We start from the raw sequence: 125,235 nt of genomic DNA on the forward strand, positions 1-125,235 counted from the left end.
TTAATATCCTCAACACTTTGAGCACTACTCTGAAATTCACTATGGAATGGGATAACAATATGCTACCCTTCCTTGACGTTATGGTACTTAAAAAAGAAGACCGGATAATAACGGATGTTTTCTACAAAAAAAACGGATACTAAGCAATATCTTTTATTTGACTCGTCCCACCCTAGACACACTAGGAATAATATTCCTTACAATTTAGCAAGGCGTTTATGCACAATAATCTCCGATACAGATATCTTAGACTTTCGTCTCACAGAATTACAAGATTTACTACTTCAAAGAAATTATCCCACACAACTGATTCAAAACGGAATTAACAAAGCCAAATCCCATGAACGAAAGGATCTTCTTTTAGTTAAAATTAAACCCGTCAAAAATGTTATACCATACGTTTCTACGCACAACACTAGAAATCCAGAAGTGTTCAACATCATTAGAAATAACCTACCTATCCTAGAGGAGGATCAAGACATGATGAAAATATTAGATACTTCACATATCATCAAAAGTAAACGACAAAGCCCTTCTCTTAAATGTATTCTTACCAGAGCATCGTTTACCAGTAAAATCCAGGAACCACCCATCATCAAAAAATGCGAAAAACCCAGATGTAGTACATGCCCATATCTGACAGAAGTCCACATTTCATTTTAAAACCGGAAGCGATTTTTCCATCAAAACCTCCATGTCATGCACCAGTTCAAACCTTATCTATGTCATACGTTGCGCTGGTTGCGGTGAAAATTATATCGGTCAGACAGGAGACACCTTGAGACACAGGATGACCGTGCACCGACAACAAATCAGAGAACCTGAATACCAATGTACGTCCGTCAGTGAACATATAAGGAACTGTGCAAGGTATAAAAGTCCTAATTTTACCGTTTTTCCTTTTTACAAGTTTCTGAGGGATACCACAGAAAAGAACGTGAGGCAAAAGAAAAACTGTTAACAACAAATATAAACCTGTTTTAAATGCCTAATAATTATATAATGTATCAGATAAAAACTTTTTCCCGTAATTATTTTATATATTTCTATTATTTGTATGGAGAATTTTATTTTCCCGTACTTAATGTATATCTTTATATTATGACGTCATAATCAATTCGGCTACATAACGTAACATAATACTAGCGTTTTACATGTATGACGTCACAATAAGAAATATATGTATTCGTATGTATGTGTATTTGTGTAACTTAGCAACATGTTGTCAAACTCCTAATGATTTAAAATGAAACTAGTTGAGTTTATTTCGCTGTTGTGATTTTTTTTCATTTTTAAATTATAAGGAATGAATTCAATATTTATTTGTCGACGAAAAATTAAATACTTATATGCCTTTTGGTATCAACAAAAGGGAACATTACAAATTTCATAACGCGCGTTAGCGCGTTATGAAAATTTGTTTGCACACACCGTTGCAGTTATGAGACTATATCTTTCAAAAAATAAGGATTTAATGCTTATATTTACATTTTTTTTTACCTTCTTGCTTCTTGCGTTGTACGCAAATGCCAATTATACCTCAAATTACTGTATTATCCTATGGGTATGTTCAAATTAATGGAAGAGCCACAGTAACAGCCACAAGCGTGATCTTTGATTTTCGCTTGTGACGTTGTATTTATCAGCGTTCAACGTTTGTGACGTCACAAATAAAACTCGTGATTTAACCTTTTAGTATCCTGTCTGTGTTATGGTGCTATATCTGCAGCAGCTTTACATGCAAAATATACGTGGAATGTAAATATATATATATATATATATATATATATATATATATATATATATATATATATATATATATATATATATATATATGTGTATATATATATGAAAAAAATCACAACACCGAAATAAACTCAACTAGTTTCATTTTAAATCATCAGGAGTTTCACTACGTGTGTGGATTTATACTATATATATATATATATATATATATATATATATATTTATATATATATATATATTTATATATATATATATATATATATATATATATATATATATATATATATATATATATATATATATATATATATATATATAAATCACAAAAGTATTTTCTCAGTGTCCGGTAAAAATATAATAAAAGAAAAAAAGCAACACTAACTGCAAAACATAAGCGCTTTCATTGTTAAAAATCTTCAGACGTTTTACAGTCGTTAAAACTATGACGTAATTACGTTACCTAGTGATAACGTCAACAATAAAACTATGACGTCATAATGCTTATTGAAGAAAACAATCATAGAATAAAGTTATATAGCGTAATCTACAGTAAAACAAAATCAAAGACGATGAAACAGTCTATATCAAACTATTTAACGAACGTTTTAGTGACTTTATAAAATGTTTTTCTTTTTCCCTTCGTTCAATTGCATTGTCAATATAAAGTTTATAAAACGGAAAAACTGAAAAAAAAGTTGGTCGCTATGGATGTAACAAATTTGTATACAAACATAACCACAGATCTCGGTATCAATGCCCTCAAATACTGGATCAATAAATATCCACAAAATATCAACAGCTGTTTCAGCAGAGAGTTTATCCTAGAAGCAAGCAGTTTAGTCCTTAAAAATAACACATTCTCTTTCAACGGCAAACATTATTTGCAGCTTAAAGGGACGGCTATGGGGACTGAAATGGCCCCTACTTATGTCACCCTCACATTAGGATACTTAGAAGAGAAAATGTATGAAAAAGCTAGACGGCAATTTAACCATCAAACCGCACAAAATATAAAAAATGGATGGAAAAGATATCTTGATGACTGTTTTATCATCTGGAACGAGAGCGACGCCAATTTAACAGTCTTTTTAGACATTGTAAATAATCTGGATCCAAACATCAACTTTACGCTAGATGAAAGTGCGATCTGTATTCCATTTTTGGATGTGCTCATTTCTAAATGCGGGGAAAATATAACCACCGACATGTATTTCAAACCAACAGGTACCCATCAGTACCTTCATTTCAGTTCTTGCCACCCGGGTCATACTAAACGCGCAATTCCATACAACTTAGCAAGGCGTGTATGTACCATAGTTAGCGACAACGATAAAAGAAATGAACGTGTACAGGAATTGAAAGCAAGCCTGATAAAACAATGTTATCCAGTAGGAATCATAGACGATGGTATCAAAAAGGCATTAGCACTGAACAGGGAACATCTTATTAATCCTCCTGAAAATAACACCTCTGATTTAAAGATATTACCACTCGTAACTACGCATAATCCGAATGATATTAATATTATTCCAGTTGTACGTCAACTTAACAACATTCTACAAACTGATGAAAAAATATCCGAAGTGCTGAAAAAATACAACTTCATCAACAGTAAAAGACAACCCAGGAATCTCCGAAGGATACTTTGCAAGTCTTTTTAACGTCAATCGTATTCTGTCAGCAAGTGTAACGATCCCCGCTGTGGAACTTGCCAACATATTAAAGTCGGGAAATCGTTCAAGTTCGGGGACAAGGACTTTATTGTTAATGCGAACATATCTTGTGCCTCTAAAAATGTTATATTTACATTCTACTGTGTTTTCCCATTAAATTCTGTGATCTTCAAATGCCTCTAAATGCAACAAGTAGTCAAAGGTCAAATTGACGAGTTTTATTATGACGTCACAAACGTTGAACGCTGTAAACTGCAACGTCACAAGCGAAAATCAAAGTTCACGCTTGTGGCTGTTACTGTGGCTCTTCCGTTAATATTAACTTACCCTTAGGATAAGATCGGAATTTTAAGGTATAATTCACATTTGCAGACAAGGCAAGAAGTTAAAAAATGTAAATATAAGCATTAAATCATGATTTTTTGGAGTATACACTCTCATAACTGCCGCGGTGTGTGCATACAAATTTTCATAACGCGCTAACGCGCGTTATTCAATTTGTATGCACACACCGCGGCAGTTATGAGAGTGTATACTTCAAAAAATCATGATTCAATGCTATAATATACAACATTACGTGTAGTGGATGCAACGAATTTTATATAGAAGAAACTGGAACAACCCTACGCACCCGTATTCGTATACACAAACAACACGTCAATCAACCCGAGTACAGAAAAATTAAACTTAGTGAACATCTTGATATTTGTGGCCACGGACAATTTACAGTTTTTCCGTTTTATAAACTTTATACTGACAATGCAATTGAACGAAGGGAAAAAGAAAAACATTTTATAAAGTCACTAAAACCTTCGTTAAATAGTTTGATATATACTGTTTCATCGTCTTTGATTTTGTTTTACTGTAGATTACGCTATATAACTTTATTCTATGATTGTTTCCTTCAATAAGCATTATGACGTCATAGTATTATTGTTGACGTTATCACTAGGTAACGTAATTACGTCATAGTTTTAACGACTGTAAAACGTCTGAAGATTTTTAACAATGAAAGCGCTTATGTTTTGCAGTTAGTGTTGCTTTTTTTCTTTTATTATATTTTTACCGGACACTGAGAAAATACTTTTGTGATTTTTATATATATATATATATATATATATATATATATATATATATATATATATATATATATATATATATATATATATATTAATTACTTTAGCCACTATCTTAGCCTTAAATCTAAAACTCTCTCTCTATCTCTCTCACATATAATTTCCACCGTTTAAGTCATGCAAAAAAAATTGTGATAGATTTGGAGAATTGAGCTTCCATTGCTGCCAGATATTGTATAAATATAGTACATGTAATACATTTATGTGTATACATGTCTAGCAATTTATCATTTGAAAAAAAATGAAATTTCAGTAAAGGGGTGACACGGTTACAGAGCCCCCAACCCGCACCCTCTTTATCTAATAATTGCCAGATCAGATAGTCTAAAAGAATAACTACTTCGCCGAACAAATAGCTTATTTGGCCGGACATATCCTAATTTCTAAGAAAAATCATAATTCGTCCGAGCAAATAACTTATCCCCCCTAACAGATATCAAATTCGTCAAAACAAGTAATAATTCGTCCGAACAAATCCTAATTCGTCCGAACAAATCCTAATTCGTCTGAACAAATCCTAATTCATCCGAACAAATAGCTAAATCGTCCAAACAAACAATTTATCCGTCGGAACAAATTGCTAATTGGTCCGAACAAATCCTTATTTGTCCGAACAAATCCTAATACGTCCAAACAAATATCTAATAAATCAAAACAACACGATATATTTTTTTTTATCACATGTTTATCCCAATATACGGTGGATATCACTCATGGGATAAATTTTTGATATTCCACTGTGTGTTCTTACGCCACGTGACGTCATAGTTAATCATTACGTAGGTTTAGACGATTGATTGACGTAGAATGTAAAAGTAAATAATTAATTCAGTTGAGGGGTGTTGAGATATAAATTTTAAACATTTAATGTTGTTTCAGTTATTTGTCATGAATTCATAAAAAAATGTTCGAAAATGAATGTATGTTTGTTATACTTCAAGGAACTTTTTTTCCATGCGTAAAGTTGTTGACGTGTTGTAAATAATGTGTTGTGCGGCTCACAATCACAATTTTTACAGAAAAAGTTGGGATTAACAAAATACTTCGTAAAACATGTGATAAAAAGAATCTCTCATGATTTGCGATGGTATATGATTTTTATCCAACTCGTTGTGTGTTTTCTATCCCCTCGCCAAGGCTCGGGGATAGAAAACACACAACTCGTTGGATAAAAATCATATACAATCGCAAATCATGAGAGATCCTATATATTTATCTAGCCCTTCCACGCCGCCATAGTATCCTTTATAAATAACACAAACATTTGTAATATCTTTAAAAGTATCTTTTCATCAATGCAAATTGTAAGAACGACTATTTCAGGTTACTCTCCACTGAAAGGAGATAAAGCCTACCCCGGTTATATTGAAATTCAGGGGACCATGCAAATTATTTCAATATATCCGTATTTCAATGTAAGCGAAATTGACTGACGTGAAGCCGCCATTTTTGAAAGTTCAATCCCGACGTAAGCATAGAAAACCAAACCCGAAAAAATTATTAGATCATAATTTATCTATTACAATAAACGGATTACATGGAACATTAGTCTTTGAAAGTTTGATTAAAATTATATCCGAAAGTTTTGTAAGTTTCGTTTTGTTACTATCTTAAACCTCATCATAATCTCGGATCGCACTTTTACCACACTCAAACGCTTCAAATATTGTGCAGACAATATATCCTGTATAAAAAATAACAATGCGTAAACTTATTATTTGTATATTTATGTTTATAAAGTGACATATAGGTCCGATGGGCCGGGTGTTTATTCATTAAGGTATTATATCATATACATGTATCTTTATTTGTTTATAAAACACATGTCACTATAATAAATCATTTACTTACTTAATATAAGCGATATTTCAAAATAACCGATTTCATTATATCCGTAAAATCAATGCAAATAATATGAGAGGTAAAAACTGGGGATTTAATTCTATTTCAAAATAAGCGGAATTTCAAAATAAGCGAGGTCAAAATAAGTGGAGTAAGCTGTAGGTAAGAAGTGATATTGGCTGCAGGGGAGGTCAAATTTCTTTCATACATGAATTATTTATATGCTTCATTTCAAAAAACAATTTTATGTATAGTTTCAGAAAAAATATATTTTATGAAAAGTTTTGCTTCTTGTGAGCTTCCGTAATAAAATAAGATATGCAACGTAAAAGCTACGAGTGTTCAAAGATAACACGACTTCGCTGTAGTAATGAACTATCATTTCCAAGTATTTAAATCGAAAGTTAGAAACTATTGATGTCACATGCAATTTTAGGTGTACTTGTAATCAGTCGATGAGTCTAGCATACTAAACATGGGCGACAAGTTGGATTTGGCGTTTGCTATGGACTGTACTAGTAGTATGTGTAGTTATATCGCTTCTGCGAAGCAAAACATAGAGAATATCATTCAACGGATTTCTTCGTCGGGAATAAGTAGCATTCGATTTGGACTCGTTGAATACCGTGATCACCCACCACAAGACCACAGTTTCGTCACACAAAAACACGATTTTACTCCAAATATAACTACAATGAAATCATGGCTTACTGCTTGTTCAGCTAATGGGGGAGGTGACACACCAGAAGCCGTTGCCGATGCTATGTACGACGTTCTCCACTTGTCGTGGCATTCAGATGCTACAAAAATATGTGTTCTGATTTCAGATGCCCCGCCACATGGTCTTGAACGTTCTGATAATTTCCCTCAATGTCCGGCGGGACACGATCCAGTTTGTATCGCCTCTGAAATGGCTAAAAAGGGAATTGTTTTATACTCAATAGGATGTGGCTTGTCCGGTTATGTAATGGACTTTTTCATGGCCATTGCTTTTCTGACTGGGGGTCAGTATGTGCCGCTAAGTACCGCTAGTAATTTGACTGAAGTTATCATCGGGGGAGCCCAGGAAGAGGTTTCGTTGGAAAAATGGATGGCAGAAGTTGATGAAGAAGTGCAAAGAGATTTAGCGAAAAATATAGAGATTGACGAAGAAGAATTGTCAAGAAGAATTCATAAAAAAATGGAAGTTAAGGGAGCGCGTGCAAAACAGTTAACGAGAAACAACAAGCAGGTTGGCGAAATAAACAGACGGGCCAAGATGATGTCCAAACTTAAGACACTTCCACAAATGAGGGATTTTCCAGCAGAGGGCGCTTACGTACCCGATCCTAACATAGATTCTTACAAGGGTGGATCTGCAGGTTTTGATATCGACGAAGGAGAAATCACTCGCGAACAAGCTGAGAGAATGGTCATTAAAGCCAAAGCTCGAATTACATAATTGATTTCGTGTCGGATTATCTTGTTCTGTAAACATTACTATGATTTGATGTTAGGCCAATAAATATATCTTTTGTTTTTTTAATATATTGTCATTTTAAATACTCCAAAATAATAAATTGTGAAGACACAAACTTAGCTTTATTGTTTTTCTCTGATTGTTTTAGATCCAATAAAACCATTTTTGGGAGTTGATTTTAATCAACTCTCCTATGCACTTACTCGGGCAAACCGAAAGTGAAACAGTGTTTGGACCTAAGCACAAATCAATACCGCTGACGACACTTAGTTCCTGAAAATAATCGATAAATTGGATGCAATGTATTCTGAAGCATTGTTTTTCAAGAAAACCTATTTATCAATACCATGAAAATAGTAAGATTTTAAATGGTACAAACAGTTTAGATATTTTTTGAAGTCGTATCATGTATTCATAGGCTCGACTTCAATGTACCAGTCACGTTCAACCAGACGGTCGGCTGTCTCTGTTAATATCCGACAAAACAGAGAGTCTCTCTTGCTTGTCGGAGATAAACGGAGACAGTCGAGCGTTTGGTTGAACAAAACTAGAGTTCAATCTTGCCTGGATCCATACAATTTCTCAGAAATATTTCTATTACTGATACTACTTAAATTGTCATGCAAAATCACATATCGCTGATTTTTAAATAAATGATAATTAATCGATAAAATCAACTCCCGTCAGTACTTCAGTACTTTGATTAAAAGTAGTTAGAATTTTATTGTGGGACATTTGGTACCAACAGAACTGATGTGAGTAAATTCGTGCACCGTTTTAGTTAATATTTTACGGTGGAATCATCATTGTTTGTGGAGGACTAATACTACTAGCTTTCGTGGGTAACACTTACCCTCGAATTTGCATCCCCATGACTGTTAATACCAGTTTAATTTATATTTATTAAGACTATCCCGAACTTGCTACCGACAAAATTACATCCCACGAACCTGTAAAATGTTGTCTTTACAAGACCATTGTCCCCAAAGACAAAATGAGCCTACACTGTTTCATTAAGTCACCAACGAGACTAAAAGGCAAACCTTTTATACGAGAAAAATGAAGCAATGTCTCTGCTATCCCCTCTGTTAAAATATCTTTGAACAGCGATATCTACATTCAAACATACAAGGGTTGTAAAAAAAGTTCGAAAGCAAAGTGATTTACGACAAAATTACTGTACACTTTGTAGGATGACGTATGTTTTATCTAATGAATACCAATGGAAAATAAGTATGCAAAAATCATCTAATTTTGAAGTTGTTATAAAAAATACAACGATATTTATTTTGCATGAATTGGATTTACGGAGCCCCATTTCATATTTCCACGACGTCAGGTGACGTCAACCTACTAAAATAATTAGGTACTATTTAAAAAAAAACTACTACCTAAACTATAATACCATTAAGGTGGATCTCTACACCAAATAAGTGTAGGAGATTTTTGTTGCATGCATTTTTTACCAATACTAGGCACAGTATTCAACAATAATAGACCTCAAAATACAATACACTATTTTCTAGAGAATTTTTAAAATATCAGTCTGGTTCCAGATAACCCCATATTTATCAAATTTTTAAACATTTCTGTTTTAAAATTCTTATGAAAGTGAAATGTTATTAAGTTAAGAAAATCATGAATGAAGTTTGTATGATTTTTATTGGAATCCACATAAATATGAAACTAAAATATAAAAAAATTCTTTTAAGGCAAACTGCTGGACAAAATCCCACAAAAACCTGAAAATATAAACAATATTCGTTGGTTAATGGGATGAAGAAAAGAAATTAAATGAAATTGAAAAATTAAAGGAAATACTTAATTATTGCAAAAATCTTGGTATAAAAGATCCTGTTTAAGAGTTGTCTTTCTTTATTTTACATGGTCTATCAGTATATCTTGGGATCAATTTTTTAATTAATAAAAATCACGAAGAAAAATTAAAAAAGGAACAAATCTATGCTAAATATGTAGATATAAGATTACTAGTGCTTATGATAATGTTTGAAGCTGAAAAATTATATTTTTGATGAATGCATTATATATATTTAACTCTTTAAAACAAAATATTAGTAGTTAAATTGCCTTTTAATTTTTTATATACAATAGCAATTATAAAAAACAACCATACGCATATTAATACATACATTAGATGTCCATAGTGATACACATGCACGTGTGGAAATGAAAAACATGCTCCTTTTAAGAATTCTGTCTTTCCCTCATTTGGGCTTGCAAATCCGGGCCTCCTGTGCTATTGCTAACTAGCTGTATTTATTTTAACCAAAATACATTAGTTTAATGTCAAAGTTTCAATGAAAGTCTTTTACTGCAAATGTTTTTTTTAATTTGGGAAGTTAGGATCAATTCAAGAGATCGTACTACGGTACTTTCGTTTTATATTCATCATACTTATATAGTTTAAATGAAAATTTGACATCTGCTTACCTATATCGATAATCCGCCACATATGTATAATCGTTTGTTGCAGATGACATGACAAAAATGTATTGCCAATAGCAGCAGAGCAGGGAAACTGTATATTATTTAGATTCCACGTTTTCAGTACAAAACAGCTGATAATCAATGTTAGTTTAAAGCTTTAAACAGGAAGAAAATTGACATATTTTCTAAGCGTTTTGGTGATTTCATTCCTATATCATCTCCTTAGTTAGAAGAGTTCAATTAAACGGTGTATAGCTATTTTGTACCACGACATAATGTTATCAATCTGGAACACAATGGCGTTTCGAACGGAAGTCAGACATGTTGTGACGATGTAGCCTTCCACCTTGAAAGTTCATAAAATGCAATCACAATACAAAAACAATAAAGGCGATGCACGCATATCAAACGCCTTGTAGTTTTGATTGGAAGAAGGATTATAAAATACAGATGAAATGCATGTGTAACGTAGAATAATGACCCCCGTAGAATAATGACTGGGGTCATTTTTCGACGTAGAATAATGACCCCCCGATCATTATTCTACGCAGAAAAAATGACTCATTATTCTACGTGACCCTTTTGCCTGAAGAATAAGTGTCATTTTCATAAAAATGAGCACACTCTACAAGAAGAAAAGTTACCCCTGAAGAATAATAACCTCCTTAGAGATCACAGTTTTTCAGTATATTTTTTTAATTTGTGAAATAGTCTTAACAATATTGTATTTTTTACTCCAGTTTACAGAAAGTAACAGAGAATATAACTCATATTCAAATAAAAGTGAAGAAGGGGTACATCTTAGAAAATAAAATTCCTTCCGATATAACAAGATACTGACGTATTGCACCGGGGTATGATTGTCATCTTAAAGCTGACATGAATTTATAAATACGCTTTACATGTATTTCCCTTTTATCTCCGACTACCACCACAATAGCTGTCGATTTCTATTGTTCTGCTCAACGCTACACACCCCCTATATAAGCCGAGAGCACTATTCACGCTTTACCGCATTCAGGTACTTCATACACCCGAACACGTTACCTTCACTATGGGCAGCGGAAAGGGCAAAAATACAATTTTACAAAATCAACGATAAACTAAATTCAGCTATCTAAAATAATACTATCAATGACCATAAGTGCAAAACCAACAGTCTTCTTTGCAAAATAAATGTACATAAAATCAACCAAAGATATCTAAATACAAATCAAATACAAAAAGTAAAACCAACAGACATAAATGTAAAACTAACATACATCAACATAAAACAAGCGGACGCACAAATAAACGCCAGGTGGCGTTTTTGGGAAGCAATTCGCGTCATCGATTATTGGAATCAGGGATGGTTCGCACCTATTCTGTTTCGCCATGAGATGTTTCGCATCTCGATGTTTCGCACCTGCCTCGGAGCGAAACATCTTACTGTATTAAGATACTTTTCTCGTATTATTATTCCTCTGAAATTAATTATTACCTATACAAGAATTGAAATATGTTTTTAAAAAACCCATTGAAACGGTGTTTGCTTTTATGCATGCACGGCCAAACAAGACAGCGTGCTTGCTTGATTAGGATTTTTATTTATTAATTTTATGAAGCCATGTCGTTTTATATAGTTCAGAACAAGAGGTGTGAATTGTGTTGTGTTAACAATTATAGTCTGTCATTCACTTGAGAATTACCTGTGTTTTATTATGAAAAATTCGGGAAAGTTAATGTAATTACAAATGTATAATATTATATAGTTAGCATAGCTCTATTTTGGGGATCATTATTTAATTACATAAACTTTCTGCTTGAACTTTACATTACTCCCCCCTCCCCTCCCCTGCACCCACTATTTAACTACGATTTTTACCAGTCTTATAAAATTAATATAAATTTAATCAAAAAATTAAAATTCTTATAGCAAAAGTCAAACTAAATCAAACCTTATCGTTAACAATTTTATTTCTATTCCAGTCTTCTTTTTTTTCTTTGTAAATTTTTAATTTACCAGATGACAGTAAATACAAAATTGACAAAGATCTCAAGTTGTATGGTTTGCATTACTTCCACCCAGCAAAATTAAAGTGATACGAAATGCAACGAATGACTGACATTACGTGAATAGAGGCGTGAAAATTTGATTTGCTATAATTATCTATACAGATGTGTCTTAGCCTGACGGAAACGGAAAGTCTTAAAGTAAACATTTTGTATAAATTGTTATCATCAAAATATGCCTTATTCAAAGCATACAATGTTTCCTATAACGAAGTTTGATTTATTTCTCTACATTCTTATGCATTGCCTGTACAAGTAGTTTGAAGAAAATATAAGACATGGCAGTATTCATGTCGATAAGCTTGAAGTATTCTGATACATGCACTTTATAAAATTTTAATTTACAATGTACATATGTCTTGTAGCATTTTGAAAATGTTTCCTTCAGATTTTTGTATATCATCATGTTTATGGACAGGCACGTAGCATCGGGGGCTGGGGTCTGCCCCCACCCCCCCTTATTTTGCTTGTCAAGATTTTTTGGATGAGCCTGCCCCCCCCCCCCCCCCCCCCACTTTCAAAAACGATGCTACGTGCCTGATAGATAACAATGAAATGACTTTTTTTTTTTTATAGAAGACTGTACGATAGTTGATTATGCATATGTTTTTATCTGAATATGAATATTTCGAACAAATGTACAAGTATAAACAGGTCATTAAAATATTATTTTTAATTTTTAATAAATCATAATAAATATATCAACATCTCAGGGCGAAACAGAATAGGCGCGAATCATCCCGGATTCCAATAACCGATGACGCATATTGCTTCCCAAAAAACGCCACCTGGCGTTTATTTGTACGTCCGCTTGTTTCATGTTGATGTATGTTCGTTTTACATTTATGTCTGTTGGTTTTACTTTTTGTGTTTGATTTGTATTTGGAGATCTTTGATTGATTTTATGTACATTTATTTTGCAAAGAAGACTGTTGGTTTTGCACTTATGGTCATTGATAATATTATTTTAGATTGCTGAATTTAGTTTATCGTTGATTTTGTAAAAATGTATTTTTGCCCTTTCCGCTGCCCATACTTCACCCCTTGTGAATGTTATTGTCATTTAAATTTTAGACCACGTGGTTTTATTTGACCCTTTCAGTTTTACAGTAAAAATCATGCCTTGTGTTTATAGTCAATTTAATAGAATTAAAGTATTTGTAATCAAACATAAAATTTATATAGAGGTTTATTGATTTTAAACTTTATTTCATTTTATTGCGGATCCTAAGGGCGATAACTTTTTAAGTTCTTGGGGTCATTAGGCACAGGGTCATTTTGTATCATCACTTTTAATGTTTAATCACATAAAGAAAAATTTGTTTCAATATCTCTTGAAATAAAAAAGTTTTCCAGTGGAAAATAGAGAAGAAAAATAATAATAAAAAACTAAAGAAATACAAAAGGTCTTTCACCTGAAAGGTGGAAAGACCTAATAACCGCTTGATGGTGAAATAAGACAAACAACTTAAAAGATTTTCATGTTTTAACATAAATCAAAGTAGAATATGATATGAAAAACGATCATTACTTACATATTTTGAGAATATTATCCGAACACTTATACGTCCGCTCAAAATTTCACAGGAACTGAACAAATCTCTGTGAAATCTCGTGAACTTTCATTCGAGCACCTCTGGATTTCTTACATACTTAGTAACGATAAAAAACACATTTCGAACACATTCGCAGGGGTGACCTTGGGCGAAAAGACTTGTAGAAACGCGTTTTGAACAAAAATAATATGATAACTACTGCACTGTCAAGGATTATATATCCAGGCACACATACTTAAAAAATCCTCAATAACTGTAGACCGTTTTTTGTTTATGTTATAACATTGCACATGCGTAACCACACACTGTGGCATATCGAGCAATGTCAATGTTTGCATGGATTTTAGAAACGGGGCATTTTTGTAGAAACCGATGGAAACGAGTCAATTTTACGTTGTTACTTTCTTGAATTTACTATCATTTAGCTACTGGGTTGGACGTAGTGCCGCCGGTGTTTTTTTTAAAAAGATGCAGACATTGAACAACGCACGTGTTCGATGTGCATGTGAAGTAAGGTAGCACTATCTGTGCAAAATGATACGGATACTTGTACCTTGGAAATTATTTCAAAGAATAGATATATTTTGTATTTTATTGATCATTGTTTCCTTTATTACGGGCCACCGGAAGGCGGTCTGTTATTTGATATACATTTAAATATTGTTACTGCGTTTTTGCGGGATAGTTCTTTTTTAAGTAGAATTAATATTATGCTTATTTTTATGAATTAAAATAAATTTGCATGTAGAAATATGTTTTATGCCTTTTAAAAATATCACATATTTTTTGTTTTACTCGTAAATGAAAAAATATGTCATACTAAGTAGATTGTCGTGTTTAGCGCGTTTTTATCGAGACTTAAATCTATCCGGAAAATTTCGGAGTTCTTCATTCTTTTCAAAACAATGCATCGGCATCGGTAAGCGGGACATACTAAAGACCTGAAAACCAAAGACCTGAATGTAATTAAATTTTATATAAATGATATATTTGAATTTCTATGTGCCGTGTCAAATAAAATGACTTTGTGTGTGTATTTATTGTATTTTCATCTAAAATGTGGTAGAAAATATCATGAAATGACATCCATATCAATTATTTACGCAAAAATATGACAGAAATGAAAATTTTAATTGACTGGACATTTTGAACTAATCCATTTCTATTTTATCATGTGGTCCCTTGAAATAATATAAACTAATGCATTAAATTTTCATTCAATACAATGCAACAAAAAAAAAATGGTTTGAAATACATTATCTCCAAGAGAAAAGTTATGAGTTGAAATTTGCATTAGAGTAATGTACAAATCAATGTGTTCTCAATTACCGTTAGAAATGTTTACAGTAACGAACTCGATTCTTCATGATAATAGTAAAATATTAAACTTCAAAACAAGTTGCTGAAAGTATATTCAAATTTACCATAAAAATTAGTACTGTTACAACCAACTCTTATATTCTTCTTTTTGGTGTGTTTTTATGTAAACAACCAATGATTCATACAACAATTATGTTTTTGCAGCCCATTTGACGCTTGCGTCAATTTGATTTCTTGTTCTTTATTACAAACATTTAGAAGTCCGTGCAACCTGAATGCCTCGATCGGAAAGCAACCGACCGTAACTTTCTCGACAGGTATATACACCCAAGTGGCAGTAGAGGAGCGATCGAAACTAATATGGCGACAAATGCTTTAATTAATTCATGTCAGCTTTAACGATTACATTTACATGTATATATGGTGTTCCGATAGGGCCACTAAAACCTTCGCACTTTCGCCTTTAGGGCGAAGATGCGAGAGAGCGAAGTTGCGAAGACGAACGTGCGAAGGTGCGACGGCGAGGGAGCGAAAGTGCGAAGATGCGACGGCAAAGCGCGAGGATGCGATGGCGAAAGTGCGAAGGTGCGAAGGCGAAGGCGCGATACTACTATCGCTCCTTCGTCTTCGCAACTTAGCAATCTCGCCTTCGCATCTTCGCACTTTCGTCTTCACATTTTTTGATTGCATTCAGCAAGTCTCGGTCAATTACATAGAATTTAATACAGGCACCGTTCTTGCCAAGTTTTTCGATTAATCCATGCTATTATTGGTACGCATGCGCTAGGCCAGCGTGCTTACTATCAATGTTTATAATTTTTTTAATGTGTACATGTGACATATATGTTTACCAGTGCTTGCTATGCATAATCAATATAAACTCCACATAAAATGTAATGTCCGCCATAATGTGTACATATGCACTTCCAGACTTCTGTCACTTACCAGCCGTCTGTTTACCGTGGATCAAACACAGTAACATTCTAATTTCATTATGCGACACTCCTTGCTCATGCATAGATCTGGAGGAGGAGAGGGGGTCCGCCCCCGGAAAAATCAATATCAATAATTTCACGAAGTAAAAGGGGAGAGGTTATCCGAACCCCATCCCCTTGGATAATTCAATTTTAACAATTTTATAAAATTAAATTTCCAGCATATGCATCGGAACCTTTTAAAAGATAGAGAGCTCCGCATTTATAAAAAAAAGGCGAAGGCGAAAGCGCGAAGATGCGAGAGCGAGAGTGCGAAGTTGCGAAGGTAAAGGAGCGATAGTAGTATCGCTTCTTCGCTTTTGCAACTCCACACCTTCGCCTTTGCATCATCGCGCTTCGCCGTCGCATCTTCGCACTTTCGCTCCTTCGCCGTCACACCTTTGCACTTTCGCCATAGCAACTTCGCACTCTCGCATCTTCGCCCAATAGGCGAAAGTGAGAAGGTCGAAGTGGCCCAATCGGAACACCCACCATATGTATCTCAATATTACGAGTGACAACACATTAGAATTATTTCGAGATACAAGACACTATAAAACAAAACTCTGTTGATTGGCGATGAAAGAGTAGACTCGATAATGTACATGAATTATACTTGCATTGACGGTTTTCCCCAACTACAAACTGCTGGGTAAGCAAGTGCATCACCCAGAATTAATGATGAAACCAAAATTATGATAAGTTCACTCCATTGTTAGCCATTATAACCAAGCTGGTTAGCAGGCTCTAACAGCAGCCATTACGCCAGTAGAAGTTAACGGCCAACAAGGAAAATCGTCAAAGTACTGAGAGTACTCGAACAGAAAATATATATTTTACTTTATCATCGGCATATTTTAATTAATATCAAAATGAATAATGCATCAATAGTTTGTATGAGCATTGACAACTTTGGATGCAGTAAAGATCGTGTGATCAAAATCAAGGGGGATATAAACCCCTAGTTCGAGTCCGAACCCCTTACATGTATCAACGCTTTTAGAAACAATCTCTTCTTATTATAATCATACAGTGTTTATTATCTATTTAAGATTTACTAAAGTCAGGTATTTTTCACACATTTGCTCTAAAAGAATAAAGTATATTCATGATCACAAATACAACATTACAACAAATGTTAAGAATATCGATGTTCATGTACGATAAAAAAGAACTTTCCCCCAGAAATGTAAGTAAGAAGTATTCATATTCGTACACTACCTGCCTCCTTAGCATTTTCCATAATAATTTATAAATGTATCATTCTTCGATTGACCATTTATTCACCAATGAATATTGCTTATATTACTACAACATTTATTCCTCATGATTGTTGTTCGTAATTTATCACACAGTATCCTCAATATGTATGAATTCGTTTTTCTTTATCTACGTAATTACCCGCCATATGTCGACGAGAGAAGTGATATAATTGTTAACAATCAATTTGTGGCAATGTAAGTGTTTTGTGTATGCCTGCTACGTATATGAAAAACTATATATAGCGATTTATTTACAAGTTCGGTGTTTATAGCTTCAAAATCAGGGTAAAAATTCAAGTAATTTCAAAGTCGTATCTTGGATACAGGGTAACCAATTTCTATTCTTGTTTAGAGCGGTTGTCATTTTTCTTTATGTTTAACATAAAGGAAAATAACCACTGGGTCTTTTTGTTTCTTCAGAAAAAAATCCAATTATTCTTCAGCAAGGGGAGGGGGGTCATTATTTTACGTCGAAAAATAAACTAGAAGTATAGGCACCATATAGGGGGAGGGAGGTTCAGGGGGCGAAGCCCCCGACGAAAAACAGATTTCTTGTTTTTAGAGATAGCCAAGGAGCATATTTTAAGCACTTTTCGTACTTTCGTATTTTTTTCTTTCTGGTAAACAACATTGAAAAGAAACTTGTAATGTTTAAATTTGATAATCGTAAAGATCATCTAATATAGGCCTATTTTAAGGCGTCCACAAGCAGGCTTTTGTGTTCAAGTGCCAATTCTAGCAATATATCCTTTTCTGCATTTAAAACAAAAACTATCATATAGTTTTTATACACATTGTACATACATTTGAACTTTGCATGCAGGTTCAGTTTTGAGAATAAACGTTCAATGTGGTTAACTTGAAGTATGTGTAATTTCTAATTTCTTGGAATGTATACGGAAAACCAAGTGACGTTAATAAAGGTTTTCTGATACCATAAGTCAGCTGATTGACCTTAAACATATGACACAGACTTCAGATCGTGAGAACCAGGACCAAGTTTATCTATTGACTGATATAATACTCAAGGGGGCAATGTCTATCAAGAGTCCAACACTTTATGTTTAATCATAAACTGTTGATTGTCAAAAGCAACAACGTAATGTTTAAGTTGTATCAATAAATCAACTGATAATTGGTGGGATACATGTATAGCTTTTGTTGCTACAATTAATGACGTTATGTATAGCAATATCCATTAACAAATTTATTGAATAAAACAGTTGACAACATTATCTATTTATATGCTAATATCAAAGTACTCTACGTATAACTGATAGAAATAGTCAATTTTTAATAAAAAGGAGTTTGCAAAAACAATATCTCGATGATAAAAATATTTTGTTCGACTTTCGAATTTATTCATTAACATTTGAAGGGATTAAATCAAATGAAAACAATAGATCACACGGCAATTATAACGTCGTAGTATTTGGTAAATGGATTATTAATAGATATATTTTACACTGATAGATGTTTCATGAAAATACTTGAAACTAATAATTGATGTTTCATAAATTTAGTATAAATTCATACAGAGTGATCTAGCGCATTCTGCTATTTTGATTTCATTGCTTCGTCATAGCAAGACAACAATAAAAAAAGAAACTGTTACTCGTCATAATTCTTTCAAAATGTACGTTTAAAAATTACGTTTTGCTTACAAATAACATTAATTTTGATATATCATATAGTTTGTGTACAAATTGTACATACATACTTATTTTTCAATGCTATTTCAGCTTTGAAAGTGTTCTTATCACTCCTCTTAATGATTTTATGTCTTACAATATGCACAAATATTGGACAATGGACATTTGTGTTTAATTAGCAATCTGATTTTGAATCTGTTTAAGTATTTGGTATTTCGTTATGTTTTCTTGGTCTGTCTATGGAAAACCCAGTGAGGTCAATAAAGGGTTTCTGATATCATAAGTCAGCTGATTGACCTTTAACGTATACCCCAACACTTCAGATCGTGAGAACAATGACCCAATTTATCTATCGACTGATATGATACTCACGGGGCAATGTCTATTAAGTGTCAAACTCTTCATATTTAACCATTAACTGTTATCAAAAGCATAGTCGTATATCAATAAATCTACTGATAATTGGTGGGTTACATGTATAGCTCTTGTTGCTGCAATTTATGACATCATGTATTGCATTATCCATTAATTAAGTTATTGAATAAAAGAGTTTACAACATTATCGATTTATTTTGCTAATTTTGTATCAGTTAATAATTTGATGGTAATGTTTTGTTTTTCTTGTTATTTCAAGAAAAACCCCACAATGTCGATAAAGATTTTGTGAAAATAGAGGTCAGGATTTACCCCAGACTACAAGATATCTATTTATTTATATGATAATATCAAAGTACTCTACGTATAACTGATTGAAGTAGTCAATTTTCAATAAAAGGAGTTTGCAAAAACAATATCTCGGTGATAAAAAGATTTGGTTCCATTTTTGAATTTATTCATAAACATTTGAAGGGATTAAATCAAATGAAACCAATAGACCACACAGCAATTATAGCTTCAGTGTATTTGGTAAATGGATTATTAATAGATATATTTTACACTGATAGATGTTTCATGTAAATACTTGAAACTAATAATTGATGTTTCATAAATTGAGTATATATTCATACAAAGTGGTTTAGCGCATTCTGCTATTTAGTTTGTGTACAAATGGTACATAAATACTTATTTTTCAATGCTATTTCAGCTTTGAAAGTGTTCTTATCACTCCTCTTAATGGTTTTATGTCTTACAATATCCGTAAATGTTGGACAGTGGACATTTGTGTTTAATTAGCAATCTGAATTTGAATCTGTTTAAGTATTTGGTATTTCGTTATGTTTTCTTGGTCAGTCTATGGAAAACCCAGTGAGGTCAATAAAGGGTTTCTGATATCATAAGTCAGCTGATTGACCTTTTATGTATACCCCAAAACTTCAGATCGTGAGAACAATGACCCAATTTATCTATCGACTGATATGATACTCACGGGGCAATGTCTATTAAGTGTCCAACACTTTATATTTAACCATTAACTGTTATCAAAAGCAACAACGTAGTTTTTATTTGTTTCAATAAATCTACTGATAATTGGTGGGATACATGTATGGCTTTTGTTGCTACAATTAATGACGTTATGTATTACATTACCCATTAATGAAGTTATTGAATAGAATAGTGAACAATCTAATCTTTTTATTTCGCTAATTTGTATCTGTTACCTATTTGATAATATCGTTTTGTTTTCGTGTTATTTTAAGAAAACCCCGAATGCCAATAAAGATTTTGTGAAAATAAAAGTCAGATACTATTTGTGTTGACTGTCTATAGATATTTACCCAAGACTTTCAGATCATGAGAACCAGGGCCCTATTTAATTGTAGAATATCGTGATAGTATTCTACGTATTTCAAACAGTTGTTTATAGTTTTTAGTTTTCAAGAAAAAGAGTTTGCAATAAAAAGATCTCTGTGATAAAAATATTTTTATAACCAATTTTTGAATTTTTTTTTAAACATTTGAGGGATTAAATCAAATGAAACCAATATATCACATAGCAATGGTAGCTTCATTACATATGGTAAATGGGTTATTAATAAGGAACGTTTATACCAATGTTTTATAGTGCTAATGTCAACAAATGTTTGCATAAGTTAAAAATGTATGCCTGTTAAGGTGGATCCCTAATTAGACGCGTCATCAATTTAGCAGCTATAATAAGCTTTAAAATCGAAAACGATATTTGTTCGGATTTACCGTTTTTTGCCCTAATTTTTAATGTTTAATTGATAATTCTGAACTTGATAGTCAAGTGTAAAAAATGTCTACAAGTATATAAATTTTTTGATCTTATTGAGTCCAATAGTTGGAACTCGTGAATTTCTGTACTGAGATTTTAGTACGTTTGTGTATATATATGCAGAGGAAAGGTACTGTTTATCCAAAAAATTAATTTGTACTCAATACATGTAGTTTTGAAAGAAGAATTTTAGGGTTTATCAAAGCAAAGAAAGAAAATGCTGTTTTCTGATGTATTTTTAAATTGTGTTCGTGAAACTTTTTAGCTGCATTTGATAAGGGGGTATATGTGTTCTAAAGGTCGTAGAAAAAAAAGAAGCATTTGAAGTCCAATATTTTGTTTTGCTTTTTAGTTGCAGTAGACATAAATATAATATTTTAAAGTTTAAAAAATGGTGTTTAACCATAAAATTTTTAAGAAAAGTTAAAAAATGTGAAATTATGAAAAAAAAAATTTAAATAGCATTTTTGTAACATTTCAATCACACTTGTTATTACTTTCTTACATTATTAATGATTAAATGAAACATTTGAATCTTTGTTTTGCTTCGATATTTTTTTTAATATGAGCCAAATAATGATTTTGTTTGAAATCATGTGATCGAAGAAGGGGTATGCATCTTCTGGAGACTCTAGTGATTTAAAAAAATAGTTAAGGCATGTATTTTTGGAGCTTTTTTATAACGTAAGGTATTACTTTACTTGATTAATGAAAAAAACCCTTACTTTAACCACAAAAATCTTGAGTAGGGACCTACCTTAAAGGTGATATGCAACCGCCTTTTACATTTGAGACTAAAAATGTAAACATTAGAGCTAGCCTGATTCGGCCCATTATTGGCCAAGACTGTTGTCAAAACAATAAACAGTTAAACCTTTTTCAAAATTATGTAATATTAATTTCTTTATGCTTTGGTAAATTCCCTAGTATATGGAAAATTTTCCATATAATACCGGTATGAGAAAAATAAGGGTTGTGCGGAAGAAGTTAATAATTACAAGCCAATTTCCTCAATATTTTGTAAGATCCTTGACAAAAAGTATTTTCAAACATACTCACAACTATTTCTTTGAAAATAATATTATTTACAAATACCATTTTGGGTTTCAACCTGGAGCTTCTTCCACTAACAAAGTAGTCGAAATTTATAACACTATCATATCCAGTCTTGATAAAGGTAAAGATGTGAGGTTTGTTTTTTGTGACATCAGTTAAGCCTTTGTCATGGTATGGCACAAATGTGTATTATATGAATTAAAACTAAGTGGAATTTGGAATTAAATTACTAACTGGGTTGAGAACTAGTTAGTAGAAAGAAAGCAAAAATGTCATGTCTTTTGATATATCAAAAAATCATCGTCTCTTTGCTGACGAAACTTCTTTATGTGTTATTGTTGACAATGGCACACATGCTTTAATAAATTCACTAGTTTCTGATCTTGACAAAATATGTAAATGGTCTGACACATGGGTAGTTGATTTAACCCCAGTTAAACATGGTCCATTTATTAAAATGTTGATAGTCACATCCATCTTCGTGTAAATCTCCAATATGATGGAGGTTGGAAACAACACATGAAAATGATTGTAAAATGTTAAAAGGTTGTTAAATATAAGTGAATAAGATGTACTCTGAAAAATATATTTCTCATTTATAAGACCATGTTTAGAAAATAATGACATAGTTTGGGACAACTATTCAGATAGTGAAGTTAAAGTTTTAGAAGATATTCAAGTAACTGCAGCAGGTCTAAAAAGGAACTCATCTAGGTCTGCTCTATATGATACATTTGGTATTGATCTACTATCAGATAAAAGGAAGGTTCACTTACTCACACTATTTTATAAAATCGTTCATGGCGTTGCCCCCAAATACCTACAGAATTTACTTATACCATCTGCATTACCGCAAAACACCAAGATGATATGAAATTTGTTTTACCGCCGATAAAACAACTGCTTTATGAATAGCTTTTTTTTTTTACCTTCAACTATAAAATTTTGGAAAGAATTATCTCTTCAAATTAGAATTTTACCAACTGTGTCTTCATTTAAAAAAGCCATAACAAATATTTCTTAGAAAGCAAAACAAACTTTATGACTTGGGAAACAGAAAAGAAAATGTTATACTTTGTCAGTTAAAAAAAATACAAGGCATTTTAAATGCTGACCTATTTAACCATTTTTCGCGTAAAAATTCCATTTCTGATATGTGTGGTTATGTATCTGAGAATGTTTATCATTATTTCTTTGTCCATATTTTGATTTGCAGAGGGAAGTTTTATTCAGTCAAATTGTTAGTAGCTACTGACATAAACTTTTATAATAACTGAAATAATCGCATTAGGAAATGTCAATGACACTTTATTTCTGAGCACATTTAAGCCCCTATATCGCTTCATATTTCTCTATAATTAATTAGATGTATCATTATCATTGTTGTGCGTTTTTAGAATATAAAGGTGTTATAAAATATATAGATTAAACAAGAAGTTTTGGTGTTTTTACCGTCGCAATGTTAGATTAATGTAACTGCAGTAATGTACAGTCAACGTATACATTCTACTTTATGTGAACTGAATAATAAGCCGTTGTGTGCTTTCATTGAGGATTGTTCACAACCATCCTTTTACAAACTTTGTAATAAGCTGGAGAAAAAAAACCTAGATTAATTTAAAACTGTTAGTTATCCTTAACCACCACATGTTTAAACCCATGATTATCCAACTTTGTGTAAAAAGCTGACTCTGGACCTTCCACTTTGGAAAGTCAGAGAGCTTGATGTGCCAATATTTTAACAACAACACTTTTCATCTGACATTCTGATTATGATTTCCGAGGGAATTGAGACCCAGCCTCATTGTTTATTGGACTTTTCTACACTCTAAGACCCCCACCATCTCTGCAGTTATCATTACTTTCTGTATTCAAAAAAGTTTCTTGTATTTGTTTCATCAATAAATTACATATCTAAACAGTTTTTTTCTGACTTGGCTAATTTTTATATCTCACAATTCAATAGGTAATGAACCGCAAAACTGCACAGTGGATAATTATTTACAATTAAATGTAATTGAAACAATGTGGTTAATTATTGATGCGTTTTAACAAAACAAATTTTGCAGTTAAAATCATTTGTGAACTTTGTTTTGGTGTTGAAACTAACGATGGCACTCAAAAGATGTGTTCTTTGTCTCTCCTATGAAATCAAAAATTTTTTGTTACTTTAATAGTATATCTATTAAATCAGCAGGTATGTGTGGTATTTCCCGTACCCTGACTCCGACTCTGTCAGCTTAGTTCTTTACTGTCTAAGTCGTTTTTAGTTCATTCCCTTTAGAGTGGAGAGTTCACATTCAGCTTTTTACATCAAGCCAATTATCTCTGTCAAGGCAGACTATACACTGTTCCATCCTTAAAGATTTTACCAATGATTTATCTTTATTTTCTCATTTCTAACAATTTTTATGCACATAAATAACTGAACGAGTGGGACTTATCAAACTTTATGAGATCAAAAAGCAAAACACATGTATCTCTCCTGCATACATGTTATACATTCGTTTCGCTCTCTCGGGAGAGCCCCAATTTACAAATAAGATTTTCAAAAATTGTAAATTGTCAGCAATTCGTTATATTGGCTTCAAGAATACATCTGACCCAGACTTGAAATTTGATATTTGAACCATTTTAATATTAGCACATTGAGTACGAGACATGCATTAATGTGGCTGCAAAATTCAAGAAATTTTAATCTGTTCTTGTGACAAACTCTAAAGTATTCTTGATGATGAATAATTAGTAATCTAATGTTTGAGTTGGTCGAATATTTACGTGCACACAATTGCTACAATCATTCAAGAAATTAAAGGACTTGTCTCGTAGCTTTTAACTTAATGCGTCGTTCAAAATCAATAATCAACTATGTGTATGAGTATATTACACATATTATACATTTGAATGACTATTACTGTATTTTCCGAAATATTGACAAAACTAGCTATTTATACAATTGATATCCAGAACACATTGAACCAAGACTTGAGATCTACTATAAAAACTAAGACACACATTAGAGTATTATTTTAAAATAGTAACATGCACTCCAACTTGCTACTAATATTAAGGAAATTAAAGAATTTGTTTGCTACCTAAACTAATGTGTTCTTTATAATGTACTACAAAAACGACAAAAAAAAAGACCATTTTTTGTTTATTAATTTTTATGCGCAAATAGTATCGCACATTTTTAACTCCCAAAGATGACTGTACAGTGTACTTTCGTTTTGTTTTCTCGATGCTTAGGAAAAAAACTTACATGACATTATTTTCAGAAACTTAACGTTTGCTGCTTATGCAGTTAATAAGCGATTTTTCAGACGATGCGAACCAAGACACATTTACGAATCCAAAATTTGAATTAGTAACATGCATTTGAAATAGTTTCTAACATTCAACAGTTTGTCTCATAGCCAAACTAATGTGCCCTTCATAATGTAAAGGAAAAATAAACCCAATAAGAAATAACACTTTTTATTTATTAATTTACTTTAACTCACTAAAGTCAAGATAGCACACATAATTCTCATATGAAATCTTACATGTATATATCATTAATGTCCAAGTTTTGTGTCCTTTTTTTATCAGAAATAATTTGCAGATTAAAAGCCTTCTTGGATAAGCTTTTGGACTGTTTGCTTAATTGGATCATATTTTTTGGCATTTCCATTTGATGTTTGTCCATTTTCGTATACAACCCACCCATTTCTTGAACGTGAAAGAGAACACATGACCACAGCAGAATGGTCAGAGGCATGTGTGAACGTTGTACTGCACAAGTTGGCCTCTGGCTTTGACTTCTCATAGAAACTTAAACTTGGGTTTGGATACCTGGAAATGGTTGGAGCATTCCATGCACTAAGAACAAAGAATAAGTTGGTGACTTCTTTAGGAATGTCTTCAATCGACACATCAATTAGGTGATGCCCAATTCTTTTCCTGTCATCCATGCGATCACCCGAATGCTTCACTCCCCATTCTTTTTGCTTTATGCCTTTATGTTTATTTAACATGGCCAACATCAAAGGGTTCTTTTGAACAAAGTCAATCGTTCTTACACATGTTTCTCCTTCAAATATTAAGCATGAGGCATCAAGATAATCTCTTTTTTCAGCTCCCTCCAAAAGAGCTGTATCATTTGGATATTGCCAATTCAAATCAAAAACTACTTTATCAATGTCCTGTGGAATTGCATAAAGCAGTTTAACAAGCTGTACTTTTGAATTTGGTTTTACAGAGTAGTCTTTTAAAGTAGCTGGCTTTGAATCAGGAAGTTTTGTCTAAAATATTCGAAATAAAATATTTAATGTTTCGATAATTCAACAAATATTTCTATTACAATGATGCATAGATTCCTGATAAATACATAAATGTCTTAATATGCAACCTACTGTAAGTTCCTTTCCTGAATATAGAAGCCTTTGCTCATTGATGTCAAACTTCATGGTTTTCTTGATCTCTGTCATCAATCTCATGATCGTCCACGAGTCATTGAATTCAATTTCTGCTGTATCTCCATTCAAAACTGTTATATGCAAAACGTTTTGCTCACCAGGTTTAGTTTCAAAAACAGAAACATCTGTTGACTTGTATTCTGCAAACTGTTTGTCCCAGATAGCTTGAAACCATTCTTTTCTGCCTATTTGAATTAACTGTTCACAACTCAATGATGGGCAATGACCATCTGATGAAGACAGAATGCACTGAAATGTATAACAGAAAATGCAGTATTTAAGTAACATGCATAGGGAGCAAATATATAATGGTTTTATATATTGCTGTGTTATTCTGTTAAATCTAGATCTCCCATGCATTGCTGTATCGATAAAGTGGGGAAATTTCAGCATGTATGTGTGTTGGTTGCAATATAAAATTTAACGAAAGTCTAAAGTAACTTTAACAGTGCTTAACCTATAACTTACCTGTAAACAAACAAGAGGTGGATGTTGGCATTTTTCGCTCACTGTAACTGGTGGAAACTCTTTAGAGAGTTTATCACTGTTACACATTCGGCATCTCATGACTGCTTAATCTTTATTAGTCTGCCCTCTGTGATTTAAATGAAACTTCTTAAACTACGAAGAAACGAAAGAGAAACAAACTTATATGTCACGTGATACAGTCAGGACTAATCAGTTAGCAATATGACGAGGTCGATGGAACATGGGTACTGGCGAAGCTTTCTTTACCAGGTAAGGAACCTCCCGTCACCTAGAATATGTTTACATATCAGATTTCCTACTTCGTCTACCTTTTTTGCGTAGTTATAAATAAATCAAACTTATTGGCAATTCTTAAATGTTTTAATGTATTCATGTATGTCAGCAATGCACATAGTCATTTATAGAACGGCCTGTATTGTAGAAAAAATGATTTTATTACCATGTATTGGTATCATTTTATTGTCTTCGATACAGTAAAACAGTGGGTCGTTTAAACGTGTGTACGTCCAGCTCTACAACCGATCTATAACGAGATAATTAACTCGTAATTACGAGATCTTTTTCGTAATTACGAGATAAATAGCTCATAATAATTAGATCTTTACTCGTAATTACGAGATAATAAGCTCGTAATAACGAGATCTTTTCTCGTGATAACGAGATAATTATCTCGTAATTACGAGATCTTTTCTCGTAATTACGAGATCTTTTCTCGTAATCACGATATCTTTTCTCGTAATAACGATTCAACTAACTCGTAATAACAAGATTTTTTCTCTTTATTACGAGATCTTTCCTCGTAATAACGAGATAATTAACTCGCTTTTACGAGATCTTTTCTTGTTATAACAAGATAATAAGCTTGTATAACGAGATTTTTTTTTCGTAATTACGAGATAGAAATATTTTTTATGTGACCCTATTCATCTTTCGTGGTTTTAAAACAAACAACTAAAATAAAGCCAAAGAGATTCAATTTCATGAAATAAATACAATTAAAATATTTGGGAATTTTATGTTGAATCATTTATGTTGTATGCATCAGTTATTAAATAACAAGATCACCTTTCATAAATCCTTGCAAGTGCACAACCCCACGGAAAATGGGTCGATCCAGCTAAAGTTGTTTCTGCAAAAACTGAATATATATTATAAGTATTTAGAGTTAATTTTTTAACAACTTTGCTTCAATAATGCATTAAACATTTTTCTTCTTTACAAATATTGACAAAAATCTTTTGAAGCCTCTAACTCCCTAATAGTAGGGATCAGCCCCTTTTTCTTTAGAACGAATGAAAGGTCTCGGTAAGGACCACAGCTTTTGAAATATATCTTATAACAAATTATTATCAGGAACAGAACTAAGAATGAAAACACGGAAATTTTTTGCAATTCGAACTAATTTTCTAACTTTTGTTTCAACACCTTTACCACTCCTTTTATTTGCATTTCAATAACAAATGAAATGTGTCTTGCGTCTTATTCAATGTATCTGCTTCAAACTAGCCAATTTTTGACTCTGGGAGATGAAAAGGCATATCAGTTCCAAAATGTTAAAAATTTTATATTATTTTATTTCGTAATTTTCAAATTATTTCATTTATAAGGGTGATACTTCGAAGTTTTGTTGAGTGAATATTTACCGTTTTAAATTATATTCACATGTATAACTGCCGTTCATGTACATGAACTATTGTTTTTTACAATTGAATACTATAGTAAACACGCGCTTTTAACATTGCTGATGAAAATAAGCCAAGAGATTTTAGTACAGGTTCACGTAAGAATCAGGCAAACAGTGATAAGTCATATATTTCATATTGAAATGATAATTTAATTTGAGAACAATATAAACAAGTGTTCTCAAAAAATGATAAATTTTTTAGTGAATCATGCATAATTGCGAAGCTGTGCTACTAAAAATAGATCCACTTTGTCACACTCTTTAAACACAATGAAAACACTATGGTATAAAATTTTGACAGGATTTTCAGAAATTCAGTGTCAAATCATTTATTAAAAATGTTGGTATGAAGTAAAGACAATGCCATCTTCTTTTTTCATGCGAAGGGCTTGTGTACTATATAACTTCAATTTCAATCCTAATTTCCTTATTTTCATATCAATTTTTTACATGCCCCTAAAAAGTGGGGGGGGGGGGGGGGCAACTCATTCATAATTCAACTTTTTATATGTAAATTTTAAAAAATTAGTTGCGAGAAAAAGTGTACATATGCACTTCCAGACTCCTGTCACTTACCAGCCGTCTGTTTACCGTGGATCAAACACAGTGACATTCTTATTTCATTATGCGACACTTCTTGCTCATGCATTGATCTGGAGGGGGAGAGGGGGTCCGCCCCCCGGTAAAATCAATATCAATAATTTCACGAAGTAAAAGGGGAGAGGTTATCTGGATCCCATCCCCATTGGATAATTAAATTTAATTAATTTTATAAAGATATGCATCGGAACCCTTTAAAAGATAGAGAGCTCTGCAGTTATCAAAAAAAGGCGAAGGCGAAAGCGCGAAGATGCGAAGGCGAGAGTGCGAAGTTGAAGGAGCGATAGTAGTATCGCTTCTTCGCTTTCGCAACTCCGCACTTTCGACTTTGCATCATCTCGCTTCGCCGTCGCATATTCGCTCCTTCGCCGTCACACCTTTGCACTTTCGCCATCGCAACTTCGCACTTTCGCATCTTTGCCTAGCTGCAATAATGTAGCCCTCTCCGATTTTTTTTTATATCTGATGGTTACTGGAGAGGGCTACAATTCTATAGGATCTCCGAAATGGTGCAAAATTATTTTTTTAATGCGGCTGACTTCGGTCAGTAAAGATCGATTTTATATTTTACTATTTTTAAATAAAATGATTTTTTAAATTCAGGTTGAACAAACTAACCGTATATAAATCAAAACCAGATAAACCACAACTGCATATGTACCAGTCGTCTTTTTCAGCAGCCATGACAGTTCTCGTGTGATTTTAAGGGATTTACGCTTAGAGTTTTGATGGGCTTGATAACGCGAATATCAGTGTAAATAATCGATCTTACCTCGTTCTATCACTAAAACATCATTTCAGGAAATGGTAAATAATAGAAAATTCATATTTACCGCGTTAATTATGATAACAATAGGGGAATTCATATATTTAGTTCAAGATCCGCTCCTAAATTCTCATTGGCTGTCCAAAAATAAAACCGGTCAAGGTCAGTAAACATGGCGGACAAATTCAACTTGCGTTGTTGACATACACGAAAAATAACTGATATATGGACTATATCTGATATTTTTGGATTTAGTTATGCCATAGGCATCTACACTGTTTGTGTTCAGGTAAGAAATGCAGATGTTATTGTCATTTATATACGATTTGAGACGAAATTGTTGCGGGAGTAAATCACTCCCGCACTTGCACCATTACGGAGATCCTATGGAGTTGTAGCCCTCTCCCAAAAATAAATCGGGAGAGGGCTACATTATTGCAGCTAATCTTCGCCCTATAGGTCGAAATGGTCCCATCGGAACACCATATGTATCTCAATATTACGAGTGACAACACATTAGAATTATTTCGAGATACAAGACACTGTAAAACAAAATTATGTTTATTGGCGATGAAAGAGTAGACTCGATAATGTACATGCAAGTACATCACCCAGAATTAATGATGAAACCAAAATTATGAAAAGTTCACTCCATTGTTAGGCATTATAACCAAGCTGAAGTTAGCAGGCACTAACAGCAGCCATTACGCCAGTGCAAGTTAACGGCCAGCAAGGAAAATCGTCAAAGTACTGAGAGTACTCGAACAGAAAATATATTTTACTTTATCATCAGCATATTTTAATTAAGATGATGATTAGAGGATTAATGCATCAATAGTTTGTATGAGCATTGACAACTTTGGATGCAGTAAAGATCGTGGGATCAAAAGCAAGGAGCATATAAACCCCTAACATTAGTCCGAACCCCTTACATGTATCAACGCTTTAAGAAACAATCTCTTCTTATTATAATCGAACAGTGTTTATTTTCTATTTAGATTTACTAAAGACATTTGCTCTAAAAGAATAAAATCTGTTCATGATCACAAATACAACATTACAACAAATGTTAAGAATATCGATGTTCATGTATTTCGTAGAAGAACATTTCCAGAAATGTAAATGAGTAAAGTATTCATATTCCTACGCTACCTGCCTCCTTAATCTTTTTTTTAATGATAATATAAACATGTATCATTCTTCGATTGACAATTTATTCACCAATGAATATTGCTTATATTATTACAAAACTTATTCCTCATGATTGTTGTTCGTTATTTTTCACACAGTATCCTCACTGTGAATGAATTCGTTTTTCTTTATCTGCGTCATTACCCGCCATATGTTGACGAGAGAAATGATATAATTGTTAACAATCAATTTGTGGCTATGTAAGTGTTTTGTGTATGCTTGTTTCGGATATGAAAAACTATATACTGCGAATCATTTACATGTTCGGTGTTTATAGCTTCAAAATCAGTTGAACAGAATGAAAATTCAAGTAATTTCAAAGTCGTATCTTGGATACAAGGTAACCAATTTCTATTCATATTTACAGCGGGGGTCATTTTTTACGGGGGTCAATTTCCTTCAAGTTTAACATGAAGAAAATTAACCTCTGGGTCTTTTTTCTTCCGAAAAATCCAATTATTCTTCAGCAAGGGGTGTCATAATTCTACTTCGAAAATTGACCTCCGGTCATTATTCAACGGAGGGTCATTATCTTTAGCAGATTCTACTGGTTTCGTAATGACAAATAATTTAGGTTAACAGTGGCGTAGCTAGAACTAAAAAGAAGTATATGCACCATATAGGGGGAGGAGGGTTCAGGGGGCGAAGCCCCCCGACGGAAAACGGATTTCGTGTTTTATTGATCACCAAGGAGCATATTTTAAGCACTTTTCGTGCTTTCGTATTTTTTTCTTTCTGGTAAACAACATTGAAAAGAAATTGGTAATTTTTAAATTTGATAATCGTAAAGATCATTTGATAAAGGTCAATTTTAAGGCGTCCAAAATCAGGCTTCTGTGTTCAAGTGCCAATGCTAGCAATATATCCTTTTCTGCATTTAACGAGGCCGGGTCTAATTTGTTCTGCCCTAGATTTTTGAATGAAATTTTTACATGAATTTCTACTGATATATTTATTATTTTAAGATGGAAAAATAAGACATTTACCACACCGTTTGTTTAAGGGGTCATCTCAAAGTTTGATAATTTTTAACATAGGACCCGATGGGATTTTGCTTGAAATGTATCAATTTTGCACATTTTTTAAAATCTTTTGCCCTAGGGATTTCTTTTTCTGTTCTACATATTAAAGTTATTGCTAAAAGCCATCAAATGGTCAAATAAAAAACACTTTTACCTCCTGGTTTGTTCCAGGGGTCTTATCAAAGTTGTTTTTTGTATGCCCAATTTCCCAGATTTGTCAGATTATGGCTATTTTATGTTTGACAAAGGCGGAAATGGTGATCTTTATTGTATTATTAAAACATTCAGACATATCTAAGTAATAAATAAATATATAACATTAAATATTTAGGGTCATTTATATAAAATACATGGTTACTGTCTTGAGATATATGAATTAAGCTATATCTAGGCAGATTAAGAAAAACGTGACAGAGGACTAGGCTTGCTGAACCCTCTTTACGATTTCGACCCGAGCCCAAATATAGCTTATACTTCGAGACATTTATGTTCATTCCACAATATAATATCAATTTTACGCATCAAACGAGCTATTTTCAACAAATTTCGCTGAATATCTGCAGTTGAAACTATATCGCCATGGCGTCAACAAAGCAAAAGATGACGTCACAATACAAATGAAACGCTGCGCGAAAGCGTGCGTACTCGTTCTGTACTCGGCCTCGTTAAAACAAAAACTATCATAAAGTTTGTTTACACATTGTACATATATTTTAACTTTGCATGTAAGTTCAGTTTTGAGAATAAACGTTCAATGTGGTTAATTTGAACTATGTGTAATTTCCAATTTCTTGGAATGTATACGGAAAACCCAGTGACGTCAATAAAGGTTTTCTGATACCATAAGTCAGCTGATTGACCTTAAACATATGCCCCAGACTTCAGATCGTGTGAACCAGGACCAAATTGACTGATATGATACTCACAGGGCAATGTCTATCAAGAGTCCAACACTTGATGTTTAATCATAAACTGTTATCAAAAGCAACAACGTAATTTTTTAGTTGTATCAATAAATCTACTGATAATTGGTGGGATACAAGTAGTGCTTCAGTTGCTGCAATAAATGACGTTATGTATTGCAATATCCATTTACAAATTTATTGAATAAAGCAGTTGACAACCTCATCTATTTATGTGATAATATCAAAGTACTCAACATAGTCAATTTTTAATTAAAAAGGAGTTTGCAAAAACAATATCTCGATGTTAAAAATATTTTGTTCGACTTTCAAATTTATTCATAAACATTTGAAGTGATTAAATCAAATGAAACCAATAGATCACACGGCAATTATTGCTTCATGGTATTTGGTAAATGGATGATTAATAAATAGATGTTTTATGTAAATACTTGAAACTAATAATTGATATTTCATTAATTGAGTATATATTCATACAGAGTGGTTCAGCGCATTCTACTATTTTGATTCCATTGCTTCGTCATAGTAAGACAACATTAAAAAACTGTGACTCGTCAAATTCTTTTAAAATGTGCGTTTAAAATTTAAGTTTTGCGTACAAATAACATTAATTTTGATATATTATATAGTTTGTGTACAACTTGTTCATAAATACTTATTTTTCAATGCTATTTCAGCTTTGAAAGTGTTCTTATCACTCCTCTTAATGGTTTTATGTCTTTCAATATCCATAAATGTTGGACAGTGGACATTTGTGTTTAATTAGTAATCTGATTTTGTATCTGTTTTAGTATTTGATACTTTCGTTATGTTTTCTTGGTCTGTCTACGGAAAACCCAGTGAGGTCAATATAGGTTTTCTGATATCATAAGTCAGCTGATTGACCTTTAACATATACCCCAAAACTTCACATCCTGAGGACAAGGACCCAAATTATCTATCGACTGATATGATACACACAGGGCAATGTCTATTAAGTTTCCAACACTTTATATTTAACCATTAACTGTTATCAAAAGCAACAACGTAATTTTTAGTATTATCATTAACTCTACTGATAATTGGTGGGATACATGTATAGCTCTTGTTGCTGCATTTATTGACGTTATGTATTGCATTATCCATTAATGAAGTTATTTAATAAAATAGTGGACAATCTTATCTTTTTTTCGCTAATTTGTATTTGTTAACTATTTGATAATTTCGTTTCGTTTTCTTGTTCTTTCAAGAAAAACCCTGCAATGCCGATAAAGATTTTGTGAAAATGAAAGTCAGATACTCTTTGTGTTGACTGTCTTTAGATATTTACCCAAGACTTTCAGCTCATGAGAACTAGGGCCCTATCTAAGTGTAGAATAATATGATAGCATTCTATGTATATCAAACAGTTGGTCACAGTTTTTAGTTTTCATGAAAAAGAGTTTGCAATAAGATCTCTTCGATAAAAATATTTTTAAAACCAATTTTCGAATTTATTTATAAACATTTGAAGGGATTTAATCAAATGAAACCAATAGATCACATAGCATTTGTAGCTTCATTGTATTTGGTAAATGGGTTCTTTATTGGGAACGTTTAAACCAATGGTTCATAGTGCTAATGTCCACAAAATTTGCAGAATTTCTGTTGAAAAAGTATACCTTTTAAAGGGGATATGCAACCACCATATGATGGAGGTTGGAAACAAATAGATTAAAAGGTTGAAATGTGTTAAATATAAGTGAATAAGATGTACTCTGAAAAATATACTTCTCATTTATAAGACCAGGTTTAGAATATAATGACATAGTTTGGGACAACTATTCAGATAGTGAAGTTAAAGTGTTAGAAGATATTCAATTGCAAGTAACTGCAGCAGGTCTTAAAATGAACTCAACCAGATCTGCTCAATATGATGAATTTGGTATTGATCTACTATCAGACAGAAGAAAGGTTCACTTACTCACACTATTTTATAAAATCGTTCAGGTACTTGCTCCAAATACCTACAGAATACCTACAGAATTTACTTATACCATCTGCATTACCGCAAAACAAATTTGTTTTACCTCAGATAAAAACAACTGCTTTATGAATAGTTTTTTTCCTTCAACCATAAAATTTTGGATTGAATTATCTCTTCCAATTAGAATTTTACCAACTGTGTTTTCATATAAAAAAAAGCCATAAAAAATATTTCTTAGAAAGCAAAACGAACTGTATGACTTGGGATACAGAAAGGAAAATGTTATACTTTGTCAGTTAATAAATAATGCAAGGAATTTAAATGCTGACCTATTTAACCATTTTTTGCGTTAAAATTTTATTTGTGATATGTGTGATTATGTATCTGAGAATGTTTATCATTATTTCTTTGTCCATATTTTGATTTGCAGAGGGAAGTTTTATTCAGTCAAATTGTTAGTAGCTACTGACATAAACTTTTATAATAACTGAAATAATCGCATTAGGAAATGTCAATGACACTTTATTTCTGAGCACATTTAAGCCCCTATATCGCTTCATATTTCTCTATAATTAATTAGATGTATCATTATCATTGTTGTGCGTTTTTAGAATATAAAGGTGTTATAAAATATATAGATTAAACAAGAAGTTTTGGTGTTTTTACCGTCGCAATGTTAGATTAATGTAACTGCAGTAATGTACAGTCAACGTATACATTCTACTTTATGTGAACTGAATAATAAGCCGTTGTGTGCTTTCATTGAGGATTGTTCACAACCATCCTTTTACAAACTTTGTAATAAGCTGGAGAAAAAAAACCTAGATTAATTTAAAACTGTTCGTTATCCTTAACCACCACATGTTTAAACCCATGATTATCCAACTTTGTGTAAAAAGCTGACTCTGGACCTTCCACTTTGGAAAGTCAGAGAGCTTGATGTGCCAATATTTTAACAACAACACTTTTCATCTGACATTCTGATTATGATTTCCGAGGGAATTGAGACACAGCCTCATTGTTTATTGGACTTTTCTACACTCTAAGACCCCCACCATCTCTGCAGATGAATGACTGTACTCGTACATGTTTATTTTTATTTGGTGGTAAAATTATAGTGTTATCATTACTTTCTGTATTCAAAAAAGTTTCTTGTATTTGTTTCATCAATAAATTACTTATCTAAACATTTTTTTTCTGACTTGGCTAATTTTTATATCTCACAATTCCAAAGGTAATGAGCCGCAAAATTGCACAGTGGATAATTATTTACAATAAAATGTAATTGAAACAATGTGGTTAATTATTGATGCTTTTTAACAAAACAAATTTTGCAGTTAAAAACATTTGTGAACTTTGTTTTGGTGTTGAAACTAACGATGGCACTCAAAAGATGTGTTCTTTGTCTCTCCTATGAAATCAAAAATTTTTGTTACTTTAATAGTATATCTATTAAATCAGCAGGTATGTGTGTTATTTCCCATACCCTGACTCCGACTCTGTCAGCTTATTTCTTTACTGTCTAAGTCGTTTTTAGTTCATTCCCTTTAGAGTGGAGAGTTCACATTCAGCTTTTTACACCAAGCCAATTATCTCTGTCAAGACAGACTATACACTGTTCCATCCTGAAAGATTTTACCAATGATTTATCTTTATTTTCTCATTTCTAACAATTTTTATGCACACAAATAACTGAAGGAGTGGGACTAATCAAACATTATGAGATCAAAGTGCAAGACACATGTATCGCGTATATATCTCTCTTGCATACATGTTATACATTCGTTTCGCTTTCTCGGGAGAGCCCCAATTTACAAATAAGATTTTCGAAAATCATAAATTGTCAGCAATTCGTTATATTGGCTTCAAGAATACATCTGACCCAGACTTAAAATTTGATATTGAACCATTTTAATATTAGCACATTGAATACGAGACATGCATTAAAGTGGCTGCAACATTCAAGAAATTATAATCTGTTCTTGTGACAAACTCTAAAGTATTCTTGATGAAGAATAATTAGTTATCTAATGTTTGAGTTGGTCGAATATTAACGCGCATACATAATTGCTACAATCATTCAAGAAATTAAAGGACTTGTCTCGTAGCTTTAACGTAATGCGTCGTTCAAAATCAGTAATCAACTATATGCATGAGTATATAATACATATTATACATTTGAATGAATATTACTGTATTTTCCGATATAATGACAAAACTAGCTATTTATTCAATTGATATCCAGAACGCATTGAACCAAGACTTGAGATCTGCTATAAAAACTAAGACACACATTAGAGTATTATTTTAAAATAGTAACATGCACTCCAACTTGCTACTAATATTAAGGAAATTAAAGAATTTGTTTGCTACCTAAACTGATGTGTTCTTTATAATGTATTACAAAAACGACACAAAAAAGACCATTTTTTGTTTATTAATTTTTATGCGCAAATAGTATCGCACATTTTTTAACTCCCAAAGATGACTGTACAGTGTACTTTCGTTTTGTTTTCTCGATGCTTAGGAAAAAAACTTACATGACATTATTTTTAGAAACTTAACAACGTTTGCTGCTTATGCAGTTAATAAGCAATTTTTCAAACGATGCGAAACAAGACACATTTACGAATCCAAAATTTGAATTAGTAACATGCATTTGAAATAGTTTCTAACATTCAAGATTTTGTCTCATAGCCAAACTAATGTGCCCTTCATAATGTAAAGGAAAAATAAACCCAATAAGAAATAACACTTTTTATTTATTAATTTACTTTAACTCACTAAAGTCAAGATAGCACACATAATTCTCATATGAAATCTTACATGTATATATCATTAATGTCCAAGTTTTGTGTCCTTTTTTTATCAGAAATAATTTGCAGATTAAAAACCCTTTTGGGTAAGCTTTTGGGCTGTTTGCTTAATTGGATCATATTTTTGGCATTTTCATTTGATGTTTGTCCATTTTCGTATACAACCCACCCATTTCTTGAACGTGAAAGAGAACACATGACCACAGCAGAATGGTCAGAGGCATGTGTGAACGTTGTACTGCACAAGTTGGCCTCTGGCTTTAACTTCTCATAGAAACTTAAACTTGGGTTTGGATGCCTGGAAATGGTTGGAGCATTCCATGCACTAAGAACAAAGAATGGTGACTTCTTTAGGAATGTCTTCATTCGACACATCAATTAGGTGATGCCCAATTCTTTTCCTGTCATCCATGCGATCACCCGAATGCTTCACTCCCCATTCTTTTTGCTTTATGCCTTTATGTTTATTTAACATGGCCAACATCAAAGGGTTCTTTTGAACAAAGTCTATCGTTCTTACACATGTTTCTCCTTCAAATATTAAGCATGAGGCATCAAGATAATCTCTTTTTTCAGCTCCCTCCAAAAGATCTGTATCATTCGGATATTGCCAATTCAAATCAAAAACTACTTTATCAATGTCCTGTGGAATTGCATAAAGTTTAACAAACTGTACTTTTGAATTTGGTTTACAGAGTAAGAGTAGTCTTTTAAAGTAGCTGGCTTTGAATCAGGAAGTTTTGTCCAAAATATTCGAAATAAAATATTTAATGTTTCGATAATTCAACAAATATTTCTATTACAATGATGCATAGATTCCTGATAAATACATAAATGTCTTAATATGCAACCTACTGTAAGTTCCTTTCCTGAATATAGAAGCCTTTGCTCATTGATGTCGAACTTCATGGTTTTCTTGATCTCTGTCATCAATCTCATGATCGTCCACGAGTCATTGAATTCAATTTCTGCTGTATCTCCATTCAAAACTGTTATATGCAAAACGTTTTGCTCACCAGGTTTAGTTTCAAAAACAGAAACATCTGTTGACTTGTATTCTGCAAACTGTTTGTCCCAGATAGCTTGAAACCATTCTTTTCTGCCTATTTGAATTAACTGTCCACAACTCAATGATGGGCAATGACCATCTGATGAAGACAGAATGCACTGAAATGTATAACAGAAAATGCAGTATTTAAGTAACATGCATAGGGAGCAAATATATAATGGTTTTATATATTGCTGTTTTATTCTGTTAAATCTAGATCTCCCATGCATTGCTGTATCGATAAAGTGGGGAAATTTCAGCATGTATGTGTGTTGGTTGCAATATAAATTTTAACGAAAGTCTAAAGTAACTTTAACAGTGCTTAATCTATAACTTACCTGTAAACAAACAAGAGGTGGGTCACAGGATGAATGACCATCTTTAAGTCCTCCTTAAAGATAGCTTAAAGGTGTTTAAAGGTAGCTTAAAGACGATCTTTAAGCCACCTTTAAGCTACCTTTAAGCTATATGTATTGCTTAAAGGTGGCTTAAAGAAAGCGTAAAGATGGCTTAAAGGCAGCTTAAAAACTATCTTTAAGCCACCTTTAAGCCACCTTTAAGGACAACTTATAGGTCCTTAATGTCCAAACTTCTTTAAGCCACCTTTAAGCCACCTTTAAGCTACCTTTAAGCCACCTTTAAGCCATTAAAATTTTTTTTATTCAATATTGTGCTTAATTTCCAACAAAATGTATTAGCTTTATGAAAGAAAAGGTATTAAAACGGTTTTTGTTCTAGAAAGAAAAATGAAAAAAAAACACCAAAAAAAAAACGGCCGCGGTGAGAATTGAACCCGGGACCCTTAGTTTACTAGCATCACCACACATCCTCTGCGCCACGGCAACTTTTATATTTATAAGCGTTTTTATATCCTATATATCAGTGGATATTGAATCACTGTATTGAATGTGTTTACTTGAAAAGATTTTGACAAACCATTCAGTTTGTAACAATCAATTATATCTAATTTATAAATTACATGCATGCATGTATTTAGAATGAAATACGGAACTTGGTCTTCAGTGAACAAAAATATATTATACCTAAATGGAAACCGTTAGGTTCACTATAGTAGGCTTTCTTAGTTAATAAATTTAAACAGAGTAGATATACGTAATTCATCTTATTTATAGCTATAAAAATGTAAGAAAGAAAATGAAATCATTTCTTTTATTAAATGCATTGATACTATTAAGGTATTTGTTCAATTTCCCGCAATTTCCCGGTTTTCATGATCGCGGCGCCGTTCCAATATGTTTAAATATTTACATGTAATTGTATGTACATGATTTTTAAACTATCAATTCTATAACAAACAAAATTACCAATTACCGGTGACGTATTTACTGCATGTGGCAATTGCAAATGACTTGTACATACAATTGTGTGATGTGCCAGGCCGGGTATATTTGACATATTTACCCTTATACATATATTTAAATAATCAACCCCTATTTATGATCACCGGTACATTAATTAATTAGCCTCAAGATTTTACTCTTACATACATGTATCGTTAATTTGTAGACGTAACATATTTGAAACCCAGAGCTAGGAAATAATACTTTGAAAATGAATTACAAATGTAAATTAACTTTTATTCACTAGACTTATCGTATACTCGTACATACTAAGATTCAACGCCTTTAGAAACCCTGACGTGCACCTGGGCACACGACACACCTGTTGTGTATATCTTGTATATTCTGTGTAAGTTCCAGGGGTTTTCTTAAGTTGGACAAACAATAGACTTTAATTAGATATACACAAACATGCACCTGGGCACACGACACAACTGTTGTGTATATCTTGTATATTCTGTGTTAGTTCCAGGGGTTTTCTTAAGTTGGACAAACAATAGACTCTAATTAGATATACACAAACGAACAAAACTATGTCTAGACAAACAAAGCAGTAATATCCTGCCCGATATAACAAAGGCAGTTGAGAGTCTTTTCATCTTTAACATGTATCTAGCAGATATAGAGTTAGAAATAATGAAAATTGAAAAAAAAAATACAAACCTTAAACCGATTAACAAATTAAATCATGCATTTTTGGTTCATTATCTTTATTTTGTTTAATAACCAGATGAACTGAGAGAGAGAGAGAGAGAGAGAGAGAGAGAGATTTTCACCGATTAATTTGTAATAGGAAACAAACATACTTTAATTAGTTTTATGCACATATTAAGATACAAAGACTGCGCTCATCCCTACAATAATTTTGAAACCTCAAAAAATTATAAAGAATTTTATAACGGCAATCTGTGTCCATCGGAGCGGTGCTGATGATAGTGATCTGTGTTTAATGGAGCGACGATTAAAACCGCCTGGAACCCCCCCCCCCTTCCTTGGAAATTATATTATCACTCGGATGACCCCCTCCCATCTCTATAAAAGAGTTTTTGCATTTAATATATGTTTTTATTGTTCAGCTTGATCAATATTGACTTAAAGGCCACTTAAAGACAGTGTAAAGGCAGTGTAAAGAGAGCGTAAATGCCACTTAAAGATGCTTAAAGGTGGCTTAAAGGTGGCTTAAAGGTAGCTTAAAGAAGTTTGGACATTAAGGACCTATAAGCACTTGCTTAAAGGTGACTTAAAGGCGGCTTAAAGGTTGTATAGCCTTTAAGCTCCTTTAAGTCACCTTTAAGCCACCTTTAAGGACTTGCTTAAAGATGGTTTTTCGCCCTGTGGGTGTTGGCATTTTCGCTCACTGTAACTGGTGGAAACTCTTTAGAGAGTTTATCACTATTACACATTCGGCATCTCATGACTGCTTAATCTTTATTAGTCTGCCCTCTGTGATTTAAATGAAACTTCTTAAAATACGAAGAAACGAAAGAGAAACAAACTTATATGTCATGTGATACAGTCAGGACTAATCAGTTAGCAATATGACGAGGTCGAGGGAACATGGGTCCTGGCGAAGCTTTCTTTACCAGGTAAGGAACCTCCCGTCAACTAGAATATGTTTACATATCAGATTTCCTACTTCGTCTACCTTTTTTTGCGTAGTTATAAATAAATCAAACTTATTGGCAATTCTTAAATGTTTTAATGTATTCATGTATGTCAGCAATGCACATAGTCATATGATTTATAGAACGGCCTGTATTGTAGAAAAATGATTTTAATTATATTGATACCATTTTATTGTCTTCGATACAGTAAAACAGTGGGTCGTTTAAACGTGTGTACGTCCAGCTCTACAACCGATCTATAACGAGATAATAAACTCGTAATGACGAGATCTTTTTCGTAATTACGAGATAATTTAACTCGTAATAACGAGATCTTTTCTTGTAATAACGAGATAATTAGCTCGTAATAACGAGATCTTTTCTCGTAATTACGAGATAATAAGCTCGTAATAACGAGATTTTTTCTCGTAATAACGAGATAATTATCTCGTAATTACGAGATCTTTTCTTGTAATAACGATTTAACTAACTCGTAATAACAAGATGTTTTCTCTTTATTACGAGATCTTTCCTCGTAATAACGAGATAATTAACTCGCTTAAAATTACGAGATCTTTTCTCGTTATAACGACATAATAAGCTTGTATAACGAGATTTTTTTTTTGTAATTACGAGATAAAAATATTTTTTATAGGGCCCTATTCATCTTTCGTGGTTTTAAAACAAACAACTAAAATAAAGCCAAAGAGATTCAATTTCATGAAATAAATACAATTAAAATATTTGGGAATTTTATGTTGAATCATTTATGTTGTATGCATCAGTTATTAAATAACAAGATCACCTTTCATAAATCCTTGCAAGTGCACAACCCCACGGAAAATAGGTCGATCCAGCTAAAGTTGTTTCTGCAAAAACTGAATATATATTATAAGTATTTAGAGTTAATTTTTTAACAACTTTGCTTCAATAATGCATTAAACATTTTTCTTCTTTACAAATGTTGACAAAAATCTTTTGAAGCCTCTAACTCCCTAATAGTAGGGGACAACCCCTTTTTCTTTAGAACGAATGAAAGGTCTCGGTAAGGACCACAGCTTTTGAAATATATCTTATAACAAATTATTATCAGGTACAGAACTAAGAATGAAAACACCGAATTTTTTTGCAATTCGAACTAATTTTCTAACTTTTGTTTCAACACCTTTACCACTCCTTTTATTTGCATTTCAATAACAAATGAAATGTGTCTTGCATCTTTTTCAATGTATCTGCTTCAAACTAGCCAATTTTTGACTCTGGGAGATGAAAAGGCATATCAGTTACAAAATGTTAAAATTTATAAGGGTGATACTTCGAAGTTTTGTTGAGTGAATATTTACCGTTTTAAATTAAATTCACATGCATTAACTGCCGTCCGTTCATGTACATGAACTATTGTTTTTAAAAATTGAATGCTATAGTGAACACGCGCTTTTAACATGGTTGATGAAAATAAGCCAAGAGATTTTAGTACAGGTTCACGTAAGAATCAGGCAAACAGTGATAAGTCATATATTTCATATTGAAATGATAATTTAATTTGAGAACAATATAAACAAGTGTTCTCAAAAAATGTTAATTTTTTTAGTGAATCATGCATAATTGCGAAGCTGTTTTACTAAATATAGATCCACTCTGCCACACTCTTTAAACACAATGAAAACACTATGGTATAAAATTTTGACAGGATATTCAGAAATTCAGTGTCAAATCATTTATTAAAAAATGTTGGTATGAAGTAAAGACAATGCCATCTTCTTTTTTCTCATGTTACATAGGTAGTATCTCATTTGTTTCTATGGCAACCATGACCATAATTAACCATTCAGTCTTTAAAACGATCATTAAAAAAAAACAGCAAACATATCTGACGGTGTGTTATAAGTAGATGAATAAAGGAGATTTTGAAATAATTTTTTACATTATAAAAAGTCTTGAAAAAATAACAGACAGTTTACATAATCAAAGCAACCATGTGGGATTCCTACACTAATAATAAAAAAAACTTTATCATTTTTTCATGTATTTAAGAATAATGATATAATTATATTGCATATTCTTAGTTTCATTTAAAAACAAGGATTAGATTTTGATTTCATTTATGTGAAAATGTTATTGTTTTAACCCATTACCTGTGTGATAATGTGATTTTACATCGTTATTGATCGGGATCGGAATACCAAATATTGTGTATCAAATTTATTCCGAAGTTTCTCGGAGTTCTAAAAGATATGTTCATAAAGTTATTAAAAGTTTAGTTTTAAACAATATTTAATGATGTAATACAAATCTTAAAACAACATATAAATATGTCTATCAAAAAGTAATAGAAGTAGCCTATGTAAGCAAGACTTACATTAACAAACAGGGAAAAGGAACAACTGTCCGACCTGCTGTTTATCATGTTTATAATGAGTAATGTGTATCACTATTAAAACTTATATACAAAAATGTTTTTGTCTCGGTGGTCAATAACAAATGAACCTATATGTACTTTTGAAGTTTACGTAATTTGAAATAAGGTCAACTTGTAGAGGGTTGTTGACTTAAAAAAAATAACACAATTCATTTTTTAACAATGATGTCTGCAGATTTGTTAACCATGCACACCATATTAAACAATTAAATTGAATTGAATTTATCATATTAGGAGCATAATTATGTTAAAGTACATTTATGTGGACCCTTAGCCCAGCCTTTTAAAAAACATAATTGGGTCAATATGGTTCTCTTTATTACAAGAAGATAGCTACCAGTTCTTTTTGCCGTGTTTTCTACATTATTTGGAGTTGCACGTGGGCTCGTTAACGAATGTCTAAATATATGTGGTGTAATATCTAATACATCAAATGTTTGTCCAATTTCATCTGTATTAATCCTGAAGCTTATATCTTTATCGCGCTTTTTCATTCATTTTACTCCAACTTCGTTTTTCAGACTTTTTAAGTCACCTGATTCACTTATGTGAGCAATTGGTCTTCGTCCGTCGTCGTGCGTCCTTTAACAAGTCTACATTTTTAAATTGTTCTTAAAATCTTGAAGACCAATTAATACCAATTTTGAGAGCAGATTTTTATCAACTCTCCTATGCAGTTACTCTGACAAACTGGAACTGAAACAGTGTTTATACCTATTAGTAAGCACAATTACTTACCACTGACAAGACTTAGTACAATTGTAGGATCAATATAGATATTTTTTGGTAGCCGTATGTATTCTTATGCCTGAGTTTAATATAGTCTCATTCATCTAGACGCTCGGCTGTCTCCGTAAATGTCCGACAAGCAGAGAGTCTGCTTGTCTGAGATTTACGGAAAAAGCCGAGCGTCTGTTTGAACAAGACTAAATTTCAATACCGGTATTGCTTAGAGCCATACAATTTTCCAGTAATATTAGGATTACTGATACATAGTTTGATGTAATAAATTCTATCTTTATATATTACACAACATAATTCATATGGGTTTTCTCGGAATTCTTGTCGGAAAAGCGCGAAAATGCATATTAGAAAAAAATGTGCGTAATTGAAATACAGTTAAAAAAAAACTACTTGCCATGCGAAATTACGTATCGTTAATTATAATAACAAACGCATGTAGTAATCGATAAAATCAACTCCTAGCAGTACTTTAATTTATTACTTTGATTGGTTTGTAGTATTTCTAGGATATAATTAATCTAAATTATGAAGTTTATGACCTTACTACTCCTGGATTCTTATGGGCGTGTTTTTGCAAAAACAGCCAAATTGTCTTTTCTCTACTCCCACTAAAACTAAATGCATGGTGTTGATATCCATGAAGCCCTCTACCAGAATTGTGAAATTCATGACCCCAGGATTAGGGGTTCAGACCCCAGGGCGGGGCTAAATATAATATAGAGAAAATGTATAAAATTGTAGGAAATCTTTAACTCTTATTTCACAGTAGTGAAATATAAACTTATTGCTTTATTGTGATATTCATTAATTTAAGCTTCACCTTCATATCCCGCATGAATCGCCGAAGAAAGCATTTCATTGTTAAAATGTAACAGTATAAATCTTTAAATCCTTATATAATCAAAATAATAGTTACAAAACTATAAATTGAATATTTACAATAAGCTGTCATTGCACAGCTAACAAAGTAGTAAATTTCACTAACAACAAAAAGAGGAGACGGCTTAGTATAGTTCCCTTTCCCCATTGCCAACCCCCCCCCCCCCCCGTTAAAAAGGCTATATAGCAGACCCCCCCCCCCAGAAAAATGGCTCTATAGTAGAGTTTTCCCGACCGAAACCTGGCTATGTAGTGGTAGTTCCCCCTTTTTATAGCCAAGTCACCCTCGCGGAAAGCTTATAATATACGTACATGTAGTAAATTTTCCCCCTTTCTTTTATTCCGGTTTTGTTGTTGGCTGTCCATTCGTGGCAATATTTTACAATATCTGAACTGATATTGTTACTCATAATTAAGGTTTAAAAATGCTTAGCTCTTCTAAAGACTACTTCGCAAATCTTGACTAAATTTGGTTTGTATATTCTGAAAAATAACAACTCGATGAGAAACTGCAGAAATTTTGGCTTTGAAAGATGGGATTTCAAGAGAAACAAATACTATGATTATTAAGTAAATGGAATGGATTTTTACAACCAGAATTAAGATTGTTTCTTTGCTGGAAATACGAATGGTTAATCAAAGTTATGAGTAGAAAGATTTTAATAACATCCCTTACTTTACTTTATTCTGTGATTATTCACATTCAATTGCGCTAACTTACTATTTTTGAATGACATAAACTTGTTACTGTATGTCTTTTTCAAGTTAGAAAGAGGGGGAACCTTATTATTTGATTAGATAAGAATATCATCTTTAATTTGTTATAAAGTTGGGCATCTTGTGATTTTTTTTTGGGGGGGGGGGTGGAAACTTGTTCGCGAGTAATGCATACATGCAATTTTCTCTTCTTCCTCTTCTATAGACTTAATTTATCCTATTTTTTTCTGATGAAAAAGAATCCTTTAAAGATGTCTTAAACCAGTAAAAATATACAAAAATCTGTACAACACTTATATTTAATATTAAAGGAAATAATACGTATCATACGTCTATATGTACACTATACTGTACGTGTACTGTGTAAATGGAATGCCAGTTGTACGAACTTAGGAAACATACATGTAATTTGATCGAAAAAGAGAAAGTACTAGGCCTACTTGGTTATCGTAAACACAGAGAAAACATCTATGTACACAATCAAGTCATAAGCGAAACCGGTATTTTTGTGATACTTTCATTTAAATTCCAGAGCAGAAAAACGCCATGAATGAAACAAAAAAAAACGGACTGAAACACGGACGACAGATTAGTAAATTTATACAAAACAGAAACCCATTCTTCTTTTTTTTTAAAAGAACGGTATTGCACACCAAAAGCATCAGACATGACTGATTTTATTACTACTCAAATGTTTACAATTTCAACCACGTGTAGAGTGGTTGAACATGAACGATAACTCTATTCTAAATATCATCGTTTAATTTAAATAATCGCTAGTTGATGAAATAAGACATATATCTTAATAGTTTTTCATGCTTTATCATAAATTAAAGTAGGATATGATATGAAAAACGACCAGTACTTATGTATTTTGAGAATATAATCCGAACACTCATACTTCCGCTCGAAATTTCACAGGAACTGAAAAAATCTACCTATTTTGAGATATTTAGAAAGTCTCGTAAACTTTCATTCGAGCACCTCTGGATTTAATTGCATACATAGCCACGATGAAGAAAACATTCCGAACACATTCGCAGGGGGTATATTTATTGATTTTTAAGTTATCATTTTTTAACATATCTCGTATTAAGATGGATTGCTACATCGTTACAACATGTCTTACATCCGTTTGAAACGCAATTTTGTTCCGAATCTATAACATTCTGGCGTGCTACAAAATACCTATACACAGTGTAATTGAACTCAAATAACAAGGAATTTTGAGATAAGAATGAAATCAGCAAAACGCTTCGAAAATATATGAATTTTGTTCAAGCATCAAGCTTTCAACTAACTTTTATTATCAGCTGTTCTGTACGGAGAACGTGAAATTAGATGATATAATGTTTGAGCGTTTTCCCGCTATCGGCAATACATTTTTGTCATGTCATCTGCAGCACACGATCATACATATGTGGCGGATGATAAAGGTAAGCAGATATAATACTTCGCTACTACTACTCAAACTAGTTGACGAATATAAAACTATAGTTCGATCTCTTGAATTGATTCTAACTGTCCAACATGTAAAACATTTGCAGTATTAGACTTGCATTGGAGATTAATCGAAAATTAAGGGATATGATTGTATGGCATTTAGGTGGTATGAGACACCTTCATGTTATGAGGTATTATTTGTCGAAATAAACAATAGAATCAAGTATAATGTCATAAATATAGTCTTTCTTGTCATCTCACAGCGTGGCGCAGTGAGTTAGAGTGTTCACCAGGAATGTGTAAGTTATGAGTTCGAATCTCACAGGGGATTTTAAAATTCTTACTTTTCCCAAAAAATTTAAAACGTATTTTTGCTTAAATTATGTAAAATTTAAAAATTCTTAACTGGTTTTAAATCAATATGATTTTATCAATTTAATCCTCACATAACGATCATCATTTTGTAATTATGCAACGTTCATGATTAAAATCCATTTGATATAAATAAACAAACAAGTTTTTTGGGGAACTATTTTCTCGTGCGAAAGGTTTTTTATACGAAAATGACAGAAACAAGCAATTTTATGAAATTTCAATACACTTTTCTTTTTATTATATTTTATTCATTATACAATTTTTTTTTTACATTTAATAGGTTTTTAACATTTTCTATAGGTCCTGTATGACTTTTACAAAACTAAATATTGAGATAATGATAGACGTTTAGCATAAATTCATGCAAATATGAAGAGAATGTCTTAATTTTTTTAAGCCAAATTTTAGCGAAAATTTTACCTTTGAAACCACATCTCTAAAATTTGACATCACTGACCCCAATGTTTTATTATGTCAAAATGATATTGAATACATACATGATTCTAGGCAAACTGGATAAATCTTATAAAATTCTTGATATTTAAAATGTTCTTTTTTTTCAGATCAAATTGTAACTATTACAAAAATTGTCGATTTTAAGTGCAAAAAGGTCACACAAAAATTTATGCATCTTCGTACACAATTTTTTAATCCCTCTATTCAGTGTGAACATTGTGCATAATTAAAAAAAGACATTTCAAGGGAAATGTTCGCTTGGTCAAAAATACTGACAACAAATCCTAATTAGGCCGAAATCGCATTTTAGGTGCAAAAAGGTCAAATGAAATTGGCCATAACTCAGAAGGATGAACACGGACCTCCAATTATCTTTGTATTTTTCAAGTATGTTTTTTCTACAGATTTCAATGATATACTTCCCAAGAAATTCTTGATACAAGAACATTTACGAGTGGGATACCTTGATATGTTGATATGCGTAGTGTTGTTGTTTATATTTGTTTTTATAATAAAAAGTAAAAGGCAATTTGACTACTAAAATTTTGTTTTAAAGTGTTGAATATATATGATGCATTCATCAAAAATATAAATTGTCTGCATGGTTCAAACATTAATATAAGCACTACTTACCTCATACCTACATATTTAACATAGACGTACATGTAACTACGTGTATTCTTATTTAATCTTTCTTTGTGATTTTTATTAATAAAAAAATTGTTACCAAGATATTTGAGACCATGGAATATAAAGAAAGACACAGGATCTTTCATACCAAGCTTTTTTGCAATAATTCAGTATAGCTTTTGATTTTTCAACTTCATTTAATTTCTGTTTCTTCATCTCATTAACCCACGAATATTTTTTATATTTTCAGATTTTTGTGGAATTCTGACAAGCAGTTTGCCTTAAAACATTTTTTTGGTTTCATATTTATGTTGATTCCAGTAAAATCATACAAACTTCATTTATGTTTACTTTGTTTTTCTTTTCAAAACTTTTTAACAGTTAACTTTAATAAAAATTTTAAAGCAGAAATGTTTGAAAATTAAAAAAATAAGGGGTTATCTGGAACAAGACTGACATTTTTAAAATTGTTAAATACTGGGCCTACTATTAGAAACAAATGCATGCAACAAAAGTCTCCTACACTTATTTTGTGTAGAGATCCATCTTTTTAATTTAAGTAGTGCTACGCTGGTGTATCTATTTAACCAAATGGACCCAAAATGAACCAAAATCGGACATGTTTTAAAAGACTCAGTTTTCATTAAGAATCTGGTTTTGCCTATTCAAAAATACTTATTTTCTTTAGACATATTTAGCATATAAAACAACAATTGCTTCAAAATTAGGTAAAGATGGGAAGGCATGTAATGCTAACACATGTACTGCTTAACAATACTCTCTGAATGCTTAAGCTTGGAAAAAGAAATGCAGGATTTACAATGGATGTTTTTTTTAATAGGTGTTGTTGATGATTTGAGGTGATGATGACAGAATATACCACTTTTGGTAGGTAAAACATTTATAATTATTGAACAGTTGTGATTTGTTTAAATAAAATTTTGTTGTTCCAAATTTAGTTATTAATTTATCAGTCCTTTGCAAAAGTCTAGAATCACCTTGTCTGTTTTATTATACATGTATTGTTCATATACAAACCCTGAATTTTTGACTTCTTAAATCTTCTCACTGGAACAATTGCAACCACATACGCACTCATCATTCTTTAATAAAAAAAACTATTTTGTTTACATTAATGGCTACACCAAAAAATTTAGTATAATACAATTTACATTTGTCTTTATTTTTATACATGTATATGTTTTTATTTAATGTTGAGTCTGAATTTTTTAAACGGGGACCAAACAACCAGTAGAGGGTTTTCAAAATTTATACTATATATGAATATAATGTATAACGAACACAATATTTAAACTATTGTTCCAGCAAACTACAATACTTTAATTTATGAAATAATAAGCGCTACTATGTACAAAGTTCAACATAATTTATAACTAAAAAAGGATATGTTTTTTAGCTACTAATATGCAAATTAATCATCTGTTATTCGGTCACCTTTTTAATAATATGATTTGCGGCTAATAATCATAAAGTTGTAGAACAAATCGAAGTTTACCTAAAAGACTAAGTTATTGAATGTAATAAAAAGAATTTCTTATGCGAGACCAATGCTCATGGATAGAAACAAAGAACTCGTCGGATACGATCAATCATATACCATCGCAAACCATGAGATATCGTATTACATTTGTATATAAATCTTCGTAAGATAACTTTTTCGTTTCCTGCAATTTTCTCCAGGTAAAAATAGATGATATTATAACTCATTTTAATAATTCAATATAACGCGTCATCTGACTGAAAGTCACGTGACAGGGCGAAGAAGCGTTAAGTCTTCCGGAGAATAAATATCAGATCCCACCCCTGCGGAAATCTCGTGAAAATTTATGCCCAGAGTATATAAAAACGAAGCTAAACATACGATGCAATCAAAGCCATTATTTGAATCCCAGATTTAATCAAATTCTCAATTCACTTTCTATAGGCCTACTCTGTCCCTAGTTTTTGCTTCCACCACTTTTTGCTTGATATTTCAATAATAGTAAATACATATGTACCTTTGTGCTCAAACTACATTCATCCACTTAAATATGAAAAATGTCAAGATTATCTGTTTTGAAACGCCCCCTCTACCGCTTCAGGTTTCTATACACATCCAAAAATTGAAAGTCTACGGAGATTTTGCCTTGCATCCGCCATTAATAAGCCCGGATGATAATGTTAAAAAATTGCGCGATGTATTCCGAGTGTATTCCGAATGGAGAAAAAATGTAAACATTTCCCTTTACAAATCTCCGTAAGAAAATTGTTTTCGTTTCTGTGAAATTTTATGAATGAAAAGGGATAATTGTTCAATTAAGATATCTTGGATATATTCCCTTTCATCGATTTCAATTGTATTTCTTTTACAGGTATGTGTATTTTTATTAAAAATTATCAAAAATTTATAGAAGCAATAACTTGGGACAGACTATATATATAATTCGAATGATTTTGAAATGAGAATTTACAAAAGAAAACCTAATATTAGTATTAAACGTTTGTAATATGTATTCATATGTTGTTTGGTAAAACGAACAATTTATCGCATGGATGTTTGTGAGATATGATCATAACATTCCAGCAGAAAAATCACATATCCACTGAGCGTAAACGCTCCAGTTTAATTTTTATCCTCACATGATGTTGCCTTTTCAGTCATAGACGCGAAAGAGTGGTTGTCATGATGGTACACGTAGATGTAGTGGGCGAGCGCTTTCACAGAAAGAGAAAGAAAATGAAAGCGACAATATAATTTTTATAAGTTGCTCCGATAGAGATAGTGTTGGCGTTGTACTATATACTTCATTTCAATATTAATTTCATTATCTTCACATCAATTTTTTACATGCTCCCAAAAAAGTGGGGGGGGGGGGGAACTCCATGATAATTCAATTTTTTATATGTAAATTTTAAAAAATTAGTTGCTGCGAGAAAAAGTTTTTTTTTGGGGGGGGGGGGGCAGGCCCCCCTGCCCCCCTCTAATGCTACGTGCCTGCGTTTGTCACAAGGTTTTCTTGCACGTAGTTCACAATTAAGTCATTCAGTAATCAAAACGTTACCTGTGTCACTACATAATTGCAGAAGTAAAACTTTACTAACATATGAAATAAGATATATTCAATATACTATGAAAATCTTTGAGCTATACATGATTTGGTGACGTTACCAACCAACCTCCATATTACATTGAATTTTTTATGCCTGGTATTTATTTCTTGAAAGTTTGTCAAACAATAAATTTCTTTGAATGATTCTTATTATGATTCATTCTTATGACCGAGATAGATACACACAACCATGGAATTTAAAATTATTTATTTTTAATTATTATTGAACATAAATATGAAAAGACTATTTTTTTCACCTTGGCAGATTATGTCTGGACAGTTGTATTGAAAGTTGACAGTAAAGACCAAAGAACACAAACCTGTCTTCAGTATACACTGACAGAAAACGACAAAAAACGTTTCCTTGGCGCATTGGTGGACGAGGGTAATCCACGATGCCTCAAGCAATTTCTTTTGAAATCAAAAAACCCAGCAGCGGCCAACCTCAAATTACACAATGCAGAATTTATGCCAGATGGTCGTTTAAAGCTCACCGTAGAGACAAAGACAAGAAATATTACATTGTTACAGCAATATGATGTTGAGACGTGTGTTTACAAATGTCTTAAGGAGAACAATTGTTGGGATCTATTGTTGTGCAAAGAGACAGAGTATGAACAACTATGATATCTATTTAAATATGATATAAGATAAAACATGTAAATGTCTTCGTGTCATTTAGATATCAAAGTTTGATGGTTTAATGGTTAAACAAACCATAGATCATCTGATTTTTTCGAAAATATGATTGGATAGAATTGGGGATAAAATTTAGTACATATGTTTCAATTATTTGATCTCAAAGACGAGGAGTAATACAGTAAATCTTAAAAAAAAAAACCACCTGCACAAGTTATGAATGATTTTACTCCTTGAAAAACTGAATATTATATGTTATCTGCTTGCACCTATCGATTAATATTAAGTATTTATTTCTGGACAAACATCAAACTTGGTAAATAGGTACATGTAGATAGTCTATATTGATTTTAAATTTATGAGGTCAAATAGCAAGAGTCAAACTATTCTTGAAATTGGTTAAGACTAGAATAAACATGATGTCAGCAAATTTTACATAAAATAGTATATTTTAGAAAATGTAAATTTAAATTAGGGACGCAATGTGGAGGAAGAGTAGTTTTAATCTAAACTTTTGATACAGTTACAGTTAAATTTACTAAATGCTTTACTCCATTGAAGAGATTCTTACTTAGTTTTTTAAAGTTCAAAATAGCTATAACAACATTCTATTGTGTACATAAATGCATTGCATTTTTTAAACTAGGAAGAATGATCGTGTTGTTTTAAATTGTATTAAATTATTACATTGTTTTGATAAAATGACCGAAATCATTATTTATAAACTGCTATTGCTTTTATTAAAAAATCTTTGGTTTATTTGCAGTGGAATATTATATCCAGAGGAATTGCTGAAAGAGTACAAAGAGTTAAAGGTATGGTCTACCAGTATTTGATTTTTTGCATTTACGTCAACTAAATCTTAATCTATAAATCTGACTGCACGACCCAATGAGTATTATTGTCAGGATATTAAAATGTCACCCCTAAAAAATGTAAAGAATGTTAGTATTAGAGGTTTCTTCTACTTTCTTATCAATTTACACCCATGGGTTATTAATCATTGAATTAACGTTAATTGGTAAAATGTGTGTTATTGATTAAAAAAAATAATTAAATGATGCAACCCTTTGTTTTCAACAAGCATCAACAGTTCTTTATTTGAATTATTTCCAGGATGACACCAAACAATATTGTAATCCTGACAAGATGAAGGTTAGGGGTAAGTATAATAACTTTGAAATTTGTAATTGTAACGTCAGTAGAATTTGCCTTATCATACTTCGTACTGTGTTGGCCGTTTGATAATTCGAGTGTAATTAGTCGAGTCTAGGTATTTACCTTGAACTCTTCAATATCCCGGTAAACTTTTAACATTGCTCTCTATTAATTCTTATTATCGAAAACATGACCTCTTGAAGCCGTTAAAAACTTTTTTTCTCTTCTGTAGGTTTGTATTAAAAAATATTTTGGCAAATGTAAAGATGTGTTATCTTTATTTATTTTCAAATACGTGAATCAAGTATAACATGTTACTTTTGAAAGGCTGTATTTGCACCATAGATGTAACCTGAGAATAGGTTTGCTAAAATAAGTAAGCCATATATTCCTATCTCATCAAAATTTGAAAAGAAAATTCAAGTTTTAATTTTTTTTCTCACAAAGTTACAGAAATCTTATGGTAACGCATTATTTACCTTTTATTTCCGAGTACCACCATATCAGTGTTCGATTTCTATTGCTTATCGCTACACACCCCTATATCAGGCCGAGAGCTTAAACTTTACAAAATTTGACGTAAAGCTAAGTATTAATTCCTCGTGGCTTAATCATAATATAAATATATATATATATATATATGTATATATATATATATATATATATATATATATATATATATATATATATATATATATATATATATATATATATATAATCATGTGAGTGCATTCATGTTATTCATATACTTTTTTGTTTATCATCCAATCTATCATAGTTAAATTCTATATACTAGTACCCTACATGTTAAATGACCGCAGTACATATTTATACATGTAATTGAATTATGATATGAATTTTAGATTTTGTCTGGGATGTTAATTTAAAAAAGAAAAGTGGAGCTTCGATGATTTTTCCCAAAACTGAGATTCCAATATTCAGAGACATTTTAAAGGAAGGATTAAAACATCATGCGAATCAATGCCAAAATAAAACATTTGAACTGTATGAAATTAGTTTTGAGGAGACAAAAGACGGTGCCAAGTTGATTGTAACTCTTAACTTTCTGATTGATGACGAAAATATTTTGCAAACAACAATAGACACATTTGAAAAGTGGATCAGCTCTTCCTTTAAGCAGAAAGGCCATGAAAATGTTACTATTTTCTATGATGAAGATAGGTAAGACTTAATTTTTTAAACTCTTTTTTAATTATTATGAAAGCATTGAATGATAATTATGCTGTGGAGAAAATAACTACTGAATAATATAGGTTAGCTTGTTATGACAATTTGTATGCCATAAAACAGTTGCAATTGCGACGAAACAATATTTTTAGAAAATTGATGTTTATAGCTAGTTTTATTTTAGTCCAATTTTTGTTTATCGTCAGGCCAACGATATACAAAAATAAAAAAATCAAGATTATTAAACTGATATTGAATTAATTTTCTAGAACCGACTAACGCACAATCATTCATACCCGAAGTGGTGAGCACCTGTGCACTCATCTGATAAATGATTCGATAACATGAAACAGTTGTTTAAAAAATAAGAAGAACAGCAAAATTATACTGTTATTAATATACTAAATACAGAAATTTATCTACAATGAATGTAAATGAAATATTTACAGCCTTTATAATTCAAAACATTATTGATAAGCACCAGAGGAATAAAAAAGAACACACCAGGGGTTATGAAACGGTTCATCATTTAGAATCGTTTGCATGCAGGCTTAGCTAACCAATGTTCACTCTGGGAGGAAGGGAGCTTATCTGAACACAAACTTTCTGTGTGGGTGACAACATTTCATTCCGGTAGATTATGAATTTATTTAATGATTAAATCTTCGCCAAGTACTTAAATATTCAAAATTATCTTAACTATTTGCATGATATTTATTTTATTTGCTTAAAGATTACGTTTACTCAGGGTCACGTATATTCCACTCATAGGAACAAAATAAAACTACCAAGTGTACAGTGTAGTCATACCAAGTAACTAGTTTAATTACCCACTTTTCAACGTATTATCATTAATTTTGTTGTACTATCAAATCTAAGATTGGGTAAAGTTTAGAAAATTGATAGAGGATTTCAGATTGGAATAATTTTAAACAATATTGCTTAAACTTAGGTCATTGACTTAGTACCAGTATTTGAAATTAAAAAATGACTGTCAAAGTTCTATAACATGAGAAAGATTGATTTTTATTATCAACTGTTGATTTATTTAACTCTGAGTAAAAACATCCTTTATTACAATAAACGGATGAGGAAAAGAATTTAAAAAAGAATAAAATTAAGAAAATTACATGATGGAAAATGTTCAAATGGCATAAAATGATTTAAAAAGTTAGAACCATTTTTTTCTTGACATTTAAAAAGTATTTGCTACATACATGTATGCCGAACTATGTCGACAGAAATCATAAGAGTATGTTAAATTATGACCTTCGGCATAAAAATATCTGCCTAACAGCGTAGGAACCAACCGCTTTTAAGAGAAAAGGCTAAACAAGTCAGTGAAATCTTTTGAAACTTTCCTAGAGATTTCCTCCACTGATAAAATGTAACAACTGATACTGACATTTATCACACAATATATTTGCAATTCCATTGTTCTTTCCCACTGTAAGCCCATACGGAGGAGCTGCAATTATTTCTCTATAATTTAATTCTGGTTGTAACACGCTTTCTGATTGGCTGAAAAATTATTTTATATCGTATAAAGAATGTTGCCTACGTCATAGTAAGACTAACGTCAAAAACGTATCAATACGCCTGACGTTACGTTTGAATTTTGTACAACTTTACGTCATTTTAAAGGTCAAATGACCTTTTTTATCTACAATGAAGAGTGAAAAATATTAAATTATAAGCAATGAATTCAATATTTATTAGTTTTATACGATATAAAATGGTTTGAAATAGTTTACGCTTTTTTATAAACCGCTTCCGCTCCAACTACAAATAAGAAATATAAGAAATATTTGCACGAAGTAATCATGATGATGCCAAACCTAAATTTCCATATAAGACGCTTTGGCTACAGCTTTTATCTAACGTACTGGTGTACATTAACAATACTTTAGCGACTTTTACTTACTTATTACGATCAATTCAATTTATCAATTTATTAAAAGAAAGATGTAAATATAAACAATAAAAAGCTTTCATCGGTGATACATGCGAGCTATAGAGATAGCCACATAACAGAACGCGGGTTACGTTAATTTCTTCGGTATTGATCGCTACCTATTGTTAATGTTTATTGTTTAATCATACTCGTGCACACCTGATTAAGTGTATCAAATACGACAGACCAACAAAATACAACTACAACACCCCCCTCCCCCCCCCCCCCCAACGTACTGAATGTACAATTCTGTTCAATCCCTTTGTAAGTTCATGTGTACCGCTGTATTTTTGTGATGCGATTTTTATAAACCATAATCGTTGAAATGATTAATTATATATAAGCATTATTTACAATTTTTTTTCAAAATGCGAGATTGATTGTAACTTTCAAAAAGACCTCTGCATTTATAATGTCCATTTTGTACACTTATTGGTAGAACAGTGCCGATAGACGTAGCTTATATTCAGTGAGTAGTAACATTTTAACATGTTGACTTAGTTTAATTTTCTTATTATCGATGTTACACGATGAATGAATAAATGTATCTCTGCATTAATTTATCTCTCTCTCTCTCTCTCTCTCTCTCTCTCTCTCTCTCTCTCTCTCTCTCTCTCTCTCTCTCTCTCTCTCTCTCTCTCTCTCTCTCGTTGTATACAAATATCGGCCGAGTGACTATCAATCTTTAAAAAAAAGGAAAAATTGAATAAAAGTCGTTTATAGAGTGCATACAGTTGCATACGGTACATGTATTCCGAAGTTTTAAGAAATATCGCGATTCTCGGATTTTTTTTTTACTTCTGTACACTGTACATTGTAACATACACACATAAACCATTGAAATTTCTTTCTTGTATGAATAAAAAGATGAGACACCATCATCTATGAAGATGAATTGTACGTCCATATGTTATTAATTGTAAGTGTCGCACATTTAGTATTTTAATTATATTTATCACTCAAATAATACACAGGTTTTTCATTCGTACAGACGGATATAATTTTATTGCGTGGACCCTGAGGTCCACGCAGAAAATATATAAGCGAGGTTATATTCCGGATGCTATGGGGAAAATTCAGCCTGCGCATGAGCTAGCCTGGTTCCTGTGCGTAATGGGTAGCTCAGGGAACCAGGCTAGCACACGTTTATCTGAATCGGGATCGGGATTCCATGCCATATGTGCATAAGTTCAAAGGCGCTGTAATTGCAGGTTGCACTACAGTATTAAATTCTACTATATATTTTTACCAAAATTGCACAACTTTACATACAGATTAAAAATTCAAAACGAACTTCTGGAAAAAATCCTCTTGACATCTTTTTAAACAACGCTTCATTTACAAGTTTCTAGCAAAATACACACGTGCATCCAGCAAGGCGTGCGACTTTGTTTACATCGAAGTTACACATGTGCTTGAAAATCAAGCCCGGGACTTTTCACCCCCCTCCAGAAACAACGCGCATCAAAAATTCAAATGACCTCGCATTATTACAAAACTGGGATAGTTAGACCTCTTACACATTGTTTTTCATCTCATACAAAAAATCAGCTCCTGTCTCGAGCGGAACCGCCCCGAATTCAAAGGAAAATTTGGGAATTATTTTGGCTCAGCCATGTTTTGACGTGAACCTTCAGTGAAATACTGTTATGACACCTGCAATAGAACTCATTTTTTTGTTATCGCAAAATCAACATTAATAAATTGATTAATACTCATTGTGTTGTGTGACTAGAAAAAAATTATGAAGATATCTACTCATTTCAGAAAGTTATGAGCGATTTTTAAACACCACGGTGTACACGGTGGCCACTGATTTATGAAAATATGATCAAAGTTATACTGTATGCATTTACACGGTGTTTTGATATTCAGTGATTTTTTGGTTTTAAATTGACAAGTGATGTATGAAAATGTATAAAATGACGCAAATTAATTAATATCATGTGGACCGCAGAAATTATGTCGGCCAAAAATTCAATGACCCTGCCTCTGGGGGGTGGGGTAGAGAAAACGTCATTATTTCATACAATTTATGAAAATGGTGAGAACCTTTGTCCAAAATAGCAAGGTATTGTTCTAATCTAACTAACATGAGTGATACATCTCAGCTGTTTTCCGCTTTCGTATCAATATTTCTCAATTTTGGACATAAATTGAGCATTTCTTACTGTAACACAAGGGCCTAAACAACCGATTTTATTTGATATTCACACCCCGTAGAATAGTTTGTTGTTTACGACGATGAATACTACATCGTATTTGATCTGCTAAAAATTTTCCGGACAGTTTAGACGGTCCGATCTACTATAAATGGCTCATTGTTTTGAGGCAGTAGAACATTTCAGAGGAAATCTGGGCTAATTTTGTATGCATCATTAAAAGCAAAATAAGCGTGCTGCTGGCTACAAAACCCCATTGTTTGTCATTTTTCGTCTAAACACACTGATTTAACACCTAAAACACAGGTAAAACAACTTTTAACATAGCAAACCCGTTTCCCTGCAAAGTTGACGGTAAACAGTACAGAAAACAAAGTATTCCTTTTAAAGAAATAATCGGCATGTGATATGAACTGTTAGTATTATTAAATAAGTTAATGGTATGCCGAAACTACAACATCCATCAAATAGCATAATTTGCAATGTTTTGTTGTTTTCCGAATACACATGTAACTTTACTTTTATAGTAGGCGAGGCTAGAGTACTTCCCGATTAAAATTTTTATAAGGATTTAAGAATGATTGAATAATTATGTCACTGTATAAAAGTTTAAATCTCAATAAAAATGAATCGAAATATGAAATTAATTTACACAAAACTGTCATTGCATACTTAACAAAGTAGTGCGAATCATAATGTGTGCGCAAATAGTAGAATTCGCCGAATACCTGATACTATACATGCAATCCTCATTAATAGATAGATCATAATTATTTTAGAAGTATGAACCTTTTAAATTCTGAGATAAAAAGTCGGGCTATACATATACGTAATCCAACGTACAAATTTAGTGGTTAAAAGCAGGGGGCTAGGGTCGGTGGAATCTCTGATAATCTTAAAGCTTTCACGTTTTCGTTGGAAACACATGCAAATGGTCCACGTATTGTAGTCCTTTTTTAAAGGACAGCAACTTGTTTTGTTTTCATTAAAGGCAATTTACATGAAAATGTCACTAAGAATCAGATTTATCCATTAAATCAAATGCGATATACATGTATCAGAGTTGATTTTTACGATGTGAAAAAAATTCTCAAACTTTTTGAATCCGTAAGTTACTAGTGCGTGCGTTTAAATTCGTTAAATGATTTCAAAATTTGATCGCAAATTCTTTAGTAATAGAATTATTCGAGAATTTATTTTGTATGTTGGTCGTAGCACTATGATTGAGACATAGCCGCTTCTCTCGTGTTTCTTCTGACTGATTTAAGAAGTGGTGTAGAATCGTCTATAGCTACCGTGAGGTGAACTATTTAAAAAAAAAATCTTTTGAAATATTTGACTAATATTGTTTCACAATAATTACTTAATAATTCTTCGCGACTCCAACACAAGGTGACGTCATAATAAACAGTCAGTCAAGGCAAGAAAACAACGGACGCGCAATGCGATGGTGTGCTATCAAAACGGATATTAGGATTTGCGAATTATTGTGAAGTAAAATCAGGTAGAACATCTGTATGTTAATTCTTACGATCGGCAGAATATCACAAGTGACCATTTGATGCTGGGGATATTTTGTAAATGAACTTTACACAAATTGAATTCGTAAATTCTTTGTTGAGCTGAGAATATTACGGCGATCTGTTTTCAATTAATTTCTTCAATTCGGGTTTGTTTCTTCATATAACAAAACAAATGTTGACTGTGTTTTCGGGCAACATTGATTATATTAACCCCCTTGGGACGAAAATATTATATATATATATATATATATATATATATATATATATATATATATATATATATATATATATATATATATATATAACACATTTAAGCTTCTGTATATTTCCTCATTACTGCGTGGCAGCCCCTGCAATGATGTATGTAAGCCAATTACATTAAATTCACAATATCCCGTACATTAGATTCACAATAGCCCGTGCAGTTATGTGCATAAACCCCTGAAACTGGTTCCCTAACCAGTTTTAAATGTACACTTCTGCTCATAGGGGCGGTTTTTCGATGCTCCGGAAGTAGAAGTCTAATGAAAATAAAGCGCAGAGCTATGCTTAGCGCTTTAAAAATGGTACTTGAGCAAGCGTGCGCTCGATGTTTCCCAGTCGAAAAACCATCGGAAAAACCCATATTATGCTACAAAAAATCAATTCATCCAAATAAGCCATTCTTCATGACGTCATTCTACATTATGACGTCACTGTGGTGATAACCCTTTACACACTTATTATTTATATGATTTTAACTATCTTTCACCTTATTTTTTAAGGTCGTTATAAAACTTCAATTTTTGGGGCAAAAAATGCATAATACCGCACATAGTCCTTTAATTTGCCTTGTTGACAAACACGAAAATGAAAACTGATATATGGACTATACGTTGATATTTTGGGATTAATTTATGCCATACACAATTACAATGTTGTGTAGTTCAGGTAAGAAATGCAAATGTTATTGTCATTTATAAACTATTTGAACCGAAATGAATCACTCCCGCAATTGCACCATTATGGAGATCTTATGGAGTTGTAGCCCCCCCCCCCTCCCCCCAAAAATCTACATTATTGCAGCTAATTATCCACATACTTAGCATAACCATCGTTTAAAAGCGTAAACAAAGTTTGATATAAAATCGGACTAAGCCTTGTCACTCATTAGTCTTAGCTAGATACATCATCTCTGATTAAAATACTTTGTTTGTTCAAGCATGTGCTCAATGTTTAACCAAATAACGAAAGGTACGGGTGAGCTATTCTGATCACCTGTTGTCCGTCCGTCCGTCTTTCACATTCTAACCATATAGCAATGAATATGAACAGAAAACGGGAATTCAGAAAATCATCTAAACCACCTATATGATAAAACAGCACAAGGGCGCAAATTCGTTCGAGAGCAAATTGAGTTAGTGATGGTGGAAGAAATACTTAATATTTTTTTAGTTTAGAAAAGAAGCACCAAACACAAAATGTTATCCACGAAGTTTTAAGCGAAAAGAATCTTCTCACCGAAGATTACGATATTCTTGGTGGAATGTGTGACAACTATGAAAACCTATATAGTTCAAAATTAGTATCAAATGAAGACATCGACTTATATTTAAAAAATTATAAAGTAAATAAACTATCTGAAACTGATAGAAATAAGTGTGATGCATTTCCGTCAATGAATGATTGTAAAGAGACCGTTACTGGGGCATCGATGGTATACCCGATTATTTTATCAATATTTTTGGCATCAATTATCTTCCATATTTTATAACATGATAAAGGGAATTTTTCTCCGAAACTTGCAGTTATTGCCCTTAAACATAAAAAGGAAGAGAAAATGATTTGAAATGTTACCGACCAATTAGTCTTACCAATACAGACTACAAAAATGATAACATTAATTTTTGCTCGTAGATTACAAACCGTTATTTCAAAACAAATTTGTAATGAGCAAACAGCTTATGTAAAGGGCCGATATATGTATGAATGCCCGTTTCATTTGGAATATATTTTGAATATTGTGAAAACTTTAACCAAGATGGGATCCTGATATTTTTAAACTTTGAAAGTAGAATGGAATATTCACATTTTTTATTTCTTCTCTAGAACCAATAGGCCAATACCCCACGCAACAAGTTGTGAGGTGTAAATTTTTTACCTGTCCAGCATCGATCATTCAGTCAGTGAATGTGTCAGTCAGTCGTGGTGTTTTTGTAAGCGCAACTACTTTTCAACCGCTGCAGAGATTTTTCAGTAAACTTTGTAGTTATTTCCGACATACTGTGTAGATGTGCATATTACCAGGAAATTTTGATTACTTTATTTCATTTTTTTTTCAGGGGGGGGGGGGGGGGGGCAATTTCAGACCTTTAGAACTTTCAGAAATGTTTGCTGTATATTGAATATAGATATGAACAGTTTGGAAGCACGACCTTTATTAAACCTCTTTACGGGATTTCAAAAAAAAAATTGTATTTGTGACACATTGTGTAGATGTGCATATTACTAGGAAATTGCGATTCCTGTATTTTTCTGGTAATTGGGGCCCTTTTGAGCATCTCTTGAATATAGTAATAAACATTTTGTAAACACAATCCTCTTACACCGATTGATGAAATTTCAAGAAACCTTGAAGGTATTTAAGACACAATATGTAGACGTGCATATTTAACCAGGAAATTCTGATTCTAATATTTCTTTTTTGAAAATTTTGGCACTTTTGACTTTAAAATTTTGTTTTTGTTAAAGACACAAATATAGAGACACAAGTATAGAAGTGCATATTTGCAGATTTTGATGTGATTTTTTGGGAGTTATGCTCGTTTTCAAATGAAATCATTATGTAATGCCCCCCTTCGAAGAAGGGAGGGCATATTGCTTTGCTGCTGTCGGTCGGTCGGTCGGTCGGTCAGTCGGTCGGTCTGTCGGTCTGTCGGTCGATCCACCAAGAGTTTCCGTTCATTTTCTTCGCAGAGGATGAACATATTAAAATGAAATTTGGTATACAGGTTTATTATGATAATATCTAGGTCAAGTTCGATATTAGGTACGATCGAGCAATTTTCGACAGAGTTATGGCCCTTGGACGTAGAAAAATTCAAGTTTTTTGCAGTTTCCGCTCATTTTCTTTGCAGAGGATGAAAACATTGAAATGAAATTTGGTATACAGGTTTATCATGATAATATCTAGGTCAAGTTTGATTTTTGGTATGATAGAGCAATTTTCGACAGAGTTATGGCCCTTGGAGTTAGACAAATTCCAGTTATTTGAAGTTTACGTTCATTTTCTTTGTGGATGTTTCCAAGGGAGGGGGGGCATAAGTGTTTCACAAACATTTCTTGTTTATTAATGCATACTCTGCCATTTTCTATGTGTAACATTGTCAAGTTATAGGGGAGCGTGCTCACTTTTTCTTTCATTTTTCAAACAATTGTTATCCATTTTCAGGCATTTTCAGGTAATTTTTCAAATGGAGGGGGGTATATGAAGAAAATAACCTGTTGGTATTACATTAACGCATGTGGGGATGTTTTTTTGAGAGGCAGAGGGATTGGGGCCGCCTAGAGACCCCAAGTATGTTCAGGGTGAAGCCCTAATTGGGGTCCAGGAGAGACTCTCGAAAGCTCCGACATTTTTAAGATTTAAAAGTGTGATACGAATTAAAAAAAATATCTGTGATAGCTAGCTAGATAAGAATCACAATGAAATGAACCAAATCCACATTACTGATATCAATTAAGAAACCTGCCATTTTGCATCTTAAACATTTTTGGAAGAGTTATATTCTGTATAAATCATGTAAAAAATGATTCGTTTTCTTTCAAATTTTAATTAAAAGAGAATTTATGCATATTTTCCCAAACAGATCTGTACGAGTACATGCAAAATTCAGCGTGCAATTAATGGGACAATATTTTAGATTTTTAAAATTTCTTTTCTAGAGTATTTTCAATTTGATTTAACATGAAATGATAATAAGTGCAGAATGCTACCATGGTTAAAAATATTCAGTCATTTATTCATTAGGTACAAAATATGGTTATTATACATTGACTATCTCTATTAAGAATTTTTAATTCAAACGTCGTGTTTCCTGACAAAATTGCAATTGTGTTACATAGTCAACTTCATCTATTAGGTCTAAGGCAAATGGTGTTTTATCAATTTTTATCTTAAGAATATTCAAATATTGCACAACAAAACGGTAATGATATAATGCTCATTAACATTGAATTCTCAAAGTGCCATATGCCACCTACAAACTAATGATAATTCTTTGATGTTATATTGCTATTATTTCAGGCTTTTATTAGAATAGGAGTCGAGAATAATCTGGTTACTAGAATGCTTTATCGAAGAACAGAGCTTTTGTTATTGTAAAAACAAAAAGATGAATTACTTGTCAAAATATTGTGATACTGACATTTTCAACCTTAAAATAAAATTCTTGCATAAAATATCTAAGAAGAAACTCAGCTTCTTAAATGCTGCTATTGAAGACCGATGATGAAAAGAAGTATTCACAGGAAACCCCTATTGCTGCGAAAAGTACCGTGCTTTCAATCTTCGTACATTTAGTGAAAATCATAGTTCATATGATACAATCCTCCTATCAAATCAATTTGTTATTAGATATTGCACTTCAACAAACTTTTTTTTTAAATGTGGACATAGATTTTTATTAAATTTTTTGTGTCTGATTGACCAAGCTGCTTGTTATATCAATTGTTTCCAAAAAATTAACTAAATAAACTATCCTTCCTGTTCCCACTTTTTCTCTCTTTCTCTCTCCCCATTAATTTGATGTCTTTTCTTTTTCTTTATTCAAAAGGGGGGATCAATTCCTGTAACTCCTCTCTAATTCCACCGCTGTTGTTATAGTCATCATTCGGTAATTTTTTTTCTCATTTGAAACCAGTTTTATGTCAGAAACGTTTGTTAATATTATATGCACATCGCTTTACTTAAATGTACAGTTTATGTTTTCTCAATTTTCTCACATTTCTCACATTCCGTGTGTTTCTTTATATTACTACTGTCTGTAATTACGTTTTTCCGGATAAAAATCTTTTCTTCCATGTCTTGTTTCTGTCCATTATTTCATTATGTAACCGTTAGGATTACTATTGTTTTGTATGTTTGGTATGAATGGATTCTGAACAATTTCGAATCATTTTAAACTAGCTAAATATGTATTGTTAGATAACAATGAAAGTGAAATGTCACATCACTTAAAACATTTCAGAAGTCCACAATTTTTTCACTTTAGACTTATCTGCCCTTGCTGAAATTAGAAAAAACTTAATTTTGTCAAAATATACGCTATAAATGATAAATTTTATTTCATATTTTAAAAAGAAGATAGTTTAGGCATGTACTTGTAGCGAGGCACGCATTTTTGTTGATAGAGTTACCTCCCTTAGTTGTATTGATTTACATAATTAAATGCTTGTTAATTATCTCCAATCATTAGTATATTATTTGATCTTCTTTACCATAAAAATCATTGTATATAAAAAGTTAGATTATACGGGCAGTATTATTTATTTAAAATATGGCATGGATGAAACTAAACACCCATTTTTTGTTTAGAGCGGTTTATTTATATAAGGCTCTTCCAAGTGTGTTAGAGAGAGATTGACTACGTGGTTATATCCTGTGTATGTCTCTTTGAAACCTTTGTCTGTGAGTGCTCTCTGCAAGTCAAGTGTTGGACACTTTGGAAGCAGTTACGTTCTCGACGGAAAAAGAGGTGTAGACAGCCTCTATATTATGCCAAGGAGTGTGGGTGTGTATATGTATATATATATATATATATATATATATATATATATATATATATATATATATATATATATATATTTTTTTTTTGCAGTGCTGGGGAAAGAGAAGTTGCAACAAATAACGTATGTAATAATTCTCACTAACTCATTTTTTCTTTAAACAAATGCTGTCTATGTCGTTAATGTTTAACAATTTTGAATCTTAAGAACCACTGGACTATATTCAACCAAACTTGGCTGAAAGCATTATTAACTAAAAGGAATGTAAGTTGGCCATGCTTTTAAGGAGTTCGAATATTGCCGGTTTGGGTGGAATAACATACCTGGAACAAGTCACTCAAATTGACAGTAAATTATTTGAATATAAAAGATATAATGATAAATAAACTGTACATATGTCAAAGAAGCGAAAAATTTGCAGTTTGGGTATAAAAGATGAATATCTAAAAAATTCAATTAAGTAACAACAAAAGCCCCTGCAGGATTTGAACTCGCAATGTACGGATTACAGCCCGACACTTTATCCATTCGGTTATGGTAGAATTGACATGTTGCTGTCGATAAAATCGTTTTAATAAAACAAAATGTCGTTTCGATCAGCCATTTTGTGATGATAGGTTATTCAACATTAAATTGCATGCGCGTCCTGATACAAGCAAGATTTACTTTTTGTTCAAATACTTATCATCACTAGCGCTCAGTATAAGGCCATAAATTTAAATGATTAAAAACCATTATGAAATAACTATAGACAACATTTATTTTATTGTTCTTTGGAACACTAAGACTGCAGTTTATATTTTTATCGAATTAATCTAAAGGGCTGTTATTACGTTTTCAAAAATTGTTTCTTTGATTTTTATATCGATTTTAAGATATAGATGATAATTATATGTGCAAATGTTTAATTTCATCAAACCTTAAAATTGGCTCGTTTTCAGCTTTGATTTCTTTTTCATTTTAGTGTGATGTATCACATATGGTTTATGATTCTTGCATTTGTAGCCATGCTCAGAAGTGGGTGTAAATCTGGACAACTCTCAAACCTCATATCCATTCTTTTCTTCACATGGAGAAGGACTGGCTTCCACTGATTCATCAAAAAGCGAAGCAAACTTTTGTGCTACAGCTGGAGTATCAACAATCACAGATCAGAAAAATCCCACAAATGCTTCATCACACTTTACTTCACATGTAGATAGAGATAGAATGAGTGACGGTCAACCACCGCATGGTACCAAAAAATCAGACGTAACGGGCGGCGTGTCTTCTATTACACCACAGGACGGATTTGGAACACAACCTTCTAAAGGCACAGATGTGGACAATCCTGGAGTGCTTAAATTGCAAGATTTGAAAAATCAATATTTCACTATAGGTAGATATCAATTATCAATGTCTTAACCACTTATGTATATATATATATATATATATATATATATATATATATATATATATATATATATATATATATATATATATATATATATATATATGAGTCTTCTCTGATCTCTTGTTGTCCGTCTTCCGGCCGTCCGGTCTGGCTGTAAACATTTTACATTTTTGACTTCTTCTCTAGAACCATTGGGCTAAATCTAACAAACTTGGTGCAAAGCATCCTTATGTGAACAGGATTCTAAGTTCTTAAATAAAGGGCGAAACCCTTTTAAATAGGAAGATAATTGCGAGATAGTGACAAGAGGGTTGCGCCAGGCAAATACTAGACACAAGGAGGGTTTCAACGTTTAACATAGAAATACATAGTGAAAATATTTAATAATCTTCTCAAGAACTATGCTACTATTTGTTATATAACTAGACAAGTATTATAAGACAGTGTAGATTCTAAATTGTTAAAACTGTGACACCTGGGCTAATACTGGGTCCCCAATACTGGGGCATAGAAGAGGTTGCAAGAGAGGCTAAATATCATTAGTTGATACTAAATCAATAATGGATACTATAAAGTGTTATTACATTTATCTACCCTTTATACAAGATTTATCTTTACGCTCTCAGAAAAAAAAATATATAAAGAACTAGAGCAAAGCAACGAGTAGGTCTTCCGTTAATGTTGGAAGTAAAGCTAGAGGTTCCTCTAAGAAGCAGAATACGAATAAACAAAAGTAATGAAAACAAAAAGAAAAAATCGAATTTATTCTTGGCACGAATTAACAAATCCGAATGATTCTAGGTACGAATTGACAAAAATTGTATCGATTTATAAGACGACTTAGCAAATACAAATCCTAACGTGTTTAAGTAAGATTTAACAATTATCGAATTATTTTAGGTACGAGTTAATTTCACTTTGAACATAACACTATTTTCTGTACCAGGAATGTGGAATCAAAATTTCCGGAAAAATCAATTTTAAATCCCGATATCTCTGTAATGCATCGTCCGATTTTAAATTAAGTTTCAGAAGCTTTTTTTGTTCTATGAATAATAACAAATTATCGCTAAAAAAATTATTATACAAAGAGTTTGTAGCCATCCCGGACCCTAATTTGAGAGGCCAGCCCCTTTTTCTTGATATCAAATGAAAGGTCTTGCAAATATAAACATATTTTGTTTTAACAAGTGTTAACGAATTCTTAACCTTCTCGAGAAATCTGAACATCTGTAATTTACGGGCCGACCTTCAAACTCCTTACCGGGGCCACCAAGAAGAAATGTTTAGGTATCATATTGTTAAAAACATTATTTTGCGCAACTTTTATTCTTCTATGCCTTTCAAAATATTTTTCCTTTTCTAGATATTATTGATCAGAGTTTTGGTCTTCTGGCCACTTAATACCCCTAATTACGTAACATATGACTTAGGTAAAGTACTGTATACATAAACAACTGTACAATGAACATTTTTGCTCATATAATTATTAACAAATTATTTTTGATAAATAGTTATTATAAAAAGACTTTAGAGCCCTCTTGGTCCCTCATTTGAGGTGCCAGTCCTTTTTTATTGATGTCAAATAATAGGTCTCGTAAATATAAACAACAAGTGTTCAGGAATTGTTGACCGTTCTAAAGATATCTGAACAGATGTGTTTTAAGGGCTGACTCTTAAACTCCTTACTGGGGCCACCAACAAAATTTTAGGTAACATATTGTTGAGAACATTATTTGTTCTACAAATCTTTCTCCTTTTCTAGATATAAATGATGAAAATTTTGGACTGCTGGCTCCTTGAAACCCCTAATTACGTAACATATGACTTACGCATGGTACTGTATAGATAAATAGCTGTACAATGAACACTTTCGCTTCTATAATTGATAACAAATTATTGTTCAGTAAAGAGTTATTGCAAAAAGACTTTAAAGCCCTTTTGGCCCGTAATTTGAGGGGCCAGCCCTTATTTTTTAATATCAAATGAAAGCTCTTTAGTGCAAATTTTCGACCTCAGGCGATCTTCGGCGCCTTGCGCATTTTCCACAATGTCAAATATAGAGGATCGTCTACTGGCATCCATCTACATAATCTTGAAAGTTTCACGTTTTCATAACCATTACTTTCGGAAGAGTTACATGGACAAAATGGTCCTTAAAATTCACAAAATCTTAAAAATCTCAAACCGGAAGTGTTGTCATCGGCTCAAAATTTTATAATAGCAAGCACGTTTAATGCTCCATCGGTCCTGTTGGAAATATAAGACCCTAAAAACGTTAACGGTAAGCGTTTGTTGAATGAACTGTAATTGAATTATTTTAAATGCTAATGTGAACAGTAAGGGCGAGCGTTATGTTAAGGGAAAGTGTTTAAACTTCAGTAAAAGTGAGCGAACGTTGAACACACGAAGTACACGCATAACTGAATGGACAGCGAGTGTTAAATTCTATAAAATATAACGGTTCAGGAACGTCTGGATATCTATATTATTAACAACTCACAGATGCAGTTTTTATTTTCTTTAATGGTTCTGTTTTTATTGACAGAATGGGAATTGTTATACAAAGAAAAACATAAGCTGACAGCTGAAGAAGAAACCAGATGTAAAGCTGCACTTCATAATGATTTAAATAACTTGTTAAAAATAGAGAAAATGCAAGATGTACGTTATGATTGTATCACTGTGACAGAGACGTCTTTGGAGATCAGATTTGCTCAGAATGATTTATCCCGTAGTCCAAATATGGATGTTTTAAGTACCATTGTCAAAAGATGCTTCGATAAGCATAGACTTAGCAATTTAACTGTTAAAAAGGGAAAATATGTTTCAAGGTAAGATGAACAATATTCATCACATAAAACATATCTTTAAATTCATTATGACTCATAAATATGGATGCATAGTCTTAATGGCAATAAGAAATTTTGTGCTACATGCAAGATACACGATCCAATAAACACTGACCACAATAGATATCACACAAATGCATCGTAAATTGTAATCTTAAAACTGTCAAAAATTCGGTTGACTTTTTTCAGAATTCCAATGCAAGCTGCTAGAGAGGTTTGTAAGATTTATGAATTTTATTAGGCTTATAATGCATGTATGTACAAGATAGTGACAACGTCAAAATTTGGGGATGAAAAACAATTATACGATATATGCGTTCAATTATTTGTTGGGGTTTCTTCAATTAAATGCCAATTATTTACAAAAGGAACATATGTATATAGCACAAGAATTGACATATAGGGCCGGTATTGGTTTCAGTTAGGGATGTCAACGAGTACCCGGTTAACCGGGTACTCGATCGAACGCCCGAGTATCGAATACTTAAATCGGTACTCGGGTGTATATTTTTTAATATTTCTAAGTTTATTTAATGCATTAAAACATCGGTTTTAAAACTTAAAATGTCCATTGCAGTTGTACATACATTAATTAGGATTTCTTACCCCTCTGAATATGCTAAATGACCGTTATCGCCTGTGGCAGTGTTTATATAGTAATTATCGTGACCAAGCACTTGTTACCTAGCTTTTCTCACCTTTGTCTGTCTTCTACCTTTATTTGGTGTCACTAGCGCTCAGTATAAGGCCATAAATTTAATATTATGAAAGAAAACAGATTTTTATCAGAAAATATTCCAATGTTTGAAGCAGCGACCTTGACAGTAGTTCTTATGACATCACCGCTTTAGTATATGGCGGGTCACTTTCTAGTTTTTCAAATCGGAGGTTAAATACATAAAAAATCTGACAAAAATAATAATTTAATATTGATGCGATATACCTCAAACTGAAAAAGGTTGAAAATGCATGAAAATGCATGAATTATGAATACATTTGATAGGTTTTGTGAAATAATATTTACAGTTTTTGAAGCATGCATATAAAATTGCCTATTTATCATCATACAGTTTGTCCATTTTCTTCGATTATTCAAGATATAACACAACATAAATGAAAAATATTTAGCAGCGTTTTCACTAGACACATTTCTTCCATTTATGTCAGCAAAAGCAATAATAAAATATTAAGATATTCCCTTCAAACTTTTAGCATGTACATGTACTTCCTATCGGCAGTAAGTTAAACAAAGGCGCTACATATTCAACATTTTTGCAATAATCGTTCTTGTTTAAAATAATGATGAAATTGTTCATGACCAAATTGATGTTTGAAATCAAATTGATGTTTGAAATCAAATTTATGAATATGAATGTCAATTATTATGTAAATATGCTTTTATGCAAGTTATATTGTAACATAAAATACATGTAAATTTCAATTGCGAGTAGATATGTTTTATTTATTTTATTGTCAATTGCCCTCGCAGGAATTATGATATAGACTATAGCAATTAAGCAATTATCTCACCTGGTCAAATTCCCGTTTCGCACACATTTTTTCGATACCTAATTTTCAAATGTGTGCAAAACGGGAACAAACCCTTTATTTTTGGCTTACTTTAATGGTTTGTTTTCACTGAACATCGTTGATATAGTCTATTATATAAATTAGATACCACACAGTAGAGAAATTGAACAGACCTAAAATGCCGCCACTGACTTCAAAGGTCTGGAAATACGAAGTGCTCATAATTCTTACAACAGAAACACACTTACGAGGAAACCTCCCATTAGATAATGTGGTTTTATTTCTACAAAAGTGACCAAAGTTTTAGAGTTATCAATTTACTTGTTCATATTTATTTACACTTTTACCGAGTACCCGGGTACTCGATCGGAAAAACGTCCAAGTAACCGAGTACTAAAAATTGACCGATGACACCTCTAGTTTCAGTCTTTACATAAACCATATCGATTTCCGTTCCACTTTTTTATTTTAGGCCATACAAAGTAAAATGTTGGGTTCTTGTTCTCACAATGTATAGTGATTGAAAAAAAAGGTTTTCCAGTCGTCAGAGCAGTACGAGTTATGGACGTTTTTTTTTACTTAATTTTATTTAAATTTTATTTTCAGTTTACTTTCTATATTACGATACATGTACTTCAGGCCACATAAAATTAATGTTTAAATTCTCACCCCGCCCGTCCCTCTAAAAAAGGCCCTCCCCTATAAACTTTTGAAAAAAAATTGTGTGGAAAAACATTTCGGGAAAAAAATCAGGTTCGGCGTACAAAAAATTCAAAAAAAATTAATGGCTGCCTAAACATGTGGATTACCATTTGATTCCATTCAGGTTTGTTATCATATAAAAGATACAAATGTATTCATGCATTATCAGTTCATTTGAAATAAAATAGAATTAAAAGATTAGATGTTGGTTTACTCATATTTGCATTAACAATTCAAACGAATAGAGCTGTTGTAATTTCTATACCATGAACGGTGAAAAAGGTGTTTTAAAAAAAATAACTAGATGATAACCCGTGCGAGCGCGGGAATTAACTCTCAACAAATGATTGACATAATGCAATAATATTGAATCATCTTTATTTTCGTATAATTGTATCTGAATTTTTCTCTTTATAGTTTTCTTTTACCTATTCTTTAAAATTGAAATTAAAAATAACGCACTGCACAGCTGTATACCTAGAAAAGGGATGAAACATTGAAACTGAATTAGACAATATATACATTAACATGGCCATAATTCTTTTTTTTTGCAGCTGAGTGGAAAATGATAACAATGATTTTTTTAACCAGTGAGTGGGTATTTAGGACGTCATATGTCTAAATATTATTATTTAGGTCAAATTTCACCAATATTTTTATCCCTGTCCAAAATGTGAAGTTCAGATAAAAGTTTGTTTTGAAAAATATATTGGGGAGGGTAATTTTTTAATACCAAGTTGTCATTTTCAAAGTATATCGCTCTACACTTTCCGACATTGTGTAATTTATTAAAACCGCGTTCCTGGGCACCCCGTTCTGGAAAATGAATTATTTCGATCAAAACTAAAATCGCATCAATTTTTTCCATTTTATTTATACTTAAATTTTTTGTATTAACTCGATTTGCTCGCTTTTCACACGCTTTGGACACGCTTTTATCCGGATCGATTCGGGTACTCTCGAATTTTTACCCTGACTCTGTTAGTAAGAATTAATTTTAAGAAAACAGGAAATAATAGAAATACTGATATTAGAAACATATATGTACATGTACATTAGTATTGAATTGATTAATTAAATTCATTTGGTACTTATATTTAAAGCTAAACATTATTTATTCACAGAATTAGCCAAAAATATTACTTCTATAAATAAATTTATTGCTCAAAAGAAATATCCATGATTCTTATTAGTCCCGTAAATAATAAAAATTCCAGAGAAAAAAGTTACCGTAACACAGTATTCAATACCAAAAATAAAATCCGTATTATTACAAACTGAAATCGGTTTTTCAGTATTCGGCGGGATTCGTTTTTTCTTCTCACATTAATATTTTTATTGGTTTCAGAGAATACGATGTAAAAATACTATCTGTAAATCAATACAGAAAGTTGTCATTACTATTTTGGATTTCGGAAAGAACAAAAAATAAAGAATAATTAAGATTTTTGTCTCAATATTCGTATCCATAACCGGCGCACCGCATAACGGCGTACAATATATCTATCATAATCTATTTGAATTAAGTACATGTACCATGCATATAGATTCCCATAATAATTAATTGCATTTGTATATTTTAGGAATATTTCAGTGTGTTAATTACTTGTTGTTTTCCGTTTTCAGTGTTTAAATACGTGTAATTAGAATAATAACTTGTAGAAATATTTTTAATCGAGATTCAGAAGAGTTTACTTCCCGCATTTCATAGAAAATAACAGTATATTTTCTTTCTATGTTTACAGGCACGTAGCATCGTTTTTGAGAGTGGGGGGAGGGGGGGCAGACTCATCCAAAAAATCTTGCCAAGCAAAAAAAAAAAAAAAAAAAAAGGGAAATTAGGACTTTTTCAAAATCTTCACAATCCTAATCCGGGGGGGGGGGGGGGGGGGGGGGGGCTGGCGTAGTATATATCTTTAATTTCAATCCTAATTTCCTTATTTTCATATTAATTTTTTACATCCTCCGAAAAAAGTGCGGGGGGGGGGGGCAACTCCATGGTAATTCAATTTTTTATATGTAAATTTTAAAAAATGTGTTGCTGCGAGAAAAAGTGCGGGGGGGGGGGGGGGGCAGGCCACCCTGGTCACCCACTGATGCTACGTGCCTGGTTTACATTTAATTTTGTTCAAATTAATGTTCAATAATCTATCATTAAAATTGTGTGTATCATCAAATACTGATTCCGACTACCTTGAAGTCATTAAATTTCTATTGGCTATTGACAAAAAAAGAGACGCGTGACCATCCAATGAAAACGAATACACAGAGTTTGATTGACAGGTTCAGCCAGGTGCAGGTCTTACCCGATGTCCGAAGTTTTGTGTACTTGTTGTACACAGCCGAATAGTGTCAGTAACTAGTCTTCTTTCAATACTCCTTTTCTTTTGTTTGTTAAAAATTAATTCAATTTTATGAAAAGATAAGTATATATCATTTCTTATAGATTTTGTTCACGTGAATATCTACAAACTTAAAGGAGTTTTGCCAATCACAAACAGTTTAAAGTAATGTTTAACACGAGCGCTATTTTGAAACAATTAAATTGTCAGAGAGTTCCGAATGAAATCTGATGAACGTTTCACACGGTTCTCGCACGCTTTGCCCGAAACGATTTACACGCTTTGCCCGAAACGCTGCACGCTTTGCCCGAAACGCTTCACGATTCACACGAAACGCTAAACGGTTTACACGAAACGCTAAACGGTTTACACGAAACGTTTCTCGCACGAAAGTCGCACGCTGTTTTGGTGTAGTACGTTTCAGGGTCTGTATATAAAAGAAAACATTGGGTCAATTGCGACAAATTGTCCAATGGTATATATTGAGTACAAAGGTTATTAATATAAGGAGAAATGGATACTTTATAAACATTTCACGTTTAGCGCATATGTGCAAGAAAAATAGTAAAAGAAAAAACATTGATGAAGGGGCGTGACGGCAAGAGTGTTTACTAAGTCGTTTAAAAAAATATTATGTTGATGACAACATGTATCTTCATTATAAATGAATTAATTTTACCTTTACACCCGTACAAGAAAAGGAGCTTAAAAGTCATTTTTTTTCATTCTCTATTTTTAGCTTACTAAGCTGAAAGCTCAAGTGAGCTTTTCTGAGCACTTTTTGTGTCTGGCGTCTGTCTGTGCGCTAACTATTATAGCGTGCTACGCAGTCTTCAGTCCGATTTTAAACAGATGAAATATAGATATGTTTCATATTTGCACTGATTTTTAGATTTGATTTGAAATTAATTTTAATTTTATTGTTCTTAAAAATACAAAATACAAACATTTCTTTAATTTGATAACGTGTACGTAAAATGGAAGATGTAACTTAAAAAAAATTAGAAATCGGTAAAACCTTATCTTGTATTATACAGGATGTTAAATTCTAGGTTAAAGCTGAGATGAATTATTAGCTTTAATTTTTCTACTCTCTAACAAATTGATGGTATTTTTAGGTAGTTCCTACCAGTTGTGTTAAAAGAGTAAGAAATATAATGAATGTTAGTGTGCTTTATCGACAGTATATTGCATTTTTTTGCATGAACAGAACCACATCTCAATGATCTTTCAACTTTTCTTCTAGAGGTACAGTTCTGCTTATTGTGTGAACACAGAATAAAATTTTGATGACTTAATAGTTGAAATACACCTGAATGACAGTACAATGGAAAATGCTGACTATATTGCAAGATATGTCCACTAGTTCTAAAACAGGGTTTACTTTTGGGTCCCGGATACCGTTTATCCGAGGGGTTTTCGCGTGTCACAAAATTTGCGAATATGGGGAAATGTGTAACTTTTTTTAATTGCGTTAGTCATTTTTTGCGATTTAAAAAGTTTGTTATAGCAAACAATACCGGATATAATTTCTGCGTATTGAATATTTTGTGATGTAAAATTGAAAGGAAAAAAAAAGCGAAAATTAGATCATCGCTAAAATTACCGGATATACAGTATTATGTAGCTTTTACTAAGGGGGGCGCTATATCAATTATGGGTTTATGTTACAAATTAAGAATTTATGTTAAATTCTCTCAATTTACAGGGTACTGAAATAACGTTCTGCTTATATGTTCCCGAAGATTTGGCCAAAGACATAAAATCGATCGAGCTATCTTTATTGTCCAAAATGACATATTCGTCGGATATGGAAAAAAAAGGCAAAATGTGGAAGACGTCAATTGTCTTTCCAGAGCCAAAGGGTGAAATTTTGTACAACTACAAACTACACATCGAGAAAACAGTTTTACACTTTTTTAGCAGGGTTGGTGAAGTAGTGGATCGGGAACAAAGAAAAATTTGTTGGGGCAATATTCAAAGAGATATACTTTCCCTAACTAATGATCCCTTTAAAGAGACAGACAAAGACAGGGGTATTGCTGCGCATATTAAAGAAATTCTTCAAGAGCCCACATATAAAATTCAAACTTCATTTCTCGAGACTGACAGTCTCATGTCAAGAAACTCACTTAAATGTCTTCACTGGGATGGAGCATTTATAAATATCTTGAATGAACAAATCACCGAACGCATATGTTTTCTTCTTTTACATTGCACTCAAACAAAGCATGTTACCAGTAAATTGTTCAAGGATATGAATACTGCAATGAAGATCTGGGCAACGGTTAAACAGATTGGCCAAGATTCAAAAGATATTTGTATCAAGTTTGTTTGGGAAATATTTCAGATTTATGAAGCTTCTAGTTCAACAAAACGTTCACCTCTGCATTTTATAAATGATACAAAGTCTCTACTGGATATACCAGCATTACACAAAGTTCTGCTTTCGAGATCTTCTTTTCCTGTTCATAATTGCAGCGAATCCAAATCATGCCTACAAAGAGCTTTAACATTTATTTTAAATCAAGATGGAGAAAGCAAAATGCTGCATGATTTGGTTTCTCTGATATTTGATTGTATACCAGAAAGAGAAGTTTTAGAAGGATTTATGATTTTAAAAGAATTCAGTGCTCCAGCAGAAAAGAAAGAACTCTCAGAAAATACACAAAAGCACGTCTTAGCACATATTGAAAAGATAATGACAAGAAAAGTCAAATCTTCAGACTTAAGAGCAATAAGTGATATCATCTCAAAAGCAGAGGGTGATTCAAGGATCGCATTGCTTTCCCACTGTGAAATGGAAATAGTATCTCAAATTAAAAACTCAGAGAATTTTCGATTCAATATTTGGAAGGATCTAGAGGACCTCTGTAAAGAGAATATGTTGTTTCAAACGATTGACCAACAAATATTGCTACTAGATGCAGTGTTGAAAATGCCTTTACTTAAAATACCAAGAAATTTCATCAAATTCGTGTTGACGAATTTCCACAATATATGGTGTGAGAGTGCAAAAGAAACATTGGAAAATGCTTATGAAGTATTACTTAGAACAGTGCATGGTACATTTACAGAAGCAAAGTTGATATCATATTTTGAAGAATATGATTCTTTGCCTAAAAATTGTTTCTTTGAAACTAACAGGGAGCATTTCGAAAGAAGATTTAGGTCGCATGTTTTACAATATCCTAACAGTAGTATACTCAAAATACATGCAAATGTAGAAAATCTTCAAATTGCAACAATTGACTTATACTGTCATTTATTAAAAGCTCAATTGAAGAATCAGACGTTCCTGACAAAGTTTGACTTTTTTGAAAAATACTGGAAAAGCCTAGATACAAGGTAATATATATATATATATATATATATATATATATATATATATATATATATATATATATATATATATATATATATATATATATATTATACAAATATTGACTGGGGTTGAGGGCAATATTGATTATATTAGCCCCCGAGGGACGAAATATTGCCCGACGCGAAGCGAAGCGTCGGGCAATATTTCGTCCCTCGGGGGCTAATATAATCAATATTGCCCTCAACCCCAGTCAACCTTTGTTTTGTTATATGAAGAAACAAACCAAAATTTAAGAAATTAATTGAAAACAGATCGCCGTAATTTTCTCAGCTCAACAAAGAATTCACGAATTCAATTTTTGTGCAAAGTTCATTTCCAAAATATCCTCAGCATCAAACGGTCACTTGTGACATTCCACCGACCGGAAGAATTATCAGACAGGTGTTCTACCTGATTTTTTCTACCTGATTTTACTTCACAGTAAGGCCTAATTCGCAAATCCTTATATCCGTTATTATAGCAAACCGTCGCATTGCGCGTTCGTTGTTTACTTGCCTTGACTGACTGTCTTTTATGACGTCACCTTGTTTTGGAGTCGCGAAGAATTATTTACGTCACCGTTTACGAATCAACAAATCAGAGGCGAATATTTGAAATAGAGTGAATGTTCTCTAGATATTATTCCTAGCCGGTCAATATCTAAAAAATATTGACCGGTCAATATTTTTCGGACGAGCTGATATTACAATTATTGACTATTCGTCTATATAGAGTTATATAGTGAGAATATACTACTGAATATAACAAATATATATATATATATATATATATATATATATATATATATATATATATATATATATATATATATATATATAAACACTTGTAAGAATATTTCCGAAGAAAGGTGTTTTATGTAATTTATCTATAACTAATGGGTTATTAAATTATTATCTGATAAAATGCGACCATACATGTAGAAAAATCATTTTAGTGAGTTTGAATATGATTGCATGGACCAATTATTGACCACTTTATTTTGTTAAAAATATGATTATACATATAATTTTTTAAATTTAATAACAAAATCTATTTCATTCTGTTTTCAGAGGGATAGAAGAGGTGTTCATTTTATCACTAGAAAATTGTAAAGTTGATCCAACTTCATCAGAGGAAGAGTTAATTGATCATGCAATCAAACATGTCAGGTTTTGGACATACATACTGGGAGCAAAAGGAAAACAAACAACTAAATTAGAAAAACATCCGATGTATTTATTGATGAAACGTCTGTACGCAGAGATGTTTACAAATCTTCAAAATGATCAATATGACTATTTATTTCTGCAGAAGTTAAAAGAAGATAGCGAAATAAAATTAGTTGATGTTTTTGTATTAGTAGTTGAGGGTTCAAAATCTCACATTCAGGATTCATTTAAAAAGGCGTTGAATTTTGTTGATAGGGCATGCACAGATTTAGAGCTTATCACTAACGTCTGTGCAGAGGTTTCTGCAAGGCTACCTCTGATCTACCATCAGGTTCTAGATGACAATACACAGTATTTAAGAAATATCGAGGACAACTTAAGAGCGGGGAAGTTGAAGTTCCGTGAATTTAATGATCTCGGTATATTTAAAAGCGGTGATATGAAATCTGAGAAAAATCTTCTGGAAAGTTGCAAAGATATTGAACAATTTTTGCCCATCGATTCATTCTGGAGAAACAGTGAAGTTTTCTTTCATCATCAAATGAGTGATGTTTTGGAAGAGGGAAAACAAAAATTTCATGAATTAACAAATGAAAAACAAACACAACTTTTGTTAGGATTTCTTTCTACATTTTGCATTTCCAATTTTAAAGAGAGAATGAGAAGCTTATTGAATCACGATGTACCAATACCACAGCTATTTCAATTGTTTTGTAAGAAAGATTTGACGGCTAAAAATTTGTCTTTGGAACTTGATCAAATTGCAAAGCTTATTGGATATGCAGAATTTCGGTATGAAAGAACGAGGGCAATCATACAATGCTTAGATTTAAATAGAAATTCCGAAAAAATTGCTGCGTTGAGAAAATTTCAGTCTGCTATCTGTTCGGAAATTGACAGCAAGTGTCAGGGCCAAATTCAAGATTTTGAAGAAATACAGACCAATTATGCAGAATCAAGATGGTCAATGCTGGAGGCATATTCTTTCATTATGGATATGGAATCCTCTGTACTAAACTTTAGTGCAGATGTGATGGCTGTGATGATTGAGTACTCAATTTCAGAAAATCTTATATCATTCCTGAGAGAAATCATGGAAGAAGACATAAGAAATCTTATGGATGCTGTTGAGGGAGAATACTTTGATCAATACTTGCCTTTAGTTTCACATCTAGTCGAAGTGAAAGAACTTTTACTTCCAGTTTTAAAGTTACCAAAAGGAACAGATATCACAGTTTATACATCAAAAATTGAGAATAGTCTACGGAAAACAGAAATCCAAAAGGCAGCAGTGAAAATTGCTCAGTGCTCGAAAGAATTAGACAGTCTAAAGAATTTTTATAAAGCCTTTGCAAACAAAACTGAAAAAACAAAAGACAGAATTGAAAATATACTCGACAAGGGGAAGTTTCATTTCAAACTGAGTGAAAAAGAATGCACAGTAGAAATATTGTGTATAGATAATACGATGTATACTGCATCTGATTTAAGCGATTTAAGAAGTAGAGCGCTTCTTATTCAAAGCAGGTTTGACAAGAAACTTATATTACCATCTGCTTCGTCTACTATGACTAAAACCTTGAGTTTCTTTTTGGAAAAAGTTGATGCCGCTACAGAAATTTTGGAAACCTATCAGCGACTAAAAATGCTTGGACATCCTTTGTTTGAAATTGTTGATTCAAATATTGAAATGAGTGATCTGGAATGGGAAAAAGCACATCTTTGCAAAATATATGATGAGTGGGGAAACGATTTGGATGAATATCGAAAAAAATTTTCCTGTCTGAAATACATTAAGTCTGAACAACTTCAACTTTTGTTTGAATATACAAAAAGCTTTGCACAAATTCGTGATGATGAAAACCAAACAAGAAAAAGAGCTGATATTAAATCAGTTTTGTGGTATCTTCATCCAGATTTGGAGTTTTCTATGATAGATGAGGGATGCATATCTGGTGATGATTCTCCACGACAGAATTTAGATATGGTTGCACATTGTCTTGAAGATAATTTCATGAATCTAAAGCCCAAAGGACAGGTTTGTCCAATAACCATTAAAGCTGATTCTTCAAATATAAAGTTTTCAAAGAACTTGAATTTCATTTGTGTGGATAAAGACATTGGAGTGGGGCCTAATTTGATTTTGGGCTGGTTCCTAATGAAATGCAATACATTACCACTTCCAAGCCAAGTTGTTGTTTGTAATGAGAATACATCGTGGGATGAGCTGTATTTGTTGTTGTTAAGAAGTAGAGAACGACCTAACGCCTCAGACAATTGCTTCTGCATTGCATTTTTGGAATTACTGTCTGTTGAAAACCAAGGAATGCTGATACATGAGATAGAAAAATTTGATTGGAATAATTCCTCACTGAGTTTGATATACAGAGGCCGGCAGACAGACTCCATTCCTACTTTATTTAAAGAATTTGAAATGTTTTTACAACCATTTGATAGAGCACAAATGGAAAGCATTCTGCGGACAATGTTTCCAAATGTCATGGTTTTTACATCAGATTTGCCTGGATTGGGTAAAACAGAACAAATACGCGATTTCGCGTCATCGTTTGAGAAAGGTGTTAAAAGTCTTCACATCAGTGGTGCGAACAGAAAATCTCAATTAATTCAGCGTCTTAAGGAACTTGATTTAAAACCTTACGAGTTACTTCATATTGAAATAGGACTTGCTGAAAGGCCAGAGGAACTGGATATTTTCTTATTTGAACTTATTATATTACGATATGTGTCCTTTTCCTCTTTGTCTTATGTATTGCCAGAAGCATTTATGGCTATTGAAATCACAAATTGTCCCAGCCAAATGATGGTAAATGGTATGCCATTCTCAATTTGCTTTTCAAGAAAACATTTGAAGTGGGAAAATTATGAAAATTATAAATGTCAGCAAGTTCCAAACAGCCCAGTTCAAGTTGCGTGTGCATACCTCAGTAGACTTGAAACGGGGGATTTAAACGCTGATATTGTTTTATCAAAAACTGAATTGCTAAATGAGAATAAATGCCAAATGCTTTTGCAAAAATATTTTCCTTCATTTGATGGAATTAACTTTACAATTGTGGACGCTTTTGTGTCAGTCCTTGGCAACCAACTGAAAAAGTTTTCGGCAAGCACCTATTTCAAAAAAACAAATTTGAGTTTGATGATTGGTGAGGAAAATACATCTGCTGTAAGAAAAATAGTCCTTGAATCGCTTATTCAGTTCTCAAAAGAGTTTGCATCAAGATCAATTGCATCATGTCGGGATTTACAGCACAGGACTTTTGAATACTTTAACACGCAACTAGTTGATATAAAAAAGGCTGTGAAAAATCTTGCAACACGGACTGAGGGAATGATAAGATGGGAAAAGAGCAACCACTTGATTGTAGTATTCCATAGTCAGGACAGTCAGACTGTATCTGCTGTGTATAGATGTCTAGAAAATGTTCCTCCCAATATCGAAAACATGTTTAAAAGCCAGATTCAAAAAGCTTTGCCAGACTATGCAAACATGGAATCAGAAAAACTTTTAGAAGTTATTGTTAAAATAACGCGTACCAAACAGAAACAGCTTTCAAGAGAACAAATATCTACACTGGCCCAGGGTTACGCATATACCCCAGATAACATGCTAAAAATGATGATGATTGCATTAAGGCTTCAGTCTAATATTCCAGTAGTTGTGATGGGTGAAACAGGGTGCGGAAAAACATCTCTTATTAGAAGGCTGGCAGATATTTGTGAAGTTAAACTAAAGGTTTTGAGTGTCCATGCTGGCATCACAGAAAAAGACATTATAGATATTGCTCTCTCTGCAAACAATACTGCTGAGAATAGTAGAGCTGGAGAAGTATGGTTGTTTTTTGATGAACTAAATACAAGTGAACATGTGGGGCTAATATCTCATATTGTTTGTCATAGAGAAATAAATGGGAACACTTTTTCTCCAAACCTATTATTTATTGCTGCTTGTAATCCGTATAGAATGCGAGAAACCAATAGGTTTACAAAAGGACTTATAGGCAAGCTCTCAGAAGACGCCTTATCATTGCTGGCCTATAGAGTACATCCTTTGCCGGAAATGATTCTTGATTTTGTTTGGGATTATGGGTCACTTTCCCTTGAAGAAGAGGAAGCATACATTAAAAGAATGGTTGATTCATTTATATTCAGGCGACATAGAAATATACTTGTATCGTTACTTGCAACGTCTCAAGAATTTGTAAGAGAAAAAGAAGGGACGTCTTGCACAGTAAGTTTAAGAGATGTCTATCGGTGTATCAGTCTGATCAAGTGGTTTGAAAATGAATTCATTCCTTAACAGCATCCGGAAATGGAAGAAACTGATGTTATTTTAAGATCATTTATCATGGGTCTTACAGTCTGTTATTTATGCCGTTTCTCAAATTCTAATGATCGATTGGCATACCGAGAAAGATTATCTGGTGTATTTGCATCAAAGTTTATCAACACTTATCCTGAGAAGAAAATAAATCAATATATAAGAGATGAACAGAATGCTATTCTTGACAGAATGGACATTCCAAAGGGAACAGCAAGAAATACAGCTTTGCAAGAAAATATTTTTGTTATGCTGATATGCATTCTGAACAAACTACCTCTTTTCATTGTTGGAAAACCAGGTTGCAGCAAATCGTTATCAATGCAGCTAATTAGAAACAATATGAGAGGGAAAGATTCGAAAGATAGATTCTTTCAAAAGTATCCCAGACTTTTCTATTCTTCATTCCAAGGATCAGAGTCATCGACTTCCGATGGAATTATCAAAGTGTTTGAACGTGCAATGAAATTTGAGACACAAGAATGCGATGTTCTGTCCCTCGTTATTCTTGATGAAATTGGCTTAGCAGAAATATCCAGATTCAATCCATTGAAAGTGTTGCATTCTTTGTTGGAACCTGAAAAAAGAGATAGACCAGAGGTAGCGGTTGTTGGAATTTCTAACTGGTCTCTTGATTCCGCAAAAATGAATAGAGCAATTCATTTGTCAAGGCCAGATATGGATGAAGAAGAGCTTTTTCTTACCGGACAGTCTATAATGGAATCGGTAGCTGGTCACGTAAGTTTAGATACAGTTCTCAAAGACATTGCAAAAGCATATTCAGACTATGTTGATCAGCAACCAATAAAGAATTTTCACGGATTACGAGATTATTACTCGTTCGTTAAATATATTTCCAGAAAGTTTAAAAATATGAACCTTGCAGTGAATAAAGTGAATAAAGACGACGAAAAAAGAAAGTTACTTTTGAAAGGCGTGTTGCGTAATTTTGGAGGACAACAGATGAACAATGACACGATGCAAACAACATTTTTTCACAGAATGTTATTGAAAGATTTACCAATCTGTGAAACAAAAGAACTCATCAAAGAGAACTTGATAGACAGTGAAGCTAGGCATTTGATGTTAATTCTTGATGGGGACTCAGCTCTTGGAAATATTGAAAATATCATAAAAAATATTGGTAAGGACTTCACAACCATATTAGGTAGTAAGTTTCCGGATGATGAAGATGACGAGTATAATTACAGAGTACTAAACAGAATAATTCTATGCATGGAACAGCCACAGGTTCTTATTTTAAAAGATTTGGATGACATATACGGCAGTCTGTATGACATGTTGAATCAGAATTACACTATTGTGCAAGGAAAAAAACATTGTCGAGTTGCACTTGGACCCTTTAGCAATCCAACATGCGAAGTGAATGATGACTTTAAGTGCATAGTAATCATTGATGAGTCCAACATTACAAATACAGACCCTCCTTTCTTGAACAGATTTGAAAAACAACAGTACCTTCTAAGAGATATCTTAAAACCAAATAATGTAAGATTAGCCGAGTACGTTGAATGCTTTTTCAATGACTTGTCATCATACAGGGAATCAAATATTCTTTTTAGTGCACGAGATTCATTTCCTGTTGCAGGAAAAGAAATGTTTACCTCGCTTGTCACTCTTGTAGAACAGAAACTTGCTAGTTTGTACGGAAAATCAACGTCAACGACTGAAGTCCTTTACTATTGTATTTTAGAGCTGCTGTGGATATTGAAACCAGATTGCATTCTCAGAGCAAACATATCTGACGCTTGGACAAAATCTAGAAACTCAGTAAAGTTTCTAATTGCTATGTACATGAACTTACCCATTCACAATGGATTAGGTTATTACTTACAAGAGGTATGTGATGCAGAAGAACTTTCTTTTTTCCATGGAGATGTAAACAGGAAACAGGAAAGTCTTTGTAGACTAGTACCGTTTGAACTTAAAGAACTAAGGGACACGTATTTAAGTGAAACAGAAGATGATGATTCCATTTTCGATGATTTAAAGGAATATTATAAGGAAAATGCATCCGAAACATCCGAAAATGAGTGGCATGCCCCATTTGAAATGGAAGAAAACCTTGATTTCTCTGATAATTCTTCTGATATTTATTTAGAAAATGTTGTTCATGAAACTGGTCAAAGAGGATTTTCACGAAAGTTAATACATTACCAACAGATACATGGTCTGCGAAAATCAGATGGATATGGAGCAAAGTTGGTCGTCTTCACCTTCTCGACAATTTATTGTAAAATTCATGATACATTAGCTAATATAGACTATTCGCTTCACAAACTTTCCGAATACAAATCAGAGAAGAATTTTTCAAAAGACATTGAACAATTTTTTGAATCAAGTAAAAAAAAATGGTTTGTGCTTCAGTGCGACATGAAATCCGATTATCATCACATTTTGCTGACAAAATCGATTGTAGAGAACAGCAGAAAACGATTAACAAATAATAATGGGACAAAACATGTGTGTTTTGTGATTCATATCACGAGGAATACCAATGCCTTTCATATGTTCAACAAGATTAATTTTTCTTCAGGGTGGACACTAGCAACATTAGATGCTATCGAAAAACCGATTTTTGTCTTGCCAGATCTCTACAACAAGCCTGCTCTTGATGTCCTTGGAGCCAACGAACAAGAATTCGCGGAATTAATTGTTAAAGAATTGCCTTGGGCATCTGCCAAAATTCAATACCAAGGTACTTCAGACAACATTACAAATGTTCAAACACTTAAAAAATCTAAGTGTGCACTGGAATTTTTTTCGGAACAAATTCAAGCTTGGATTAGAAGACACAGTGATATAGAAGATAACATGGACTGGCAACATAAAGCAGCTTGTGACAAACATCTTCTTGAAACCTCAGCAACACTGATTGGAACTCTGGAAAGTCATTTGTCAAGTTTAATTCAAAAACCCCTTGGAAGAATTCTGTATTCTGTTGAAAGTGCGGGACTCATGTTATGTCTTCTTTCTTTTGATGACTTGAAACCAGAATTAAAAGACGTTTTCCGCAAAGGATGTGAATGTCAAGACTTATACAATGTCGATGCAGTACCACCCCCATCTGGTCCAGGATGCTATCTTATTAATCTCACACACAACCAAATGAAGGTTCCCTTTTCAAAACTTATATTTGAAAACTTTGAAAATTACAAAGCTGAAGTTCTTGGAGACGTTCGAAGAACAAATATCATTCCTGGGCATTTTCAAGTTGCAGATGATGAGGTATTAAAGGAAACAATGCTAGCAATTGTTCGTGCGTACTCGGATTTGATAATGAAAGAAACTCATCTTTTTGATGTCCTTACATTTGATCATATAGTTGAAGATTTGAGAAACGACTTTTGTCAGTTTGCAACATCTTCTATAAAATGCCGCCTTTCAGGAGAAGAAAAAGCTAATCTGATGAAATGGATACTCAATCGTCTTACAGGAAACAATGTAATTTATGACGTCGGTACTTTTTTAATGACTCTTCATCTGTGGACTTGGACATATTTTCAAAATATTATTGGTATTTTCCATTTGGTAGATTCATGGAAAACTCATGATAAGTGTAACGATGCTTTATCCAATCTTTTATATCGATCAGAGAATGAAAAAACATTGTTAGAGAGTCTACAAACCTTTGTTGACTTTATTTGTGAAGACATTTTGTCACAGTGTGTAGAATTGAAAAAAAGTGAGATAATAGAATGGCAAGAAGGGGTCTTCAAGTTCATGACTATCATAGGTGAAATAGGTATAACGTCACACAAAACAGAAACTCTGAAATTTTTAAATGATTTTGTATCGGTGATATTTATACCAACAAAATGTGATTTCTCTCATCTGAATCAGTTTGCGATATGTGTTTCAAGTTGTAATTGGGATTTGAACAAACTGAGTGTATTCGAATCCTTGTGGAACCATTTGAAATTATTGAGCGAGCGTGTAAGTGCTTTAGAGTTACAACAAATAGCCTGCTCTTTTATTTCAAGATGTAACGGAATCAATGTAAACGATGATTTGGAACAAAAGCAGATTAACTTAAAAGCTATTGATGTAATAGCAAATGGAGAAATGTTTGATGAATCCTTAAAATTTTACAATCATTGCTTGAAGTTGAGTCTTGTTGACTACTTTCCAGATGAAGAGGAGGATTTTGAATCTAATTCGTTCCTACAAATGCTTGAAAACGACATCAGCAAAGACAATCTGGATGATTATTTGTATGCAATTCACAATTTGCTAGGTGAAGAGAATAAAACAACATTCCCTTTGCTGTTTCTTTCAACATTAGAGGAAGAAGTATTCAATGAAGTCATTGGAATTGAGAAACTGATAAACATTGCAACGCACAATGATGTCGTCTTAAGAAAACTCTTTCAAGCTCAAGATGCATTAAGAAGTCAGTGTATTGGAATGCGGCACAGTGCAGCAGTTGCTTACCTGAAAACGTTTTTGTCCGTTACTGCTACATTGCTTTTTACCGCCACCTACAGGAATAAATTTGTGCTCTCTGCAATCGATCAATTAATGTGCAGTGGAACAAAATCCAACGAGCAGATAGTTGTGCAAAAATACTTCTTGGATTGTTTAAAACGACGTTCAGGAGACCTTGAATTGCTTAAATTGTCAGCAGAATTATCAGAGACAATGCAATTTTTTAGGACAAGTAGTTTGCTTCCATTAGTGGAAAATATAGGCTGCTCGCTAGAGTCCCTTAATCTGGCTAGATATTGTCTTTTACCTGATTTAATACTTCTTCAATCCCTGAGTGATATATCAGAAGATGCCGGGTTTCTCAAAAGGCTCATAGACAGGGAAAAGACTTCTGTAACGTCACTCTTGTGCTTCTTGCACAGTCGCCTTTTTTACGTCGAATGTTTTACAAAGGTTGCCGATTCAGATCGTTTGCTTGTAAAATCTTTGGAAAAAGTGAATGCTTGTGTTGAAAATGACAGAGTCCAACAGTTGATAAAACATCTAACTTTCCAGCGTGGCTGCAAGAGAGATATTCTGAGACAAAGTGTACAGAAATCGGCAGAGGGCACATCTTTGACATCATTTTTGATCCATGTTGTCAGCTTAATTTTGATTCACGAATCTAAAAGTAGTACTCTATATAAAGCAGCCATTTACCACGAAGTTTCAGAATGTACACAAATCGAAAGAAAGACATTGACTACATTTCAAATACGAACCTGCACATGTAGTTATCGAGTCATAACTTCGGAAAAGTTGAGCTGTCCGTGGTGTTCTTCAAGCAACATGTCCGAGCATGCCAAGGTTGTATGTCAACCACTTAAAACAGAACCATTTTCCACAGTTGTTAGAAATTTATTGATAGATGCTGCTTTGGTAACATCATGCTTATTTCAAGATGTTCTCAGTGAAGTTGGATCAAAAGAAGTCGAATCCAGGGAGAAAAGCATCCAAATAAATTGGCAAAAACTTCGAGAATATCTTCAGGTTAATGATAGTGAGCAATGTCAGCTTCTGATGATTTTCTTGGAGAATGTGAAGGAAATATTTTCGGATTCAACTATTTCTAAGACTGAATGGAATCCTAAATATGATGATGAACTGAGAAAAGTGTTACAGAACAGATACCGGCAAATGAGTATGGACAATATAAGACATGATACATTTTGTAAAGCATTAGGGACAACAGTCGTTGTTGAAAATGCAGAAGAAACTGAAAATGTTAAAACAGGTCAAATGTTTTTTCTAACAGAAAAACCATCCATTCATAATCTTTACTTAGAATTGCATATGTCAAAGTCAGAAGAGAAGCACCCCTGTTTGAACATGATTTTGGAAAGCTTAGAAATGCTTCAGTTTCCACAGTACATCGAGAGCATACTGCAATGGCATAGATTGCTAATAACTAGATGCAGTTACAGTCTTAAAAAGGTTGACTGCAAGTACATGTCAGTTGGCTCATTCATAAATCAACAAAACAAAGAAACACAAAGAGACTTGAGAGAAAGTTTCAAGATCTTTTCTGATAAATGGGGAGAAATTGTTACCCTGATTGCGAGATTAGAATATCATACAACAAAATTGCCATGTGTTGAGAAAATCACGGAAGACTCAAAAATGGACTTTTGTGTATTGAAAGATAAAACTTCCAAAGTTTTTCAAGTCTTACATGCTTTATGCTCATTGCAAAACAAACTTCTTGATACAATATTAGAAATATGTGTTTTATTTGAGTGCAAAGCTCTTGGTTTCTTGTATTTAGGACCTAAAAAAGCAGCAATCCCAGTAGTTGCTTTAATGGATCTTCAGACAAAACATATAGTTAAATCTATAGTTGTTGACAATGCTGAGAAATTGGAATTGTTTTCACAAGTCGGGTTTACAGCTAACACAAGAGGCACCGACTATGATTTCAGAAAAATTGAAATAGAGTGGGCCTTTAAGGTATTCTATAACAAGGCTTATATATTGATTGACGAAACAATGATGTTTATGGAATTTAAAGACGATTTGTATGGACATTGTGTACAGCTTTTACAAAAGGTATCAGCTCTCATACCACAAACAACCATTGATTCTGCAATGGAAGCAAAAATCAAAGAGAGGTTAGAAGATGATTCATCTCAGGGGTCACAGCTTCTAACTTTAATTGGAACAATGACAACCATTATTGTAAGAAGAAAAGCAACAGAAGGGCGTCTTCACATGGCTGAATATGTTGGAAGATTAGCGGGATTGCAGCTAATAGGACTTTCAAATAGCTGTTTGTTACCCTTTACCGAGTATGATTTGACATTGAATAAAGTAGTTGCATTCTATACTCTTTTAGAAGAGATAAATGGTGAAAAATATTTCAGTGCATTAAACATCGAATTCAGAGATGCCATGCAAAATAGGACTAAACAACAAATTATACATGAGGTTTGTGGAAGAATCACCTTGCTTAGAGCATGTGAGTCAGCAATGCATGTGTTTCTTCATCGGTATTTATACATCAGAGATAACGATATCAGTCTACAACAGCCGATAGCAGATTACTTGGGCAGTACTGAACTGTGGAAAAACGCCCAGATCTTGAACCAACGAATTATACTGCCAAATTTGGACTTCGAAATTCTTTTGCAGGATGTATTTCCACAAGAACTTCTGATCAGACATGTATACAAGTTTATAGAGCTTCTGAAAGAACAAATTAGGGTAAGCTATGTCAGTTTCAACATAAAGCTTAATTATTTCATGATTTCTTTTTTGTAATATGGATAACTTTAAAAAGCAGTATAAATTATTTTTATTCCCAGCTCCACCAAATAAAAACCCGCATCCCAAAATTGTCACAAGGGTCAAGGAAAACCAACAAAAGAAAAGCAATTGCTGGAAATTTTTAGTTATGATCGATTTCGTTGAGGTACATTTTTATAAAAAAAAATAATTTTAAGAATTATCTTATTTACATTTTTAACTTTGAAAATGCTACATTTGATAAAATTATTTTAATCTAGACAAAGATTACCACCATTGCAAAACGAACAAAATACTGTTGTTCATTATATATAGATTCATTAATACAAGGGTGTTCTTTTTGTTTTCAAGGCTAACACACAAAAGAGTGACTCAGAAGAGGAATTTACCTACAGTTGAAGATATTTAAAACAGACTTAACTGTGTATTTTCTTGTGTAATATACTAGTATATTATTGCATATTTTGAATTGTTTATATAGTCTTAAAATAATCTGTTTATTTTTTTTCTTGCATTGATAGCAAATGTCTTTGAAAATATATTTTGTTAATTGCTGCAAAAAGTGTTAAAAAAATATGTTTATTGTTATGTAAATATATTGCCATGATATTACAAATTTGGAATGAAAAAGAAATTCCAGCTGATTGACATAGCAATTGTATCCATTTTGATGTGTGTATTGTGTTAATAGATTTAGCATTTATGTGTTTATTAAGAGTTTTCAATATCATCGTTTGCAGGCGTGTTTTTGCATAGATTTTTCAATATTGCAGTTGCATTCTATAAACATGCATACTTGTTAAAATTTTAATACTGATGTATTGTCTAATTCTTTTTATATGTATGCATTTGAATTTATTTCAATGTTTCAGTAACATTGTCAATACTTGCGGTACGTGAGAAAAATACCCCTATTGGGTTATTTCGCGTAATTCATGCTTTGGATAATGTCTGTGAAAGAGATACAGTGAATTGTAATTTGTGCATCAATTGTTTATAATTGTTGGCGAGATTTTTAGGTGATCGCTATGATATAAACAAGATAATGTGAAAACTTTACACTGTAGAATTTAGTCAATGTAAATACAATTGAGTGCTCTGTAATTTTGTGCGTAAGGAATTTGCGTCAAGGTATATCTTTATTTTTCGAGTTTGTAGACTGCTTCAATGCAAAAAGGAAAATTATTTTCAGTATTTAATGTTCTATCTATGTTTTTGGATTTAAATTGTCACTGCAATTGCAACTTATATCAAATGTGTGATTTTTTAAAGACTATTTTATATAACTTTCCTCAATAGATTGCTTTACAACACATTTAATTGGTCTGTGAAACTACCACTGTAAAACCACCACCATATATGATGTTGCTTCAGTAATTTTTCCTACTATATATATATATATATATATATATATATATATATATATATATATATATATATATATATATATATGTATTTTTTTAATCATTAAAAGCCCTTTGAATTTTTGTGAGGTTATGAGAAATAAGATGTAAAGAAGAATGTAAAGGCTATATGAATGAAGGAAAAGATTTATAAATGATTACTTTCAGTCGGACTCATTGCCTGATCAAATCCAAGATGCATGGTTAATTGGACATTCGTCATAATAGATTTTTATAAGTTCTTCGAAATTGAAATGCATGAAATAAAAGGAAGATGTCGATGCATTGTAATCATATCACTTATAGTTCATTGTAATATTTAGCGTAGTTGTTGAGCGGTACTATTACATATTCTCCCTAGTTGTCTTTACCTTGTATCAGGCTTGGGGTAATGCTAAATGTAATGGTAATGCATTGCAATGCATTACATGTTTTCAAAGTAACGCTAGTAACGTGTAATGCCACAAAATTAGCATTACAAGTAATGGTAATGTTATTCATTACTTTCCAAAATCTAGTGTAATGCTGGCATTACATGGCAATTCTTTGCATTACTATGCTTAATTATGCATGTTTACTTTAAAAAATGTAATGAATAGTTGAAATTGAATTTGATTGATTTTTTTTAAGAAGAAAGAAATGATTCGTGAGAAAAAAAATGTTTTAATTGTATTATTAAAAAAGATTTAAAAAATTCATTTTTGAATTTTTAATATTACTATATATATAAGAACAATTTCATAACATTTTTAAGAGTGTTGTTATTTAGATTTTTAATCATTTAAACAATGTACTCTAATTCTTATTAGTTTGCACTTCAATAAGAAATGTGTCAACAATACACTATGCCCTCAGGATAATATAAGTATCAAAACAATCTATAGTTATAAGAAGTGCTCAACTCCCCAATCCCCTTCCCTTCGCTATGTCCCAATAGAATAGGAGACAGACATGCACCTTTGAAAGCAAAATGAATGCACTGTCCATCCATGATGAAAATCAATATCACTTCCAATATTTTAACCCATTTGAAAATAATTTTACTTATTCTCTCTCTCTCTCTCTCTCTATCATATTAAGTACACTGTACATTAGTTTGGACTGACAGAAAATACAAAATTCATGTATTTTTTTTATTATTGCACTTAATATATCCTAAGATAAAGATCGTCAAACAGTACTTTTCAGTCCAAGCTTCGACTGCTCCTGTAAAACATTTATTTAGTATAGCTGGGAAGATTTTCAAACTAACAGGATGCCGTTAAAAAATGAACCCTTTGAAACTTCGATCATAAAGTGCAACAGCAATCTTTTGTCGTAAAGTGTCCTCAGTAGAAAGAAATACTATTAAAATACCGTATCTTAAGAAATATAACTTGGAAAAACTATCTGTTTATGAATGAATACAATTAAGGGTCCAAAATTATAAAGATTTGTGTAATCAGGGGAAATATCTCTATTTAGCTTTTAATAACCGCAACATTATTCCATAAATTGTTTTTTGTTATGCATGTAATTCTGTGTCTCTATGTCCTACATTGTATCATGCCTAATGTCTATAAATATCATTTTCTTATGTAATATGTTGTTCATAATGCCACAAGGTGATTATATATTGAGCAAATAAAGAATAACTCTTGTATAGTCATTGAATTTGAACCCAATACTGAGCATGAACCTGAAGACATGTTAAAGAGTGTTTAATATTTGAAACATTTGCAAAAACTCTTTATTAGCTTTACTTTTTTAAAACAAAGTAATGGTAATGGAAATGCATTACTTTACTCAATTAATGGTAATGTAATGCATTACTTCCAGAAAATCAAGTAATGGTAATGGTAATTTAATGCCTAAACTCATGAAGTAATGATAATGTAATGCGAAACTTTACAATGTAATTCGCACCAAGCCTGCATTGTATGTACATGTATCATATAATGTAATGATTGAAACAAAGCATTTTGCTAGCTAATTTATAAATCTTTCTACGTGTTGCATAGGTTTTAATGAGAACCAAATAAATATTTGTAAATTTCAGATTTACAGACTTTGTCGTGTCTGTAAGTTTGAGACTATCTTTCTTACTTAAATCTATGGTGTTGAGTCCCCTTTTAAATTTAAATGAACATTTATATTGTTTAGTTTTTTTTAAGTATTGCTACAGCAGTATAATTACAATCTCAACCAGGTAACTGAACAGGGGCAAACAAACAAAAATTCATTGATACAATAATTTTAGATATAACATGTTCTCCTAAAATTCTTATTCTTACAGGTACAATTTCCCTGAAAAAATTGAGAGTTCTTTAATTTGGCCGGTTGATATGAAAATGTTTTTGTTTACTGTCAAAGATACACAACTTATGTCTGTTGACGCAGACATTACTGTTGGTATTAATTATATATTACTGTATAATCTAAGTGTATTTGATTTTTTTACTCTATAACTAGACTGATAATAAACATTCACTGTCTTATTGATTGTTGATTTTATTTTTCCTGATGAATTATATCTACTTGCACAGTTTGAGGTTAACCTGTAGACTTAATATAGCAAAGTTTAAAAGAAAGATACAACCGTGAAGCATTTTCAATCTCAACAGTCAGAATCAAACATCTATTTACAATACACAAATTATAACATGCATTTAATTAAAGGTTATTACATTAAGACGCAATACAACAATTTGAGTTAAAAACTTAGTAGTTTTCCGTGTTTCATGCCTAGAAGGTCTTATAAGCGCTATTCAAAAGCTTAAGAAATTTTAATTTTAACGTGTCAAGTACAAGCGAGGTGTGCTGTGTCAGTGTTTTGCAATTATAGGTAACATGTTAGGTAAAACATAAAAATAATAATTTATACCATTTAACACAGTTTGATAACATTGATATTTGCCGCTAGCCTTGTTTAAAAGGAGAAAATTTCTTTAGAGTGCATTAACTTGTACATATAATATAAGCCTTATTTACATTTTTATCAAATAAAAGTAAAAAATAATTAGGTTCAGCATTTAGAGCCAATTTGCCAAAAGCATTGACTTTCGGTGTATTAATCTAGTGTGCACAACAAAACAAGCTTTCAAATATTGACTACCTTTCATCTGATTCACCAAGGGAAGCACAACACTATTCATAGACTCTTAAAATCTGAAAGTTTTTCCCTGAAAGGTTTTTGCTCTATTGTACGACGCATTTTCAACTGAAATATACATCCCTGAATTAAGTCAGACAAGTGTTGTTGCATTAAATGTTCCCAAATCTATCGGCCAATGTCAGGACAGTATTCAATGAGTAGACCTTGTCCGAAATATCGGGAAATATCAGGAAAACGCCAGAACGGGCGCCTTACGAAAACTGGAAATTCAACCGGAGGCGGCATTGAAAGCTCGATTTTTTAAACATATATTAAAACTCAATAATACAGCTTAAAATTTATTTTACTGCACATTTTGATAATCAAACTGATAAACAGTAGTGCAGTTGACCGATTTTCTCGCAAGATCTCAAACAAAGGTAATCACTGTTTACAAAGTCGTCGTGACGAGGCATCATCTTTATGAGACCACCTTTACAATATTATATGAAAATTATAGTTAATGATCCTTGATACTGTAGTTTGATTTGACATAATATCGTAAATCATATGTTAAACAATTACTTGATAATCATTTGTTACTTTCTTACGGTATTGTAAGATACAATGTTTTCCAATACACTAATAAAAAATTTTGCTTTCTATGATACCACACCATATTGTGTCATATAGTATATCTTACATGTATAATACAATATAATACTGTAATATATATTATGTATAATGATACAATATAATATTATAAGATATGATACTGTATCAAAATATGATACTGTACTGTATCCTAATTATTGAATTTGATAATAAAATATCATAACATGATATATGACACAATAAAGTATCACATGGTACAGTATCAAATCACATAATAAATCTCAATATTGTAACAAAGACATTATATTGTATGGGATAGTATGATATCGTCATTATAAATCATGATATTATTTCGTAAAATTTTGTATTGTATGATATTGTATTCTATATGATACAAAATATGATATTGTATCATATGATATAATATAATTTAATACGACATCGTGTCAGAACATATGATAAAATATAATGTGATATAATGATATATAAAAAAACAAAATTATAGAATACCATAGTATACCATACAATAGCATATATTACAATATCATACGATACAATTTTATGTGATACAATAACATATTATCTAATACAATAACATTTCATATATAATTCAATACTCTATATTACACTATCATAAAATATCACATCATATGATACAATAATATTTATTTTAAAACAATATCATATTATTCAAAATCGTATCACAATTAACAATATTATATATAACAATATTATATGATACAATATTATATGAAAAAATGACAATAACAAACGGTCAATCTACTAAAAAATCCATAAAACGAAATACAAATTCAAAGCAGAGCAACACGGACCTCTTACTATACAAAACATTTGATTTTATGTGATACAATAACATATTATCTAATACAATAACATTTCATATATAATTCAATACTCTATATTACACTATCATAAAATATCACATCATATGATACAATAATATTTATTTTAAAACAATATCATATTATTCAAAATCGTATCACAATTAACAATATTATATATAACAATATTATATGATACAATATTATATGAAAAAATGACAATAACAAACGGTCAATCTACTAAAAAATCCATAAAACGAAATACAAATTCAAAGCAGAGCAACACGGACCTCTTACTATACAAAACATTTGATACAATATCATATCATATATCAATTATTACAATACAATATCTTATAAAATATTGTATCAAATAATACAAAAGTCAATCATATCATACAATACTATATCATAGGATTCATGTTGTATTATCAAACAACAAACATATCTATCAAGCAAGTTTGACTGAGGTAGGAGGTTTTTTTTTAGCATCCTTGAGATTAGGCTCTGTATCTGATGCTACCTTTGCAATTCATATATATAGCTAGATCCAACATGCAAGTTTGATATACATGAAGTACTATTTTCTATTAAACATGTGACCTATACCTAACTAAACCTCCTCCAGCATCTGATACCTATGGCTCTGATTCAGCATCCACGCCTGCAGAGTGCGTCGCGAAATGCATCATCTATTCTTTGATACACATTGATCCAATAATATTCAAAAACCTTAATCTCAATCAGCATCCGAAATCTATTACTCAGATTCGGCATTCAAGCCTGTTGAGTGCATAAACGCATTTTTTTTAATTTAAGGTCAGACGACACGTTCCTCGAGAATCTTTTTTGTATCTCCTCGTAATAAAGAGTTCCAATAAAAAATATTAATTTTATAATTACTCTAAAAATGATCAAAATTTACTTGGAATAAGTTATATGTCTAGATGGTCGAGTGGTTAGAACCGTGGCCGCTCACTGCCAGAAGCGTATAGGTTCTACAGGTCGGGAGTTCAAAGCCCCGCCCCGGCGGAGGTATAGTTCTAATATAGTGAATTTCGCTGTGATGTAGATGTATTTATTTTTATATCAGCAATTCAAGTGTATTTTCAAGAAGATTATATAGGAAATTGCATACTCTAGTATTTTGCAGAAATGCCTGGTAAGGTACCCTAATTTTTTGTTAGAAAGCTTGTCAAAGTAGAAGTAAACCATTAACAAATTCCTGGAAAAAGTTATCTAAAATTGAGGAATATGTCGTCTGACCTTAAAGAAATGGGGATTCGACCCATTTTTGGTCAAAATATTCTTTTAATTTTACTAAAAGGTCTTAACTCTAAATATTCTCAGCTCGACCATACAACCATCTTAAAGCTGACATGAATAATAATACTACGATTGTAACATACTCGAAATATATATTAGTATAGTATAGTTCATTAGCTCAAAACCACATGGTTTATAGGCATTGTATAAATGCATGTAAATGCATACTCGAATTATATATATATACACACAAAATTAAATCTACTGCCACTTGGGTATATATACCGGTTGAGAAAGTTACGGATTACTTAAAATGGCGAAGTCATTGGATTTGACTAAGCACCGTACCCCCCTTCCCCCATTCCTTGCTAGTACATGTATGTATTTAATTTACTAAGTATTCTCCTCCTTATAAGGTGGTCTTAAAGCGGAAGGCAAAATCGGGTCATTTATCCATATGCAAATATTCCATAAATTTTTTAATATTACCTTCAAGCGCATACTTCGTTAGAGGGCCATAGTTACCGTGCAAGGTTTTAAAGCTGAATACCACAAACATGTGTGTCTTTATTGAAGCACTCGGTAAATTTCAAAATATTAAGAGCGGACATGAATTCATAAATGCGCATTTTTCCCTTTTATCTCCGACTACCGCCATATTAGTTGTCGATTTCTATTGTTCTGCTCATCGCTACAAACCCCGTATATACGGCCGAGAGCAGTATTCATGTTTCTCTGCATTCAAGTATTTCATTCACTCGAACACGTTACCTTGACGATAAGTCATTGTCCATGTAATGTCATATTAACATGATCAAAGAAAGTTCTTCAAAGGCATTTATTGAAAATAAATACATCTTAAATTCACAGTTTCTGGCTTCTGGATTGTTATAGGTGCTTGAGGGCAGGACCCCCCCCCCCCCCCCCCTCGCGCCCCATCCCTAATCCCCCAGTCTTTATTTTTTTTCATTTTAAATAATCCTTTAATGACATATTTCTAAAAGATGGGTATGACTTTCATTAACTGTTTGATTTAGGTAAATTAGGTATTAATCATATAAAATAAGTCATACAAGGATTATTTAATGAAAGAAGACCAATGGGTCTACTGTGTACATGTAATGGGGGGGGGGTCAGCCTTGTACTCATTCATTCATTTCAGTCTATCCATGATTTTTTCTCCTTTTAAATATAAGGTGAAATTCATTCATTTAACTACCCAATAGTATTATAAACTTCTAAATGACATACCGGTACCAGAAAAAAAAAATGTAGAAAAAACTTTCCATTATGTTTTTTTTAATGCATATCTAATATCATAAACATGTTTGCTGTTATGAAATTTATTTAATAATTGGAATGACATGTAAATAATCAAAATAAATTATAAGTGTACATTTCATTTTGCTATTCATACATGAGGGAATACAAAAATTAAATTTTTGGAAGTTTATGAACACAGTTGACATACTCTTCCCTGGCAACAGTACTTGTGAAATCCATGACCTAAAAATGAAAAAGGTATGTTATTAAAGCGACAGTTTGGAATTACAGTGGTTGTATGTGACAGGGTATGGCGGTCGCCTGCTTGCATACGTGGGTTCTCTCCGGGTACACCGGCTTCTTACCACATCAATGACCCCCTCGCGCTAACATCCGTGCCAATGATAGTTATTAAAATAAGTTGTAGAACTTGCTTATCAATCGTTGTCAAATAAATAAAGTTCAGTTGTGTTTTTTTAACAGTGTACTGATAGATTCTTACAGTGTACTCATTGGTTCTATATTATACATTTTCTGGATATTCTTGCAACTCGATAATATTTACAATAGTGCTAATGTAACAATACAGATATATGAGATACATGAGATACAGAATTTCCTTACCACAGTCAAACACAAGAATTCCTGGTTCTACATGAGAAATACTCTCTGACAAGGAAATATTGCAGATTCGACAACACCTGAAAATACACAATGTTTTCAGTAGTTTATGAAATAATTTACAGTCAGTGTGCAGGTTTCTACGGGGCTAATCTAATTTAGTTTCTAAATATAGTTATCAATGTGTTTCTGAATTTTAACCATAAATAGCATGTATGCTACACTACGGAAATTGATTGCTTAAGCTAGACATGGACACCACATCAAAAGGCTCTACTTTTAGAAAAGACATACAATGTACATGTAAGAATGAAAAGGGGCTTTCAGCATATCATCTGAAATTGACATTTAATTCAAAATCTTGGTCCAAGATTGGACTTTCAATATACGAGTTACATCTGATTTCAAATAAAATAGGTAGACCATTTGATTACCAGCGTTATAACTATAGGAGGCTACAGTTACAGAGCTTTGGGTTGATATCTTAAAAACACTGCATGCGAGACACATACTTGAGAATGTAAGTAGTAATGCCACAGTGACATTCCGAATCTTCCATGTATCTTCTCCCATCAGCAGGCTTCTCTGACAGCAGCGTCATCTGTCAAATAAAGGAGTGATAATTCAAGAACCACCAAAAGAAATCACAGTCTGTGCCTTGATATTTCAGTTTAAATGTGAAACTCAAAATGCAGATGATTTGCCATTGCCTATTCAACATTAAAAATACATGAAGCTGAGCATCTCACATTACAGAATCTAGTCATTTTCAACATCCATCATTTTAACTTACAATGCCCTGTCTAGAATTCCTTGTTATATCTTTAAAGAATGAATTTTCAAAACTTACCAGTTGCTCGTTGGTTCTTTCTTTGCGTGAACCTCTGGATTTCCTTTCTACAGACACAGCATACTGCAACTACAAACCAAGTGTAACCAGTTAAACATCATATGATTGGAAACCTATTTTAATGAATTTAATTAAATCTTGTACATGTGTGCATGTACCTACCCCAGGCATAAGTGTATTAGGTTTCTTGGTCCACAAATATGAGTCAATTTTTTCTAGAAGATTGTGCATCACATTTCTACAAAGGCAAAAAGTTAATCATATCACAACAGTCATGTTTTTCTTCAATATTTAAATAATTCAATGGATACTAATTTAAAATGCATGCATGCATTTATAATAATTTTTACAGTTTTTCTTCAAGTCCAAAGTGCAGTTTACGTGCTTCAAAAAAAAACCACCCAAAAATCTGGTGAAAATTTGAATTTTTAGACTCTACCTCTCTTTAATGAATAGAAATACCGGTATTGATAAATAATTATACATGTGTCTGAAGTGGCCCTGTCTGACCTTTGATGTCTGTGGTTTAATGCTGTAGTAATACTGGACTGGTAGACAGACTGGTCAATGCAGCCCTCTGGGACCTCCATCTCTGTCCAAATCCCCACACAGACCGACTCGTCCATGTGATGGAGCATCAGAGATGCCACCTCACCCCAGGAGATGCACACCCCACCACACACTGGTCCATCTGAAAACTCTGTTGTCTCCTTATGTGTTAAGCTTACAGTTTCTAAGCCACAAGATGCTGGGGATTTGGATTTTCTTCCATGAAAAGTTTTATTCTCAAGTTCTCCACAGGAGCTTTCTTTATTTGAAACATTTATATCACTATTTTTTACCCGGGAATGCAAATCAGGTAATTCATACATCTTTTCAAAGCTTGATTGGTTATCTGACGCCTCTTTGTGAACCAATGAACTATCATGGGCTGTTGGATTTATATACCTATTGTTTTTAACAATAGAATGATACTTCTTTTGATGATTGTCATAATACAATTGAAACAGTTCTACGAAGGATTTCCAGTCACTTATTGTCTCAGGAAGAAGATCTGTTGGAACATTTTCAAAGAAATTAACAATAATGAAAATATTTACACAGTACATGTATATCTATAATTTTTTTTAAAATTTGTTGGTACTGTTCTTGTCACAATTAAAAGATAAGGTTTAGATTTATACCCATTTCACTGAAAAGTTGAAGATCTCCAATACAGAATATCATGGTAGCCATTTCTCTCCACTTTTGCTGCTTTTTCAATAAGATGAGACAACCTTTCCAATAACTGTTTAGGGAATAGAGAAGAATACAAGAGTTATTCCCCTTGAAAACAATCACATTCTACAAATGGTATATTTGTCTAATCATTGTAGTTAGAGGCATTTTTTTTTAAAAAATCCTTAAACATAATGTATTATTCATCCATTTTGATAAATGATTTTTACATGCATTAAAAACAGCTATTAATTACATTCATACTACAACACATCTATTGTACTACATGTACTGGTAAATAAATATTATTTCCGTTTCTAAAATTCATACATTTCATTTCCAATTCAATCAAAGGACTAAGTGCAGTTTTATGCAATTTTTGCCCCCCAAAATCAAAGTTTTAGAAAGAGCTTTAAAATAAGGTGAAAGATAGTTAAAATCCTATTGGAAATAAAGGTGTAAAAGGTTATCACCACAGTGACGTCATAATGTAGAAATGACGTCAAGAAATACTGCATTATTTTGATAAATTGATGTTTTGTAGCAAATTATGGGTGTTTTCGGATGGTTTTTCGACTGGGAAACATCGAGCGCAGGCTTGCTCAAGTACCATTTTGTAGTATAATATGTATAACTATCTGAAGAAAAACATATGTTAAATTCGCACTTGAGCAGACCTGCGCTCTATACTTCCGAATGCAAAATATAGAGCAAAAATGAGAATATCTTCATTTGTTTGCAAATTTGCGGGAATTAGGTCATTTAAGTGACGTCATAGATAAACAGCGAGTAGGCAATGATGACTAAAATCAAGATTAAAGTTATAGGCATCCTCTTAACAATGATTTGTGAAGATTTCATTTTCACACGATACTATTTAAAAATTGGTTGAAATCGGGGGCAGATATTTGACCATACCGCACATAGTCCTTTCTCCATCTTAAATAGAATTTGTGAAATAAGGTTCTAATTTCATGCACTTTACGTAGTCAAACTCTGCAACATTTATGAGATTTACATAGAGAACACACGACTAGAATAGCTCTTACTAAAACCCTGGTGTACGAAATAGAAAACACCAAGAGTTACCTACCCTGACTCTATACACATGCTTAAACATTTTTCTCTGTGATCCTCACTGATGTTGAGTAGAATAAAGTCTACTTTATCCCTGTCTTCCCAAGCCACACAGTGGCTAGACAGCCTGTGTTAGAGAAGGATTAATGTAAGACATCTAAATATCAGTTTTGGCTAAAATTGTTAAACTTTTATTAATACTCAGAATAGCTCTTACTAAAACCCTGGTGTACGAAATAGAAAACACCAAGAGTTACCTACCCTGACTCTATACACATGCTTAAACATTTTTCTCTGTGATCCTCACTGATGTTGAGTAGAATAAAGTCTACTTTATCCCTGTCTTCCCAAGCCACACAGTGGCTAGACAGCCTGTGTTAGAGAAGGATTAATGTAATACATCTAAATATCAGTTTTGGCTAAAATTGTTAAACTTTTATTAATACTCAGAATAGCTCTTACTAAAACCCTGGTGTACGAAATAGAAAACACCAAGAGTTACCTACCCTGACTCTATACACATGCTTAAACATTTTTCTCTGTGATCCTCACTGATGTTGAGTAGAATAAAGTCTACTTTATCCCTGTCTTCCCAAGCCACACAGTGGCTAGACAGCCTGTGTTAGAGAAGGATTAATGTAATACATCTAAATATCAGTTTTGGCTAAAATTGTTAAACTTTTATTAATACTCAGTACTTCAAAATTAATCCTTTCAAATATATATCATATCAAAAAATATATAAGATAAAATAACTGAGAGACAAATACTTTTTAAACCATTGTTTTGGGACCAAAAATACCAAATTGATGGCATGAACAACAAATTGCCTGTCATACCAGGGGTTGCCATCTTCATCCTTGAGCTGCTTAGGTATCACAGTCTTCCCCAGTAATGTACGAAGCCAGGTCAGTGCTACTCTCTCCTCCGTTATCAAGTTACTTTTGAGCAACTTGCAATAAATGGAAAAAAAATATTGTCACTAACTGTACTGTACTTTCAAATTTCATTACAATATGAAACTGAAAAGTTATTTTGTATCAATAACTTTTTCAGAATGCATGACTAAAATGACAAGTTTAAAGACAATAACCATCATGATTTTACTGTTTTTAATGATCTTAAACAAGTTAGTTTCAAGCCCTTTTTGCTGAATAACTAGTCTTAAAATTTTGTCTACAAAAAGGTGGACTGATACATGTATGTTGCATATAGTTAATGAATGACTAATGACCTTCTAGATGACTGAAGCTCTACAAATCTCCCACACATGTACTGATCCAGAAGGACGGTCTCATCTTGTTGGTAGTGTTGACATAAAAATATGATATCTGCTGGCTGGAGATGGTCGCATTTCACACAGAAGGAGACAGTCTCCACTGGAAACCTCTTGAACAATCTAAAATATTAAAATCAGTGAAATTATGAGCTCATATAAGAATACTGCAACATTGAAAACATTTAAACTCAATTTCTTCTACATTCACCACATATGTCAAAAGGCCAAAGGTGAATACCAGAAATGGGCACATTTTTATTTCACAGTGTTTTTTAAATAAAATTTATCACCTGTGACATTCAACATGTTCAGCAGAAAAACACTCCATATATCTATAACTAAGTGCAATTTCCAATTTATCAGTAACTCTTTCGAACCCCATTTCTTGATTTAAGTGATTTCATTAAAACCTACTTGTAAACAGAAAACAATGCCCTCTGTTGGTCATGTTTACTCAACTCCAACATGCTAATGGCTTCATCTTTACTTTTCTTATCTAGTGCTAACAAGGAACTGTCCGCTTCATTTTTGACTGAAAAAAATAAATCATAAAACCTTTCTAGATAAGTTGATATTCATTGAATAAATGTAATACATCTTGAATTGCATAAGGATTAAACATTAGCATACAATATTAACCTTGCAGACTCTGCATCCAAGCTGTCCACACTTGGAACTTATCGTCTTGTGACAAAGTGTTTCCCCTTGAGTATATGCTTTGTATCAAATCAGCTTTATCCAGTAAGAAGAAAACACATCTGTTTTCGTATGTTCTTCACTTAATCTCACAGAGGTATTAAACACAGAAGCGATGTTCGTTTCATTTGTCTGGTAACAGTTTGGACAGATATCACAGAAAGAAATAGCACCAAGATCAGGTTCAATAGAACCAACTATATTATTGAAACATCGGGAGTTAAAACACTGTCTAGTCAAATCTTTCACTAGAGTAAACATTTCACTAGATAGCTGGAGAGGATCTTCTACATTACAGAAATCTTGAACACTAAGCTTCTCAAAATCACTGAGCTCTAACATAGGACTTGATGGTTGTTCACATTCTGTATCCATTACTTCCTTGTCTTTCTCTGTATCATCCAGAGCCGTCTGAACATCTTCCATAACATCACTTTTATTCTCCTCTTTTGAAGACTCGGTAACCAGCCTTAACATGCATCTCTCTGAATGTTTACTTTGTAGCACCTTCAAATATTTCTGAGTATTTAAATTCTTCATCACAGTATTCAGAGAAATCATCCAATCAGCAAGTGTCTCCCACAATGCTTCAGGCCTTAATCAAACAGAAAAAACATAATATGAACCATGAAAAAAAAACATTTTTCCTATATGAACATACAAGATGACAATGTCAAATTGTTTTGTTTTCTGTGAAAATAAAAATAGCTACTTTATAATAGTGAGCGCAGCTCGCCGGCGCACAGCGCCGGCACGAAGCGAGCTCTACCGGCAAGGCGTGTGTGAATAGAAAATTCGGACTATTTGCACATTCATTCAACGGATTTTTTTGGCGTCAGTTAATCGGACCAGTAATGCCTTGTTTTAATCGTCCAAGTAGTTCCCTGTAATTATGGTTTCCCATTTCACACTCTCACGAGAACGAGATATAACACAACGCCAATTTCCAGTACTTTCAAGACTAACGGAGTTATCGTCCTTTCGAGTGACGTCACAATGGATTTCTTACACATTGATCCGACAGAATTTTTTAGCGTCAGTAAATTTCGACCCACAATGCAATTCCTCAACGTCGGCCGATCTCACTAGACTGGATACCATCTCGCGAGAATCAAAGTAAAACTTTTGAGAAACAGATAAATTGTGTAATTTCAGAACATCACGCTTTTTAAGAAAACAAAACAGTATTTTTCGCGTAGTTTTTTTCTAGTGTGCTTTCAAAGAAACAGACTTCACTTGACCGACGTGAACTTTGACGTCACAATAAGGGGAAACTACTCTAAAAAGTTATTGTAAATCTGCTGAAATATAAATACCAAAATCTTCTCAAAATCTTGCAGAGCTAACGAATCGGGACATTTCTTCAGAGATAGGAAAGAGCTGTAACTTGCTCTCATTTGGATGAATGCTAATTTATTTTATTCACTATATTTACGGTAATTTCCAGGAACGTTTTTTAAAATTGGGCGTGGCAACATTTGCAACATCATTCAAAAAATCTTCACAAGCAAAAAGAAAAATAATATCTCAAAATCAGGAAAATTCTAATAGGGGTAAGGAATGGGGAGTGCGTGGTATGCCTTTAGCTGCTCAAAAGTGTCTTTATTTTCACTACTATTTACGGTATTACATGCTCCCGGGTGATCCATTTTCCTTTTGTGATCAACATTTTTTTATACGTAAAAGAGATTTTTTTTAAACGAGGGAGGGGGGAATCTGTGATAAGTCAATTTTTATTTGTAAGTTTAAGAAAAATGTCTGCTGCAAGAAAAGAGGAAATAAACTGCAATGTGCATTATGTTAAAATCTTTATTATTCAACAACATTTTATCTGAGATAAATTCTATACTGGCGTGCGACCAGTATATAAACAATCTGATAAAAATCAGATCTTTGATCCGCTCCGACAAATTCTGATGTCGCTACACTTTGTTCAGCGACTATCAGAATTTCGGAGCGTTACAAAAATCTGATTTTAATCAGATTATTATATATATAAATAAAAAATCTTATGAATTATGAATAATGAAAATTTACTGGAAAAATATGTATATTCATTTTATTTTGCATTCAAATTCATTTACTTTACGTCACTACTTTTATTTTTATTGATTTATCATAATTCATTTTTGATCACCTGCTGCGCTCGCCCCAACGGTCGCACCGTAAAACATATTAGGCTAGTTGAGTTATTAGCATATATATGCATCAAGTATGAAATACCTTTTAAGCAGTGGAAAGTAATACCCTTATCACAAACCTTGGGCGCTATTTGTAATGAAATTTCATCCAAAGTCACTTTAAAAAGCAAGGAAGGAAATATGAGATTTACCTACTCCTTGCTCTGTCAGTGCGAATATAAGTTAAAGCTGTTCAAGATGGATTTTATGATTACATTATTTGGGTCATCTTTTGGTAAATGTTGATGATGATGTAACATTGATTTTGTTCAAATGACCTCAGGTGAAGATTATTATACACCCTCAGGTCATGAACAACATTTGTGGGAGCATGAGCCATTGGTGTTTTGTGTTCTTTTAAAAAGCTATGGATCAGACATGAAAGTTAAATGGGCAGGTATAGAGTCAGATGGTAATGTTGAATCCAATATATCACAACATTGACTTCTGATAGGTATAAAAAGACCCATTTTGGCTGACTGACAAACAACATGTTTTTATCTATGTTGGGGAGCTTTAAAAGTCTGAGAGACACTGGAACTGAATGATGTCCCTGTCAATGAAAGGCATATAGACAAACATCAGTCAGCAGAATTATTTGGACCTGTGATCTGTGGATCATATCCATTTACACACTGTAGGGGCACAATAATCTGTTTATGTACATTTAAAGGGTACCTGCAGTGCCGGTCAATTTTTGATATAATGGAGATCAATGTGTAAAAACATCATCCTGAAAATTGTACAGCGATCGCATAAGTAGTTTTCGAGATATTTGGGGAAAACCCGATTTCACACCTGAACGAGTTTTGAATCAAGCCGATTTGGCGCGAGATGAACTGTGACGTCACGGGGTCAACGCCGCTGTATGAGAAACAGGAATATCGTATGAAAACTGTTCGTTTTCTTGCATTGTTTTATCGATATATGAACATTTTTTCTGTTGTTTTATTTCCTTATCAACCCTGGAAGACTAATTATACTGTTGTTTGAGTTTAACCCGTATTTTATCGAACAAAAATGCCGAATTCGGACAATTGTTTGCTTCATGAATTTCGTCAAATGTGTAACACATTTTACATATAAATGCACACCATATGTAGCAAAATGACAATTAATCAAAGCATTATTGTTAAAAGAAACATATTTTGTTAATATTGTCATTCTTTCGAATGATTTCTCAGTGACATTATTAACTGATTAATAATATTGATAATACATAATGATATTTCGTAAAAGGTAACTCGGGGTCTATTCCTCGTATAAGGCATAACATTACAAATGATGTCGCCCGATTATTCAATAATATTGATATCGGACCAATAACAATCAAAACAGTATGCATTCTTTAACAAACAAACACGGGATTATAAACGGATCAAGGCGAAAGTCCAAGATGGCTGCATGATTAAGTCTGTCTCGTATTCTTTTAAAAATACGATAATGGAATTTAATTTTACATTTATTTACATCCTTTGTCAAAATGTTCCAGTTTATTCAGATTTCATAATGATTCGTTGTCAGTATTACAATTTAAGCTATACGGAGTTATAAAGCGTTTAATTGCTGACCATAACGCTCGAAAGAACGTTGCACTTTATTAAATAAGAAATTATAAAGAACAACGTAATTACTTCCGAAATAATTACTTGATCATATAAAAAAGGTTTCAATTGCTGAATTATAAATTTAGTCATTATGAAGTGATTAGATAAGTAACAATAAAGGCATTTACTTCGAACATTAGATTTACTATTTAATAGTAACATGCATGATTCTTTGATCACTGATTGACGGACTATACACATGTTTTAGCTGACGAATGCTTGATTTTACACAGTCTAATTTATTTCTCTGTTTTATCTTTTAACAATTGAGTAGCTAATTATACACAAATCAATTTACCCGCCTAGAGGTGTGAAACCCTCTCTTCGTTCACCAGACTCGTGTACCTTGTGTATACATACCCCATATACACGTGTGTCTGGAGCAGTGGCTTCGTTAGTTTACCTGTTTACCTGTGTCATTGTCTCGGATCACTCGTGTGTGAAAGGATATTATGTAATCAAAAAATGAATAATGAACATGACTTTGCCTATGTAAGCGTTTTAAGATATCGTATTCATCGGTAAAAAGGCGACGAGAATAATAAATTTTAAAATCCTTTAAAAAGAAATCCGATTGTAATAAAATAATAACGGATACAAATTTCTAGATCTACAATACTTAAAATAACAAGATAAGTCAAAACATCAGACCTATATCAATCATTTTGGCTGAAAAATCGAATTTAATTTGTATAGCTTTGAAAGGAAATTTCCCTCCTGTTGACCTCGTGACGTCACTTCCGCTGAAGCCTCGTTATCGCCTAATTCTGTTTTCTCTTGATTAGATTTCCCAAAGCAGGTAAAAATAGCCACTTTGAAGGGGCGTAACTTCATTATTTTTGCACCGATTTCGATGCGGTTTTTTGCATTAAATTTTGGTAAATAAACTCTTTAACATATGTTTCACATCGGCTGGGCTGCAGGTACCCTTTAATATAGAAAAAAATGATCCGTAGATAAATAACATCTAAGATGCGGACGAAACTTGAACCTCAAACTTACCTGTATCTGAACTGGTGATTCTTTAGAATCTTTGGGGGAAGATGAAATTCTTTTCTTTTCTTTGATTGTATCCAAGAACTTCTTCTTAGTGTTAGCAAACTTAGACTGTAAACTGAAATAAAAAACATATTGGCCATATTTACTGGTTAGCATGACAAAGAATCTCTTCATTTGTGGGTGTTTTTATAAAATGTAAATATGGTAACTTTTATTGGAGTAGGGCAATATCAGATGAATAGAGATGAAATAGATGAAAGTTTTCACAGAAGGTTCAACAATTGAGCATGGTATGACTGACTGACTGACTAACTGACCTGCCCTTGACAGAGGTCAAGGTCATTTTGGTGGGTTCTTCCCATGACTGACTGAGAGGAGACACTGACGGTGAAGGTAATTCTGCTGCATTAGGCTGGATCAGACTCGCTTTCTCTGTCATCGCAGGGCAACTCTCTGTTCTTTTAAGAGGGGAAGAATTTGATTGGGTGACTGGAATGCTATTCAAATATTCATTGGGTGCTGAATTTGAGATCATTTCTTTGGAGGAATGGGAGGATTCTTGCTTCTTGTGCTCTGTAAATCAGACACTAATTCAAATTTCATTACATGTTACATTACAGGTACAATATGTTGATATCTATACCTAATTTGTAAATTCAAATTCAGGTAAGATAGTATGAAACACTATTTACATGTCATATTTTGAAGAAAGAAATCACAATTACCTCTATCTGTCTCCTTTAATTTACACCCTGAAAATTTAAAGGAAATGCTTAAATTTTTCAGTATTTTTTATTTTTTGTGATGTCCTTCTGAAATAATATAATTCTGAGTCTAATACATCAATCTGTCACATGCTTAAAAATTTTCTTCGAGTTGTGAAATTATTAATTGTTATAAATATACATATATTAATTGATATTCATATTTCTTTTTTAAAAATCCATCATTCATGTCTTCTATTAAAAATGGTGTAATGGCATCATTTAAAAAGTGATACTATTCTATAATCATATAGCAATATTTGAAAAAAAAAATTCTTTTTAATAAGAAAATTAATACCTGTAGATGATTTTATATTGAACTGATTTTAAATAAAAATGAAAGCAAAAAGAAAGACATTACCTTCTACAATTATTTGCAAACATAAGATAAAATTAATAAAGTTAACAAAATTAATGTTTTACTTGAATTTCTTCGTCTGTGTTTCTCGTCCTTTGGTTTTCTTCCATCAATGTCCACCGTGACTGCTTTTTTGCGAGTGCTTGACTTTCTCTGCCCGTCTGATTCAGACTTTTTCACAATGAGCGGTATGAGATCTGTAAGTACCAAATTTCTGGTTCAATGACTTTGACCCTCTAGTAAGAGAGACCTCTCTCTTGCTTTTAACAAACTTTTGAATTAAAAGACAAATTTTCTGTTACTTCAAATCTAGCTGATAATATGTTCATTTTTGTCAAATACAAATATAAATACATCAGTTTCAAATAATATGTGCACTAATAAATACCTCAATGTCAAACACAATATATCAAAGGAATTCATTTTTTATGTCAAACAAAACCAAACATTATCAACACTTAGTAGAGTAACCAACTCGTGCACTGTACATTTACTGATCTTCAGACTTAGTTTGATCAAATACTTTAAATCCCATACTCCTAACCTTAAGGAAATGAAGTTAATCTACAGTTTGACAGTCTAATGAAATGTAATACTTTATTACCTTGGTCTTGAATAGATACTATTTCAATAATCTCATCCTTAACTAGTCCATTCTGGGAAGAATTTGCTTGTTCAAATGAGTTCTCATTCAAATCACCATTTAATTTGGGTTTCTTTGTTGCCATTTTCATAGACCCCCTGGGTATCATCATCAGCAAATATGTCATCCGAATTAATTAAGCGGTTCAGGCTTTCTTTGTTCAGTTCGGTATGACTCTCCACTTCAGATGATTCAACCTCTACATGGCCACCATTAATAGTACATACTGGCATATCCTGATTTTTCTCCATCTGTTCTGAACTCTCAGTATCCACAAAACACCTTTCTTGGTCTTGTTTTGATTTATCATTAGAATTTAAGTCTTTCTCCAATTCATCCTCATCTACAATGTTCACAATGACTTCATTTGTACCAGATGGTAACTTTCCTGGAGAAGATGTCCCAGAATCCACTTCATCTTGAGATCCTGTCTCATTCCAGGAATCCAGAGAAGCGGAACTCTTAGAATTTTTTATCTGGTAGATTCCAGAATCCAGACGTACTACGGAAGCTCCAGAACTTGATCGACTCCGACTATATTCCGACCCCTCAGTCTCTGAGCTTGAAGCAGCTTCTGCAGAAATCTTTTCAAATATTTCCATCACTTTTCCTTCGTGTTCTGATTGGCAGCCATTGTGAATGTTTTGTACAAGTTCTTTAAACATTTTACGAGACAAATGTCTTCCACCGTGGTTGGCCATGATAGACTGGCTGTACGTCCCACACACCTGGGCCGCCAGCTCCCACAATTTATGACTGACCAAAACAGAAACTGTCTGAGAGGCTGACATCAATATCAATTTGCGGATTTCTCCTGATGTCAAGAAAATGTACATCTCTGTTCCATGAATTCCAGCTTCCAATATATCTATTTGTTAAAAAAAAATTATTTTCACACATTTGATAAAGAAATGTATGAATGAATATCATCTTTAGTGAGAATACTGAAGTCCAAGTATCACCTGTTTGGAATTCTGTCCATAGTATGACCTTTGGCTGTTCTTGTAGGGGGTCGAGCAGGATTAATTTGGTTTTGTTCCATGTCAATATAAACTTATTACTGCAAACAAACAAAACCACCAAGATAACACTGATGATACTGAGATTTATTAAAGTGACTTTTATTTCAACAGTTGCATTTTAAAAGAGGATTCAGTGAAATTTAAATAACATCATTCTTTAATTCAGCACATTTAACATTACTATGGATATAATTCATATTGACAAAATGTTTGTACACATATAAATCTGCACAACGACAAGAAATGCCAACATCACTATAATTCACACATTATATAAACTTACTTACCTTATACATTTCAAAACAGGAAAATTGATGCCCAGAGGAGGAAATTCCTTCTTTTCTAATCTCCATGTGTTCTCTCTATATGAAATAAAACTGCAAAGGTTAACCAATTATACTTCCTTTACCCTCTTTCATTTCAATACCTCTTAACACTCTTAAACTGTCACAGCACCAGGAAACTTAAAACCTGAGAAAATTGCGAGACCTTGTTTACCATGATCAACAGTTTTAATGAGAACCACAAAATGTTAATCGGATTGATTAAAAGTACAGAAAAAAATAGTTTTGACAGTTTTTTCTTTTGATTTGTAAATACCTGATAGACAGCACATGAACTGGTGGAATGGCCAGCAGTTGTTTAAACTGGTGAGTGTGTTGGACATTGCCCTCAATATCTACCTGAAACAAACATCAAATCAGGCCATTAATAACAGTACAGGAAACCAAAAACAAGAGAGGGGGTGGTATATAATACCGTACACAAGTTCTCTAGCTGAAGGATATATGTAACACATGCAACAATTTTGTACTGCTAATTAATGAGCAGTGGCCAATATTTTCTCATCTTTTCCTAAATACTTCTGACAATTAATCTCAAAATCCTAATCAGCCCATTTTCATACCTTGAACAATTCAAAAAAATGTAAATTTCTTGCCATTCATAGTTTTCTTTACAAAAACGAAAAACATCAGGAAATGATTAACTAAAAAATGAACCTTGTCGTAAAATTCTTCCTTACAAAAGGAAATAACTTAACTGTCTCCTTATTTGACCAACATTGACAAGTACATGTATGCTTTTCGAATTCTTTAATTCAAATAATCTAGAGATTAAACTTTTTTCGCACAACAAATGAAGTCATTACAAGAAATTAAATACCAGTACCCAGGAACCACTGCTTACCATACAGAGATAGCAGACACAAATTATACATGAGTGCAAGCAAATTCTTTCCTCAATCTTGTAAAAAAAAAAGTTTAAGATCTTATAACATCTTACATAGCTTCTTATTTTATTGCACGTTTATTTTGCCACGTGATGTCTTATTTATTTATATTTACAACTATGTACTTATTCAGTCTAAGAATAATAATTTCTACAAATTCCCGAACCTACGAAACTGATTAGTACACCAAAACATTATTGATAAGGACTTTATTTGGGGCAAAAAAAGTCTACCAAAGTTGGGTGTTAACAACGTTCAAGCATGTACATATAATAAGTGATTAACAATATCTGATTTATTTAATACATACCTCCCATAGCCGAGATCCAGGTCTGGCACAGTACATAATGGGCACTGTATTATCACCTTGTAGAAAACAGGCTCCGTAAACACCATCTCTATAAAATAAGTTACATCATCACGTAAAAAAAATATAATAGGGATATTGCAGTCTCATCAATATGAGTGAAAATAATTCAAAGGTATAAAAATGTACCTTGGTTTTGTTCCAATCTGTAGATAGTTATGTCTGCAATGTAAATTAGTATGCCAATAAATATACTTGTAAATTTTTCATATATGACTGCCATCTATGCATTTCACGGTCACCTATAAATTTATGCACATAAGTTTAAAACTTTTGAATTCATGTTACAATTTTTATTTTGATTATGAATGAAAGTATTAAGGTCAGAAATTCAAGTCCATATCGAAAAAAAAAATCAAAGTATCCTTTTTCTGGACTCTAGTACAGGTATCTTGTATTTCCTGCATATCAGAGTGTAACTACATGTACGTGTAAACAAAAGAATTCTGACTTACCTGGCTGTGTTACAGTGGTAGCAACGTTATTGTTGACAAACGACACGCACGATTCTGATTCACGAACGATCACGCACGATAAACGAACGATCATTAACTTACTGAATTTTCACGATACACGAACAAAAACGATAAAACACGCAACCAAACGATCCTACACCATTAAACACGCAAAATCAAAATTAATATGTAAGATTAGAATTAAGAAAACGTATTGCTTTAATTTGTATTGCTTTATGTTTGTCTTTTATTGAAAAGCGTCATGTACAGTAGCAATGCACTGTTTTATATTTTACGAGTAAACAATTTACACATCCATACAAAAGAAAAATATATGATTCATACACAAATTAATTTCTTGTCTCCATAACGAATAATAACTTTAGTGTAAATGAAATGAAGATAATGCATTAACTAAACGAAATTATTTACATACGAGTTGACTGTATTAAATTTATTTCAAACAAATGTTTACACAATGTACCAGATGGGAATATCGTATTCTCATTTGAAAAAAAAACGTTGGGGATAGTCGTTTAGTTTAAAACGGGGAGTGGGTAAGCTTGCCCGCTTTCATTTAACGTGTCGCTCTTGCTAATATGATTAAAATCATTTGTCAAGACACAATGGATGCTTGATATATGCTGACTATAACATTATGCAAAACTAACTCGACCGAACAAAGGATTGAATGAGCTGTGGAAATACTTGATAAATGACGAGTGAGAAAATGAATGTTAACAACTGTCAATGTTCTTCTATATAAAAAAGTTTAAAATTCACATTGTTTTACAAAAACTGTTTGTTGTCGTTTTAAGAATAAATCCTGACATTCCGTAAAAAAAGTTACAAATCGAAAAAACCGCACGATCACGCACGGTAAAAAACGCAAACTATTTTTCCTGATATACATGTACGCACGATACCGCACGTAACACGAACGATCACCCACGTTACACGAACTATTTAACATGATTGGCTTGTCAACAATAACGTTGTTACCACTGTACAGAGGAAGCACTCAGTACTGTGAACAGGAAGAGCTTGTCTTGGTAGACGTCTAGCTGTAAGACAGGCACAGACAGTTTCAGGATGACTTCTACTGGAACCTGCACCAAGTTCTTCATCTACAATAAAAGAGCAGTACAAGGGAGATAACTCTGTACTAAAATCAAAATATTCAGACACATACAAAAATGCAGAGACCAGCATCAATAAACAGTACTGACAAGACCCAACCTAACACCAGAGCATACTCAAACAAAAGCCTGGGTTTACATACGGGTTTACTTTGGGTTTACTCTGGGTCTGGTTTTTGATAAATTGCGTCCACTCGAGGTTTACTGTAGGTCCACTCTCGATTTACTTTAGATTTACTTGAGGTTTGCTTTTTGTGTTCAATTTAAACACTTAAGTGTGCACTAGACCCATCTTGTATCTTAACACCTTACTCCTATAATTCCCACCCCCTGTACATTCAACATACATATGAGTTTGCTTTCAGAGGTCTACTTCTGATCTGGGTTTATTCTCATATCGACTCGAGGTTTACTTGGGGTTAACTTAGGCCAGTTAGAATCTGCTCTAGTACACCCGGAGTAAACTCTAAGCAGACCCCAAAAGTACCCAAGGTTTAGTTGGGGTCTACTTTTTGTTAGGCTGGGTCTGATCAGCACCGTGTCTCAGCTACCATTGATTCTATCTTTAATCAGAGTGGTCATAAAGTTGAAACGATAAGAATAAGAAAACTGCTTCAGAATTTTACACATTTCACAAAGTTACTGTTGAATCAGTTATTCCATCTGATCACATGTCCAGTAGTTACCTTTGAGGACGGGATGTTGGCGACTATCACATTGCCTATTTTATCTGCAGTATATAACTTCTGCCCTGATGGGTCCCAGTGGATACAGCTGACCATCTGGTGACGATGGTTGCTCACTGAACGCAGCCTCTCGGGTTTCTGTCTCTTGTCAATATTCAGCTCTATCACTTGGACAAGGCCATTTCTGGTATAAAATCATGGAGCATAATCATTATTTTGAGGATTGAATTTTACATTGGATGAAATTAATCTTTTAAATAAGTTTTTTCTGTCTATAAATCTATTGATATTAAATCCAAGTACATTTGTTCTGAATACGTATAGGGGGATAATAAAACTTGAAACAAGGGACTACTGTATTACATGTACTTTAATTTGACAGAGAAAAGCTGTTGCTGACCCGTAGAAAATAATATCAAAACTTAAATTCAGGGCTCTCCGCAATAATCTCATCCTTCTCTGGTTTATCAACATTCTTTCTCAGTGTAGCATAGTTGAGATTAACCTTGGGTCTTGGTTTTTGTTTTGCAGGAACGGGTCTGTTTACCTTTCTACCCCTTCTCAAAATAGGCGTTCCATCAGCCACATTTGAATCATCTAGTCTACTATTACTTCCATTATTTGGAAAAAAGTTAGGATTTACAGACTCTGTATCTTCCTCTAAAACTTCATCAATTACAGCTTGCAGCTTTTTATCTTGCTGATCTTCTTTCATATATAGAAAGTCTACTTCTGTAGGTCCTTGGTACACAAAGTTACTTGTCATATTGCATTGCTTACTTACTTACTTTGGTAATTTTATTAACCTTGACATTGCATCTGCATTCCCATGTCTGTTTCCTTGCCTATACACTATTTTCATGTGAAATTGACTAAGTTGTTTGATCCACCTATGTATTTGGCCATCAGGTTCTTTGAAATTCTTCAGCCATGTGAGGGAACCATGATAAGTCCTCAGGGTAAACCTTTTCCCTAGTAGATAATGCTTGAAATATCTTGTAAAGTACACGACAGCCACCATTTCCCTTCTTGTAACACAATAATTTCTTTCTGGTTTATTGAGCAACCTGCTTCCATAGGCTATAACCCACTCTTAACATCTTGTTTTTGGGATATGACTGTCCCGATAGCAAAGGCGCTAGCATTAATATCAAGAACAAACTCCTCATCTTCCATGTTTGGATATGCTAAGGTTAACCTGGACTTGAGTTCTTTAAATACACGTTCGCAATTATCTGTCCAGAGCCATTTCTTATCTTGCTTAGTAAGGTCATATAGAGGCTTTGAAATTTTTTAGTAGTCTTTTACAAATTTTCTATAATAGCAGGCCAATCCTAGGAAACTTCGAACATCTTTAACAGAAGATGGTATTCGGATTTGGTCTATTGCCTTCGTCTTCTCTGGATCTGTCTGTGTACCTTCTTTTGAAACCACATGTCCCAGTTCTCCACAGGGGCTTTCTTTATTTTATCTTATATCACTATTTTTTACCTGGGAATGCAAATCAAACGATTCAGACATCTTTTCGAAGCTTGTTTGGTTATCTGACGCCTCTTTGTGAACCAATGAACTATCATGGGCTGTTGGATTTATATACCTATTGTTTTTAACAATAGAATGATACTTCTTTTGATGATTGTCATAATACAATTGAAACAGTTCTACGAAGGATTTCCAGTCACTTATTGTCTCAGGAAGAAGATCTGTTGGAACATTTTCTAAGAAATTATCAATAATGAAAATATTTACACAGTACATGTATATCTATATCTACATGTCCTGTGTTTTATTTTTAATTTGTTGGTACTGTTCTTGTCATAATTAAAAGATAAGGTGTAGATTTATACCCATTTCACTGAAAAGTTGAAGATCTCCAAGACAGAATATCATGGTGGCCATTTCTCTCCACTTTTGCTGCTTTTTCAATAAGATGAGACAACCTCTCCAATAACTGTTTAGGGAATAGAGAAGAATACAAGAGTTATTCCCCTTGAAAACAATCACATTCTACAAATGGTATATATATTTTTGTCTAATCATTGTATTTAGAGACATTTTTTTTAAAAAATCCTTATACATAATGTATTATTCATTCAGTTTGATAAATGAATTTTACATGCTCTGCAACCACTATTGAAATAAAACCACTATTGAAATAAATTATTTCAATAGTGGTTGGGGACGTATTTCATTAGAAGAATCACTTTGAAACCACTATTTAGATACAACTACTACTGAAGAAATGATTTTAATAGAAGTTGGGGATGTATGTCATTATAAGAACTACTTAACATACACCATTACAGTTCAACTACTATTAAATTAATTTTTTTAATCGTAGATGGGAATGAATTACTATATTAAAAAACTAAGTAATCAACCGTTGTATATCATATTTGCAAACTATTTTGAAATGCAAGAAATCTAACGAATAATTTCAGATACACTATAAAGTTACAATTTGTACTGCTGTGTAGAAATAAATAACCAATTCTCGCAAATAAACATGCATATACATTTGTTTTTATCTAACAAACAATTTCAAATACACAATTAAGGTACTAAAGACTTGCATATTTAACGGTAATAATAATCAAGACTATTAAATAAATGTACTTATTTTAGGATTTTCACCGTTGTGCAGAAATAACAAATCCTCGCAGATTAACCTATAGAATTGTTTTCATATTTTTTCTTTACCTTTTTCTATAGATATATCATGTATTTTGAAAATTGTAAATTATTTGTACTAGAAGACAACGTTGTAAATTGCCAGAACCTCTATTCAAAACCCCTGCATATTAAAAAATAATTTATAACTTGTATATCATTATAGATATGTTATAATGATTATCACTATTGAGATAAATAAGTTCATAAGTGGTTGTGGATGTACTTCATTATGACCAATATTGAATGAAAACAAATACAACCACTATTGAAATGATTTAGTTCAATTGTGGTTAAGGGTGCAGTTCATTGCAACCATTATTGAAATAAAATATTTCAATAGTGGTAGGGATGCATGTCATTTTAATGCCAATTATTCCGACTGTGCATAACCCTTTCGGTTCCAGATGACAGGTGGTATGGGAAACATGGCCATATAGAGGTAAATCAATGAACATCGTAATCAAAAAGGAATTCATCATCTTATAAGACATACTTCTTATCTTAAGAAACTTCCCTAGCAGAAAGGAAAGTGTTACAAACAAACATAATAATAGACATAAAACTGAAATGCATCATTAACCACTATTGAAATTTCAATAGTGGTTGAAATAAAAGGTATCCCCAACGACTATTGAAATGATATATCTCAATAGTGATATTTATAATAATATTTATCAATAAATCATTATTCAATATACAGGGGGTTTGAAAAGATGTTCTGGCAATTTACAAGAAGTTCAATATTAAGCAAATAATATACAATATTCATAGGACATGATATGTCTGTAGAAGAGAAATGTAAAGAAAAAAATATAAATTTTTAAAGTAATATTTATAAAGAAATTCATTCTAAGCTACGATTGAAAAAATAATTTTAATAGTAATTGTACTTTAACAGTGTCTGTAAATTGATTTTCAAAATGGAATACATCCCGGAACACTATTTAATAAATTTATTTCAATAGTGGTTGTATTTCAATAGTGGTTGCAGAGTGATTCTTCAAATGAAATACATTCCCAACCACTATTGAAATAATTTATTTCAATAGTGGTTTTTATTTCAATAGTGGTTGCGAAGTGATTTTTCTAATGACATGCATTCCCAACCATTATTGAAATAATTTATTTCAATAGTGGTTTTATTTCAATAGTGGTTGCAAATGAGCACTATTCATGCTTTACCGCATTCAGGTATTTCATACACCCGAACATGTTGCCTTGAACGAAAAGACTTGTAGAAACGCATTTTGAACAAAAATAATATGACAACCACTGCACTGGCAAGGATTATATATCCAGGCACACATGCTTCCAAAATCCTCAATAATTGTAGACTTTCTGTTTATGTTATAACATTGCACATGCTTCCTTTATTCACACACTGTGACAGATCGAGCATTGTCAATGATCGCATGGATTTTAGAAACGGAGCGTTTTTGTAGAAACCGATGGGAACGAGTCAATGTTACGTTGTTACTTTCTTGGATTTACTATCATTTAGTTACTGGGTTGGATGTAGTGCCGCCGGGATTTTCAAAAAAATGCAGACGTTGTTTACTTTATATGAACGACACATGTCTTCGAATTGCATGGAAGTAAGGTAGCCCTAGCTGTGCAAAATGATACGGATACTAATTCCTTAGAAATTCTTTCAAAGAATAAACATATCTTGTATTTTATTGATTGTTGTTTCCTTTATTCTTTATTACAAACATTTTACTACAATGTGTAGTTTATGCATTTAGAAGTCCGTGCAGCCTTAATGCCTCGATCGGAAAGCAACCGACCGTAACTTTTTTGGGTATATATCCCAAGTGGCAGTAGAAGAGCGATGGAAACTAATATGGCGACCAAATGCTTTAATGAATTCATGTCAGCTTCAACGATTACATTCACATGTATTTATGGTGTTCCAATTGGGCCACTAAGACCTTTGCACTTTCGCCTTTAGGGCGAAGATGCGAGAGTGCGAAGTTGCGAAGACGAAAGTGCGAAGGTGCGACGGCAAGGGAGCGAAAGTATGAAGATGCGACGGCGAAGCGCGAAGATGCGATGGCGAAAGTGCGAAAGCGCGATACTACTATCGCTCCTTCGTCTTCGCAACTTTGCACTCTTGCCTTCGCATCTTCGTACTTTCGCCTTCGGGTTATTTGATTGCATTCAGCAAGTCTTGGTTAATTACATAGTATATGATGGAGGCACTGCACTTGCCAAGGTTTTCCGATTAATCCATGCTATTATTGGTACGCATGCGCTAGGCCATCGTGCTTACTATGAATGTTTATAAATCTTTAAATATGAACATGTGACATATGTGTTTACCAGTGTTGGCTTTGCCTTATCATTATATACTCCACATAAAATGTAATGTCCGCCTTAATGTGTACATATGCACTTCCAGACTCCTGTCACTTTCCAGCCGTCTGTTTACCGTGGATCAAACATAGTAACATTCTAATTTCATTATGCGACACTCCTTGCTCATGCATTGATCTGGAGGGAGAGAGGGGGTCTGCCCCCTGAAAAATCAAAATAAATAATTTCACGAAGTAAAAGGGGAGAGGTTAGCTGGACCCATCCCCCTTGGATAATTAAATTTGATTAATTTTATAAAATTAAATTTCCAGGATATGCATCGGAACCCTTTAAAAGATAGAGAGCTCCGCAATTATCAAAAAGGCGAAAGCGCGAAGATTCGAAGGCGAGAGTGCGAAGTTGCGAAGGTGATCATGAAGGAGCAAAAGTAGTATCGCTTCTTCGCTTTCGCAACTCCGCACTTTCGCCTTTGCATCTTCGCACTTCGCCGTCGCATATTCGCAATCTCGCATCTTCGCCCTATAGGCGAAAGTGCGAAAGTCGAAGTGGCCCCATCGGAACACCATATGTATCTCAATATTACGAGTGACAACACATTAGAATTATTTCGAGATACAAGACACTATAAAACAAAATTCTGTTTATTGGCGATGAAAGAGTAGACTCGATATTGTACATGAATTATACTTGCATTGACGGTTTTCCCCTACTACAAACTGCTGGGTATGTAAATGCATCACCCAGAATTAATGATGAAACCAAAATTATAAAAATTTCACTTCATTTTTAACATTATAACCAAGCTGAAGTTGGCAGGCACTAAAAGCAGCCATTACGCCAGTACAAGTTAACTGCCAACAAGGAAAATCGTCAAAATACTGAGAGTACTCGAACAGAAAATATATTTTACTTTATCATCGGCATATTTTAATTAAGATGGTGATTAAAGGATTAATGCATCAATAGTTTGTATGAGCATTGACAACTTTGGATGCAGTAAAGATCGTGGGATCAAAATCAAGAGGGATATAAACCCCTAATATGAGTCCGAACCCCTTACATAAAGCAACGCTTTTAGAAACAATCTCTTCGTATTATAATCGAACAGTGTTTATTTAGATTAACTAAAGTCATTTGCTCTAAAAGAATAAAGTATATTCATGATCACAAATACAACATTACAACAAATGTTAAGAATATCGATGTTCATGTATGACGTAGAAGAACTGTTCCCACAGAAATGTAAATGAGAAGTATTTATATTCCTACGCTACCTGCCTCCTTAGTCTTTTCTAATGATAATATAAACATCTACCATTTTTCGATTGACAATTCATTCACCAATGAATATTGCTTATTTTATTACAACAATTATTCCTCATGATTATTGTTCGTTGTTTATCACACAGTATTCTCAGTGTATGAATTCGTTTATCTGTGTCATTACCCGCCATATGTCGACGAGAGAAGTGATATAAGTGTTAACAATCACTTTGTGGCAATGTAAGATTGTTTTTGTATGCTTGATACGGATATGAAAAACTATATACAGCGACTTATTTACAAGTTCGGTGTTTATAGCTTCACAATCAGTTGAACAGAGTGAATATTCAAGTAATTTCAAAGTCGTATCTTGGATACGGAGTAACCAATTTCTATTCCTGTTTACAGCGGGGGTCATTTTTCTACGGGGGTCATTTTTCTTCATTTTTAACATGAAGAAAAATAACCTCTGGGTCTTTTCCTTCAGAAAAATCCAACTATTTTTCAGCAAAGTGGGTCATTATTCTACGTCGAAAAATGACCCCGGTCATTATTCTACGGGGAGGGGGGGGGGTCATTATTTTTCATTACACATGGATCAATCCAATGATTTAATGAATGTAAAGAAATTCGTATGATATGTTAAACATCGTTAGCAGATTCTACTGGTTTTGTAATGACAAATAATTTAGGTAAACAGTGGCGTAGCTGGAACTAGAAAGACGTATAGGCACCATTTAAGGGGAGGGGGGTCATGGGGCGAAGCCCCCCGATGAAAAACGGATTTCGTGTTTTAGAGATCACCAAGGATAATATTTTAAGCACTTTTCGTACTTTCGTATTTTTTCTTTCTGGTAAACAACATTTAAAAGAAATTGGTAATTTTTAAATTTGATAATTGTAAAGATCATTTAATAAAGGCCCATTTTAAGGCGTCCACAATTAGGCTTTTGTGTTCAAGTGTCAATGCTAGCAATATATCCTTTT

At 32.6% G+C, this 125,235-nt stretch overlaps 3 protein-coding genes, 2 long non-coding RNA genes and 2 pseudogenes across 5 annotated transcripts; 2 read left to right on the top strand and 5 right to left on the bottom strand.

Annotated features, from left to right (window-relative positions):
• The first annotated feature begins 6,811 nt into the window (after positions 1 to 6,811).
• LOC128160129 (uncharacterized) lies at positions 6,812 to 7,955 on the top strand. Its single transcript, XM_052823403.1, has one exon. The coding sequence runs from the start codon at positions 6,873 to 6,875 to the stop codon at positions 7,836 to 7,838; it is 966 nt and encodes a 321-aa protein (XP_052679363.1). The 5' UTR covers positions 6,812 to 6,872; the 3' UTR covers positions 7,839 to 7,955.
• Positions 7,956 to 9,499: 1,544 nt separating this feature from the next.
• On the bottom strand, positions 9,500 to 10,319 carry LOC128171533 (uncharacterized). Its single transcript, XR_008242099.1, has 2 exons — positions 10,007 to 10,319; positions 9,500 to 9,598 (listed from the first exon to the last, which is right to left on the bottom strand). It is a non-coding gene; the product is annotated as an uncharacterized LOC128171533 (long non-coding RNA).
• A 15,496-nt stretch (positions 10,320 to 25,815) lies between these two features.
• Positions 25,816 to 27,416, bottom strand: LOC128176088 (uncharacterized). Its single transcript, XM_052842193.1, has 3 exons — positions 27,278 to 27,416; positions 26,747 to 27,058; positions 25,816 to 26,635 (listed from the first exon to the last, which is right to left on the bottom strand). Exons 1-3 carry the CDS (start codon positions 27,374 to 27,376, stop codon positions 25,958 to 25,960), a joined length of 1,089 nt encoding a protein of 362 aa, XP_052698153.1. The 5' UTR covers positions 27,377 to 27,416; the 3' UTR covers positions 25,816 to 25,957.
• Positions 27,417 to 38,220: 10,804 nt separating this feature from the next.
• Positions 38,221 to 39,648, bottom strand: LOC128176166 (uncharacterized; annotated as a pseudogene).
• Positions 39,649 to 50,759: 11,111 nt separating this feature from the next.
• Positions 50,760 to 92,518, top strand: LOC128192799 (uncharacterized). The gene is given in 12 exon segments (XM_052865782.1): positions 50,760 to 50,809; positions 53,297 to 53,642; positions 54,437 to 54,485; positions 54,787 to 54,832; positions 55,692 to 56,010; positions 67,514 to 67,556; positions 68,427 to 68,655; positions 71,363 to 71,648; positions 71,856 to 71,880; positions 77,949 to 79,588; positions 80,675 to 92,300; positions 92,402 to 92,518. Coding segments are annotated over 12 exon segments (14,721 nt in total). The 5' UTR covers positions 50,760 to 50,784; the 3' UTR covers positions 92,489 to 92,518.
• Positions 92,519 to 100,855: 8,337 nt separating this feature from the next.
• LOC128168183 (uncharacterized) lies at positions 100,856 to 102,346 on the bottom strand. Its single transcript, XR_008241303.1, has 4 exons — positions 102,276 to 102,346; positions 101,938 to 102,026; positions 101,429 to 101,505; positions 100,856 to 101,047 (listed from the first exon to the last, which is right to left on the bottom strand). It is a non-coding gene; the product is annotated as an uncharacterized LOC128168183 (long non-coding RNA).
• A 19-nt stretch (positions 102,347 to 102,365) lies between these two features.
• LOC128192808 (uncharacterized) lies at positions 102,366 to 118,762 on the bottom strand (annotated as a pseudogene).
• Between the last annotated feature and the right edge of the window lie 6,473 nt (positions 118,763 to 125,235).

The sequence above is a fragment of the Crassostrea angulata genome, chromosome 1 (assembly GCF_025612915.1).
Source record: "Crassostrea angulata isolate pt1a10 chromosome 1, ASM2561291v2, whole genome shotgun sequence".
In the NCBI taxonomy this organism is placed as follows: domain Eukaryota; kingdom Metazoa; phylum Mollusca; class Bivalvia; order Ostreida; family Ostreidae; genus Magallana; species Magallana angulata.

Coding starts and splice junctions, on each gene's coding strand:
- LOC128160129 (XM_052823403.1), top strand. CDS start 6,873: ATGGGCGACAAGTTGGATTTGGCGTTTGCTATGGACTGTACTAGTAGT.
- LOC128176088 (XM_052842193.1), bottom strand. CDS start 27,376: ATGAGATGCCGAATGTGTAACAGTGATAAACTCTCTAAAGAGTTTCCA. Junction 27,059..27,277: donor CACCTCTTGTTTGTTTACAG/GTAAGTTATAGG, acceptor TATACATTTCAG/TGCATTCTGTCTTCATCAGA. Junction 26,636..26,746: donor ATTCAGGAAAGGAACTTACA/GTAGGTTGCATA, acceptor CGAATATTTTAG/ACAAAACTTCCTGATTCAAA.